At 42.2% G+C, this 101,845-nt stretch overlaps 2 protein-coding genes across 2 annotated transcripts; one reads left to right on the top strand and one right to left on the bottom strand.

The window, feature by feature from the left end:
- Nucleotides 1-8,198: 8,198 nt before the first annotated feature.
- On the top strand, nucleotides 8,199-55,057 carry DCBLD1 (discoidin, CUB and LCCL domain containing 1; the record flags this gene model as incomplete). Its single annotated transcript, XM_082305637.1, is given in 16 exon segments — nucleotides 8,199-8,216; nucleotides 8,218-8,446; nucleotides 24,380-24,592; nucleotides 34,912-35,049; nucleotides 35,622-35,673; nucleotides 36,419-36,491; nucleotides 38,229-38,362; nucleotides 43,085-43,125; nucleotides 44,407-44,622; nucleotides 45,367-45,497; nucleotides 47,319-47,466; nucleotides 47,556-47,672; nucleotides 49,178-49,268; nucleotides 50,288-50,337; nucleotides 51,904-52,023; nucleotides 54,540-55,057. Coding segments are annotated over 16 exon segments (2,289 nt in total).
- A 12,192-nt stretch (nucleotides 55,058-67,249) lies between these two features.
- On the bottom strand, nucleotides 67,250-96,327 carry GOPC (golgi associated PDZ and coiled-coil motif containing; the record flags this gene model as incomplete). Its single annotated transcript, XM_082307602.1, has 8 exons — nucleotides 67,250-70,496; nucleotides 71,022-71,202; nucleotides 71,881-72,045; nucleotides 72,840-72,935; nucleotides 74,169-74,334; nucleotides 74,617-74,792; nucleotides 81,080-81,244; nucleotides 96,034-96,327. The coding sequence occupies 8 exons, from the start codon at nucleotides 96,325-96,327 to the stop codon at nucleotides 70,378-70,380; spliced, it is 1,362 nt and encodes a 453-aa protein (XP_082163728.1). The 3' UTR covers nucleotides 67,250-70,377.
- Between the last annotated feature and the right edge of the window lie 5,518 nt (nucleotides 96,328-101,845).

Genomic DNA, 101,845 nt, shown 5'->3' with positions numbered 1-101,845 from the left:
AGAAAACAGTTCAACAGTGCTAACATGAATCCTGATGATTGATTAATATATCATGCTCAGCTTTTTTTGAAACAGTAGATCAAATACCTAAAAATGCATAAATGGTACAGTATTCAACTGTAGACAGAAGTCTGAGCCTAAAAGGTTCAGAAAAGGTGCTGAGTCCTCGTAATTCCTGGATGAGCGGGATGCTGCGTGAGAAAGTCGGAAGCTGCAGAGACTCAGGTCCTCTCTAGAGGTAAGAGGTATGTGTTTCCACTGCAGGACTATACCAGGAAATTATTACCAGGGTTAGTTTTACCCTGGTTTGAGCCACCACCAGCACAGCCTTAGCTGTGGCTGACCGCACCGGCACTGTGCGCACTGTTTGGGAATATGGGTGTGCATCCTCCATCCTTTCGTACCGCACTAAGCCAAGACGCCCCACGGTGTCTCCTCTGTGAAGCTGCCTGTTTCTCTGGGCACATGAGGAGCGGTGCCCAGGTAGTGGGGATTGTTGCAGGGACTTTGGCCATGCCAACTGAAGGTTTTCTTGTTCCTTGCTGCTCAGTGCTTTCCATCCACCGGAGGAACGTCTTCAGATGAAGCCAGCTGGGTTCACTCAAACCTTTTAAGCTGCTGTGGACAAATGTGTATGAAACAGGTAATAAAACACATCTAGTGCAGAGCCTTTAGAGTGGGAACTCAACACGCCCAGGCAACAGGAGCCAGAAATGAAGATATGTTCACTTGGTGAAAGCCTGGCCTGGGCCCTAATGTCTGCCATTGGCACAGGCGAGCAGCCTGCAGGAGGTGAGTTCCCGGGCTGGATCCACATAGGTAGTCAGCCCGACCCCACCACCCTGCACCAAGAACACCACCATGCTCAAGGGCAAGAGGGCAAATCGCATCTGATTTTGGTGGACAAATGCCATACTGGATATAAAGGAAACAATTAAAATACAGGCTGAATTTAAGTCTAGGCGGCAGACATAACTAGGTCTCAACTACATACATCACATTTCAAAAAAGGCCTTTAAGACCACTTGTGAACCCCGGGGCCAAGAGCAACCACCAGTATGCATGTCTAGCATAACTAAGAATACAGTATCTTTAATGAAAAGATGTAGACAGAAGGATGACAAAAGTTCTTACTTTGGGAGGGAATATTTGAGAAATTATACTGTACACATAAACGTAACTTTAAGTGATAAAAATTCTCAATTATTGATAATTTATTATGTTATGAGGAATGAATGTTTAAAACTGATTTCAGTGTTCACCTACCTGCTACGTTTACTTTCTGTTATCCAGTTATCTTTGTCAAGGAACCTAAGGTAGGCTCTAATTTTTTTTATTTCATACACAGGCACAATAATACATTGAATACTGTAATTAAAATATGAGAAAATATTCAAACTCAAGCCCATATTCTTTTTTGATTATTTTAAAAAGGCACAAAGGTCTTTACAAAGACAGATGACATTTGATCAGTTTTTTACATTTAATAAATAGCCTGGCCTTAAAAGCAATTGACAGTGAACCCTCAAACTATATATACAGTTGTAATCCACAGCTGTGACAGTTATGAATTACAAGAATTTGACCTTGTAATTCATTGGTGTAATGCCCTAATGCTATGTGGAAAAGTTGCACAAGAAGCTTTTTCTCCACACATAATGATTATTGCAGATTTATGACGCATGCTCCCACTATGCATAACTGGCTTACTTCTGTGAAGCTCCCAAGGAGTGCAGGCTTCCATAGGGCCCGAAGTGAGCATGGGGAGGGGGGAGGGAGCACAGTCCCACACATGACTAATTACTAAATTAATAAACATGATTCCCATCCTTCTCTCTTCAAAGAAATCAACTGAAGGGAAAGGAGGCCATCTCTGGACGTACTTTTCAGCCCCTGAGGCTTTCTGCGTGAGTTCATATCACACCCTGCAAGAAAACTTGCAACGTGGCATGATCACTTGAAATTAGGAAGAAGGGCTAGATCTGGTGTAAACTGGACGATTTCCGTTAAATCAGGCACTCACTCAGCTCACACTTGTACTTGCTTTCAGCTCTCTAAGCTCCTACTCGTATAGCCAGGGGCATAGCGATCAGCAAAACAGTATGCAAACTGCCCTCTCTAGCATACCTGAGAGTAAGTGCTACACTCACTATATTAGAAATGGGTAAACTCTGCTTACTCGCATTCACCTTCCATTACTCCACACCTTTTTTGGAAGAATATAACTAGGCCGATTGCTGTCTTTATTAAAAAGGCATGTGATTCAAACACAATTGTTTATTCCTGGAAGTGACCACGGGATTGCTTCATACTTTGCACAAGTAATTTCTTAGCTCCTACTTGGATGCAGCCTCATAAACATGAGTAAATGATTAAGACTACTTGTTTCTCATGGAAAAAAATGCAGACTGTGCAAAGTCAGCTGTGAACTCCCTCTCAAAAAAAAAACATGCTACAGTTAAAAATTACATACTACCTATGTATTAAAGGGGAAAAGTTGTTATCTTTTAAATATATGAGGGCTAATAACCTACCGAAACAGGAAAATTCTTAAAAACACCTATAAAAAGCAATAAGAGCTTTGTCACTGACAAACTGATCAAGGATGCTGCCAGCTAGTCAGTTATAAAATAGTAGGCTCTGTTTTGACAAAGAGTGTCATGAATCTTTAGATCACAATATTTTTCAAGACAACCCTAAAACAATATGTTTAAATGAAAAGGAACATTCTGCCCCATATTTCTTGACAGAATTTAAGACGGCAGCATGGCACGCCTGGTTGATTATCTTCAAAATCCGGATGATTAGCAACTTTATTTCACTTTGCTTGAAAGTAAGACAAATTATGACCTAAGACTACCAAGCAGCTGTGAGAAACTGCAAAATATGTGGCAGTGGGACAAATGATTAGTCTTCAGCTTGATCTCATAATTACATCATAATAGGTGACATGATTGGATAGGTTACAGTAATTAAAGTGATGAAAAGTGCACATTCATCCCCTATGTGGCTCTCATTAGAGTCACACCCAACTGCTGCTGTTGTAGTGAAGGAGGCTTCGCATCCTCCTTAGCACCCAGTTATCCCACAGGCGTCCCTTGCCGGCGCCGGTAAGGGCCCTGCTACCACTCCCGCCCGGACAAGACCTATCGTTCTCTGCTGCTGAAAATAAAAGACAAAGGTCTTGACGCCTGCTGCAGTTTGGTTGCCTCTCCCAGAGATCATTACATGAATTTATTGCCGGCAATTTCTTCTTCCATGTTCTTAAGGTCTAAGAATATTTATGGTCTCTCCCCCCTGGGGATTTTTGCTACTGGTGTAATTGCATAATGACAGTATTACGGTTCCAACTCATCCGTATGGGTGTGGGCAGCGACCTGTGCCAGTGCAAGTTAAACTGTTTCTTCTGTCTGAAGTTTTTTTTCTGTCTGATTTTTGCTTCATGTTTCCTGTAAATAATGAAGCACTCAGTCATTATATCCTCTTAGTTACTCACTCAGAACTACTTGAAAAGTGGAAATGTTATTTTACTAATTCCTTCACCCCTGTGCATTTTCACACCTGGAGAGGGATGCTTACAGTAAGCAAGGATGGAGGTTGCTAGCGTGAGCCTCACCAGAACCAAGGCTGGCTCTGACGAGGAAAGCCCAGTCCCGCCGTCCGCTACAAATGAAGACGACCTTTTTTACGGCAGAAGTTAGGTGAATATCCAGAAGCCCAGAGGAGTCCTGGAGGTCAGTCCACCTCCAGACGGTTTAATGGTATGCAGACCTTAATAGAGGGTGGTGTTATACAGGCCGAAATGTCTTCACTGCTCCGTGGGCATGGCCTTAGCCTTCCAACGATAAAAACACAGCACAGTATACTGTGTCCGTTAAATACTCTACATATACAGAATAATTCAAGTCTGTCTCAAGGAACTTGCTAGACTTTCTAAGCCACGCCACAGCCTTGCAGCAGCACTGACTCTGCTGTAGCCTAATGATTTTTAACAAGGAGGGCTCCTCGCATATCATATACAAATGTGGAATCTAAACACATCTCAGGCTTTTACTTCATATGTTTCATTTTCTGACTTCTGATACAACCACCACATACACTTCTGGCAGAACACAGCACCTGAATACACAAAGATCAGCAACCAGAGCATTTTGTTCTCAGCTTTATCCTGTAAACCCACTATACTGTTTGCTTTGCACCAATGAAAATGCAAAACCTGGCCCATGTATAAAGACCGTTAAAAGACCTCTCAATCTGCAAGCTATCCTTCTGCTAAATGACGAGATTAACATACCTCTCAATGTCTAGAATTGTTCTTGCGCTTTGTGATTTGTGACCTCGGGTCCTCTCCACTTCATTGTGCCTTGCGATTCCTCCCCCTTCTTCCACACAGTCAGCAAAGAAAGTGCTTACAACTTCTGAAGAACAGGAACTGTCCTGTTAGCCACACAAAAGCAAGGCTGCTCCAATAAGATGAAACTTAAACCTCCTTGTATAAATTAGGTTTTTGGCTTCTTCACCCCCCCAGAACAAATGTACTAAACAAGATGCTTTTGAAAGAAAGTATGTATACAGTGTCCAGCTTGCAAGATAAGCTTAGGTAAACTCTTCAGTGTGTTTTTCCTTCCTCCTCTGCCCCTTCCCCCAGACAAACTACCAGCTTAACATCACACAAGGCGTGCAAGGACTCATTACATGCTTTAGGTCTGCTTAGAAGAAGTTCTTTCAGTGTATGTTGTATACAAGTATGTAACAGTACATGACAAGTATAGGTAAGATGGTAAATCTGTGAATCTGTGGACTGTACAAGTCTGTAAAGGAAACCTGGGTATGTCCCCGCCATACTGACCAACCACCTTCTTAAGTGTTTTGAGCTGAAGTCCTGTCTTGCTGTTCATCCTGAGGTCAGGTGTCTGTGGAGAAAAACATGATTTCTGATTTGCAGGTGGCTGTATGGTAAAGGTGTCCATATAACAAATACTAGATGAGATATACATTATCTCGTTGTTGGTGACTCGGTTAATACCATTTGCATTAAACACACAAAATACTCTTAACTGGTATGCTTGGAAAACTAATTGGAAAGCAAGGGCACGTGCTCATGCTAAAAAGTAGCCTGTCTACATCCTTGGGTGAATCTTGTCTCTTCCAAATTAAATCAGTGTTATTGACCAAAATCAGCTGCATTAAGCTGTCAGAAGTGGTCTGCCAGGGAGTTTTCGTGCCGTGAAGCTCTCGTGTGACATCCCCACAAGTTATTAGTCAGGCTCAATGTATGCCTCCTTTCTGAATTAATCTTTTGCCTGGACTCAAAGCCCTTGCCTTTAAAACTGTGTTTATTTAAAAGCTGGTTTTAATTCTCCTCCTTACAAAGGGAAATTTGGAAAAGTACACATGAACCAGTGTAGCATTGTGACAGGGGTTACGCAAGTCCTTGAATAACAGCTTTGAGGGCTATAAACTACTTCATTCATCTTAATGATTATTTAATCTTGGAAGCTACAGTAAGTTCCTTGCCTATAGCATATTGAAAACTGACAGGGAGAGGGCATGATAAAGTAATGCGAATTTAATAGCAAAATAAATAATAGAGAAGCTACTGCACTGATTGCGTTATTCATTATCCTACTGAAGTCAATAGGAAACCCATGCTTCCAACACCTCCTGGAAGAGGTGAAGCTTCCACCTGAACGTTATAGACATTTGCAACAGGAAACACGTGGCCTTGGACAAGCAACCAGCTGCTGCGGAGCCCAGGGCGGTGAGAAGACTGAAAAGGCAACCTTCCTGTAAACTCCTTCACCAGTCGCGAAAGGAAAACAAATACCACTCCCAGATGTTTTACAGCCCTGGTCTCAAGGGCATGCCTTATCATTTTACTACAAAGCATTGGAATAAAAATAACTGTGAAGGGAATTATTCTCTAGCTATCTGTCCCAGAGGGCATTGCCAAGCCTCCAACACCCAGGAGAAGGAGAAAGCTTCCTTTCCCGGTGTCTGCCAACCCGTATTCCTCCTCCGTATGAGCCTCTTCGAGGTGTGTGACAGGAAAAAACCCTTTTGGCCTTCCAAGGCTGCTCTCTTGCCCGTGCCAACTACCAACCGCCCAAGTTCTGCTGAGAGCTCAGCACCGGCAATACGATCTGGAAGCACCATGGCAGAGGTGTTTGCGTATTAAATTGCCCCAGATCACCAGACAGTTTATTGCAGCACTGCCTCCATGAAGTCACTTGGGACTGACTTGCAGGACTTTTCTGCCAATATTTATCATGACCCTTAGCAAATACAGCTAAAACCTCGCCCTATTATTAAAGAACATATTCTAGATCTCAGTTGATGAAATGCAAATCAGTATAATTCCCAATACCAACCCGTGTGTGATTGACTGGTTTTGATTGCCCACTGAAATAGGTACAAAACAATGTATGCTATTATGTCATTATCTTGCTTTTTAATAACTGCAACTCTTTCACAAGTGATACATGTTTTGCAACATCTATATTGTCCTATTTATTTCTCTCCCTCATGTTTTCATTTATGTTGGGTCTAATTTATAGGTTTTGAACCAGTATCTGGTATTAGAGAAGCTATTGACCACAATATTTTTACCAATTCCTTCTTTTTAAATCCAGTCTTGAGGCTGTGGCAGAGTTTGACTTTCTCACCCCTTCCCCTCCATAATCACCCTCATTTGTATGGATTTGTTCCTGACAATCTGTGAGACAAATACAGTAACAGGCCACTTTTATTCACATGGCCATACACCCCTTTAAAAGTCTCTCAGCCTTCAGATTATTGAAGCCAGTGACCCATCACAACCTCCTTCAGCCCAGAGGATGCTGGCATTTGCTGACGAGGTCCAGCGAGGATTAGTCTGACTGCTAAACTGCTGCAGCAACGAACGTGCTGCCTTACGCCATGCCTAGCGTTTTAGTCTCGATTTCTAACTCTCCTCTGCAAAGAAGGGCTAAGTCTCAACTACTAAAAACCTGTGTTAAATACGTATACCAAGAATGCAACGTACCGGGTACATGGTAAAAAATACACCTGATCACACATGGTATCTGAAAAGTTAAAAAACAGAGGTTAACACTTACAAAACAAGAGCTCAGTTAGAATAAAGGTTTACTAAACTTGATTTTTTCTAAAATACTATAAAATCTAACAATTATCAGTTGTTTCTAGGACACGCAAGTTAATTACGTACTTCAGTTTAGCATAGCAGCGCAGCATTTCCCACCTGCCAGCGGCGTGAACCTGCCCGCCTCACGGCAACCCGTCCCCGACAAGGCTGTACAGGGGCAGCCAGGCCACTTTGAATTCTCGGGCATACTTTTAACAGGCCAGCCGCTGGGGCCTGCGTGATGTGCCAGCCTCCTGCGGCTGCTGGCCCTGCAGCCCCGGCCTTGCCAGGCACCTGCGTCCCTCCCTGCGCCACAGGGCTTCTCCACAGCCGGGCAGCCGAGGCCGTCCCAGCCGGGCAGGGAGCTGCCCGCAGCATCCTTAAAAAAAAAAAAACCAACCAAACAAAAACATAATTAATCAGCGCAGAACTTTAATGCACAAAAGCTTGCACAGGTGAAACGTGCATTTTGCACCCCTGCGCGGGGACACCGGCCCGGGAGCAGGGGCGGGAGGGCCCGGCACCACCCCGGCGCTGCTGCGGGGGCCGGACGCTGCCCGGGGCCGCGCCGCGGGGAACCAGCCGGGCAACGGCAAGGCAATGCGCTTTGCTGAGCAGTATGTATGCGCGTCCGCGTGTGTGTGTGTATATACGTACGTGCATGCATATGGCCTGCCAACCTCGGGGGCTCGCAGGCGATGCCGGGGGCTGCGCGGGTTTGGGGTAACCTCCCGGCCCGCAGGGCAGCGGGGAGCCCCCGGCCCCGGTGCGGCCCCCCCCAGCGCAGCGGCGGAGGGGAGACGCGGCACCAGGGGGGCGGAGGGGAGGGGAGCAGGGGAGGGGGCGGCGGGGCCGAGCCGGCCCCTCGGTCCGCGGCGGGAGGAGGAGATACCCCGCGCCGCAGCCCAATGGGAGCAGCGGCGCTTCCCGTTCTCCCGTTTCCTTTCTCCACCCCCGGCTCCGGGCTGGGGAGGGAGGGAGGCGGCAGCGCTGCAGCCCGGCCGCCGGCGGGGCCAGAGGCAGCGCGGCACGGCCGCTTCTCCGCCTCCGCAGAAGCACCTGCGGGGGGGGAAGGATGCCGGGGAGCGGCCGCCCCCCCTCCGCGGGAGAGCGGGCTGGCCCCCGAGCCGCCCCGGCGAGGAGGAGGAGGAGGAGGAGAGGAAGAGAAAGGAGCGGGAGGGAAGCGGGGAAGTTGTGCCTTGCCCGCCCCGCCGAGAGCCGCAGCCATGGGCCCCGCCGGGGGGGCGCGGGCCGCCCCCTCGCTGCTGCTCTCGCTGCTGCTGGGGGCCTCGGCCCCGCTCTGGCTGCGGGCGGAGACGCCGGGTGAGTCCGGGGGAGCCCGGGGGAAGGGCGGGAGGGGTCGGGCGTGCGCGGCCCCGGCGCCCGCCCCGCGCCGGGGCCAGCGGCGGGTGCGGGGGTCGCGGGGGGCCCCGCCGGCCCGGGCGCGCCGCGGGAGCGCGGCCTCGGCCGCTCTCGGGGCGGCGGGTAGTTGACCCGGTTAATGCTCGCCGGTCTGTCCCGGTGTCTGAGTAGCTGCGAGATTAAAGCGGTAACCGGCCTTGCGGTGCATGTGTACTACGGCTTTCTTAATCTTCCGTTATTACGACTTTTTTTTTTTTTTTTTTGTGGTAAGTCAAATAAATGGAGAAAAGTCTCCGGCAAGTTGCAGGCAGGGAGCGGCTCCGGCGGCTCCCGCTGCCACCTGGGCGCCCGGCTCCGGCCGCGCCTCCTCCGCCCCGGCGGGAGCCCCGGGCGCGGCGGCCGGCGCTCGGCCGCCGGCAGCTCCGCCGGCAGCTCCTGCCCTGCCCTGCCCTGCCCTGCTCTGCTCTGCTCCGGGCCGGGCCGGGCCGGGGCCGGGGCCGGGGCCGGCAGCCCCTGTCCCGCAGCTGGGGACGGGCAGGTCTGCTCGCCTGCTGCCTCCCCGAGAAAGAGAAATGCCCCGACCCGTTCCGGGACGAAGTTTCGTAGGAACCTGAAGGGGGCTCTTGCAAGCCCCTTTGCGACACTGCAGTTTGCTAAAATGAGGGCCCAGGGACTATTCTCTTCACCCCCCGTTTTTATGCGGCTCACGGGCAAGCTTCCTGTGTGAATTACAAGTACAGCTGACTTCCACCGAGGAGTTGCAACCTTATGGCTGTGGCACTGCATGCCCTGATGCATCCATCTTAGAAGGGTTTGCTGACAGCTACTGGTAAAATAGTTAATGCTGGAAATTAGGCATCATTATGAGCTTGACAACACATTCAGATAAACTAATAGTCCTTGTATTAATGTTCCAACTTGGCTGCAAATTCCAGAACCCAGTGCTGTGCATTAGCATTGCATCCAGGCAGTGGCACAAAGTACTTTGGCTGATTTACACCTGTTTTTCCCATAGCTTCCTGTTACCAGAGATTCTCAATATGGATCTCCACAGAAGGGAAGATTTGGTATGAGTCGTGTCGCCTTTCCGCTTGTCGGCTTCATGTGGTAGCCTTCTTCCCGTGAAGCTTTGCTATTCTGTCCTTAATATGTTTCCCCATTTTGAGACTCCGATATGCTATGCTCCAAGAAACATGTATGCGGGGGGGGGGGGGAGGGGGAGGAAATCCCCTCAGTCCCCTCTTTTCACCTGTATTTTGTTCTTGCTTGTTTCCTCTTTCACCAATGTTTGTCTCACACATGATGGCATCAAGGAGAAGGTCATTTGGAGAGTCAGTTAGAAATAGTTAAGTTTGCTGGGATTTCTGGGGATTTTAGTGCATAAAGTGACACTAAGCAGCAAGTATGAATCCTGTACCTTTTCTATATTCCCAATTGGTAAAGGCACTTACGTTGTATTTACGTCCAAAATGTCTCTACCATCAAACCGACAGCATGGAAACGGAAAGGAATATTTTTTGCCTGGTTCTCTTTGGACCAAACTCAAATTTGCAAGATAGTCTATCTGGTGGCTAGAAAGCAGAAGAGATTTTGACCCCTGCCTTTCCTTTCTCCTCAGGGGGCAGTTATTCTGTTTGTTTGTTTATTGATATTACCCTGTAAATTAGAGGCTACGTGATCTAAAGTCACACCAGTGGAGAAAGGAGATAAGGGTAAGAGGATACAAACTTCCTGTTATACAAGCTTCTTGATTTAAAAGTTGTAATGGAGCACGAGAAGTGCCAGGGTGAATCAGGCTTGAGTTTCAGCTAATTCTGTATCTTGTCACCACTGGTGTCTCCCACCAGCTGGTTCAAAGAAGGATGCACTGGTTTAAATATATGGATTTAAAAATACTCATTTTAAAAAATAAAGTAGTACATTTTTCTGGCTTCGCATGAGCTGGCTGCGCAACCTGCTTTTTTTCACAACCAGCTCACCTTCCCCTTCAGTTTTTCCTGAGGGATGCTACAGAACAAGGATGAAGCTGCTGTTAGAGCTTCTGTTCTCTCGCTTAAGTTTTAAATTAAGGAAAGGCCTCTTTTTTTCACTGTGGCTTGGTTATTTCATAGGATGGCTCGTATCGGAGTGTGACTGTTCAGAACCCAGGTGTCAGCTCTTTTTCTGCTCTTGAAAATATGTCAAATGTGTGTGTTGTCTGAGGACATCTATGAAACATGGAATTTTGGTGTTCATAGAGTGAGGATAGGAAAGGCTGAGCATTTAGGGAACTGATTTTAATTAAAACATATTTATAAGCTTAGTAGGTCTCACCTGGGGACAAATATCACATCTATGACTGTCCATGAGTAATAAATAGCTTTGGGATTTATAATAAAAGGTTCTTCTTTTCCCTTTTTATTCTGCTGTACACTGATCTTAACTTCTCTTGTGGTTTCGGCTCTTTGCTGACAACTACAAAATATACCTTGTTCCCTGCCTGCCAACCTCACGCAGCCGTGCGTGACCTGGTATCTCTTCTCAAAATCTCCTTCCAGCGGTTCGAACCCAAGGCAGAAGGGAGGCAAACCTGAACACATTATCTTTGCCTTTCGCCGTTCTCTGGTTTTTCTTCTGGTCTCATTGAGCAAGACCTTGAACCACATAATTGTGGGCAGCAGAAATCAGAGTTGAGTCTGAGTCTTTCCTCTCAGAGTTTTGAGTTGCCTTCTATTACATTTCTGGCCAGTAGGACTTAAAACTGACCTGAAGGTTGGATGTTTATAGGAAGGCATAAGAGGAAGGGGGATTTCACTCTATTAAGAACAAGATTTAAGCCACTGCTCTTGCCGCAACTGAAGCGCAGCAATGAAACCAGTACATGTGGGATTCGCAGATCAGCATCCGAACGTGAACTTTGCTTGCGGTATTCCTGGCTCTGTTGACAGTTGTGTGCAATGCCCAGTTGCAAGAATTGATGACCAGTAGACTTTTAAACATTTTTGAGGCAAGGCTGTTCTTTAATGTGACAACAGCATATGCAGTAATTATGAGAGATTATGCCTGTTCTCAGGGGCTTGTACAAAACCCGTACCGGAGAATATTGGTGTGATCACGCTAATCCACTTTGCATGCCCATTTCCAGCAGATTGAAATGCAGATAGAGATGAATCTTTCTTGTACACCCCCCCCCCCTTCCAGTTTCTGAATATAAGTGATTGGTAAATTTTCAGTTTGTTTGCGTTTTGTCCTTATGTCTGCTTCCTTCCTTGGCTCCCTCTCTCTTGCCTTGTGAATGCTGACTAGAATCGCTAAAGAGGGAGGCAACAGTTTTCCGGTTGCAGTTCATAAGCAATGCGTGTACCCACCACATGAAAACTGCAGTGTTTTCAGTCGCACAGACTTTGCTATAAATAGCTCTAAGCCCTCTATATGTACTTCTCTTCAGGTTACCAGGGGACATTATTTCAAACAAAATCAGAGATGGGGAGGCCACTGGAAGTCTCACTGACAAAGGAGGGACGAAAAGATGCCCTGGGAAAGTTTTCACATGCACATAACATACATGGCTGTTGAATCGTATTTCATGCAAATTATTTATTGATTTGCATATGCAAAAATACATTCATTTATATTTATCAAAACTGTGTCACCTTTAGTCCACTTGGGCTATGTGTGTAGCACAGTAAAAATTCGTTTGATAAACACCAACTTTGAGGATGCTTAGGCTACTGTATAGAGATGCCTAAGGTACCTTCTCAAAGCCATTTTAGGTACCAGAAGTAGTATAGTTTTGAAAGCCCATCTGAGCTACCACACCATGCAGAGAAGCGTGGTCCGGAGTGGTGGCGGGCACTGAAGTCCTCAGCGTAGACATCGCTGTAGTCTGGGGCCGGCCATATCGTATCAGATGCTCTCCTGTGGCATGTACTCATCAACACATGGGTTTGCACCATCTGCTAAGAATAAAACAAGCCAGACAACATCAAAATAAAATCTTTCTGACTGGATTCAGTGGAATGGCATTGGATCCCAACTAGCTGTAATAAAAAATGTTAATAGCAGTGCGTAAGAATGAGCACACAACTTCCCCAGAAGGTTTAATTAGCTGTACAACTGGGAGTAGGAACTTCAAACTGGGACAATCTACTAGTGATGTTTGAATAATAAAAGGATAGTGGTTTGACTAGTTTTAAGAGTATACAGATATCTTAATTTTTACTTTCAGAATAAATTATAAACTACCTAATTAAACTGATTTTTGTCTGTGAAAATTGTGTGAGTGCTAAAGACACATTTCTGAGGTTGGCTGGACACTTGCACACAGAGAGGCTGCCAGTAGTTATGGTTAGGATTGTTGATCCTGTATAATTAAGCCTGGGAGCTGAGAGCGTTATGAGGAAACACTTTGGTCTTTCATTCCCTCTTTCCCTGTCTCTTCTTTCGACAGAGCCAGGACCTGCCTCTCGGGAGCGTCCTTCCAAGACGTGAAGGCTTAGTTTGGTGGTGGTGGGACGTTCTTATCCTCCCTGAGCAGGGTTTCCAGTCCCAGTGCAACCTTACTCATTATTTCCATTTCCCTGATGGGACGGGGTTTGGTGTCTGGTGGCAGCAACTGCCGGCGCGGCAGCCCCGTGCTGGTCCTCCATGCAGGCAGAGGGAAGGATGAGCGTGCCCAGGCCGTGCTCTCTTTGCCCATCTCCAAAGAGCTTCAGTAAAGGTGTTTTCAAGTGCCGTGAAGAGGGACAGGAGAATAAATGGGGAAAGCAGAGCAGGGGAAGGCTAGAAACCCAGACCCAAGGCCTCCTACAAGACCAGGACCTTCATTTTGATATTTAGTATCACACATTTAGGCTCAAGCTGCTACTGTAATTACAATAACGTTCATCAGGCATTTAGTAAAGCTTTAAAATGCTGTTTCTTCCCTCAGCTGCTGCAGAAACCTTGTTTCCATCACAGTTTTAATCTGTGATGTTCAAGTTTCTGGCACTTCCACCACAAATTGTTCAATGATATTGGATTTCAGTCTAACGCTTTGACATTGAAGTTGAAGTCATGTTGATGTCATCTTCCAGATGTTCATGTCTACTGAATAAAAATTGTGTTTATTTTTTTTATTCCAAATTACAAAAACACATGGGGAATTCTGGATGCGATCCCTCATGCTGTACAAAGGCCCGTGTGTCCTGTCAGAAATCAAACAAAACTTTTCTTCATGGTGTGGTAGGAGAGACCCCAAAACACTGGAAGCATAGGTGGATTTCTTCACCCATCCGAACAGAATGGCTTTGTGACGTGCCTGAGCCTTGTTGTTGCAGCTGCGGTAACGGCGCAGAAGGGAGACGTGCGGCTTCTGCCTGAAACTACTTATTTGTATTTTGCTCTGGTGCCACACCAGTTCTGTGTTGGTGGGTTGCTTTGGCTTAACAGTCAGCTATGCTTCATTTGTAAAATGAGCTCGTAACAAAAAAAAGTCCATTTTGTCCTCCAGGTATGAAAAAATATATTTTAACCTGTAAAATAAATTCAAAGATCCTGCAGGTCCGCCTCCACTGGGAGGCTTTGGCAGCAAGGTCCATGGCTAACACCGGAGCTGTTGCTCTCCCTGTTGTGTCCGCTTCTTCCCAAGGCCAGGGGTTTGTATCATCCCGTGTTTCTTGTGTCAGCATGGTACAGGGGAATTGAAGTTGAAATGTCTGGGGGCCACAGAGCTGAAGGCTTTAAGACAGAATTTCAATAGGTAAGCTGTAATATGAAGTATTGTGCCACATGCAATGACGCCTTGGGTGGTTGCGTTAACATTTTCAAACTCAAGAAGGAGTCAGCACTTGCTCATCTATTAGTATTTTGTCACAGACAGAAGAGGCGTAGTTAAACTCGTGGTCCTTAAAACAGGTATCTGAGAACATACTGATTTTCAGCAAATGCTAATGCTTGTGTTTTGAAAGTGAATCTACTGTTTTTTTTAGATGAAATTCAGTCCCTGTGTTCTCTAGGTGGAAAGCAAAGTAATATCGTATCAAAATAAATTGAGCAGTTACACTGAGGTATTCGCTCTTGAGATGAGTGAAAAACTGTTCAGACCTTTCTGCTGTACCCTGTTTCAAACCTTGAGAACACGATTGTTTGATACTACTGCTAATCAAAAAAATCCAGTGAAATGAAATGAAATTATGGAGTTTCAGTATAAGTGGTGTACACAGGGCGGCATAAAACATTCTCTTCTGCGCTGTTTTCCACCTCCATTTGCAAATACCTTTTATGCAGCCTTATATTAACGTGTCACAGAAGACACGGAAACGACGCTGCAGATCATATACAGTGCCACGACCGGCACTATGGTACTTAAGTAATGGTGTGACTGCTTTCCTTTCTATTTTTTTAATTTCTAATATCTTTCACAGCAACTATATGTAACCACAGCAAACCAGGGAGATCACAAAATTTCCTGGTTTACGGAGCCTCTGAGCATATCGTTCTGGTTAATACCTTGGTGACGAGCATCAGGCAGGCTGGTAGCCTGAGAATACTGATAAAAGGCATTTCTTGCTTTCAGTGCTCCAGGTCAGAAGCCTGATGTAACTCTTTGGCCGTGTCTTCATCTTAGTTCAGTTAATTTTTGCTTCCATTTCTACTGGAGTTGTAAGGAACCACTTCTTGTTAGATTGCAATAACCATGGAGGAAATAGCTAGTTTCCTAGAAGTTGGGTTGACTGAATCAAAAGGCAAAACAGAAAATTGTTGTCTTGCTAATAAATGGCAATTACTGTTTCCATCACAAATCAATTCATTTTCTCTTGAGATATTTGTTAATTTATACCGTGGGGATAATGGGGGGGTTGCATAATTCGCTTTGAGAAAAATGATGTGCTTTCTGTTGTCCTTTCTTCCTAACAAATCACACGTTCCACCTAGGCATACAGGCAAAAAAGGTGAATGTGTGATTTTTTGAGTAAGCCGGGACAGGTTTGATTTCCAGAAAAAAGAGCACCCTTCATCATTGATAACTGTCAATCTTGCTTGACTTGTATCACACTAACAAGGGAATTACATACTAAAAAAAGGGGTGGTGATGGTTTCATTCTATCATGTTCAGCCATTTCCTCTTACCCAAATTAAAGCTGTTTTGAAATCTTGCCTTCCCACCTGCTACTGTAACTGGAACAGCTCTGCTTCAGCCTCTCCTTACCCTGGTGTCTCTGAATTTCCTGTCCCTGTGGGTTTGTCAGTCCCTAGCACTGCTGTGAATATTCCTATTCCTGTGCAACCCAATATTCGAGTCTGGCCCTGAGCTTGCAGCATATGTTTCCCACACAGTCCAAATTTGGTGCTATATACTGTAAGTTAATCTCCAGTAAAGCATAGCAAAGAGAAAAACCTGGGAAAAAAACAGATGGAGAAAGTAGAGCAAACAATTTGCATATATATGATATGTCTCTCAGTTAAGATTAGCATTTCCTACTTCGCCTGAAAAGCCCTTAATAGAAATCCAACTGCATGTTTGCCCAAACCAGCATAATCAGAGGAGATGCCCTAATGGCACAACGTCCCCCCAACCCAGAGGGACCCCAGGAGAGGGAGCGGGGGGCCCCTCCATCTCCTGCTGTGGCCCCATGTCCCTGCCATGTTGCTGGGATGCTGTGGGCAGAGGGACAGGGAAGAAACCCCTGTCTGTGGGATATTTGTTCCCCATAGTCTTTATAGCACTGAAGCTTCACCAGGGTCCTGAGTTACTCTTCATGGGTGGCTGGTGGAGGAGCATGACCGTCTTCCCATTTATTTACAGTCCTTCAAGGTTCCTTCTGAGCATGCAGTTACAACAAGTGCTTGGGCAATGAACTTCTCAGTGCCTTCTCAGCACTTCCGCACTTGAGGTGTGTAATGTGGATGTGTATCTTAAAGTAGGCAGGTATTTGTTAGAAAACAAAAAAAATCAACTTTTCTTTTGCAAAAAGGGGACCCTGTGCTTAAGATTCCTTTGAAATTTCCATAAATGTGTAGCCCCATTCTCGTTTCTCTTCCCAAAAACACACAGGCTAATAAAATGTTGAGGTGGTCAATCACAGCAATACGCCACATCCATAAAAGAAAACCACTGACAAATATTAAATGCAGCTATGCAAGGAATAAATAAATAAATTAAAAAATACAAATCTCTCTTGTCGCAGCAGTTAAAAAGGCATAGAAGTTTTCTCACACCCACAAGCTTGAGAGTGCTGTATTTAGAGTGCTGAAAAGCAAATTCCAGTGCTGAAACTCGCTTCTCTGGAGGGCTACATTTGGGTGTACTGCCTAAGTCCTGGAAGCAGTGACTAAAACGTACTTATTTTTGACATGTACTCTGGTACTGCCTGTCTTTCACAGATTGTGATGAAACCAGATAGCGATCCTGAAAAGCAAAGGCAAACCTAGTTTGCTACTATTTCTGGGTATTTAATAGAAGTAAAGCAAGAAAACTGTATGATGCTATTTATATTTTTGTGTAAACCTTGTCCTGTACGTGTTGCAGGATCTTGTTCTTTACAGAATGCAGTAACTTCTTAATCCTGAGTCCACATAAATAATTCATTGGAAAGGGACTACCTGGCCGTAGCTGCCGTTCCCTCCTTTGGGCGCTGTGATTTCTACGGTAATCTGAATCATCTTGTCACCGAAGTCTCATGCATAAATGTAGCCAGGTAGTGTTAGGTTTCATCCTGACATGAGTCCCTAAGATGTATATGCAGACGAGAAGGTTGCTCCCCAGAAATTTATTTGATTAAGCAGCAACTTTAGTCAAGTCTTTATGGATACAGTGAAACTCGAAGAGTTTCAGTGTGTGAGTTTCTGGTTCACATATGTGTTAGTTTAAGTAAGACTTACTCTGCTACTTGTTAAGGTTGCAAACCTGAATGGTGAGTGTAAAGTTCCCTCTTTAGGGGAATGTGGCTTCCTGTTGATGGAAGAAGTTGCTCATAAGGAGATTTCTGCTTTCTTTTGACATTTTAGCAGCTCAATAAATAAAACCTTGGGTCTTGCTAGGTTTTTGTCTTTGCAGACTTCTGCAAAGATGAGAGGTTTCTGGGGTAGTAAAGGCTACCCAGGCTGTTCGTGGCAATCCAGCAAAGTCATTGCCATGTAGGTCAGCACAGCTGGGAAGATCTCCCCGACTACTGGCACATGGCTGTGCCTGCAATTGCTAAAACACTCTTCAACTTTGAAAAATGGCAGTACGGTTGTAAGCTGCTTTGCTAGATAAGGCATTTAGGATGGTTGTCAGGGATATTTTTCTATACTTGATGAAGGCGATCCAACTGGTTCTCAAAATAACATTTTATGTATTTGAGGCAGAGCACCTCGGGAGGCTGGCTGCAGGGAGCACCCTGAGGAAAGCCAGCCCCCAGCCACAGCCCAAACGGCTGACGGGGCGATCGCAGCTGGGCGCGTGGTGGGAATTTGTGATTTATGGAACCGCTGCGGAATCAATTGGAGATCATTTGCTGCTTTCTCATTCCTACTTTAAGAGGGACATTACAGTAAATAATGCCTGCGAAGTGGAGGGAAAAACATGCTGTGGTTTGTTTGACCTCCTTCTCCTTTTGCATCCCTTTGAAGTTGGTAAGTAAATAATTTGGGCAACGACATCAGCACTCCACAATGTTCCTTTGTTTCTTTTGCGGCTCTACCTCCCCTTCCTGCTCTCGGCCCTCCTCCCAGCCGCTGCTTGGTTAGCTTCGGCAGCAAAATGGGTGTCCTGAGGAACTGCTGCAGCACAGGGGTTAAAATGTTTCCTGGGAACCTAAGGGAGTCAATCAAATTAAAATGCAGTTGAAAGAAAAAGTTTACACGCTATTTGTTTTTCCTTTTGCAGTAGGGCATACTGTGAAGTGGGGGACTTCTTCCCTTGAAAAGATATTAGTACTAACTTAAAGGCCATGGAAGATTGCAGTCACTGTTTTTTCAGATTATTATAGACTTGCCTTAATTTTCAGTGGTTTCTTTCATTATTTGAAAATAGTTTTTGCTGCATCCACAAAATATTGTGAAGAATGTAAAGCTGGACTTCTGAAAAAGACTACTGTGGATTTATATACTTCTTTAGCCACAGAGCCCAGCCATCTGCTCAGCTGGTGTAAATGGCACCTGCCCTGAAATTGGTGGTTTGTGAAATCCCCAAATGCATGGTCACCCCCCCACCGCCCCCTGTGATGCCTGTGGCTCTGGGCTCCAGCACCGCCGGGGAGGAGGACTGGGGGTACTCGCCTGCCCAGCGATGCCTCAGGCCCGCGATGTTGCCCATCGGTTTTGTTACCTGCTTGAGCCCACTGCCAGGAAAAGCACAGAGGTCTGACATCTTTTGTCGTTCTCTGGAGAAGTGATGGGTTTAGGTCCCGGTTGTGTGGTGGTCTCTCTCTTCCCTTATAATGGCAGAGTAAAGAGTTGATGCTCTTGACCCAGGTTTGGCAGCGGAGAGGTTAGAGATGAAGCGCTTAACTCTGGATTTTACTCCATCACCTCAGAAAGCAGTGAAGGTACAAACCGGTTTGTGTTTGCAGCATGCACGATTCTGTTCGTGGTGGAGGTCAGAGTAGCTGTATGAAAACCTAAAGTGTTGTCAGACCACACCAGTGGATTTGGATGGCACCTGGCCAAAAAACCTTGCTTTTTCCGTGGTCTCTTTTCCTATGCCACATGAGCAGGGAAGGCACAGGTTTGACTGGAAAGAGTTGATTTCTTGTTTAGATACTTATCTGTTCTTATGCATAACTCTTCTTTCAAACACGGGTGCAGAACTCCTCCTTGACTCAGTTATTATTGTATCTTTTAATAAGCTGGAGTTATTACTTCTGGGAAAGCAACGTGGAAGACAAAACGAATCTCATTTCTCCTCGTGGGGATTCTCGTCAGAGCTCACAAAGCCGTACCCTCAACTCAGTAGCGTTTTCTTCACTTTGGCTGTGTCCGTTTGCAGCTATGGCTCTTCAGAAAACACTGATTTTTGGCTGAATCCAAAATTCAGGTGTAAAAACTCAGTTCCCTGCTCTTTCTCTGAAGGGAAGGAGGAGTGGGAAGGGAAAAGGACAGGCTGGCAGCCCCCCGCCAGCTCTGCGCCCCAGCCTCTGGGTGGGGTAGGGCGAACACACCTTGTCCCAAGCACCACCATGAAGGTGGGCATCCAAAGGGATGTCAAACTGGGAGAGAGGAGGCAGAGAGGGAAATAGGGTTGCTCTGGGGGTCTTCGTCCTGGTGGGAAGAGATCAGTGGCCAAAGGGCAGCAGGTAGTGGGAGTCGGTAGCCAGAGAAGCGAAGAGAGAAACGCTGGTGCTCAGCGGGGCTTGTGCAGCGGGGTGGAAGAGGACAGGGAGCTGCTGGCTGTGTGCATGAGCATGCCTAGGTATAACACGTATTTAGCACTGGAGCGAGTCCAAGTCCGTTATTAATTGCTTAGTGAGGGTGAATCAGAATGATGAAAAAGGCAGCTGTTCGCTGCCGGGATATTGTAGCAATGCTTTTGAAAGCACGCTTTGATATCATGCTATGTAACTGTTTTGTAGTTGGCAGTATAAAAATGTTTAGTGAAAGGTGCAAGCACAGGGAAACTTTTTATAGCAGTTATTTGAAAAACCGTAGCCGCTTCCCTAACTCAGAGGGTGATATGCTGAGCGCTTGGAGGAAGGTGCTGTGCACATCCAGTCGTGCATGTGAGCAAGGGGTGGAAAAGCCAAGGGAGCGCAGGAGTAAGAGGCCAGGGCTTGGCTTGTGTACCGGGCTTGGGAAGAGAAGCGAGGAGAGAGTCAGACCAGCCAGGTGATTTTGGGTGGCAGGAGGGTACCTCAAGGAACCAGCATCATTTTCAGAGATCTCTAACTCTGCTGCTTCTGGGACCACCACCATTTTGCTAAAGCCACAGTATCTGTCAGGGTCTGTGTCCAGGGCAGCTCACAGCGTGGGGCCGGAGCTTGTTTGTGGGCATCGATTTCATCCCCTACATCCTTCCTGGGCAGGCTGGATCCTGGAAGGGGCCCTCCTGCCCATGAGCCAGCAGCCGCGGTCAGACCCAGCCCAGATGCAGCTGCCTGGAGATACTCCTTCACCTTGTCCCGTGCACATCCACTGTGCCTGTGTCTGAGGATGGGAAACGGTGCTACCCACCAGCCACCTGGTACCTCTTCTCGCCCTCTCCACAGGGACATGCACTGGTGTCCTCCGGAGGGGTCCCAGATTTGGTTTCACACGCCTGCGCTGCTCTCGGCGAGTACCGTGTGGGAGAGGGCAAGGTGCAAGTGGTGAGCCTGCTGCTGCGGCAGAAGGTGCCAGTCGTGGTTCTCACTTCTTGGGGAGTTATTTCCATCGTCTGCCACAGGAGACTATTTTTATCTGTGGTAAACAGCCTTAATTCCAGCGCTGTCTGATCTTTGGTACAACCTGAGCGTAGGCCAACGGGCGGGCGCCCGCGATCCAGAGACCACGATCTTGATCTTGATTCAAATGCCCGTGGGAACTCTGTTTACAGAGCATGTTTGATGTGCTTTTAGTAACTCCTCCTGGTGCTGAGGAGCGATTTTATTAAATCTAAGCATGTTTAGACTTTCTGGCTGCTGAATACCTTGTGCTCAAATATTTTGCTTTGCTCCCGTCCAGTGAGAAATGATGAAACCTGGATGTCTGAGGCAAGGCTGCCAGCTTCTTGCCAAATGGGGTGATAGAAAGCAGTTTTCAGAAGTAATGCCAAGTGAAAATTTAGGTTAGCAAGAAGTTCTGCATTGAACTGACCGGTTGAATATACATATTTCCAGCCAGAAGAGCTGTGCCTATAGAAAAGAGTGCAACATCAGGTATTTAAACCACAGTTTTTCATAAGGACAAGCAGTTGTGTTTTAAACTCAATGTATTTGAGGTTTGGCCAATAATCAAAAATCTAAATTTCATGTGGAAAATAATGATAAGAACAACACTAATGGTAATATTGTTCACATTTTTCATTTGAAAATGTGAAGAGGGATGCGTTTTGAATTCCTTACAATTTGCCTCCATTTCTGAGCCCTTGGTATGTAGTGGGGTTATATTCATAAGTTTTTTACTATGTTTAGTCATTAAATCTCTCTTTGAATGAATTATCAGATCCTGAGTTTTATTCTACCTTCCCTCTGTACCTTCAGACTCCTTCCCTAGGGTGCATTTTCCAGCAAATTCCGGTGTAAGATTTTTCTTTGCTCTGGTAATCTTGCTGAGAAACTCAAAACAGAGCTGCAGTCAGGCTTCTCAGCAAGAAGAAATAGTTACTAGGACTCGGTCTGACTTTGTGGACATTGCTTCGGTTGTTGTGGCGAATAAGCTTTCGTCATGACCTTTTCCTTTGAGGCAGGCAGGCAGAACAGAGGCAGCAAGGGATGTTACAGGTGCAGGATGCTGCTGTGCTTGCCTCTCATCAGTTCGAGTGTTTGAATGCCCATGCTTCACCAGTGAAAAGTCGGAAAATAGCATTTATGCTTTCTTAGCTCAAAAGATGTTCTGGTGCTAATACGTTTCAACGCTGACTCAAAGGCAGATTTTAAAAAAAGGAGTTTCCCTGGGAACAAGACCTCGTATAACCTCGACAGAGGAGGATGGCAGGCCGAGGGCTCTGGTGCACGGTTTTGCCTGTACACTTTCTGCAGAAATATAATGCTCTGTGACCTGGACAGTTGTCAGGGTCTTACCATGATAGCAATGTCTTTTCAGCTTTTTGAGGAGAGTTTTGTACCACAAAGGACCCCTGGGATTGTACCAAGGTGACGCAGGCCAGAACGTAGCCCAGCGAGATGAAGACTGCGTGAACACTAGACTTTTCATTTTAAGGAGCTCATCCCCGTGACATTTTGTTGTGGTTGTGTAACTTTTCCCTTTGTTTTCCCTTTTCTTTCCCAATAAGGCTAAGTTGCAAACCAAGCTCCAGGTTGTAGTTACTGTATTTCCATCAGCCCAGCTAAAGTAAATGCTTATGGTTAGAAACACGCAGTTTAATTTAAAGGCCATGGGTAGATCTTTTTTACTACACAGCAGTCGGCTACACAGGCAGCAAGGTTGTCCTGTGTCCTGCTGGAAGTGACCTGGTTTTACGCTGCCTGGACCTCTGTGGATCTCTCTCTGGGTTCAGAAAGTTGATAGCTCATGTACTGTATGGCTCCTTGTATTTTTATTCCTGCTGCAGAAAGTTTCCATTAAAAAGATGGTTTGCTCAAGAGGCCAGTTTGCCTTTCATCTTGAGTATATTCCTATGCATTCTGAAATCAATAGAGTTTGGATACCAAACTTGAACAACAGATGTTTTTTAAAGCGTGTGAACAAGGAGATCTGAAAAACCATATTTAATATGTTTTATGGTGATACAATTTTGGATCTATGTCTCCTGTTCACCTCTATTCCATGCATGAACCTGTGACAAAATTAAATAGCAGGCAACAAAGCTAGTAATAATGATAAAGCTTCAAAATAAATGCTGTTGCTTGTGAAAAAGCGGTTGAGTGAGTTGGATGAAATGGCAGTGTAATTATGTAGTAGCGAGTCAAAGTTTGATAGCTTGGAGCTTATCTTTGCACAGCATGCCACTTTCCCCCCAGCCCCCAGTATGGCACATTTCTTTATCAACACTTCATTTCTAGTTGCTCACCTTTAAATAATCTTATCAAATCTTTTTTTGTTCCTCCTAGTGATTGTGGAAGGCAATTCAGAAAGTAATTAAAACGAACAGACCAAAACTGTTTAACCAAAATATCCCCAAAAGTAAAATTTTGTGTAGTTAAAGTGAACAGTGTGAATTCCCAGCTCTGCAGGATTCTTTATTTTATGAACGCTTCTAGGACTAACTTCAATTTTGCAGTGATCAAGGGTAACAGTATACAAGACTCCTATGTAAAGAGTGCTTATGCCCTAACTGACCTAAAACTGAGGACTGCATGTACATATGGCGCTGGGTCCACTATTGCAGTTGTTTCCATTATTTGGAAGATTCAGCGGAATGAAACGGCTTAAGCTTTAATATATAAATTTTAATTTACTGGTATACTTTTAAATGGTTCACTAAAAATTGCTTCCTTTAGTAGTCAAGGTCTCTTATCTGTCCCTGCTTCCTTCCCCTCCGTGGATGCTTCCTGTTTTCCATGTCAGTCCCCGCGCCCCCCATGTATTTCCATGCGCCTTTTCCTGTTGTCATAGGGTCTGCTGCAGCTGCTCCTCCGCCTCTCCACCAAGGAAAAGCTCCAAAGCCGAGCTGGCTCCCACACTGCGCCACAAAAACACACTTTGTGGGTGCTTACCCTCACCCCTTGAGCAAGGAGGCAGCAGCACTTACATCTCTGGGCATGCTACCGGGAAGTAGCCTGCCTATCATTAACGATGCACGTCCCACTTTTGAAGCCTCTCTCGTGTCTTTGCCTCGTCCCCTGTGCCTTTTGTATTGTGGAAGTGGCACAAGAAAACCAACAGGAAAGTAAGATGAGTCAGGTCCGTGATAATACGTAGTTAAATCATGTCTGTGCTTTCATGTATGATTCAGTTACCCTCTCCCTGATGGCTCTTTCCATGGAAATAATATGTGGAACAATAATTGGGAGAAAATTATTTAAGGAAGGAGCCTACCTATTACATGTGGAATTGCATCTTCAGGGTTTCAGTAGGGTTTGGCTGTAAAACAGAAAGCCAAAGAGATTCTGTTAGTACAGAACTGTCAAATACATATTAGTTCATGAGTGTTTCCAACCCTCCTTTCTACTGCTTTACAAGAGAGATATGGTTGTATTTATTTTAGTTACCTGTGTTCCAACGGGAGTATTATAAAATACTTTTTTAAAAGCTGGAAGTGCACGTGAGACATGATTATGTGGCCAATATTTTCTTATACATTCTTTACTGAGGAATACATTTTATTTCTCTTCCTTGTTTCTTCTCCTACTGCAGGGGATGGATGTGGGCACATGGTGATGTATCAAGACAGCGGGACCCTGGCATCCAAGAACTATCCTGGGACATACCCAAATTACACTCTTTGTAAAAAGAAAATCCAAGTGCCTCTGGGAAAACGCCTGATCTTAAAAATTGGAGACCTGGATATCGAATCACAGAAATGCAAATCCAGCCACCTTACCATCTGGAGCTCTTCAACACAGCACGGTATGTAAAAGATAAGGCAATGGCCAATGCGTGAACTGGTAAAAGTGTGAGTAAAAGCCAGCTCAGCAAAATGCAAGAAACGTTAGCCTGTGTCCTTTCCTCCTGCTTTTCATATTCAAGTGTGTCCTTCTCAGTACAGGAGGCCATTGCCCCTCACACCGCGTGTTGTTCTGCCAAGGCTGGAGGTGCTGCCACGCTGCGCTGCCGAGGCGCTGCCAAGGGGCCGCCGGGGCCACGGGGGCTTGCGCCCGTCTCTGGCACATCCACCCCGAGGGCTCTGCCCTCAGGCCTGCGGAGCTGTGCTATCACAGCTTTAGTACAGCAAGTATGTGGATCTATATCAGCCCTGTACCCTTCTCGGGTAGGGGAAAAGCTGGCTCGCTAACCAGACAGAAACGAGATGAGAAATTGGAATCGACAATCCTGCATGTCTCTGTTTCCTAGGCAGTTCAGGCCTGGGAGAGGAGATAGCCTTTATTATTGCTAGCTATTAGTCACTGATAGCCTTTGCTAATGTACAGGCTTTAATACTTGCAGATATTAAATGCGTGCAGCCAGTCTGCGCTCCTGCAAGAGATTTGCACAGGAAGATAAGTGAGTAAATATGCTATAGCTGTGCACTTAAAACAATCATAACGACAACAAGATCCTCCTGAGGGAGAACCTGAGGTCTTCCTCAAATCAGCCTTCCCAACCTGTTGTTGCTGAAACTTTGGTCTGCTCTTTCTAGAAGAGTCAACCTGATTTTCAAGTCAGTGCTCCCTTTTTCAGAAGTCAGATTTAAATCCAGGCAGAGGCATGGGGCTGCAGGGACTTCCACAATGCAGAAATAAACATGTGATGTGCCAATTCGTAAAATTTTGCCTGCTGGGAGTGGGCTGTAGCCCTTCAGTCAGCTGAGGCTGAATGTGCTGTACTGGACTTTACAGGCAGAATGGATTCAATGGGAAAAGACGATGAAGAGATGAGCTACACAGAGCCTCTGCAGGTTTCCCAAGTCACCCAGCTCATTGCTTGGCTCAGTGAAGTGTGTGGTTCTCCTAAGCTCGGGACTCATAAGATATTTTAGTAGTAAGGAAGGATGATTGCCTTTCATTCATGAGCATGATAGGCCTATCACTCATCTGGTAAGATAAGATCAAGTGAGGTATTGCGAGCCTTGCTCGCAAACGAAGGTAAAGGTAATTGTTGTTCTCATGAGGGAGGTATTACATTTTGAAACAGCCTTCACCAAGAGTGGGCAGTGACGCGTTGATATCTAAGCCTTGTATAGAGTTTGATTTGAGGCATAAGGAACATTTCTGTTCATGTGTGCTGGGATTTTTTTGTGTTGTTTACCTCATTTCAGAACTGTAGGTAATGAGTCATGTTCACCTGAAGCAGTCTGTCTGTACTTGGCAGTAAGAGACAGGTGCTTAGTATTGAATTATTGTAACATAATAATTTTTATTGATGCTATCTTGACATTTCTAATCAAAGGCTTTTTTAGGAAACAAGGATAAATCAGTATATTGTTTTCTGAAGTGAAAAATGGAGCTTGGATGTCGATTGAAATTCTGGCTCCTCACACATCGGCTTGAAGGCATGTTCACATAGTTCAGTCCTGCAGTTATTCAGCCTGTAAACACATAATACCTGTGTGTTATGCAATCAAATCCATATAACGAATTTCTTTCAAGTATTCCCACACCCATTTTCAGACCTGATTGGTAATGTCTGATGCATGTGGACTATAATTTGCATTCTCAGTAATGAACTGCACAATTAGCAGATTTTCCTCATATCTGATTAAACAAGTTCTGTAGCTTAGGCATACATACCATCTGTAATGGTTTTTGTGGTCTGCAGCTCACTGTAGACTTTCCTACTAGCATACCTACAGAGTCTGTGCTCTACATTCAGGTAAATTCATGCAGAAGAGCAGTGTGGAAATCATGCTGTATATATAAATTCATGATATTGCATGTGTTTTAAAAGACACAGGAATTCATAGATGAGATTAGAGCTTCTCTAGCTCAGTTGTGTCAATAGTTTCGCTATAGCTCTGGGTTTTAATATGCATTTATGTAAGCAAAAGAAGCTCTGTGAGTAAGCACTGCTAATTCCATTCAGGCTGTTCAGTGTCCTTTTAGGCAGCTGTTTCTGAGCCCAAATCTCCTCTTCGCAACCTTCCCCTCTTCATGAACATCTACAGGCAGGTCAACATCTTCCCTTTGGCCAAGAAGATACTGACCTTTGCCATTGAAATTCTTTCATAGGATGATGGAGAGTTGAAAAGATTTTGCAGGCATTGAAAACATCTGAGCAATTAAAAACTAATCTTTGCATGTTTTCTGTATTTGACCTGGATTTAAAAAGGAAAACCGAAAAAGCTAAGTATGAAAGCTGGCAGTGTGAATATTACTCATGTTTCAAATTAGCCGATCAGCCTTTGCTCTTTGTTTAAGAGGCTTGCAGTTGTAAGACAATAAGGTCCAAAGGGAAATATGTTTTAAATACCATGCTGATCTCTTCAACTGTACAGAAAACAAGAGAGTGAATGTCAGTATGCGTACAAACGTCTATTGAGGAGTGTATCTGAAGCTTAGAAACCAGTCAGAGGCAAAACCTAGATTATGCACGTAAATATAAAATTAGTGTAAACAAGTCTTCAGATGACAAAGTATTGTTTTCCTTTCAGATTTCTCCCACATGTTGTCTTTACATATAACTGTGATTCATTCATCATTATAACCTTCTCCTGGGATTCAAGCAATACAGCGAGGAGTAACGCAATTCATGTTTGGGTATTTATGTTCCATGCAGTAAAGGGAAGCTGTTATATACAAATGAATGGATTAATTTGATTTATGTTAGCAATAACATTGATTTCTTCACATTTGTGAGTCAGTAACTATAGAGTAGACCACTTGCATGCAAGTTTTATTTAAGGTGAGGGCATTCCTGAAATTTTGTGGACTGACACAGGAGTACTATGAATCTAATTCCTTCCTAGAAAAGCATGTAGCGTTGTTGTGTATGCCGATCTACTGAAGCCTCCCTGCTCACCTGAGACACAAATGTGACACTACAGTTATTCTCCCCTTTGATACTTCTCAGCTTTGATGGACCTGTGCAGGCAGCCACTGCATTTAGATTTCTCCAATATTGCCATCAAAGGATGGTCATCAAATAATCTTAACGAAGCTCTAAAGCCAGAGATATAAAGTGGCTGAACGCTGTATCTCTGCGCTATTACTCTGCACACTGTCTTCTTCAGTGTTCACTGGAGGAAAGATGCTGTAGCAAGTCTTTTCTTTCAAACTATTAGCTTTGTATCCAGACTTAGATGTGAAAATATTAGTCATCAGTCAGCAAAGGTAGTCTAAGATCACTTTTGGTGAAACTGAGTCAGCTTTGTATGACAAACCTTTAAATATTAACACAGCTTTGCAGGTGGTGACTCTAGGAGAAATAAATGATAATGTTCTCTTTCAAACGAATAGTTTTGCACTGGATGGAAATATGGGGTTTTTGTCCCATAAAAGGAATCTAGAATAAAAATTAATATGAAGCATGATCTCACAGTGTAGACAAGGTGCAACCTTTACTGAAATGCTTTTCTTCTTGAGTTAATTGCATTATCTGAGCATATTAAAAATACTGAGCTCTCAATAAGAGCTTCTGATTTTTTAATTAGTTAAAGGGATATGTGACAACAAGATTAACCGTGTGGTCCTTGTAGTTCTCAAGAACACAACTTGCACTGGTTATGAAGGTGTAGCATAAATTTTTTAAAAGTTCAACAGGAACTGCTCTTAGCCAGCTTCTTTTCATGTCTTTGCCGGATTTCTGTACCTATTTTGACACTTTTTTCTTGCTTTTTTCCCCCTCTCTTTCCCCAACTAGTGGCTTAGTATTTTTTCCCTTAATTTTGTGAGATGATCATCAGCCTTGACTGGAGAGAGAGAGATTAAAGAAGAGATAAGTGCCTACTTACTTCTCCATTCACTTGCAGTCAGTAGGAGGTTGATGTGTTCCTCTGGGGTGGATGTCAGATCTGCTGAGTGACTAGTAATAATTTGGAGAGTTAGTGCAGTTACCTTGTTCTTGCATAATTTACAGCCAGTAACTAGCGTGAAATAGAGAAATTACTGAAAATGCTTTCTCCTCCCTGCACCCAGTCACTAAGAGTTGTTAGACAAATTGAGCATTTACTGATGTGCGAGTGTCTGACGGCTGCTGAGAGTGAGTGTGCGCGCGTGTGTGCATGCACGTGTGTGTGTGTGTGTGTGCAGCAGAACCAAGCGCCTTCAGATGCCTCCTACCTGTCAGTATGACTTGAGGGGATTCATCGAACCAGTCTTTCCTTATTGTGTATTGTAATAAGTATCTTGCTTGAATAAAGGGTGTGCCCAGGTTTCTTTTTCGCCCCTCAAAGGAAACTTGTTATTACAGCATTGTTTCTGGTATTTCAGGAAATCCAGTGAAATGCCCAGACAAGTTCTCGCTGAAGATCAAGTTGAGCAGTTTCTTAACACTCAGAACTCTTCTAACAGTTGGGTTTCGGCTGAGTTGTTACAGTATCCCGAGGTTTCAGCTTTGGAAGGATGTATGCAACAAAGAAAAGCTTTTATTTTATCACATGAACTCTTTTTTTCCTCTTAGCTGCCTAAGTGTATTGTGTATTTTTCTGTGGTTTTTGTTAAACAGCTACGGCTCTTTACTAGTGATTCCTGACTGTTGCCGTGCTTCTGTCTTTGGGTTTGGCTAAAACCACAGGCATGTTAGAAGTGGGGGATCTCACCTGAGGTCAAGCAGGCAGACCTACAGCTGGTGCAGGTGGCCCAGACCGTCTCTTTTTAAATTGTAATTACTTCTCCAGCTTGACTCTACTTGGATGCCTTTTTCTTTCCTTTATCGCAGTCTTTGGCAACCCTTTGGAAATGCTAACTGAAAGTTATATTTGTTTTTCCTAAAACGAGAAATGCTTACCACTCAGTCTGAGGTCGGACTGTGTTGCACAGAGTTAAATGTTGAATAACTGGGCTGTCTCATCCTGACTAACAAATGTGACTCTGTCAACTCATATCTATTGAGTATTAAACACCACCTTCCCCACGTCCTGCAAAGAAGGGTGCAGAGCAGCACTTTTTGTCTCTTGGCTCATCCTTGCAGGGTGACGCTGGTTATCCCTGAGTGTGGTGGCAGGGTTGGAGTGAAGAAGAGGCCTCTCCTCTCTCCTTGACAGGGGGAGAGGAAGAGTTACTGCTTATGAAAGTGAAGCATTTGTGTGAATGTGGGATGGAGACAAATTTCAAGAATGCAGATGTTTTCATACAACAGATCCTGGCTGGTTTTGTGAGCTATTTGTGGAAAACTTGCACTCTGGCTGAGTTTTTAGCTCTGAAGTGAAGCATGCGTAATCCATGTTCATCACATCCCCTGTCCTTCCCCAGCTACTGAGGTACTTCCAAATTGCTTTATTTGAGAAAAGGCTACTGAATATAAGGATCACAATTTAAAACATTATTTTACCCAAACAAACTCCTTAGGAAATCGTAATCCTGGAGAGGCAGAGCCATGGGATCTTTGCTACACGTTGCTTGCCAGCCATGCCTTACTCTGCAAGACTAATGCTAAAGAAAAGGGTGAAGATTCCCTGTTGAAGAGGGGACGTTAGGAGTTGATATCTAAACTGAGTTTCTTAAAGACCTCTGCAGGTGTCAAACTCCAGATTTCAAATGATGTTGAGGAATTTGAAAGCAGAACAAGCAGAATGAACCAGACATACAATAGCTAAAGAGGGACAGAATTGCTTTTAAAAGGAAGCAAAAGTCTTACAGCAGAGGCAGAAGTATTAAGAACGACAGAAACAAACAGCACGTAGGGATTGCCAGCTGGTGTGAGAGAAGAGTCCTGTAGGCACAGCGCTTCTTAAGGGAAGCAGAAAAAATAAAGGAACATAATTCAATAAAGCAATTTCAGGAAATATGCCAGAGCCTGGCTGACAGTAGAAGTAAACTAGACTTCATAAAACCAGACAATGCTGTAAAGATCATCAGATTTGCAAAACAACACTATTATGAAAAAGACAAAAGGAGCAGACTATTGATAACATTTAAAAAATAAACAACATGTAAAATAATCTCTCCAGTCTCCAGGCAAGCCAGCCAAAGGATATCCACTAGACAATTTACCGTGTATTGTGCAGGATGTTAATACTGCTTGGAGACAGTGATTCCGAAATAAAAGTATTTAATTTAAGCCACTTAAACCATACCAACGGATCAGGAATTCTGGACGAAAGGCATTAAATGTTAGTGTAATTATGGAGAATATTAAATTAGGTACATTCAAAATCCCTATCCTGTAATAGCTCTCCTGTAGAATTCTAAATATATATATATTAAAGAATCTGGAGTGAACAGACGGAACCACAGTTGGGTCAACTCATTAATGAGACACGGAAAGAAGAAGAGGCCCTGGCATCTAGATGTAGTAATACTGAAATATGGAGAACACCTACTCAGTTTCATGGTATGTAACACATCTGTTTATTAAATCAAACTCTTTTCTTTGTTCTTGGTAAACAAACCAAATAATCCTGCCTGCTTACCCTAGCAGAGCTCCAGCCGAGTCACTTTAAGAGGAAACCAGGAGAGAGATCAGCATTCATGACTCGTTTTTCAAGCCGAATATGCAAAACAACCCACCTCACAACTAACATTAGAAGATGAAAAACTGATAATGTGATCTGGCAGTTCTCAAAAGGGATCTTAAAAAACTTTTGGCTTAGTCCCAGGTTTAGGAATTAAATATTTATCCAGAGTCAAGTCCAAATGCTGCAGTAAAATTTAACAGGACCCTATAAACAAGTTTCTCCCTTTCATACCAGACACAAACCAAGGCTTTCTCCATCATCCCTCCTCTCCACTATGGTTGTACAGTATTCATATAGACAGCCTGGGGAAGTCAATAAATCCTAGGTGGAATGGACAGAGAAGACAGGGAGCACATATGAGTTTTAAAAACTAGATGATAAAGTAGTATTTTGGTCACCTCAATTGCAAGTAAAAAATACTGACTAGTAAATATAGTTTTCAGATGAAGTCTAATGTCTACAGATGCTGATTGGGTTTAATCTTCTAATGTCTATAAAATCTCTCAATTCAAGGTAATAGGTAAGTCAATGGAGAGCAAATCTGCTGGGTGTTAGCGTGTATATAAAAAGTGCATCTAATTCAGGCATACCACAAACTGAAATGCAGGGACCCTGGGAGACTATCCTTTTGCTTCTGGCTTTACAAGACTAAAGTAAATGGAGGACTGCTGTATGGAAGTGCGTAGGAAGGAGTACATGTGGTTAAAAACAAAGACTTTATTTTTCTGAAGAAAATCAGAAGACAGATGAAAGCATAAATTTCTCTCATCAGTCAAAACTGAACCCAAAGAATTGTCTTGACCCTGGATCAGTTTTATTTTCTAAGCATTACCTGTTGTCCCCCTGGGGAATTTCTTGGAAGACCGTCAATGTAAAATAAATTAATTAGGAACAAAATGAGAATCCAAGGCCATTCTGCAAAAACCTGGCAAAATGGAGAGATGGTGCTAAACCTAAAACAGTATTATTGGGTAAATCGAATCAGAAAGGTGCTTACACTGGTCATTTTAAACACAATAAGCACTGAAAAGAGTGGAATAACACCTTTTCCTAAAAACAGGCTGTATACCTCTCTAGTTCTTTCAGGTAGAAAAGAACCTCTAAGTCAAACCAGTATCTGTTCGGTTTCTCTAAGAACAGCAATAGAGGGTGAGATAATGCTTGTGCTTTTTTCTAAACCCTACCTCTCAGTACTCATTTCTGTATTTGATAGCACAGAAATAAACTGCGAGATCTCAGGCAAGTCTGAAGACCTGGCAGTGTAGTGCTGATATGTATTACCTGAATTATTGAGAAGAAATGCATTGAAATATTTTGCAAGGCTTCCTCAGTTTGCAACAGAAGAAGTGAATATTTTGTAGTATTAATAAATGCCTCTTTTTTTTTTTTGCTCAAAATCTATGCCGAAAACTGATAAACTTTTGGAAAATATTCCTTCCTTTACTGGATACTGTTATTTGCTTCTATATGCTTTAAGGAATTAGTCCCAGGCCCCCTTAGTTTTGAGCTACCTGTGGGAGTCTCTCGGTATACCAGAACTGCTCTTGGCAGAAGATAACCTTAGCCTGGTAACCCTTCTTGGATTTATAACTTAACAGTAGAAACTTGTCTTTAGGCATTGCATGCTGATTTCTTAAGCTGATTGTTTCTGAAGTTTTGGCTTTCGTTTGGATTATACAGCTCTATGTGTCTAGACTTTTTTATTTTATTTTATTGTTTTTGCTTCTGACATGTGTGATTTGTTTGTATAATTACCTGGAACGTATGTAGACTTGCTACTGGAGGAGACACATAGCCCTGATCCAGCCAGTGTGTGGTTGAGTGAATCAGCCATCTAAATTATACCTACCGAGTAGATAGGTCACTGCCAATCACTGTGAGGGAGAAAGCCAAAGAGCATTTGTGGGAAAATATGCAGAGACAGTCCTTGAGAGGAGAAAAGGACTGAAGCTTCCTCAGGTGTTTTGTTTTGAAGAAATGCAATGCCTCCCTGTCTTCTTACCCTTTCTCTCTCTGGGGGGGTGGGAATCTAAGTTAGCACTTTACTTCTCCCACTGCAATCTGACACAAAAGACCTTCTCAAATAAATCACTCGTGCAGTTGTCTGCTATGACACAGTGTCAGATGCTGTCTTTTTGATAAGTTCATTTTCTAAGCAATTTGTTTAACCCTTTTTATAGACATTGTTTTCTCTGACTAAGTCGTGAGTCATTTTCAACACATGAGTACTCCAGGGAAATGTCACACTCATCACTTTTTTCTCTGCCTGCCTTGCTTCAACGTATGATTTTTATAAGCCAAAAGACAGAGTTCCTCCTTTGGTTTGTCCCATTCTGCTGGCAACTGGCTGTTGTTGGCTACAATTTGGCTACTCTGTAGGCTGATCTTATAGTTGTTATAAGGCCAGTGAAGTATTTGGGAAAGACCCCCCCAGGAGCATCAAGCAAAATGAAGAGACTTTTAGGAGCCCCTTAGGAAGGGTACAACTCATCAAATTTCTGCTGTGATTTTAATTTCTTGTATCTCAGAAGTCAGTTCCAAGTTGCCCTAAAGTAGCTACCACTAATAAAATGAGGTTGTCTAGGAAAAATCGAAGTGATCCTTTTTCCTCCCAAGGACTTGCTTTAGGATCCAAAAGCTGTCATTCACCAGAACAGATGGGCTGAGGGCTTGTAAAGGGTCTTGTTTTTTCTCTTGGGGAAAAAAAAAACTGTTTGCCATTTTACAAAAACCTCTTCTTAGCAGTTTATATTGTAAGTATGCTCATAAATTCAAAAAAGTGTACCCAAACTGCTTTGGATTTTCTGTCATCTGTGCCTGAGGGCAGCCAGGGCCAAGTGTTTGCACCCAGGTCTGGTGACAGAAGGCAACAGCAAAGACTGTGGCAATCTCGAAAGAAAGCTCCCCTCGGGAGCTGACTTCTGAAGAAGCAAATGTAATTATTAAGAGTCCCGGGCACGCCTGCTGTCACAAGAAAGGAGTGTCCCAAAGATACTGCAGTTGGTAGCTATAAAACCCTTATCTAATTCAATGTAAGCACAAGGCTTTTGTCTCCCCTGCCCCACTCACTTCATCTCTGCCTTCCTCTCCCTCTCTTTTTTGTTTAAAACTCTAGAGACTTGAACTATGTACTTCAATGGTCTGATGATGTTTTTAAAAGGAAAATAAATTAAGAAATTTTCTGAGTAAAGTGGTACTGCCTTGTAGTACAATTTGGCTTGTGGCACACAGGTCCCTGAAAACCAGGTACCCTGTTTGTGATCTCAGTCTGTGCTACAGCAGCGCGAGCTGTACGCGTCTGGAGAGTTTATCTAGCGGACCCTGTGTAGATCCCTTGGATTGCCCGTCCTGTTCTTTTCTCTAATGAGTTACTGCTGGTTGTAAGCATGCTGTACTTCAAAGGCTGAAGGGCATTAACCATTCTCTTAAGGCTTATGCGGTGAGAGACGTAGATGCTGGAGTTGCTGCCATGGAGAGACAATTGGATCCTGGCCACTCCTTGTCAGGGTAACCCTGGAGCTCATACCCATAAAGGACTCAAGCCAAAACCCTGTTGTCAACATTTGGATTGGTACTGAAGGAGAATGAGCGTGTTATGAAACTTTGCTAATCATGGGAATATTCCAGTCTAATTATGTCATCTCAACTTTTGAAATCTTCTTTGTTCTGTCTGTAGGGCCATACTGTGGTAATGTGATGCCCATCCCCAAAGAAATCATTCTGGATAGCAATGAAGCGACTATTCACTTTGAGAGTGGATCCCACGTGTCAGGACGAGGCTTTCTGTTGTCCTATGCCAGTAGTGATCATCCAGGTAAACTGAAATCCAAAAGCACTATTTCTAAAGGATTAGTGACATGGCCCCCCCTATTTCATTATCTTCTCTACACACTTGGGCTTTAGCCCAAATGTTTGGTCCTAAATATTTCTGGATTAGCACGTACCATGATATTTTTAATAGCATGTGTGCAAGAAGCAGCTGTAATATTAACCAGGTATAATAGCTGCTGAAATCCTACCTAGGCAATTTGCAATACAGGCCCAGTGAAAGAGAAAACTAGCACCTTCTCCTTGAAGCTCCACTGTATTCTGGGCTCCAGCATCTACCACACAGTGATAAGATGAAGGGATAGGAGAGATTAAGATTTGATTCTTACGTTTAATATTCTGGGGGTCTGTGCAACTTCGTTGAAGGTGTAAAACATAGGAAGAGTAGAAGAGTGAGATAAAAAGAATGAGAGAAGACCATAGCTGTTGTTTTCTATCTAATAAAATTGTTCAAGTATTATACAGAGAGATCTTTAAATGTAATTCCATGTGTGGCCAAATATTTGTCTGTATTTCTACATCCTGCAATGGGGATTGACATTTGTAAACTTTTCACAGATCTAATAACATGTTTGGAACGAGCGAACCACTACACAAAGGATGAATACAGGTAAAGAGGGTTTGCAGCTCTCTGCGCTGTGGCTTGCTTTGCTGTAGCTGTCACCTGGTCCAATTGTTAGAAAATGTCACGTAAGGCAGGTACGGTCTTGGTTTTCTGGAGAAGTGCATTTTTTTGAGCTCCGATGCTGTAATAGTCCAAGGCCCGGTTGTGAGAAGCAGTAATGCAGAATGGAAGTCTGCAGCCCAGAAAGACAAGGGAATAGAGTTACAGAGCAAGTCTCCTTTGGGCATACATATACATGGTATATGTAAAAAGAGTTTCCACTTTGAAATTCAAAGTAGCCTCAAATTCCAGTGCTGCTTCTGAGAGCAGAGCACGCCCTAGCTGATACAAGATTATCTGAGGACAAGCTATAATTTCTTGGTTCCTTGAACCTTGTGATAGGATTTGAAATGGTAATAAATTGTGATCTTCTGGCTTCTGTCTGGATGTGCATGTAGGCTTCTTCTCTGGGCTGCGCTGAAAACTCGCATGGTAGCATTTCTAGAATAAGAGAATTAAACAGAAATGCCCTTGCAAAACTCTTTTCTGGTTCTTTGTGTGCTGCTGTGTGTAGTCCACTCATGAACTCAAGGGCCCATTTATTTACCTCCTAGACTCACTAACAGACCATCAGCCAGAACTTACTGCTGAAATATTTATTGGTTTGAGAGCATTTCTTTCCTACGAGTTTGTTTCTATCTATTGTTGCTACAGTTCATATTTTAAACAAGCCTGTCTTCTCTCACTACAGCAGATACTGTCCTGCTGGCTGCAGAGACATAGCAGGTGACATTTCTGGGAATATCGGAGAAGGATACAGAGATGTAAGTACACAAGATAATGAGGGAAAATTTATAAAGACAGAAGAGAGAAGCGTAGCACAACTTGGTTTCAACTTTTGCTGCTTGACTTTTGTCAGTAATTCTTCCCAGCTGTGTTAGATACAACTTTTATTATCAGTGTATGAGTATGTTATCAGTATATAAGCACGTGGAGACACTTTTCAAACAGACCAATCAGTTGTGTGGGAACAAAGTGTACTGACTTGTGGTTTCTGGCTTTCTGGAAAAACCCTGCAGAGGGTTTGTCCCTCTTGAGGCAGTGCTCATCCATGTACTAAATATTCCTACGACTTCAGCTTTTACTTGTTTGGAGTCCATGTGCATTTCTTTCCTAAAGTTATCTCTTTTCTGCAGGAAAAAAAAATTCAGTAACATGCAAGTTTTCTTTAAGATTATGCCTGCAGTATCCCAGCAATCTGCTCTGAGATGAAATAAATATTATACACTGCCTAATCACATCCCACTGATTACTACCAACCTCTTGGGTTAACTGCTCATTCTTTAAAGCGAAGACATTGCCTGAGTGGTTGCATTTACCCACAGTTCGTATCCCAGTGCTCTGCCCTCGCTGTGCCCCTCACCCTGGACTCTCCTCCCGTCATGCGTGTGAAATCTTTACGTCTCTCACGGTGGAGTAAGTTTAATCATACCACTGAAGTGAAATCCCACCCTATCACAAATACAGCAGTTGCTGAGTTTCCAAAAAGTCAGCGTTCATGTTGAACCTGTTCATCCAGTTATTCTAGCACCCGGCTCCAGCCTGGAAAGCGGCAGAGCTGAAGAAACAAAGAAATGCCAGGTTACGTTCTCATTAGCTGGAGTTATTCCTGCCCTTCGTTTGGGTGATTAGGAAAGAAAAGCAGCACATGGCATGACCTCATGCAGGTCTTATCTGCGCTGAGGAATTTTTGAAAGAGATTTTCCCTCCACCGTTAAGGGGGATTCAGCTTTTCTGATGGGAAGGAATCTGCGGGGCTCCCCTGGAGCCCTGCTGCCTTGGTGTCCCCACCCCTCCCGGCTCTCCCTGGAGGGGACAGCCCGGCACCCCAGCTTCTTGAGTAGGGTAGCCCAAGCTGGGCCCGTGTGAAGAAGAGCAATCTCTGCCAGCAGCCCCTGGGAATGTCTCCTTTGCACCTTTCCGCTGGCCTTTCTCTGCTCTGTCCTGGCCCAGTGGTACGTTATTGCCACATAGTTGGCACGTAAGTTGTCCTGCCTGTGTTTTTCAGCGTTATCCCAACTGAGATACTGGCAAATGGGCTGTACTTAAAACCCAGCAGCAGCTAGTCAACACATAGCCGAATTCCCTAATGTATGCCATGACTCAAATCCTAAGGTGCAGTAATAGATAGGTCTGCCCTCAGGCAAGTCCATCAAGTAATTGTCATTTTCTCTTGGCAAAGAAGTTTCCTTGTCTTTGACTTTGTTTTCCTGAGGAGTGACACAATACTTATTAGGTTAGAACCTCACAGCACCTTCTCAGAAGCAGATTGTTTGCTTTTTCATTCAAAAAAAAAAAAAAGGTGACTTTTGGAACCAGATGTATTTTTTTCAAAGACTACTGTTCTTTCTTCCTCTCCCTGCCTGTCCTTATTCCTCTTGAGCCTTCGCTAGATTTTATGAGCTGTAACACCTGTAGAATAGTGGCTTGGAAGTGAGAGCAGTAGCAGTTTGTCAGACTGATCCTCTGAGCTTTGGCTTCTGACGGCTTCTGCCTTTCAGACCTCGCTGCTGTGCAAGTCGGCGATACATGCGGGCGTTATCGCGGACGAGCTGGGGGGCCAGATCAGCGTCACCCAGCAGAAGGGCATCAGCCGCTACGAAGGCGTCGTTGCCAACGGCGTCCCCTCGCACGAGTGAGTACCGCTGGCAGGCAGGGCTGGCTCCCGGAGCAACCCCCGGGGCACAGCGCGCTGCCCAGATCAGCAGAAGCAGGTGGGGACGCTCTTTTGGGGGAGGAAAAGATGTCCGTTGTGGGTCTAGGGGTTTGGGGGCTTTGTTTCTATGGCTTTATTAAAATGGTGTTGGCATTGGATATAGGAGAATGTTCCAAGATTTCAGTGGCTCTATACCATGTAGGGCAGTATTTTCTCCTTTTTTTTCTTCTTTTCCTTCCAAAATTACTTTTGGAAGGAAATTACTTTGTTAACAGATACATGCAAGTACGATGTTCTGCAACAAACACCTTTAATCGATGTGCTAATGAATCATGATAAACTCATGTTAAAGTTTAAAAAAAGCTAGGAAGAGTGAATAAATAAAAAGTGCCATTGAGCCATAGGGGATTTAATGAACAACTTCTTAAACATTGTGCTTTTGACATGTTGAGAGTTTTTCTCCTTTAGAATATTTATAGCAAGGGTGTTATATTTACCACTTATCTTTTGACTTTTAATTGTACTGTTGTTGAAGTAGAAATAAATCCTCTAATCTCTATCCAGCACAGTAAGCCCTTCCAGCAACTGCCTCTGTCATTCCTGTTGGTTTGTATTTTTTAATTTTCAAACGTTATCTGGATTTTACATGAGGCTTTTTTTTTTTTTTTTGAAGGAAGGGAAATCTCAGTTCCATAGCCTACAAGTGCTAAGGGAATATGTCTTTTTTTTATACTTTTTTCCTGTTTTCCCTATGATTTCTCCACATCAGCCTGACAATTTTACAGTCATGGTTTCATTCATGAAAAAAAAAAAGCATTCATTTCGTCTGTTGCTGTGCTTGAACCTCAGCACAGATTGAAATGCTTTATATATAATGGCACTGGGGTATAAAAAGCTGGGTAGCATGTAGACCACTAATGGAAGGCCTGTAAAGCTTAAATAGTTCCTATTTTTCTTATACATGTTGCTTGAAAGTTAACTGCCTAAGATAATGAATATAAACTTGTCTCAAGCAAAGCACGACTGCGAGCTCAGCTCAGGCACCAAGCCCTTCCATAAAACAAATAATACAAATTCTTTCCATCACACATGCCAGCTTAGGGAAACCCTAAATTAAATATTTTGTGCCTTAACTAAAGATGTTACAGAACCATTTACATACATTCATATGTTTGTGATCCTTGAGAATCCCAGAAGGAGTATCTCAGACAGTAGTGCATAAAAAGTTATAATGAAAGGCAGCTGGGATTCCCATTTGTATTTTTTTCACAGTACAAGAGCTAGTGGGCAACGAGTGAAGCGCAGAAGACAGCAAATGTACACGTGCTGGGGGAAAACACCGTTTGCATAATTAACCCAGCACATTAGCTGCCAAGCATCCTTTTAATGTTGCTATTCACAAAATAGCCTATACGTTTCACGTGAGTAATAGAAGTACTCACAGAGATGCAAACTTGTCTCTATTACATCAAGTGGGAAAACTCCCATTTTCTTGAAGGAGAGCTGAAATGCTGAAGCTGGCCTCCAGGGCTCGGATTTAGCCTATTTAATGTGAGTCCCCTGAGGGAGCACCCTAAGGAGGAGCGCAGCCCCCTTAGCTCTCCTGGGTACAGGGCAGACAGAGGCACTCCTCCAGCATGATGCCCATCTCGAGGGGACTGAATTCCCCGAGGGGACAACCATCACTTTCTACAGATTATACAGGGAGCCACAGGTAAATGGGCTCATACTGTGTCAGATGCCTGCAAACTAGATGGCACAGATTTTGAGAAAAATGGGAGTGTGAGCACAGCACTTCCCAGGATGCTTCTGCTGCTCCTGGCAGCTGGGACAATCCCGGGAGCAGAGGAACTGCTGGTGTGAGCCCCTTATCCCTGGAGAGGGAGACTGGAGGATGCAGGGAAACAATTTTATTTCAAAACATGAAAAAGTGATTCTAGAAACAGTGGGCCTATTTACTAAGAAAATGAACCAATGCATTTCATGCTTTAAAAAGGCTTTTGTAAGAGGTATTTCCAAAACTGCATGACGACCCTCTCCTTGGGGTACCTACACACTGCAAGAAATTCCTGCAGAGCAGCTAGTGCTGGCGAGGAAAAAACAGTGCTTAGACAGCACTGCTTTAAGAGCTTTTTAGACTCCCTTAACTAAAAGCTTACTCAAGTTTTTAAAATCTCATTTATAGTGGATTTCAGTATTGAAGATTTAAATTATTTAGTGACTTGAGCCGAAATTGACCTCATCCAAAGCTGCTGCTGGAGTGCATCGAGCTGTTAAATATCTGCCTTGTAATGTGACGGCGGGGTTACGGCTCGCTCGCTCACCAGCCCTCAAGAGCTGACCTCGGCCTCCCTGACTCCATTTTTCAGTCCGCTTGTTAACGCTCCAGCACCTGTGAGGTTTTTGGTTCTCATGATCCATGTGTGGACCTGCACCCGCAAATGCTGTAATGAAGATCAAGTGGCTGGATTTATTGGGCAGTCCTGATAGCCCAGTACAAATATATGGGGGTTTAACTTTGTAACGTGGCCTGGCCTGTGGCTGTACATCTGCACACATGAAATCGTTTGTCTTTGAAAATGGAAGCGACTGCATGCTCATGAATTGTGAAGGATGAGATTTGGGGTTAACCTGCACTGCTTATAAAAAGCTTGCTCTGAAAAAAATAAAGGGTTTGATCCTAACAGAAATTTATTACGGGAAGCAGCAGCCCTTTTTTTGCCAAGCTACCGGCACAGGTCTCCCGTGCAGTCCTGCCACCGGTACTGTTGGCTGGGCAGGATCCTGAAGGTTGTCAGGGAAATGAGGAGCATGGGGTGATACCATCCCTTAAAGGACAAAGTGAAATTTGTGTGACAAATGCCACCTGTCATATTAGGAAACTGATGAATTACCACTTACTGAATTAGTTTGTCCTCTTCAGTGACTTGCAGAATTATAGCAGAAATATTTCAGCTTGATTTCATACATTAATAGACCTTAGAAATGCTAACCTCCTCCCTTTCTTTGCTAAAATTGCAGACCTCTGTTTGAAAGGGATCTCAGTGACTTTTTCATTACAAAGCATTATCTCATAAATAAGTATTCAAGGAGCGCTGTGATTTCTGGTTTGGGTAGGTTTTACTGATCACCATGGGTTTTTATTTTCTTCTTTCCTCTTGAAATGGATTGCTTTGTATTCACTAAGAAAGCAAAAATTGTTTTGGCTGTAATGTCAAACTGGTTTGCAGCGAGCAGAGCACATCTGATCGCCCCTGAGGATTGCCTGGGGGGAAGATGTGGGAGGGAGAGCTTGGCTTTTTCCTTCCAGCTACTCTACCGCCTACATGCCCAAATAAATCAGCTCCCTCCCAGCGCTCTCCGTCATCTCTGAAAGGCTTCGTTTGCCTGTAGTCATCAGTTTTCCCTCAGTGACAAAAAGAAGCAGTGTTTTTATTGACCTTGACGTGGGACCACTTTCCTATTCCCCGTTTGCCGTGCTCTCAAAACACAGAGCCGTGCGCACCGCTGTTAGCCCACAGACGGCACCTCGGGGGAAATTTTCCTGGCCAACAACAAAGGGCAGCCTGAAAGGGAGCTGTCTTGATGCTTAAGTGCAGAAGTTGTTTTACTGCTCAGTCATGCTGGCCAAAGCTTTTCAAAAGGGGCAAGTGATGCGTGCAGCTAATCAAAGTGACATTGAAGGGGTCAGATTTTCAAGAAATCCAAACTAATTTCACGTTAAACCCCAGGTTTTTATTTTTATTAGGCAGCCAGTCAGAGTCATCACTTCTGGAATGACACCTCAGGGGCATCTGGTTGGGAATCAGAAAGTGGCTCCATGGGAGGCCAAGGAAAGCTCAGCTTTCCCTTACAGTGGTGATTTTATCTTGTCCCGCATTGTTCAGGGTTGTATGGAGCGGCCCAAGAAATGGCTTTTTCCTGAAGCAAAGCAGTCCATGTCAGAAGGAGGAAGAAAAGGGGAGCCATAGGTGTGGTCCTGTCAACGGAGCAAAAAGAACCATTCCTGATGGGAGCCGTTGGTCGTGGTTATAGCAGAGGCGGTTCCCACCCAGATTAAAACCAGGAGTAGTTTTCTTTCAGTCTGGCTGTGATACACCTGTAGCCAAAGTAGGAACAGTCAGAGCTGAGGTGGTTTAGTCACCATCAAGCGTAACTGTTTCACAGTGCTTAAGGCTGGATTTTCTTCAAACTAGATGTGGACTTAGAATAATAGAAAGTCATTGATTTCAGTGAAGTTGCTCTAATTGAAGCTACTGTAGGGGAGAAGAGACCTGGGCCCGCGGCTGGAGCAGTGCACTGCCGGTAGCTCCAGGCCCCGGTAGCTTTCCCATTCCCGGCTCTTTGGATTGCTCTTCGTGTTTCTGGGCTGAGGAGCAGAAGGGGTCAGCTTCCCCACAGCGGTACAGGGCCTGTGCAGAGGAGAAAAGCAGAAGCGTGCGGCAAGACTAACAGGCTGATGGGATGGGGAGTCACTTTAAAGCATAACAAATGCTCAAAACCATTAAAAAAACTGATCTGAATTCAGGCACGGTGAGAGATGCACAAGAGTGCTCTTACCGGGGTCGGTAACCAGCCAGCAAAGTAAGCGGCTATCTGGCCAGAGATATTTCGCTCGATAAACAGTGATTCTGAAACTGTACCTCGGCGTTCCCGCGACCGCTTCCTGAAAGGCTGAATTACCTTTTTCTTCTCTTACAGTGGTTCGCTGTCAGATAAGCGGTTTATATTTACCTCAAATGGTAAGAATAATGGCTTTATTTTTAGCTATTCAAATTTTACCTTTTTATTTAAGTATTTTCTGTAAAAGTTTTGAAAGTAATCAGGAGAATGTCAGGCTGTGTCTAGGAAGGATATTTTAGGACAGCAATTTTTCAAAATTGGCAAGTTGAATAAAGAAGTTGAAGGGATGTGAAGTGAGCTAGAAAAAAACACAGAATAGGAATAGGTCATACGCACATAGACGAGAAACAGAAATGGTATTCTGCTGTTACATTTCTGGTGCCAGCCTATGAAAAATGGCAATCAGATAATCCCATTTTTATGTACTTTAGGCGACAGAAAATGAAAGCAGTTTTTCTTCAGATATTTATAAATTCCATCTTCGTTATACGAGAACGAAAGCAGAGAGAGGAATGAAAATATATTTACGTTGCACTGATACAGAACGAGTTTTTGTTTATGACTTTCCAAGATGCAAAAGCCTCTTTAATCTGTCAAGCTGTTCATTTGCATAAAACATAGCAAAGAGGGGGGAAAAGTTCGCGCTCGTTCATTTGAATTATATTTCAGTCATCTGAGATAAAATCATTTACTATTCCACCGAAAACTCTAGAGCATGTATAGGCCTTTGAAACTGCCAGGGAATTATTTTTAACTTCATTGAAACCTTATTCCACTGGCCTGTTTTCTCTGAAGAACCTTGATGTGCAGAAATTTTGCGGGTTCTTTGGCGGAGTTTGTAATACTTACCTGCAGCTATTATCTTCATGCTATCACCTCTTGGCAGCAGTATCAAGGAGCTTCTCTAATGAGTAACTTTCCTAGCCCTAACTGCAGGTGAGAATCATGAAATATTTACAGTAAAGTGTTCCTGTCAGTACAGTGCCTTCATCTGAGAAATGTTTTGTACAGCAAAATTAGTTAATGCCAATCTCAAAACATAAATATTATGTTTCAAAAGGAAAATTTAAAAATATAAGAAGTCTTCACATGAATGAGACTAAACTGCAGAGATTAAAAAGCAAAATGGCAAGGAAAAAATAGCAGATGTAGTCAGCAGGTGTCATGTATGTAGGAGCTAAATTGGTAAAGGAGAGGGACTGCCACACTCTGGTACTGATCATCCACTACAAATTGACTGGCAAACACCGCAGCTAATGGATAGCATCAGGCTAGCACTAGATTAAGCAACATCTGACTCTGCTGGTGTGGGTGGTCTTCATATGTTGCTAGCCTAATATAAAAATATGCTGTGAAAATGCAAAATAACTCCTTCTGTCTGTCTGTGTGGGGACTCCTAGGCTGCAATAAATCTCTCAGTCTGGAAGAGGGATTCCTCTCCAAGAGCCAGGTTACTGCATCTTCCTACTGGGAGGAGACCAACGAATTTGGGCAACTATTCCAGTGGTCTCCTGACAAGGCTTGGCTTCAAGTCCCAGGATTGGCTTGGGCCTCTAACCACAGCAGCAATCGTGAATGGCTGCAGATAGACTTGGGAGAGAAGAAGAGAATAACAGGTATGTCACTGTCTGGTTATTAGAAGCTGAGGTTTCAGCTGGGAAAGAAACTAAGTGCAGTTGAAAAGCTAATAATGCGCTAATGCAGTGTTTCTTTCATTAAATGTAATGAAATGTTCTGCATTGAGGAATATTATTTTCATATTTAAGAAATCATGGCAATTTATAAGACTGGTCTTCCTGTAGGGACATAGGATTGGACTCAGCTGTCACGCATGCCTGCTCTGTAAACATGCTGTAGGCTCAGAACAAAGTGTTTACAAAGGAACCTGTAGAGTCTGGATGGATGATAAATGATTGCTTAGGACCTGTTAATGATGCAGTTCTGGAATCAATAAGAAGCGTTAAAATCATAGCCTTTGAAGTAATGGCCCAGGTGAAAGAGATTCCTGTTTCCAACTCCTGGTTTAGTTGTAGAAATGTAAATTACAGTTGCTGCTAAAGATGTAAAGACTGCTGATATGGACCATAATCTCAACAAGCAATTACCATTTTGGAGTCATTAATTTGAGCTCTGTTAAAAATTCCATTGCTCTCAATTCACAATTTAAAACTGATTTCCATTCTTCAGCCAACTTTTAAACTTGGTAACCACCCCTGAATTTCAGTATAGTTTGAAAAATAAACTAAGACTTTGAAGGCAAAGTTCTCTGAATTGTTTTGGCTTCTGTGTTTGCATTTGAAAATGTTCCTTTAAAAAAAGACATCTAACAAATGAAAATGTGTTTTTCATTTTGTTAAAAGGGATTAAGACTACTGGTTCTGGATCCACAATGCTGAATTTCAACTTTTACGTAAAGACATTTACAATGAACTACAAAAATAACAACTCAAAATGGAGAACTTACAAAGGGATTCTGAGCAATGAAGAAAAGGTAAGGGAAAGCAGGAAGGGTAGGAAAACACAGAGCGGTAACGTGTACGCTGCCGTGACATTGAAGGGCAGGCTTTCACTGTCAAGAAAGATTAGGAGTTTCAGACTTGTCTAGACTTGGGTTGTCTTCACCAGTGTAATTTACAGCCACGGAGTAGATAGCGAGCTTGTCGAAACAAGGAAGTTATCCAGGGCTTGCTGAAGTTGAGACACACACACAGGGAGGCATGTGTATGTCTGCATCCTTCTTTTAAAAAAAACGGTGTAATTAAAGCTGTACGCAGGCCGTTTGGGCAAGTCTTTAGCTCAGCTCAGTGCTTGCCCGCGCTAGGAACGCTGTACCAGTGCAGAAGCATTGGTCGGTGTGGCACCAGCAAAGCCGAGGTTCAGCTTCAGATGCACGGGGAGGGACAGCCCTCGCCCCCAACAAGCGAAACAACTCGGGTGAAAGCACAGGGCCGCTGGTGAGGCTGCGCCTGCGGATCAAGCTTCTGCTCAGGCTCTGTCACGGTCACCAGGGACTGCCCCGCTCTTCTGACACACGTCTGCGGGCACAGCCTACGTCTGGTAGGAATCGATGCAACCGCACTTAAAATAAACGCTCTTACACCAAAATACCTGTCCGCACAACAGCTTTCACAGACTCTGAGTGACTTTAACAACGAACGGATAAAAGCAGCGCAGCTAGTTCCTGCAGGCAAAGGATGTGCTGCACAGGTTTGTCTGATAACATTTTCCCCTGAAAACCTCGTGTTTCCTTTCAAAGAAAAAAACCCACCCAAAGCCCTCCCTGCCCCCCACCCCGGTGTTCGAAGTCAGACCTTCACTCATCATTGCTGAGGGAGCTCAGCTTGCCTCAGGATAAGGCTCTACCTGGTCCGCAGTCCTGACAGCAGTTTTTAAAAACTTGGTAGAGCTGTAGAGAGATTTCCTACTAGCCCTGATTTTCTTAGCTTACATGGAAAGGAATTTCACTGCACAACATTAACTGGTTTGAGATTTTTTTTAAATGTTAAACCTAAGAGGTGTTGGCCCAGAAGTTAAAAATCAACTTAGTAGTGGCTGAACTGTGAACGCTAGCTAGTTAAAATCTGCTGGTTTGCAGTTTTCTGCAATGACATGTTCTTTAGAAATAATCTTATGAAAATATTACATATGATCTTAGTTTTAGCTAAGGTACATGACAAAACCTGTCCCATCAGAACCCAATGTGGCCTAGCATTTTATTTAAGATATGCTGAGCTCAGTTCCCTATCTCGTCAGGCTTTTAAGTTCTCCTAGATCACGCTGAAGCATCTCCCAAGAACTAATTTTGCAAGGACTACTGTTCTGTACATGGGCTGAACTGATTCTGGGAAGTACTGTGTAAGTGCAGGGAAAAGGAGACACAACCACATAGTTAATAGTCACTTTTCAAGCTTGATACAGAAAACTGACCATTTTACTAAAATGTCTAGAAATATTTCACTTCAGTTTCTTCTTTTTACATTTTTATCCCCTGTTGCTCAAGTAAGGGTGCTGCAGTGCTATTAAATAAAAAATGATAGCATTATACTAGCATACCTTAACTAGAAATTACACAGAATTGAAACAGAGTGATAATCTTTCTTCTCCGAGCTAACAGCAAACTGTGATCATCTGTCAGAACTAAAAAGATTATTTCTTTCCAGAGGTCTCAATTCCAAAAATCTTGTGCCTGCATCCCAGATTATCTATATATTTTAGTTCTACGATAACAAAAATGTGTAAAGTTGGATGTCAGGAGCACTTTGAAAAGAGACTTTGAAAACAGAGCAAGCGACATGCTTGTGTTTCGTTGCAGGTATTCCAAGGCAACTCCAACTCTGGTGACATCGTACGCAATAACTTCATCCCTCCGATAGTGGCCCGTTATGTGCGAATTATCCCTCAAACTTGGAACCAAAGGATAGCATTGAAGCTCGAGCTGATGGGTTGTCGAATAATGCAAGGTATGGGGTAAGCAGCGCTCCCCAGGCACGGTGCCTCCAGAGCCCCCTGTGCTACCGCAGTGCCACTGATGCCCCCTTCTCTTTTGCAGCTAATAGTTCATTTACGCATTCAATGTGGCAGAAACCCAGTCAGAGCACAGAAACCTCCCTTGGAAAAGAAGACAGAACTGTTACGGAGCCCATCCCATCAGAAGAAACTAACTTGGGTAATGCTACCTAGCACTGCATTTTCTCTAGGATGCAGCAAGTCTTCAGCCCAGCCTGAGTGAACTTTCAACTTTCTCACAGACAAAAACTTTTATTTTCCCTTCAGACTTTATTAAAGGTTAATGACAGAGAGAAGAGGGAGGAGCATAGGTTCTTTTTGTCTTAAGGCACAGAAAGAGATTGAAGGCCTTGATTTTCCTTGATGTGTGAAACATCAGGCTTTGCTTTCCCTGTCATATTGGTTTATTTGCCATGCTTGATAGGTGGCTCAAGGGACTATGATGAGCACTCCACAGCATTTTTTGGAGGAGCTCTTCCTCACCCCCTTCCTATATTTTATACTTTCTGTAATACACGAGGCAGCGGTCTCACAAAAATGTCACCCTCCGTCTATGCAACCGTGACTCCTCCCAGAGCAGGTCCCCAGCTCTAAGCAGCATACAGTAGTGCATGGTTGCACAATTAAACACTTTTCCACAATGCCTGTGTTCATGGGGGCTCAGACAACCTTAACTTGCATACTTCTCCCTGAATTTGCAGTCTTCATCCTTTAATGTTGTGGAGCTAATTTCTTAGATCTTAGAAAGCAAACAAACAGAATTTGTTGCTTATACTGACTGGTGGACCCATAGCTAGGCAGGAATTACCAGACCCACTACACCAAACGCTGCTACCCATTAGGCAGCTGATAGTTGTAGGAATGTCTCTGTAAAAAAAGTGGTTGTAAGAAGCAGTCACTCTAAGAAAAAAACCTCTTCTGAAACTGCATTGCTCTTGCCAAGAGCAAGCTCAGTTCATCTGTGCAGCGGTACGGGTAAATTGTATCCATATTCACTGAAAATGAAATCTACTGAGATTTCATCTGCTAAATTGTAAATACCCTGTGGACACGTGTACTACCTTATTTTCACAGCCTCGTAAGTGTCTGTAGGAGTAGCAAATGGCACACTCCTGACACAAGAGCCACTCCACTGCTAATTTTCAAATCCCTGCTCTAAACCATGTTGTGTTAGAATTTAACAGGGGCTAAACAGGTTTTTCGCTAGCTCCAGTGCTGGAAATCGTTGGACTATTTTGACTGAAATGTTTCAACCAGTTCAGCATGAGCGAGAAACTCGGCAAGTGAAATTGTGGCCTCATTTGGCAGTTTTATAAGCAACTGAAAACAGAGTATGCGTAAGTGGTTTTTTGAGAGTTACCTAGTGTGTAATAAGAAAGAACTGCTCTTTGTAAGGATGCATATAGATTTAAGTCAAGTGTCAGCCTTGAGAAAGTATATTTAACTCTTTCGTCTCAACACTGTTCCACATAGGTACATGGCAACCAAGTACAGCTTGGTGAGCAGTGGTCTTGCAGTTTTATAGCTTTACATTTTCACGCTCTCTTGCAAGGAGTGTTCCTGCAAGATTATCTGCCTTTTGCTATATTCTCTGTAGTAAAAATTACCAGCCTCAGAGTAATTTGCCTTTTAAACTTTTATCCCTTTTTTTTTTTTCTCATGCAGGCTTAAAGCTTACAGCTATAATTGTCCCTGTCCTCATCGTGCTGTGTCTGTTCCTGTTCTCTGGAATTTGTATCTGTGCAGCCCTACGCAAGTAAGATACCGGGTTTTGTCATAGGAGGCATTTGGGGCTACCTAGCTAGCACACCCAACTACATCCCCTCTGCCCAGAGCCCCTTTACCAGGGAGCTGGAGATTGATCCTCTTCCGCAGTCTTCCTTTTAAGTAGAACTCATGTTGTGTCTCTGTAAATTGTATTTCTTGTTGTACATCTCCCCCCTAGCCAGACAAAAACGAAGGTAAAGCAGGTCAGAACTGCACACCCCAATTTACAGTCCAGTGTAACCGGCTGTTCTCTTCAGCCTACATAGACCCACAAATACTAAGGTGTAAAGCAATCAAACACGGAATAGTTTCTACACTAAAGCCAAGTAAAAATTCAGTGAAGGGAGGATTTGAGCTATCTATCTGGATAATTTTCTTTTATTTCCCTCCTGTCGTGTTTCTGCTTCCCAGTCCCCTAAGTTAGAGCACTTCTTAACCTAGTGGGCTGAAAGCAGAGCCCAGCTGCAAGGAGTTGCAGGCATACACTGGTAAGCAGCTAAAACTAAGCCACTTCATTTCACAAGTCAGAGGACTGGAAGAAGCACTGCTAACTGTGATTCCTGCCAGATGTCCGTTCATATGAACCTACACTTGCATGTAGAGCCGGGAAATGCTTCTGTCAGCAGATGGGGATTTGGAAGTATAAGCAATGCTCTGGTGATGCTGCTTCACTAGCGGTACCCAGCTCTGCCCTGGATTCCCAGTAAATCCATAAACTAGCCAAAGAATTCAGAAGAGCAAACCCAAAACATAACCTGGAGTGACACATATAGACATGGACGCATCAAATTGATGAGTGCCAGACACAAGAAATTTGAACACCGGCACTCACAACTTGCAATATAGATGGGGAAAACCAAAATGTCAAAACGCTGGTTTACGTTCTAGTACACACCGGCCTCCAGGAACTCAAAGGGAAACATTGTCCTCAGACCACTGAACACAAAGGCTCTCTCTGCTGAAGTGCTCTGAGCGCAGACGTTTATAAATGCTTTCCTTTCCTCACAGGCGAGAAGCCAAAGGACTTTCTTACGGATTATCCAGTGCTCAGAAATCAGGTTAGTGGAGACTCATGCACTTTATCCTGTCTTGTCCATTGGGCCAATGGGAAGGAGTTTATGCAACTCAGTGTGAAATGCTTATGAAATAGCATCCATGTTTCCGTGTTCAAATTCACCTCTTCATACAAGGGAAATGGCAAATGATAGTCCCACTTGTGTCATCCTAGCACAGTGCCCTGAGAAACAATATAATTTGGTTTCTATGACAGAAAGGCAATTAGCAAAAGATCTATTATACAGAGTGCATAAATTAGCATGTAAGAGTGCTCCCAGGTGCCCTCCCTTTCCTTCCCTCCTCCAAAATACCTATTTTGCAGAAAATTGCTGCTTTCCTTTTCCCCACAGCAGAGGGGATTGCCTTTCTCCCGGAGAGCAAGGGTTAATAATTTTTTATGGCTTTAATATTTCCATCTCACTGCCCTCCCTGGTTGGGACTGTATTTATAAAGCCTAACAATACTGAATTGCACTTCATGTGTAAAATCTGAATAGGGGATTGGTTTGAGGACCCTGCTATAGGAGATGCCTGCAAAACCCCAGTGAAGTGTATTCTTTGTCTTGCTCAATAACGCCTTCTAGAGAGGGGTCTCCCATCAGCTTGGGAGTTGGGGTTTAGCTGTTTTTCCTGGCCAGCCAGCTGTATAGAGAAATATCCTTCTGAATCTCAGTGTTCCATAAAAAAAAGAAACCACTAAGCAATTCGCATGTCTCCTGACAAGTGCCTAGCAATAGCTCAGCTCCAAAATTTCATCCCTCAGCAGGCGCTGACGTCAGTGAAAGGAATGCTGTCACCCACTGCAGCTCGCCCTCATTAGAAAATTAATTTGTACTTAACATCATATTTGCTAATATGATTTTTCAAGGTCACATCATAATCCTTTCTTACTTGCTAATGAGGACAAATCCCAAGAAATTGGAGATAGCCTCTTACCCAGTCAGTTCATTTGTTGCATGCGTGCTTCATAAATCAAGCTTCTAAGCCCTTGTGAACCAGGCTTGGGACTTAGAAAGCTGGGAGCCAAAACTGCCTCTCTGTAGACCTCCTGTCGCAAGCTCCAGGCAAGTGCCTGACACTGGGGATTTTTTCTTTTCTGTCTCACAAGGATGTGAGAACAAATTAATTGATGAGCGCAGGTGCTCAGATATCAAGGAGATGGAAGCCATACTAATCTACTGAAAAAAGAAATTTTAAGCATTATATTTTTGCCACATAAGCAATGACAAAACATGTAACTGATTTAAAACTGGTGTTTTACTGATATACTTTGTTACAGCATCAGTGCAGGTGCCTACAGAGTTTGAGCCCTTCTTGCCAAGAAAATCCTCTATGAAGTTTCGTTTTCACTTGGAAATCCCAGTTGATGATTCACTTTTTCCCTTTCACCCTCCAAATTTAGGGGGCTTTTTTTTTTTTTAAACGAACAGCCCATTTTACTCTCGCTTTTTAGCTACTTTAATATATTGACAGCAATGAGTACACCAAAAATTAAGCTTTCTGGTAAGTCTTCTGATTGTAAGCATTTAACTTGCTGATAAGCCTTCTATTTTTATTTCTGTATCATAGGTTGTTGGAAACAAATCAAGCAGCCCTTCACCAGACATCAGTCAACTGAATTTACCATCAGCTATAATAATGAGAAGGAGACACCACAAAAACTGGATCTGGTCACCAGTGACATGGCAGGTAACAACTGCTCCCGCTGCCGTGCCTTCATTTTACTCTGCCTGCAGAGCAGGTAACAGGGAGAGGGACGGGCCAGGAGTGTTACATGCCCCAGCTCTCATGCAAGCTGAGGCCCAGGAACAGATTTATCTGTGTTCATCCCAGATGTATAGTGAAGCAGCTAAATATATCAGTGGGGGAAAAAAAAACAACACTATTTTGGAAATTTTTTCTTGGAGTTGTTGGGAAAGATTTCCTGACTCTGAAATAGTTATGGCTGAAGGTAGCCACAGAAGGCAGTCGGCATGGATGCAGTCCAAGAATGTGCCTCGGATAGGATAGTTTGATTTGCTGACTAATTTTTATGTTTCTATTTAAACACAAATGTCTCTGGAAATGGAACAAAATATAATGCCCCTTGCTGCTGAGCAAATAGGAGAATTACTTAGTTGGTTTGTGGTGGGATTTCATGCCCAGCTGGAAGTCATGCTAAGATCCCTGTGCAGCTTTCCTGGTGCCTGAACTATTTTGGAGATGAGGCCCCCTGAAGCAGAAGCAGGTAGATGAGAGAGAAGAAAAAAACCCCACAGTGCTGCTCTCCTGTGCTACCTTGGCTCCAGGTCACTGTTTGGATAGAGCAAATCCCCGCATCAGTACTATTTGCATCCCAAAGGGATGGGTTTTTAATTCATCCTCTTAGCACTTCTTATCCCTGCCTAGTTTAGTCTGTCTGGAATGGCTAGTGAGACTAGCTATTTCATGGGATCAGTGATCAGCAATCTTCCAGAAAGATTATTTTGCTGTTTCCAGCCTCCAGACCTTAGAAATTCCTCAGAATTTCTCCAATGCATTTGGCAGAGAAATACATTAAAAAAACAAATGGATGGTTACTGTAATTCCATATGGTGCTACCCTGGATATCTTTCAAAGACGGTTTCAATCCTTTACAGAAACTTTCAATATAAGTATGCAGAGACCTATAAAGCAGTTTTATTTCATGAAGGAAAGGGAGTGAATAAAGGTTGCTCACTAATCATGGTTATGTGGCTCCCCTGGCCGTGTCTGGGGAGCCTCTGCTCTCTCCATCCTCCCCTCCTGCTGCGTGTGGAAGGTCTTAACTCTCAGTCTGGCCAGGCAGCTCCCCAGCCTTAGCATTTCACCTACAGTCTCCTTAAAAATAAGAAACACGAAATACAAATGTGACCTCAGCCCAGAAATGTGCCATTTAAGAATTTAATTGCAGAGGGCATGCAACTTGCATACAGGTTAACATGCTGCATGAAATTCCCCCCCCTTTGAATCCCCGGCTGCCAGTTCTCAAAGTGTCTTGAGGCGCTTCATCCTGAGCGAGGGAGATTGCTGGGGATGGCGGCAGCAATGCCGGGGAGAGCTGCACCGCTTACTTAGTGAAATATCATAACACCTTCACCCTACATGCTGAAGTTTGGGAAGCCGCCAGGAACTGCCAAAAAGATTCACAGGACATATGGGATCGAATTCGATGCTCATGTCAGATGAACCACGATGCCAGAACAGAAACTGAGCTAACTTCTTCACGCCTGCATCAAAACATGATACTTTAGCAGTGTCATTTACTAGAGCTGTTCAGGCCACCGTATGTATCCGTAAGAGATTGTCACTAGCACCAAAGCGAGAAAGTTAGAACGCTGAATTTTCTCATAATAGTTTTACTGGATTTTTTTAAAAACCTTTTTAGTCCAGATCTTCTTACGCGGCAGCCTGGCATCCGCCTTGACTGGAGGTGCAAACACGCGCTTCTCGAGGCCACGTCTCCTCCACCTCGCTCCTGGCTCCTGCTCGGGCCCTTTGCCCATCGCCAGCCCTGTCCCTGCCGTCCGCCTCGACCAGGGCGACTGCCCGGTTCCTCCGGCAGCACCGGTCCCACTTCTCCTCCCAGGGCTCGTCCCCCCTCGCGTGCCTGCAGCAGCGCTGAGCTGGCTCAGCGCATTTCACACTTCCCTTGACTCTCTTGGCTGCGGTTCCGTCTAACTTCATCCTTCTTGTCAGTCAGCTACCACGAGATGCCTTTTAAATAAAGCCGGCACTTGGTCGGGCTCATTAAGAATCCCCCGGGCATTTTAATTGTTCCAAAAGCGGAACACTCGTTTGTTTTGGAGAACTTCTCGTTTGTGGATCTTCATGCAATGTCGTTTGTCCAGTTTGTTGCGAACATTTTGTTGACTTCTCTCTTTTTTTTTAGTGCTTTTGAGTATACTCCAGAAATGATGTTAATTTATTTGTGTGGGTAGGAGAGGAAGGGGATAGAGGGAGTAGGAAAAGGGGTGGCAAATTGGAGCTCCTCCGTGGAGGGGTTTCTGCCACGTTCTGCAACGCTTGCTGGCTGAAGGAGGTTACAGGACCGGCACTGGGGCAAGGTTTCCTCACATCCCCGATAACCACGCGTTTGATACAATAACCGAGTCATTTTGCAACATAAAATATTTATCAATGCATAAGTACTGAATAAAAAAAATAATCCAACTGTGCCTTATTGAGCAGTTCATGCTTCCTTTTAGATTATCAGCAGCCCCTCATGATCGGGACTGGGACGGTAACACGGAAAGGATCTACTTTTCGACCCATGGACACTGAAAACGAGGGAAGAAGCGGGAATTCAGAGTTTGAAAATCACTATCGTTGTCCGCACAGAGCTAACCGGCACGAATACGCTCTGCCCCTGACCAGCCAAGAGCCCGAATACGCCACCCCCATCATAGAGCGGCACATAGCAAGAGAAAATAATTTTCCCTCCGAAAACGGCTACAACGTACCTGTCGTCTCATCCCAGAAACACTCCCTTTCTGCCAGCAGCTTCTCAAGTTCGTGTCAGACCGATACCAGGAACGGAGACTATCAGACACCCCAGAGTGTCATAAAATACGACAAACCCAAAGTTAACGGTGTTCTGGCCTCCGTGAGCTACAGCACGGACTACCAGAAACCTCAGCCCAATGCCCTCGGGAGCGAGGGTTACTCAACGCCCAGAGACTGCCTAAAACCAGTAAGCCAGACAGCAATGACAGCTCTCTTGTGATCTGCCGAGCAGGAGAGACGCGGCGCGCAGGAACGTCGCTGCACAGCTTTCTGAAGCGAAAACAGAGTTTGGAGGGACTCTGCTGCAGGAGGCAGAAGGCAAACAAGCCCTGTGTACATAATATTGCAGTCTTGCTGGGTTCTGACATCTGAAGAAAGCATATGCTGTTTATCACTGTTTATAGCAAGAGAGATGTTATCAGTGAAGACTGTACATCTTATTTTCTGTAACTGATCTCAGTGCTCCATTTGCAATGTGTGCAATTTGTACATAGCTTTTATTTAAGGAGAATTTCTTAAGTTTCCTTTTCACCTGGGGGCTTGAAAGGATTGCAGAAATGCCTATTTAAGAAAAACAGGCCTCCTTCTCCGTCTTTATTTTACCCGCTGTTGCACTGGCAGCTGTAAATGGTGTATCTTACGGTTGTGGTGATTCATCTCCTTTCCTATGATAACTGAAGATAGGGCATCACTGTAGTTCTTACTGGGAGGGTAGAAGAAGTAAAACTACTTGAAGCATAACGTGCACAAGAGAAGGCAGCTGAGCATTTACTGTGCTCAAACCCACCTTCCCGGCTGCTTTTTTAGCAGCAGTTCTTACATGCTTGAATTTGATCTAGTGTATGAGCTGAGCCTGTCTAACTTGCTATTCATGTTAAAAACAGGTAGAAAGGCTGAAACCAGTTTTGCATTCAAGCCATGGTGATCAGGCAATAGGAAAAAAAAAAAACAACCAAAAAAAACCACCAAACCCAACACCTGTCGATCTGTTTTTTTTCAGGAAGTGTGTGTGGAACCAAAATGTGAATTTACAGCTGAGAATTAAATCCCATGCAAGCCCTAGCTGGTGCTTTTGCTGCTAAACTATAAGGAAGTTTGTTCCTTGGCACAAAGCGGCAAACTTCCTGAACTCGTCATTGCTCCACTAGGTATTTTTCTGTCTCACAAATTTAGTGTAACATTTCTATTTGAAATATTTCGACTAAGTAAAACACAATGTGCGTACGGCTTACTATTGCAGTTAAATTTGCAGGACAGCAAATCAGCACAGTTGTTTTCAAATAGTTTTTCTTTTGCAGCTAATATTACCCTTAATTCTGTTTTTGGACAAACTTGAAAAAGCGTGGGGATGGGTGCAATGTATCGCACAGTAGCTGGCTCCTCTTTCAGCAGAGGCGGCGTTGAAGCGAAACAGCTTCTGGTAGCGACTGGGAGCGTCCTCCGCCCTTCTACCTGCAGCGCTTGGAGCATCACTTTGAATTCGAAAGCTTGTCCTAAAATGTCAAGAAACAATATACTTCTGGGAAGGAAGAATGGTGCTATATTTAAAGCACAAGGTTGGGAAACGAGACCAGTAAAACCTGAGCTCTGGGAAAGTCGCTACCCGAAGGCCCTCCGTTTCCTCGCGTGTAAACTGGGGATAATTTGCAAAGGATGCAACAAAGATTTGTGGTCTGTTTGCAAAGTGCTTTCAGATCCTTGGGTGGAAAGTGCTGTCAGAGTACAGACTAGTTGCAGTGATAGTACTCATAAATATTGCTGACTCCAGCCATATCCAACCTTAAGGCAAGCTCTTAGTGGGTTCTTTCCATACGCTTGTTTCGTGGCCTCAAGTGGTGCCGTTCCCTCACACCGCCACACCGTGCATGCGATTCCCGTGCGAAGAAGAAAGAGTCAAGGTAACCTCGTAGCCTTCCTGTGTTTGCTGTCAATACAGTTTCTGTGAAATGTCTAAAACACCTCAGGTCCCAAAGTGAAACAGCAGCAGCCTGTCTGTTAGACCGAGCTGGGCGGTGTTGTTTACCTTCTGTTGTTTACATGTCTGTGTAAATAAAGAACACTGGTATTTGTAAATCAGTCACACAGGCCTGCTACTTAACTCGGTGACTTGATCATCGCTGCACGCCCACTCCCGTCACATATCCCGCAGGGTGAGAAAGGAGCGTTCCTTACGCCCTGCAAAAGTGCCAGTTGCGCTGCTGCAATTCACAGTCCCAGCGTGACGGGCTAAAAAAAGATTCTCTCAGTGCCCCATTTAGCCCGGCTTTTCTGTCCGTAAGCTCTAGAGCAGAAGCACCCACGAACAAACGGCTGCGCCCAACCCTGCTGCTGGATGCATATAATTGAGGAAAGGATGAGGCTGCCCTCCCGATGAGCCTGAAACCAATACTCCACCCACACAGCTAATTAGCCTGACTTGTCACTTCACAAACAAGCAGTGTTCAGTAATCAGGGCTACTCCCTACCTAATGATGCACTTAGATAATGCAGCAGCGCAACGGGACCAGGCAGCAGATGACACTGCTTGTAGTATAATGAACTTTTTGCGTGCCTCCGCCACATGCTTTGCGCATCTGCAGCGTGCTACAAGTGTCAAAGGGTTCTTGGTAGCACGTGCCCATTTCTGCTGCCGTTCAAACCCATCTTAACACAGCTGTTTTAGCCTCATGAACAGTTGGGTCTCAATTTGCACCTTGCCTTCATCCCCACCTCCCTCAAAAAGACCCTGCAAAACTGCAAAAAGATGGCTTAAAATAAATCCCCAAACATCTCCACCCTCCCTGTGTCACAGTGGCTTGGCGCCGACGGGGATGGAGGCAGCGAGCGCAGCAGCTCTGTAGTCGCTCACAGCTCCTGGTCCCTGCCGTGGTGCTTCATGGTTCATGCCTGAGTGACTGCTGAGGGCGGTTAACATAAAAAGCCTTGGGCTTCTCCACCTTGGCCAGGGAAATAGGAAGTTTTTAGTGACCATAGCAGCAGATATGCAAGGGAACTTCCTACCTGTGTAGTCTCTCTGTCCTGATGGTGGTACAGATACTAAATCCTGGTGTAGGAAGGAAAGGGGACTGCCTGAATCTTCCCTGTGGTAGTGGTTCATCCTCATGCTCCTCCTCTGGCTGGCTTCTCACATACTGGTACATCAAACTCAGTTTGTCTACATTAGCCTGTTCTCACCATCAAAACCAGTTGCAGGTAGAACACAGGCAGCCTTCTTAAACACCACACATTTAAAAATCTTCCTTCCGCAGTGAAAGCAAGAGCAAGCACCATTTTGAGACATTTACACACTTGGAAGGGCTGCGTTAGCTCTGGGTCTCTCCAGCGTCTCTAGAGATTGTGTGAGAGCAGAGTCTGACCCTCTGGTCGATGGAAACTTTCAATGGCGTTTCCGCACCCAACTTCTTCCCTGAGCATACGCTCCCAGTAGGCTGGAAGGGTACAACCAAGCCAGAGTTCACAAGAAAGTTAAATATTAACTGACCATAGCACTAAGGGCCTGCCTGTCCCAGCTGCAGTTGATGGCGAGCCTCTGACTTTGCCCGGCACAGGGTCAGGCACTGTAACTTGGTCTCTGACCAAGGGAATTGAAGAAGGTGGCTCTTGAGGTAAGAAAGCGTAAAAGATGATGTACACTACCTAGAACTGAAAACCAAAAATGACAGCTTAGCATGCGTTCCCAGCTGGTGCCTTATATTTAAAAAGACAAACAAAAAAAGCCCACAAAAAACAACTACAACAAAAGTTCCTGAAACACCACAGCAAAAATACGTATGTTCTTTGCTCTCACCTCTTTAGACTGGGAAATAGATGGCGAATTCTTATTTCTTCTGTCAAGTACCTTTCCAACGTGCAATACAAAAGCTTGGTTTTTTCCCTATCAAGTGTAATTCTAAATAGCATTTCCCTATTTTTTTCAGTTTCTAGAGTTTTAACATCAGATATTAAACCCTACCTTAGTACCTACCAGAATCTTTACATCCAACAGGCAATGGATTAAAATCAGTCCTTGACTTGCAGACTGGAACTAGGATTTCCCCAGCTCGGCGGATGTCCTACTTACAGCATCACCTGCTCTCTTTTACTCTCTTTCTCTGGATCAAGCACTTGGTCTCACCTCCCCCTCCAGACACCCCGCACAAGATGGGCCCAGGCAGCTCAGTAGCCCACTGGCTACAGCAGTCTCCGCATCGATGGGGGAAGGCAGGAAAAGCACCGAGGCCAAGCTGCATCCCCTGCATCTGATGAGTATTGTAACCACTGAGCTAACATGGCAGCAGTCACAGCAGTGCCTCTAGCACCTGTGTGTTTTAAAAGGAGGGATCCCGGCTTTGTTCTTTAAAAAAAGCCCATGAGGTTGGATTCCAGCCATTAGAAGCAGGTTGTGAATCCCCTGGCTTCTCTGCATTACTGGTGTGGCTAAGCCCGGGGAAGACTGAGTTTTTAATGCAGACTTTCTTCAGACTTTTCCCACCAACTGCCATTTGGCAGTTCTCCACTCCAGGGGCAGATTTTAGTGGAGCCCCATCTGAGGCACAAAATATTCCCTACAAAGGATGGGAATCTCAGGCTGTAGGATCCGTTACAGGAGCAGACACCTAACTGTGCTTAACTGTTTGGTGGATCACTATCATTAAAACACATAGCACAGAATCATAGAATCATTAAGGTTGGAAAAGACCCTTAAGATCATCAAATCCAACCATTAACCTAACACTGCCAAGTCCACCACTAAACCATGTCCCTAAGCACCACATCTACCCATCTTTTAAATACCTCCAGGGATGGGGACTCAACCACTTCCCTGGGCAGCCTGTGCCAGTGCCTGACTACCCTTTCAGTGAAGAAGTTTTTCCTAATATCCAACCTAAACGTCCCCTGGCACAGCTTGAAGCCGTAATATAATTTGTTTTTCTATGGTGCCGGAGACTCCTGTCCCATGCAGACAAATGGCAAGGATTGCTGCACCCTCCCCAGCACTGCTCCATCGTTGCCAGACTCTCTGGACACATTACCAGAAGCTGAGCTGCTAGAGGACTCATCTCCATTGCACTGGAGGAAAATGGTCTTGTGGCCATGCAGAAAATCGCAGAAAGCACCAGAGGCCTTTCAGGGCTCAGGTGATTTAACCTGCATCTGCAACACAGAGCAAACCAGGTGACCAGTATCAGTAACTGGTAGAGCCCGTGCCACTGACCTACCCCTGCTGTGGAATGGGAGAAGCATTAAGGGAAACCCCCAGGTCAGCTCTGTTGTGACATCCCCAGTAAGCCCCAATTTTGTATCCTTATAATACAGATGACAATCATCTGACATGAGGACTCACTCACTTGCTATTTCTGAGGGATCTAAAAACCACAGCAAGGAAGTACTATTGCTACAACAAATTACACTGTTTACGTTAAGTTACACTAACATCCTTTGACCTTAAAACAGTAGTGTTGCATTTCAGCAACACCTTCAAAAATGTGCATATAATTCACCACTGAGGTAGTTAAAAAAAACTAAATGAAGTGCAATTATTTGTCTGTGTCCTGGCTTTTGCCAAAGGGAAGGCGAGCCAGTAATTCTTCTCCAGGGAGTTCTAATTCTGTTCAGGAGGGCAAGTAACAAAAAGCAAGAAAATAAGCAGGAGTTTTGTGACATCTAAGAAAGCAGTCAGTGGTCTCACAGAAGTCCTGTGGAGTCAGGCACCCACTGAAAAGTAACCTTGTAGAAATCCATCAGTATTCTTCTGTTCACCCTCTCTCCAAAACCAGGTTAGGTTTGCTCAGCAAGAGGGTGTCTTAAGGGCTCCCCTAGCCTGTAATCAGCCTAGACCCTAGGAATGACAAGGTTGTGTTGTTGCTTTCCTTTTTTCCTTATTATTTTCCATAATAAAAATTCTATACTGCCCTTTTCTTTCCAATGTCAGCTATGATGTAAGCTTGTACTGATCTCCAACCTTCGCCACGACAGCACAGCATGGGGTAAATCAAAGCAGAATTCATCGTTTCATTTGAATCTCATCAGTGTTGTTGATGCCCATACTGAAAATTACCCTGCCATAGCTGTGTGGGGTTAACAAGACTAACAAAGTTATGAAGCAGTAGCAGCAACGCCTATGAATTATCGAAGACTGAGTAAGTTTCAAGGAACATACTTACTTAAAGGGAAGGTGCTATTTCTGCACAATCACTTTCAAACTTAAAATAGAAACCTCTCCTGAGGGTTTCTTTTTTTGAAGCCCCCCCGGTACAGTCCTACCATCCATAAAGGACACGCGAGAAGGGGTCAGATAAAGTATTTCTAAACTAGATAAAGACAAGAGGGAAGACATCCATAGATGGGGAAAACTCATGTTATCCATGATAAGGAGGACGCCTAGCATCTGACTTTCTGTGCTATCTCATTGTATAGTCTGGACATGCGAATTTGGAGACTTCTTCATTCAAACTTTCCCGTATTTGTTTAGGCTTGGCCTCACATTACGCGTCTGCAAGTCCTGAAAAACATTTGCCATCTACAGTATGCAGAGGTTATTCAGTAACCTCTTGTCCTGGGCTGAGTTAATTCATTATATATTCAGCCACTTGCAACACAGCTACTGAGCTGCCATGCGACATCCGAGACTTTATCATCCCATTTATTTTTATACAGTCACAGGTATTAAAAAGAGAAACCCAGGAAGGAGACAACTTGATTAAGTTAAAGCACAACATCATTTTTCAGCATAGCAGAAAATATAAGCCAACATCTATGACACAGTACTGTTACTAAGGCTTTTGTGTCCTGATTAACCACCACGAACTGACCTCAGGAATCCATAATTTTGACTAGACACAAAGTTTTTAACAGACCTTACTGGAAAAGCTCCCTTAATGATCTGCATTATCTGCTCTCCCAAAGAGGAATAGTATCCCTGAATATCCATCTTTTCCTCCTACGAGTCTGAGCTAGTAAGAGAAGTGAAAAAACTTACAAGATAACAAAATTATTCAAAACCCGTGTCATTCTCTAGCTGTATCAGGTGACAATAGACAATACTAGACTTTAAAAACACACGTATGTTGCCTACTAGAAGGTAGCCAGAAAAGCAATGCCAAAATTCTAGGCTTAAAAGAAACACCAGGAACAATTTAATGCAAGCAATCCAGAAATGTACAGCAATAGCTGAAGCCTGACCCACAACAGGGAGCTTATCAGAAGCCCTCCCCCATGGGAAGTGGCAGATAGCAGAGGAGGTGGTGATGCTTGCCATAAAAGAAGGGGAGAAAAGACCATAGAAAGACAGTAAGTTACGCTAGCCACTATCCAGCCTCTGGTCTGAACGGTTTAATGCCTTGAGCATGTACTGGAATCTTCAGCCTTTACAAACGTATTTTACACATCTTAGTTTCTGTGGCCCAGGCAACCATTTCACAGATGGGCAAACTGAGCCAGACAGATACACTGCCACTTGTCCAGAGCTGTAGCAACCAAGCCCACCCAAAAACGTAAAGGCCTTTGAAAACACCAATAGCAAACCTGCGAAAAGTCCTCTGTCGTGCAGGGAGAGAAGACAGAGGTGATAAAGACTGAGAAGCACTAGCAGACCTCACTTGAAGAGGCAGCTTTTCTTCACATCTATGGCTAAGCTTTTTATCCTTAAGTGACACCATCTGTTCTGACAGACAGTTTTATAAAATTTGAATAAGGTGACCTGGATAAAGCACGCCTGTTATATGGAAATGCCAGAGTCGTACGTGGACATGGAGAGGTTGTGGACAGCTCATGCAACTTCTTTTTCACAGATATCCAAGCGCTTTCAGCATCTTGTCATAAAAGGCAGCACAAGTCTTTATCAACACCCCACAATGCAAAGCAAGCCATACTTTTCGTAACAACGCCGCAATAACTTTTCTACTATCTTACAAATGCCTGGCAGATGGCATTGATAAAGATACCTCTTTAGGGTATGTATTTAATTTATATAGGTAAATTTTTGACACGAAGTCATATGCCATCCTCTCCTCATTTAGAGTACAATCACTTCACTGTGTAAGGACCAGCATCAAGGACATAAATATTTTATGCCACAGAACATATGGCTGACAAGTTCACTGATCACCTGGTTAACGACAGCAAACAAGGTTTAGAGACTGCACTATCATTTGGTGGTCATTGGAAACCAATTGCAGTAGAGAAAAGATGATGGTGGGTCGATGTGAACTGACCTTCCTCTTTCCTCTGACCAAGAAGCTTCTGTCTGAAAGGGGACTAGAGCAAGATGTAAGCATCATCTCCCTTTTTTCACTTCTCCTCACCACAATCTGACGTGACCATGGGCAGCCTCTGTTGCAGAAAAGATCCCAGGAATGTGACAAGGCTGGTTGCATATCATGATTGAAGGGCACTGGCAAAGTGCAGGCAGGAGAGTTTACAAACCTACCCGATATCTCATTTCATGTTTTATCGGTGCATTTCGTCCCTTCTTTTGGAAAGACTTAATCCGCCCACAAACAGATAAAAAATTTCACTGCTTGGGAGTGAACTCGTAAGAGAGCAGAGCACTAATTTTTGAAGTAATTGATGGGGATATTTAAGTATTCTTTAACAAGTCATGAATCCATGAAATTATAATTGTCTCTGTGTGTGTTCATGTGTGCTTGTACAGATGCTACACAGACATAGAGGATAATTTTTACCATAAGACGTGTCCTCTGCAAAGTACTTGCTACAGGATGTGAACTAGACTGGATGTTTGTTATCGTAAGAGTACATGTTACTAGAAATAGTTCTAACGAATAAAGTTTTTTCTGTTTTTTAAATTAAAAAAAACCAAAAACCCAACCACCAAACAACCCACAAAACAATAGGTCCTGTTTCTCCAAGTCTGGTTAATGCTGAAGATTTGAAGGAAGCTGCTGCCCCCTTTTGGCACTAAACACAAATGCAAATACTTAGCACTAAAAACTAGGATTCTGATCACAAATGGCAATTACTAAGTAATAGAGTAGTTTTGATCTTGAAAATAGCATAAAACTGAGACAGCTCAAAATACACTTGCCTATTTAACCAGATCACTCAAGACAACCATGTTAACTTACTATAATAGATAGCAGTCTTGCTAATATAGGAGTTCCCATGTCCTTCACTTTAACATAAAGTCAGTTTTGAAGTTAGTAATACGTGACCTGGATTTAGAATAACCACTTTAGGAGCACAACAGATCTGAAAAATTTCTGCTAGCTCCCTGAACTGTCTTATGACCCCCCACGTCTGTCGTAAATTAGCAAAACACCTGAAATGTCACACTGGACAAAAAGGAAGATCAAGTAAATAGGAAACTGTGCAGTAACACTCATTTCACAGCTATACAAAAATCCCCATTGATCATATATAAAAAGTCCATTCCTCAGTTTCAAGCTCAAAGCTGCCAATGCTCAGCAGCTGAGGTGCGTATCCGTTGAAGGGTTTAAGTCGTAGTGCCCATTGGGAATCCCTTCCCACAGAACCATAAATAACCATGTAAATTATAAATGAAGCCAAGAGGAACTGGTGCCTTTGTGGCTGGAACCCAAAGGCTCTGACCCTATAAGAGGATCAGCATGGGCAACCCACAGCAGCCTTCTTCACCCGCCCTTAGCTGAGGAAGGGTCAACAGCAGCAAACTCACCGCAGGTTGTTCCAACAGGGAGTGAACTGGGACATGCCGTCGTGTTGGAAGGAAAATGTTCATGGCAAGGATATTTCCAGCAGTGTTAGCCCAGTGGACTGGACACATAACTGCTCCGGTTCAGCAGCGTGACTGTTAATGCTTTCATTCCCCTAAACAAATTGATAATAAACAAACACTTGGACAACAGCAAATAAAATATTAGATAAAAATATTTTCAGGCCATTCTGGTTTATTCCATTTTACAGAAATAATAGTTGTGCAAATATTTAGACAGTTAATAGGAAAATTAAGATTTAATCAACAGGACTTATGGAGATTTACAGATACATTTATTAACAATTTGAAGACTTGCAATTCAACAGAAAAGTTACCAGATGTCTCCCAAGCACCCCTGACTTCCAGCACCACGGGCAATTAAAACATGTCTGGGAATGCCTGTACTTTTGCTTTGCTTATTTTTACATTTTCCTAACCTCCTGTTTGAGACCCAGCCACTGAAAACCAGGCAGCAGAGAGCCGACAGCCCCCCAGCTGATGGAGAGGATGCTGGGGAGACGGCTCAGGCCAGAGCTCAGAGGAGCAGTGCTTTTGCATTTCAAAAAGGAAATTCAAAGAAATAGAGAGTGCCAAAAATTTAATGAGGGAAACGTGATAATTATCTCCAGTAGAAAGTTACAAAGACAAAACAGCACAATTTTAACCCGTTTTCCTTGATTCTTTTTTAGGGATCAATGCACTGCTGACATACCTCTCACAGGGGACTGGAAGAGCATCCTCCGGCAGAGCCTTCAAACCACTGGCAGCTCCGGTGCTTCCCCTTGGTACGGCTGGGAGAAACAAGTCTTGGCGCACTAAGCAGAAGGTTGACAAAGAGACACCAAATAATTTTGACAGCTGATTGAATTAAACACTTGTAAAGCATGCGGAAAATTTACCCAAGTGACTTCAATTTTCTCTTAAAAAGGGAAAACCCTTGAAAAATACTGCTTGGCCTTATTCAGCCATTTGGCCTATGAGCCTGTTTGTCTCCCACACAGCACAGATGGGGGCATCGGGAGCAGATACCAAAGCTCCTCTGTGGCAGGGGTACACCAGGCAAACGCAGGTAAGGCAAGGCTACTCTGAAGCCCGAGAAGCAACAACTGCCTTGTGGAGAAAAGAAAAACCAAAGAGGTTGAGTATTTTTCTTTCAAAGCCAGCACGTTTGCCACTTCTCGGCTCCTGGGTTCCCTTCCATCTGTGAAAATTCTACAGTTTCTGAAGAACTGGAAATCACGTCCTATTGGAAAAGACACACTCTCGACCAAAGGCAAGCTTGAAATATTTTAGGTAATTTTCTTTTCAGGTCGTTTAGCTAAGGTTTTAACCAGCAAAAATGGACTCCTTACACATACCTTGAGTCAGGAGGCATTTCTCTTCTTTTGTCACGTGTGGATCTCTGGAAAAAAGTGCAGAGGACTTATTCAGTGACCGTGGTCACTGGGAGCCGCCTCTGAGGTCCTTCAGTCAGGTACTGGGACACAGAGAAATTCTGAATGATCTTCCTTGACCCCAGCTGACAAAGAAAATTTTTCTTCTCCTCTTTCCATCCATCTCCATCTTCATTCATAGCTGCCTCTAATCCTCTGCTTCTTTTATGACAGCTCAGCCAAATATAAGTTTTCTCTCCTTTCCCTCTTCCTTCCATCTGTTGAAGTCACCCATATCTAAACCCTCCTAAAATTTTATAGAGCTAAAAAAGAAATACTTGCAGTTCTAGCCCTCACCAATTATGCATTACACATCTTTTCATCCAGCGTGACTCAGCCTTGTCTATTGAGACAGTTCCTACCCTCACAGTCTTCTACTCTCTACTTACACATTCTCAATAAATCCTTAAGTACTACCATAATTATACTACCACCATAGTTACCATACCGTTACCTTTCATTTGCACTGTCTGTTCATCCAGACAAACTTGATGCTTTAGGGCAAGACAACCACTCAAGCACAGGTGAGAGATGATTTTTTTAAAAAATGTAATTTAAAACACAAAACAGACACTTAATCTGAACAAAAAGACTTTAGTATCAGGACTAAAAATTCTGTCTTAAAGCTAAGTGTTTTATAACTTCAGTGGAAAAATCAGAACACACCTATTATTCCTAATGCATGGAAAACAAACAAAAAAGACAGAAAAAAGAAAAACAACAGTTTCCGCTATTCTACTCAAATGGCGTAATCCTTTGACAGGTTTGGGTCTTTATAGCTCTTCTTAGCCAAAGGCTTCAGAATATTTATGGTATTATTATATAGCCAGACACCGCAAATATTTTCTTTTTTTCTTTTATTGAAAAACATTCAGCAGAAAACGCATCTCAAATAATGAAATTTGAGACATGTCCTATAACTCTTTTTAAAAACGTACTTGGCTAGTCACCATTGCTGGCCAAGACTGGATTAGCGTCAAGCTTCATGTTACGTAGTTTTGGTTTTCCTCATATTAGCTTTTTGGCCAGGTGTGGACTACATGCTTAACAGAAAAAGATCACACAGAGGCTTAGGTGTCTGTATTTTATATATACAAAACAGAAGAAAATTAAATACCAGTCTGAATTAGGTAGAGAAATCACTGTAATGCAGAAGAGTATATTTATTTACAAGCTAATAAAAATATATTATATTCAGCTTAACTAGATGTATACATTTATTCCAAAATGTTGTATCTGCTACAGAAATGAGATTAATCCATGATGTAATAATGTTTGGACAGCTACAATAAATACCTGAATTTCGTTTGCTACAACTGTGGATTAACATATATCGAGATGGATACAAACCCTCTTCACTGCCAAGAATACACTTCTACAAAGGAAATACAACATACAGCCTTTTATCAGAGTTAAATTTATTGCCATAAAGCACTTTCCTTAACTTACATGCGCTTAATTAACATTGGTCCCAGGCGCCAACAAACACTGTCCACCTTTAGCTTAAAATACAATTGTCTCACTGCAGATTTTTTTTAATAGGCAAGGAATTATCTATTAAAAAAAAAATCGCAAAATTCTCTTTAGAATATTATTTTATTTTTTTAAGTAAAAATATATATACACACACAAGTAAACCGTTTTACACTTTAAAAAATAAAAATGAAGTCTGAATAATGACTTTCCTTGGAAATTCTTCCAAGACTAATTCATTCAACCTCTGGGAATCAGCAGGACTGAGTCTTCCAGTTACTGACAAAGGGGAGAATACACATTTGTCTATTGAATCTGGAAATCCCAACTTGCAAAACTTTCCTCAGTTGAAATATTAATATCTAAGCATCTCAGTATGACTACAATAAACCAGTATGTTAAATGAGCGGGTAGAAAGTATGGAGTACATGGAGACAGACTGTAGTGTCTGAGCAAAATCCTCCCAATTCAGGGCTTTCCAAACAAAGATTATAAAAACTGCAGGGAAGGAAATCTGGCGATAATTTACTGCTACCTGATTTGTCTACTCCTAGTCATTTTCCTCAGCAATTGTTCCTTCTGTTGATCTCATATATAGGTTAAAAATAGGCAAGGTAAGAGCAGAGAAAGGGTCCAGCACCTTCCAGAAGATGAAGAAAAGAGCACAGCATCATGAGAAACTGGTGGACAAGGAATGTTAGGAAAATAACTCTAGAAACATTCTCCCACTTCAGGCTAAAACCAATCAAAAGCATTAAGTGGGAAATAAGCTGTGCCAAGAAGTAAGGAAGAACAAATAAATTAAAAATTTCACCTTCCCCTCAAATAAAGGGAAACTGTACAGGCAAATTTAATGCCTTTTTTAAAAGTTACTAGACTAGTTGGACGAGCCTCATTTCTTACAACTGCAGCAAGATTTCATACAGCAGTGCTTTTCAAAGACGAGAAGATCACTACTTGGCTTTGAACTACCCTCTGACAGAGAGGATGCTGGGTGTCCAGGCCACAGACAGTTTCAGAGTGCACTCTGCTTGAGTAACTGTGGGGAAAACACCAGTCTGGATGCAAAGTTACGGCAGTGGATTTATCTGCTAACGTGCAGCCAGTGTGCCCTCAAGTTTCTGAAGCTTCAGAAAAAGAAACATGCCTGAGGACGTGTTTCTTCCTCACACAGCTTTATTTTTAAATACTAGTTTCTGTTTGGTGAAAACTGTACAGCTTTGACTATTTTAAAAACCTTCAACAGTATGCTGTATGACAAGGACTATTATAAAAAAATGAACCAAATAATGTTATTCCACTGAGTAAGTGGAACTCATGTGCACACGCACACACACAAAACGATCATGTAAATAGCAAAGTTAAGGGATTTATAAATAGCAAAATCTTTGAATAAAGTATATACATTTTTAGGCTTTTTCTATAAACATATATATATAGTGCTCCTAGGAAAGACAAGTAACTGTGTTCTACATCACAATTCAGAACATAAGATTAGTTGATGTTACTCTAAAGGCCTTTGAGGTTTTTTCTTATGTATGTACATCCTACACAGCAACACTTGCAAAGATGTCTTTTCACATTAGGTCCTCTCTCAATGTACAAAATCTCATCTTTTCACATTACAGTTCAACAGCCTGCAGAGCAGTGAACAGGAAAGCCGGCATTGCATGCTGAAATAATAAATGCGATTACAACGTAGAGCTTGCATCTGGAGAGTGCTGCACTTCACCAAAAGATCTGCAAATGGAATATGAGAAACCGGCCAAGAAACCATCCTCAGCATTCCCATTTGCAGCCATGCTGGGGGCCTTTAGATGTACACCAATTAAAAGCTATTTTAAGATACACTGCTCTTACAAAAGGAGTAACATTTTGCTTCAACAGTGAGACAATTATAGGTCAATACAACTGTCATAACACAGATAGGGCCAGACACTGTATGATTCTGAGCACCTCCTGTAAAGTACTGTCCACTCAACTTTCACTTCTTGAAAGATTATTTTAATGTGAAATGAATATATTCAGTACCCATCAAAAGCACTCAGCATTTCATAAGGTCAAGTAAATGATGACCAACTCAAACCACTCCACATCAGCAGTAACCACATCCATTCAAAAGTGAATGCTAAATTGATGATGCTCAGAAAAAAATACCAAAGGGCTCACATAATTGTGAGTATTTTTTAAACTAATATTGCTTTTAAAACCCCATAATACTCTGTTTAATACTTTTGGAGCAAGTTTCAAATGGAACAATTGGCAGTGAATTCATGAAAACAACAATGCCAAAAATCCCCCTCATAAAATGATCATGGGCTGAAGGATCACGATTAGCAAGCACTCCGCTGTCCCATTTGGGTTTTGATGGTCTTTGCTCAAATAAAAGCTCTGGTTTTTACTATTTTGAGAAAGAAAAAAAAAAAACAACAAACCCTTTCTTTTAGAAGTTACAGTTCAAAAATCCTAAGTACAAAACTCATGGATGCAATGGTACAATTCCCCCCCCCGCCCCATCCTTCTAGAGTTAAAGCTTGTTTCACACCAAACTGAACATCAGTTGTCCCTTTAAAACATCAAAGGGTCAAAATGAAGCTGGCCACATCTTATTCTCCTTCCTTGGGGAATCAATGAGATTAAAAGTTGAATGTATTGAGGTTATCCTTTTTAGAAATCCCATGCTTTGGTGCTTATTATTAAAAGAAAATTCATTTCACATGCCATGTGTTAGATAACTACTGCGTGTCACGCAAAAGACAGTTTTCCACATTTAGAATTGCTCACAATGAAGCCCTGAGGTAACCGCCTTTTTTCCAGGCAACAGTAATACAGTTCCCTTTGACATTTAATCATCCTTTTACAACCTACAACTAGTATATGCAACTTGGAGCAGTCAATATTGATTATCAATTGTTCCCAAAGATGGGATCTGTCCAGTTGATTTTTTTTTTTCGTTTGTGTTTAGGACAAAGACTCAGCAGAACGGGCTAATTTGTGTGCAGTGTCTTCTAACGGAGCTTCAACTGAATTCCCCAGGTCTCCATTTTCATGTCCATCAATACTTGGTTTCTTATCAAACACTGCAAGTTAAAAAGAAATTTTATTTAAGGAAGAGAAGCAATCTTGGGAAGGACAGATAAGTGAGCCTTATTTCAGAAACTGGAAAGTGTGCTGAAATGACTACTAAAATAACAGCTAATAGGCTTTTAGCAGAACATAGTATGACAGGAAAACAGGAACTGTGTCTATACCTCTCTGATCTAAAAAATGTTTTTCAAGAAGCCAACAACATAAAGTGTTAAGGGTAATTAACTACTCCTAGACCAGAGTCAGGAAAAGATAAGAATAAATATGAATTTCAACCTTTGGGAAAAGGTGATCACAAAAAAATCCCCACAAATCAATTCAGTTAATTCAGTTGTTTCTAAGTAAACCAGGCCAATAAGTGAGGGACCAACCAAAAGAGCTGACAGCCTACTAGTAGGTTAATTGAATTAACAGTAGATTAATTTCACAATGAATATAAAAATAGTGTTTTCCAGAAATTGGTTTGCATATTGAGACTTCAGAATTAAACTACATGTAACACATTTCAGAAGGTTTACCTTGTGAGGGTTTGACGTCCACATTTGCATCTTTCCTATTAGAACTTGAATTTGCACCTTCTTCCAATTCATCAAGATATAAACGATAACGGTGTCCACTCTCATCCTCATATTCTACATTTTCATCATCCGAATCAACTTCTGGAGCAACATACACTACTTCAAATTCAATCTCACCTCTCTAAAATGCAACGAAAATTACAAATTTACTTACTACTGCACAGCTACATAATAGGATTACCAAGATGAGCTGGGTTACTAAAACAAATACATTTTACTGTTGTAAACACGTTTACAGTCGTGTTGAATATTTTAGATGTTTATCTGAATTAAGTTTTTACTGACTAAAGAAGTACAGCTCTATAGCTAAGATTTACCAAATTACCTGAATTTCTTAGTTATGTGCCAATACGTTTCAAACAGTAACTTCTAATGAGTAAGTTTTCTGATAAATTAAGTGCACCTGTTAGCTGTCTGAAGATGGGAAGCAAGGCAGGAAGATTCTACACCACAAAGCATATGAGAAACAGTTTGCCTGGAGCTGTCCAGTCATAAAAGAATAAAACGTATATCACTAAATAACTATTTCTGTGGGGCAATGTAACAAGCTGATTTCCATCAGCCTTACTGAAGAATCATTAGCCAATACACAGGTTTAACTGAACCAGTCCTGACCCACCACTTTTCTCCTTAAATTGCAAGACATAAGAGGATTAAGTGTAAGGTGATACAGCTTTGGGAATCACCGTAGCTTTGCATAACACTGTGCTTAATAGAAAACATTAAAATTCAAGGTAATTCAGTAGGCAGAACACAGGAAGCACCTAAGTGTGCCTACGGACAACAGGTCCCAACTGACCTGTTGGGAAAGAATAGTTACAGCTTCTTTATGTTTTGCATCTCTCAGATTAACTCCATTTACTGCCAGAATAGCATCACCAACATGCAGTCCTCCACATCGATCAGCAGGTTGTCCAGGATGGATTTCAGAGATCAGTATTGGAACACCATGCTCCTTCCCACCCTATAAAAACAACAAAAAAAGTAGATTTTAATTAACTGAGATGTCCACTAGCATAAAATCAACATTCTGGTAGTTGCTCTTAAAGTGCTTATTTCAACTTTCATTATAGAAAATTAGAAAGCATGCGTCAGACAAGAAGAATACTTAAGAAGAACGCATGAGATGCTTCCTTTAATTATTCTTCCCCGCAAAAGAATGGACAAATTTCAAATATATACTCAAAGAGTCAAAGGAGACAATTCTGAATAATAATAGAAGTATAAAAATTGTATACAAGCTGATGAGGCAACATCAAAATCTCATTAAAAAAGCATATCACGCACCATATTGACTTGCAAGAAACAATACTCATATTTAGAATAAAAGTGTAATAGTCAGCATTTTCAAAATTTGTTGTAAAAAGTTCATACAGCTTTTGTTAGGTGTGAGATGCCAATACCGATGCTTCAAAAAAAAGTTACAACCACAACAGCTAGGCTTTGGAAGGTGGTTCTCAAGATTGTTTCTGCTTTTCTACAGACTTACCACACCCGAAATTCACCACTGGCTAATCTGCTGAAGTGTCTACACCCTAAACATAAGTCGAAATTTTAAGTTTTACATAAAGTAGCAGTTATCTATTTCCTAATCTATCAAAATGAGTCTTCAAGTTCTATGTTCATAGCTATGGATTTGTGTATACTTTTTTTCGTATGTTCTAACAATGCATTTGCTGATCCGCATATTTTACAGAAGTACAAGTACAAATTTAAATTGCTTCTTCTGTGTAATGGAAAATAAATGCAAGTATTTACTGTGATTGAAATTCCTAGTCCTTCATGGTCTTCTTTAACTAGCAAAACTTTTCTGATTGGACCAACACCTTGACTCTTCTTTAAGGCATCAGGATCCTAGTTTGATAAAAGACAAACATAGCATAAATATAAATGTGTGAACCAAAAAGTGATGCATTTCTGCATTTTGGTTTGTATACAGGCAGTATATCAGCAACAGAGTTTTAAACTAGCTCCAGGCAGGACAAACTTACAGTGCCCCTTTAGAGACAGGGTATGAAATCAGAAAAGATTTCACTATGCACTCCTGATGAGAATAATTATTTCAATTATTTCAGTGCCAAGTGATACACAACACAGAACTTAACCTGAAAAGAAGGAAATCAGCCACTTATCGAAAACATAAGGGACTACATGAAGGAATGCTGATCACTGCTGAAAAGTTATATGATGTAAACTGCAATTTAAAACTAATCAAATGATAGAAGATGTAATACAGTCCCAAGGAAGAGGTTGCTTGCTCAAGTTTATTTTTACTATAATAAAAACAAAACCATACCAAAAGCCATTCAACTCAAAACTAAGACAGACTAAATAAATCAAGGTATTTATTTTGCTTTTGTTAAGCTGCTGTTGCCATTATGCATAATAATATGCAACCCTTAAAATCACACATACACTTGTTTGTCCACCAGTATTTTTACACGCAATTAGCAGCATAAGCAGTAAGATCCATCTGACCAACAGATCAAAGTAAAGCACTTTCCTGAAAATGTTTGGTTTTATGCACTGAACACTGGGGTGATTAACAGGTCATATAGGCCAAGTTGGGTGAGTTCTACCAAGGCTACTCACAGTGAAATGCCTTTTAAAGGTATTATTTTTCAAAAGTACTGGGGGGGGGGAGGGGATAAATTATTTTACAAAATGTCAATTTATCTGGACTTCAAAAAAATTTTTTAAAATAGATTTCAGTTCAATCTAATCCTAAAAATGTTACTATTCTTGTTTTTTGTAAATAAGTTAGCTCCCACTTTGAAACCTACGTAACAAACTTATGCTGTTAAATTCATATTTATACACACACATAGCAGAAGCTCAGTTTTCAAAAGGACTGAGTGTTCCTAGGTAAAGTCAAAGGAATTGTATCATCTTTCGTGGTCATTTATGGGGACACGCCATTCAGCGCAAAACTGTCCTTCAGCATACCAAAGAATTACATATTTAGAAGTGACATTTTAAAAAACACAATATTGAAGTGAAAACAATCACAAAAATGAAGAAATAACTCATATCTATTTTCCACAAATGCTGGAAATTATGGAGGAAGAGCTCTTCTTTTCAACTTACATGTCCTGGTGGTGCTTGCATTGGTCGTTTTAGATCATTCCGACCTCGACAAGCTCTAATAACGGTTTTGTGACGATGAAGGTGTATTTCTGCTTCAAGCTGATTCCAGAGCTTGTCATGAGCAGGTCCTTTCATATCTCGGCCCAGTAACTGAATCTGCTGGACCCTACATAATGACAAAGGGAGTAAAACAACATGCTATATTACAACTGGAAAATCAATGCATTGTACAACTCATACACTTCATCCGGCTACAGCACACAGTCACACAGCAACTAGTACAAGTGCAATAACTGTGGGGATTTTTTGTTCAATTTTGTTCCATTAACTGCAAATCTGAGACTTTTCCTACTTAGTCTTAACTTTAGACCTGCCTCTGGGGATGAAAAGGAAGAAAACAACAACAAAAAACATCTCATGCTAAGGGACATGGATTGACTTTACATACCTTCCAGCTAGTTCCTTATCTAAATACTTGGCTGCCAATCTTGCTCCATAAACCTCAGCCTGAAGCACAGCTATGTGTCGACGAAGAGCTTCATTTTCCTTCCTCAGCAACTTCACTTCAGCTTCCAGCTGAGCTTCTTTCACTTTTTCTTTCTTGTTAGCTTCAAGTTCTCTCTCCTTAAAAAGAAAAAAAAAAGTTGAAAGATTTTATCAAAGTTAATAATGAAAGAGCACTTGCTGTTTCTGTGCACACAATGTGAAGTAATTCTCCTGTGTACAGGACATGCGTGCAGGAAAAAAATGAAAGCAGGGACTCTGGCACTGCAGCTAGTGGTTTGCATACTCCCCTCTGGGGAGAGGAGGCCTTGCATTCAACTCTGTGCTCCTGACATGATTTTTATCCAGCTTACAACTCCTTAGCACAAAATGCATATACTGGTTCAAAGTCCAAGGACTGGAACTAGCAACAGTGCTTCTCCCTGTCACACACAGGTAGCAAAACATATGTAGCCTGAATATCGCCCGTACTTTTTCCTGTGTTCAAATGGAAGATTCATACAGTGAGAGAGAAGATTATTTTAAAAATGAAAACCACTAAGTATTTCAATTTGATAATATTCTTTAACTATTTTAATACAATATTTAATATGACCAGATGTCAAAGAAATGTTCTTTAAGTCTGTATATCCTTAAAATGACAATTATTTTCATGCAAACGACCAAGGAATGTTCAGCCAAGGACATTTCCAAATCAGACTCTGAAGATCACAAAACTAAAGCCAGAGATTCTACACGTGAAGATGCCTACCCTGACAAAACTTAAGAGAGAAGTTAGTGCAAAATAGCTTTGTTAAAAAAACACCAAACCACACAAAAACCACTCTAAGAAATGTACTTTCCCTTTTTCTCCCCCCACCCAAAAAAGGAATTATGGAAATACAAATTACTTCCATAGTGGTCCATCTCAAATGTACAGAAAATGCATAGTCATTATCTTTGCTAAGATCCAGAGTACCGGAGTCAAAGGAATTCGTATGCTCAACTCACATTGCTATTCTACAAAATCTACTTTAAGAAGAGCACATTTGCTTACTTGTATGTCTTTTCTATATCCCTTTTACAAAGTGGGGGGAAAGAATTACTGCAAACCAGGAAAACAGTAGAGAGACAGGATCTATTACTGTTCCATTTTAAAAATGTCTGTGAACTGAAATAGCAATAAAAACTAAGTTCACCGTAATACACTTTTGAAGACATTTAAGAGTACCTTAGAAGTGTTCTTTGTACTCGTACCAATTACATTATTAAACAAACAAAACCAGGAGCTGCTACTAAAGAAGCGATAGGACAGAAAGAAAATTTTACAGAACTGGCAAGACAAATCTGTTATCAAATTGTGAATATGCTTATTCGTTATTCCAAGCCTGGATATAAAACCATGAATATGGCTGATATTGCTGCATTTGAGATATTAAGCAAGGCTGGTCCTTCCAAAGAGAGGTATTTTCACAATAGGCACTTATAGCTATTTGCCAGAAAGACAACTCCGAATTTGATGGACTCTACTACCACCCTCACCTGTTAAGTACTTGTATCAGGTTAAACAAATGGAGTAGGGACATGGCTTAGGAACATGGTTTAGAGGTGGACCAGGCAGTTAGGTTAACAGGTTGGACTCGATGATCTCAGAGGTCCTTTCCAACCTTAACTATTCTATGTTCTATGAGTACATTACACATATATACATATTGGCCACGAATTGCCTAGCATGCTGCTCAGGGGGAGTGGCACGAAGATTGCTTGAAATCGCTGGCATTTCACTTCCTGCAATTCCCATATTGACCCAGTTTCAGATCAGGTTTGACTCCACATGCACATTAGAAAACCTCTCACACAAAGCCTCTTCTGGTCTCTGGCCTTTGGGTTGGGGGCTGTCTTGTGAGAGGACTCTTAACAAATCTCTTTCTGAACTAATCTACGTTTGAAGAATAGGAGTTTCTAAAATTATGCCAATTGTCTCTATTATTATGATGGTCTTGGGCTATTTTAATTCACATCCACTGCCAGTAGCCAACAGGCAATGACAAGAATTCAAGAGTGCCAACACGCTGCGTTGCCTCTGCCACACACTTTAGCGGTAAGAACGGTCACAGTTCAGACATAACGCTCATTTTACAGTAGCTGGAGAGTCCATATACAGCTACACTGTTCCTGTAACACTTATGTTAGCTATGTATGCATTGCCAATATTGCTCTAAATAGTATAGGCCCCCTGTTTATGTACGTACTCACTTTTAGAACATCTTTTATTTGACAAATACAAAAAGACAAAGACTAGAATTTGACAGACATAAGAAGCTACATTATTCACACCCAAACCTCCATTTTCTTCCTCATTGGATATTTTTGTGATTTATTTACTGAATAAAAAGTCATAAACTAAAAATTCATAATATCTTTGCCAATAATTTGTTAGAGTGTCCCAGTCCTGTTTTCTATTCAGAAAAAAGCTTTTGAGATGTATAAGTTCCTTGGAAGAATTCCAGCCTCCCCTGGAAAAGTGAATTGCTAAAGTGATCCAAGATATTTGCTTACCCTAGCAAATTCCATGTAGCACACTTTACTGTAGTTATATGAAGTAGCCAGCTTAAAAACTCTCAAGACTGAAACTTTCCATTTATTTTCTCTGAATTTGATTCCTCATTTCAATTAAATTTAAACAAAAAGTCAAATGTTATATTTCTAAGTGGAATCACTTCTAGTCACGCATTTTAAATGTTATACCTAAAATATGAAGAACGATGATTCTATGATTCTATGAGTACTTTACACGTATATACATATTGGCCATGAACTGCCTAGCACTCGGGGGAGTGGCACAAAGATTGCCATAGAATTGTCTTTTTTCCTATTTTCTCCATTACTATGACTATTACTCTGTGGCTGAGGTAGAAAACTATACCCAGAAGCCATTCTTAACACTACTCCGGACTGTCTCCAACTGATCACCACAAAGAAAAATCAAAGGTTTGCCATACAGAATATCTGACGATGTACCGAAAGAACATGCCTTTTTTTGACTGACTGTCATAAGATGAGTTATGTCTCCAAAAATCTTTAAAAAATTGAGGAAGTTACAGAATTGTTTCATGCTTTCTAGTGTTCACAGTATTGCATAGGTTCTGCAAAAGAGAATAAACTATATTTTCTGTTGGTAATATAAAAAAAACACCAAACCAAAAATGTAACTGCAATATTGAAGATCAAAGCTTACAGTTACCAGCTATCCTCTGGCTTTTCAAAGAGCAAATACTGAGCAATGATAAGGAGGTATATAACATAACAAAAGCCGTGTAAAAACCTTCCAAGTCTATCACCGTGAAAGACCGAAAGATAAAAGTTAACTTTGCATCACTTCTCATCTATGTATTATTGAGTTTATATGCTTTGGGCTGTTACACAAGCCAGTAAATCATATTAAGTCATTCCCATAAAAAGAACTGAGGAAAACAAGGAAAAGTTGACAGGATTTTTTCAAAAAATACAATATCTAAAATACCTCATACTGATATGATGTGTACAGTGTTTATGCTTTAGAAATTGTATAACACCTTAAAAGTTTCTGAAATACTGCCAGAACAATCTTTCAGAATGTCAAGCTGTCAGATATCACCCCAAATTAGCCATAACAGTAATAAATAAAACACACACAGACTTAGGAAAGAGGGCAGCAAAACTAGAAAAGGAAAACTAAAATGTAAAGAAAATTCTTTACACAGCACCTTGCCAACAGACAGGAAGAAGAAAAAAGCCAGATCTGTTTTGCCAGTTTCTGGGGCCAACATATAGAAGTGGTTGCACAAAACAAAAGCACTGCTTAAACATAAAAAAGGCAATCAGCATACTTACCATTTCATCCACAGAAAGGACAGACTTAAGACAGAAGAAAAGAGTTCCATAATTAGAGAAACAGGCAATAGGAACTTCAAGAAAATGCAACAACACAAATGACTTATTCCAAAAGAAATTTACCAGCAGATTGTATATTTCATTAGAAGGCATAAAGAACAAGCACATTGCTATAATTGTACTTAGCAGCAATTCTGGTATTTTGCAATGAAAGTTATTAAAACTCTTACTAAAATTTTTAACCTTATTGTAGTATTGAAAACAATACTTTCTCTTAAAATACCAAGAATCTCTATAAAGAATAGCAAGATAATGTGAAATCCAAGAAAGCAATTTTGAAAGTATCATAGAAAATATATTCTGTAATATAGCATCTGTTATACAGATAATAGATTTTTCTCCTTTCAGAAAGAATAACAAAATATGTATTACAAGAGGGACATAAAGGACAGGGAGAAGTAGCAAAAAAGATATATTAACTGCAAAACTCAAGAAAAAAAATTCCACTCGGCAACTTCACACTTACAAAGAAAGAGTTATTGTGCCTGGACTAAGCAGATAAACCACTCCTAAAAAGGGATTCAGCCTAAACTACATGATGTTATCAGTTGCTTAGCAGTCTGAAACATTTTAAGATGTCTTAGTTCACCACTGTGTACAATTTCACAGTTTGCAGAGTATACATTTATGCTGAGTCTACATACAAAAGAAGAGCGGTTGTCGTTAACAAAGCGAGCAGGAAGTTAACTCGCACAGAACTTTATCTCCCCATCGCATGCTATGTTGACACAGTCCGCCTGTGCCCTCAGAGGCTTTCTGACTGCCAGAAGGTCAGCACCACAGTTGTTATTTACCTAAAACTCAGACTTCCCATTTTACTGTCATTTAAGCAGCTTCAGTTTTGCTTGTTCAAGCTGCCCAGACCTGTATAGCTTTCTGTACCTAGAACAGTTTAAAAGTGAGTTCCTCTCCATTAGAACTATGAAATCCCTAAAAGCAAAGTATAGCAAACTCAAAAGATTAGCCCTGATGTTTACATAAAAAAGGACGAACTAACTGGAATTAAGGAGAGAATATCAGTCTAGGCTATTAAAAAATTAAATTTCAACACAGATGATAAAATCTGAAACAATGTAAATAAAATGTATTTATTTTCACCTGTCGGAAAAAGACTGCTGTCAATAGCATGGAGATTTAATATATCTTTAGAAATTGTTTATAACTAGGTAAGGAGAAACAAAAAGGTTAGAAGTATTACTCTCTATGTCACTCAGAAGTTAAGCCTCACTAATAAAATTTAGGGACTGAAATGACTCACAGTGATGTGTTGGCTTAAAAAATTGGCTACACATAAACCTGCAGCCTAACACTTACAAAACGCTGGTGATATTTAATTAACGCTTATTTACAGGGCCATAAAACTTATCAACAGCCCTGAAGAAACTTCATCATAATTCAATCCAGAATAAGTTATGTGCAGACAATCTAGAAAATGTTACCCTTATACTGAATATGTGAGTATGTAGACCTAGGAACATCGCACTAATGACAGCTTTTGGATCTGAAACGGGAAGAATTTGGGTTACTCCTGTTATTCAGTGATTAGCCTAGATAGCGTTTAAGCTTTATAGCCTATTACTGTGTTTTATTATACATTAATTAACAGGACAAAATAGCAGAGGAGACTAATCTAATGTTCCACATATGTTGGGACTAGGTATTTGCAACCAACGCGTGAAGCAATTTTAAAAACAGCCAGAGAGCTAGACTTTGATTTACGCCAACAGTTAGAAACCACAATCTATACAACATTACTTTACTTTTCTAATTTACAAAGTCTCAGTATTAGAGCCTGAATCTGTGCTGAGGCTAGTAACAAGGCAGACTACACTCTGGTTATCAATGCCAACTAACTGCACAGATTAATTATTGCTAACTTTTGGTGGGCTTTGTAAAGGTCTAAGTTTCTAAAAAACATATCATACAAAAGTATCAGTGGTTTACTGAGTTCTTCTATGACAGTCTGCTGCAGGTAGCAATGGATAGCTCCGTAGATGCATCTGCAGCATGCTTAAAGAATGACGACAGAGAGAGGACTGTGATGACATCTACCCTCTCTCTGTATGGCAGAGCAATCCCATTCTTACTCTTAGCAGAGTATAACTACAATAAAAACAATAGACTTACCTCACTTTAGGCTTTTTTAAGATACGTGAAGATTTGGTTGTATTTGTATATTGGAAGATTTTGCAACTTCTGTATCCAGAAAAGCTTTATAAACTGCCAAAATAGTTTCTTATTCTACTTTAAGAAACCACTAAAAAACGGTTTATGTAAAAACTTCTTAAATTCTTATTCATTATTTTGATGTTATGCTATTTTTAATCGTTGCTAACAACCAACCATAAATGTTATTTAAAAAAGGAAAAGTTAACACTCTCTAACATTTTTAAAGTGAAAATTTGTAACCAGTTTATTCGCACCTTCCAAGAAAGAACTTCAGCCAGGAGAGGGAAAACTATAATATAATCCTCCGTTCAAGCCACCATACTCACCAGTTTTGCCTTAATAGCCCCAGAATCAACACTCTGACCAGTTTTGGCATGTAGCTGAAGTTGAACAGCATGGAGTTGCAAAAGCTGATCATGCACTTCCTTTTCCAATACCGCTTTCTCTGCCTGCGTTTCTGTCAGTTCAGACTTCAGATCAACTAACTGTGCCTGTGAAGATATAATCCATCATAGTAATTAGAGCAAGGATTAAATCGGGTCATCAGAACTGTGATACACAGATATATCATTTGCTGGTACATATATGCTATATGCAGTGTAATACAGATAAGAGTACATGCTGTCACAAGTTCCTCTGTAGCCCAACTTAAGCACTGGATCATTTGCAGGCTTTTCTACTCCCCAACTGCCACCAAATTCATCCATCCACAGACCCAGCATCAAACAACCATGCTGCCGAAAGCTGGGTTTTTCCTCATGCAGACAATGGCATGCGATGTTGATGTCCACTCCAAAACAGGGCAACGGCATTAAACCTACGTAGGACTTACAACCATAGCAATGTCAACACAATTTAAAACTTAAAAATTATTAAATCTAATTGAAAAAAATTATTGATCAAAGTAAAATGACAATTATTAATGCAATGCTGAAATCAAATAACCCAATTTACAACTGGTCTGTTACCAACAGCTTAACTGGAATAGTAAACGAGGTGGACAAACCAGAAGACGTAAATTAACATGCCCCTAAAATGCATTTGTAGAAAACCAGGAGTAGTTATTAACTCTTAAAAAAGTGGTTATGAAACATTTTAAATACAGTTTACATGTAGTATGTGTATCTGGAATATAAGAACAAGTTTTAACATGTTTACCAGGTTACTGGTTATCCTTAAGTTCAAATAGCATTTTATAAGGTAAACATTTATATATATAAATATATATATAAACATTTATATAAGCTTTAAAGCTACTATTTGCCCAAATAAACATAGATTATGATCTCAGGGGAGGGGAATTTTAATCATTTTAATGTTTTTAGGTAAATTTAATGGAATTTTAATGTTTTTAGGTAAATTCTCAGATTACATTTTTGCTTCCAAAAATTCGGAACTAAAAAGCCAAACAGAAGCGCTACTGATTCTTTATTTTAGACATTTTAGATAATTTCAGATATTTAGGTTATTTTAGATAATTTAATAACATTATACTAATGTTCAAATTTGCACTGAATATCAAATTGCAAGCCAACAATCACATTTAAAAGGTCTGTATCAGTAAAAAAAAAAAAAAAAAAAAAAAAAAGGCAGGAAGGATTTGGCTATCAGTGGGGAGTACTTACTGGGTCTAACTTTAGGTACATAATTTAGACAGACAGCCTCCTTAAGCCTCCAGCATAATTACCAGACATAAGTAGGCTCTTCCAGAGGTGGTTCAGAGCACCGAAATTAGAGTGCAAGTTGACGAGGTGGGTCAAGCCAATCTCCAGCTTGCTGCTGCCAAGAAGAATGATCTCCCTTCCTGCCCCCAGCTATGTCCCCTTGCCCCACACCTCCAGGACCGGAGGGTGGGAGACACCCTGCCCATGAGCTCTGCTGATTTCGGACCAGACTCCCCAGAATGGAGCAGAATCACCTCTCTCTGTCCACTTAGATGGAGCCTCAACAGACCAGGTTAGCATTTGCTTTTTGTCAAAGAACGGGGCTGCATGCATTGCCACCTTCTAACTGCCAGAATGACAAAAAACTTGAAACATTTGTAAACCCTCACAGAACTCGCAGAAATTGCCTTCTACAGCAAGATGATATTTAAAATACCATAAAGCCATATGATTTTAGAGAAATGGCTTACTTACAAAACTGCATTGTTCTCCTCAATGACCAGCCACTGCTAAAGTCTCTCTGCTATGGATTATCTATGCTCAAAAGCAGACACACACCCGAACTAAAGTAGGAAAAAAAAAAAAAAAAAAAAAATCACCAGCCTAAGAGGTGATGATATAGTACAGAGCAGATAACTAAGACCTTAACAATGAAGCCACAGTTTGACCCAGTCACAACTGCACATAATGTATAACAATATTACTTCTACTTTATTATTTTTGTTATTATTATTATTATTAAATGTATAATGGTATTACTTCTACTTTTAAAAAAGACCACTAATGTCTTCCTTCTTTTAGACAGGTACTAACAGCTAACGTACTAACTTTTATTACTTTTTTATACACACACACACACACACACACACACACTCATCCCTTCTAATTTGAAATGCCTGGAGAAGCAGAAAGTGGCAGAACAGATAAAATACACCAGTTTAATATTGTCCAGCCTTGCCTAGTAGAGAATGGCATATAAGGAACAGAACAGACTTCTTGTGGGAAAAAAAAGTTGTGCAAATTACAAAGCAGCAAGAATGATGGCTACCAGTTTTGCAACATGCATGATGCTCCAAAGGGATCACAAACAGACTGTCAAACTCATAATAAAAAAAAAACAGTACTCTGCCTATGACCCAGGATTTAAATTCGTATCCTGCTGTTTTAATAAAGAGAGCAAAATGAGAAATGGTATGAGCACACATCATGGAAGTAATCTATTTTCACGTTATGAAAAGTCATAAATCTATCCCCAGGAACAGAAGCAGATACAAGAGTCACACCGAAAAGCAAACACAATAACCTGGTTTCAAATCTTGTGATCTGCTTCTACGAAGGCTGACAAATCTTTACATTATTTCACAGAAGTTCTGCCTTTCTCAGCTTGGCCAGCTCACTTCATTCTCCTTTGTATTACTCTCACTAGCACTGCTTTTTATCCACATTCCCTCACTTTGTTATAAAGGAATCATATGGAAAGACCACCGGAAATTCAACAGCTTTACATTCAATTTTGGAAGCTACTCAGCAAAAACCAGAGAGGGGGCAGAGACAGCAAATGCTGAGTACAAACAAGAACTATCGGTTAGGCCATGCCTTCCAAGAGCACCATTCACTGCACGAGGCAGGGGTTCTACAGAAAAAGATGGTGCCAGCTCATATAATTATAATGTGTTGATTTGCAGAAGCACAATGAGGATAAATTAATGTTGCACAAGCAACTGTACCAATCCTTTAATTGGTAGCTTTTGGATGTACTTTCCAACAAGACCGTCGAACGAGAGACGTCACTTATTTTGAAGGTTTTGACTGTTCTAGAATTTGTGGAGAAGCCAGATGGGGCAGAAGTAACAAACACCCACCCACAGGAGACCATTGAGCTTCACGGTTAGGAGAGATTAGGAAGAGCCACCAAACAACAAATAGAGAACAGAAACTTTCATTGGGGAACAATAAGGGGCAGAGGTTGAAAAGAAGGCAGTATGTTTACTTTCATAACATCCTTGAGCAGTAACTCTCTGATTCAGCCAAAAGAGGAACTCTTCTGTATTTAGGGCAGTATACAACTGTGCAGATTAGCAATTAGCATGCATTAGCAACTATCACACTGCAAGGTAACACCTTAGTTTCTCTCTGCTAGCTCATTTGTGAGTCTATGCCCCAAGCAACACACAGTTAGTAGAAGGACTGGACTGTGGCTCATGGAAGTACGATTTAATCATGAAAACCTACATCTAGCCCTATAGCACAGATGGAGAGAGAACTGGAGAATCAAGCAGACAGGATATGAAGGAGAAGGAATTTGCACAGCTCTTTTTTCCTTTTATTCTGACACTGCTTGGTAAGGTCAACGCCTTTCGAGATACGCTCATTTGTCTCTGACTTGCTGAAGTCTTGGATACTTTTCTCAGACCAAGATCCATAACTGGAATTCGGTACCAATGGCAATGGGAAGTGCCCGGTCTGGGCTTTACAACGGAAGCCAAAGCTTACTGAAATCAACCAGAAAATAACCAAGTTTCTTCTTTACTAAAGGAAGTCAGACCATTTGTTTCAATGCTCCGCTTTTCCCACCTCTCTTGTCTGGGGACAACGATCACTAACTGTTCCTGAGGCCTTCTGAGAAATGTTTCAGTTCAATACTAGCTGCTAACTGAGAACTCTTGAGAAGCTACATAAATGAGACGCTATGGAAAACACTAAGAAAAAAAGAACAGCAGTGCTGACGGAATCACTTATTTTTCTAAATTTTTCTAAATAATCACTTATTTTTCTAAATTTCTCATTCAAGCATGTTCTCCAATTTATCAATAATTATTAGGCACAGTACTGTTAATTTCTTTATATTTACTGTCCCAATCAAAATCCATACACTGTCAACTATACAACACGTACTCCTTGGTTTATTACCTTCTTTCTCCTTGCTGTTCTGAATAAAAAAATAAACCAACCTTTAATACTGATCTGATCTGTCTGGGGTGTGGGGAGGAAAGGTAGTCCCACAAGTCTGTTTTTTTTCTCTTCTTCCACAAAGTACCAGTAAACACATGCTGTTTCAGAAACAGCTACTGTTTTAGATTATCACTCCATTGGTCCATAATCAAGCTATTTCTAACTCTAAATAAAAGTCTACAATTCAAGTAAATTGCAGATCTAGTCAAATTAATCAAATAGTAAAACTCAATATTTATCTTCCAAACAATCTAACATACGGATGATACCAGAGGAATAGTTTTGAAAGGCTGACTAAATATTTAATCAATTTTGGGGCATATCTTGCCATTTACCAGGTATTTTCTATTTGACAGAGATCTTACACCTATGAAAATTTTAAAAAAATTTCAATTGAAATAACTCAAGAATTTATAAATTATCCTTTTTTTCTATAAGATACAAAAGAAAATAAATCATGGCATTAAGCAACAGACAAATACTTATTCCGCAGAGCATTCAAAAATATTATTGAAAAAAATGTTAAAAAAAAAGCTCTAGAGAACAGTCCAGACATAACGTCCCTCTATTTTTAATCAACAGTTCTTATTTCCTATTCAAGCAGTTATGAGTTATCAAAAAGTTGTGTTTGATATAAATGATCTCATGCTAAATATGTATTTTAAGCTGTCAATATAATCAATTTCAGCTTAAATGCTGGGATTGATTGCACTGACAGTCATGGAGTTCTTGAAGTCTTAACCAGTGTTTTTCATTAGGAGGCAGAGGGCTTTGAGCCTTAGAAACAAAATAAACATCACTGAGGTCTCTTCCAATTATTTTGTGTCATATCTTACCATTTTTTTCATATGTTGCTCTGAACTCTCATAAAAAACTACTTATTCATCCGCCTGTGATTTTTCATAGAAAAGTGATTGTTAGAACAACTACACAAATATAATTTATTTCTAGATCTCAGAGCCATACTCAAAGATCCTATGCTAAGTTTGACCACAATGAGGAATAAAAATGTCAACCTTGCCCTGAACAACTTACAATGTAAATACACAAAGGAAATGATGAATAAATATAACATGAAAGAGAAGCACAAATACAGAGGCATTTGTGTCTAGAACTGCACAACAGGACGTGGACAGATGGCACGCTAAAACCGCAAGTTACCATTTCCCATAACCATCACTGCTTGAATGAGGCATTAGAAGATGGCACTATCGCGACCTCCGAGATCCGAAGCATCAGAGGGAGCACACGCAGACCGAGACAGCTTGAGGAAGTGGGGTGATGGTGGCTAACACAGCCTGCCGGCAGGAAACCAGCTACCTCTCACTACTGAAAGGGAAACCAGTTGCAGAGGTGGGGGGGGCAAACAGGGAGATGGCACCCTCAGATAAAATAATGACAATGTTTCTAGCTTTGGGAAAAGCTTTTTCATTTTCTGAGCTGTCACTCCAATAATTTCTGCAGTACAGACAAGAGTTTTATTTGAGCTAATGGATATGAAGAAATATCTAAGAATTACCCATTGCCCAGACATGAGGACTCAAAATGGAGCGAAGCTTAACTGGAAAGCTAGGTCATCGGCCTGGGACAAGGCAGTGGCATTATTCACCACACCAAATAAAAATGAGAGGAAGACCTGAATTCCCTCAACATCAGAGTGTAATAAATGCTTTTCGAGGCTTGTAATGATTCACTTTTTTGCATATCAATTTCTAGCTCAAAAAAAGACTGAGCATAATGGACATATTAGAAAACACACGAGATTTTTCAGCAAAGGAAAGCTAGATACATACAAAAATATCCATCATATTGCCATCCTCCAGTGACTAAAAGTCATAAGTCAAGTACTCATCAAATGCCTTTAAAGTAGCAAATATTCTTTAAAGATTTTTTTCATTTTCCTTTCATTTCAGAACATTAGGGTACACCTCATTCATTCTCATAACAAGCCTTCTAAACTCATAAAGGTCTGAAAACTGTCTTTTTTAAATGAAGGATGATTTTTTTTCCACCATATCATCTCTAGATGCCAGCAGCTAGGACTTCAAGAAACATCGAACACAAGCAAATTAGCAATAAAAAAAACCACAAAAACTGGTAACATTTCATCATTTCTATCTTAGTTTCCTAAACAAGGCAGTCTAGTGCCATCATTTTATCTGTATATGTACATTTCTCCCTATTTCACCTTCCCTCCCGGCTGATTTGAATTGAATCCATTTTCAAGATTCAAACAAATCCATTAAGGGGGCAAAGGTGTGTATGATTAAAGTTAAATGATTAAAGATTAAATGATTACAACAGACAAGTTTTGCACAAAACAGCTGCTCAGTAGCAAAGAGTGATTGATTAGGGGGCGGCACGCCAATGTTTGAGGGACAGGGTGCTAGCGAGGTCCTTCAGTCTCCCATCTCAGTGGAGGCAGGGGATGGAGATCCATGCCACAGCAAAGATACAAGGGCTATGAATGTGTTAGAAACCACAGAAGCACCTGAGAATGGTCCCATAGGAATCAGGGCCTCTCCCACCACAAAGATGGCAGGACCAGTAGTCCAACTGCAGTGCATCTACACCAATGCACGCAGCACGGGCAACAAACAGTAGGAGCTGGAAGCCCTTGTGCAGCAGGAAAACGATTACATAGTTGCCATCACGGAAACATGGTGGGATGTCTCGCACAACTGGAGTGCTGCAATGGATGGCTAGAAACTCTTCAGAAGGGATAGGCAAGGAAGGAGAGGCGGTGAGGTAGCCCTGTACATTAGGTAGTGTTTTAATTGTCTAGAGCTTAATGATGGTCTACTTAGACTTCAGTAAAGCCTTTGACATCATTTCCCACAGCATTCTCCTAGAGAAACAGGCTGCTCATGGCTTGGACAGGCGTACGCTTCGCTGAGTAAAAAACTGGCTGCATGGCCAGGCCCAAAGAGTGGTGGTGAATGGAGTTAAATCCGGTTGGTGGCCAGTCACAAGTGGTGTTCTCCAGGGCTCAGTATTGGGGCCACTCCTGTTCGATATCTTTATCAATGATCTGGACGAGGCGATCGAGAGCACCCTCAGTAAGTTTGCAGATGACACCAAGTTGGGTGGAAATGTTGAGCTGCTGGAGGGTAGGAAGGCCCTACAGAGGCACCTGGACAGGCTGGATCGTTGGGCCGGGGCCAACTGTGCAAGGTTCAACAAGGCTCAGTGCCAGATCCTGCACTTGGGTCACAACAACCCCATGCAATGTTACAGGCTTGGGGAAGAGTGGCTGGAGAGCTGTCTGGCGGAAAAGCACCTGGGGGTGCTGGTCAATAGCTGGCTGAACATGAGCCAGCAGTGTGCCCAGGTGGTCAAGAAGGCCAATGGCATCCTGGCTTGTATCAGAAATAGTGTGGCCAGCAGGACCAGGGAAGTAATTGTCCCCCTATACTCGGCACTGGTGAGGCTGCACCTCGAGTACTGTGTTCAGTTTTGGGCCCCTCACCACAAGAAGGACATTGAGGTGCTGGAGCGTGTCCAAAGAAGGGCAACGAAGTTGGTGAAGGGTCTGGGGCACAAGTCTTATGAGGAGAGGCTGGGGGAGATGGGGTGGTTTAGTTTGGAGAAAAGGAGGCTGAGGGGAGACCTTATTGCTCTCTGCAACTACCTGAAAGGAGGTTGTAGCGAGGTGGGGATTGGTCTCTTCTCCCAAGTAACAAGCGATAGGACAAGAGGAAATGGCCTCAAGTTGCTCCAGGGAGGTTTAGGTTGGATATTAGGAAAAATTTCTTCACCAAAAGGGTAGTCAGGCACTGGCACAGGCTGCCCAGGGAAGTGGTTGAGTCCCCATCTCTGGACGTATTTAAAAGACAGGTAGAAGTGGCGCTTAGGGACATGTTTAGTGGTGGACTTGGCAGTGCTAGGTTAATGGTTGGACTTGATGATCTTAAAGGTCTTTTCCAACCTAAACGATTTTATGATTCTATGATTGGTGCCCTCATGGAGGGAAAAGTGGGAAGAGTGAGACCTCAGATACTTTGTTTAATCCACCCAGAGACAAGAGCCAACAGCAGGGTGGCTAGGCACCACATGCACAGTTCTGAGCCAGTGACTGTGCTGCTGCCTCTTGTCCAGCCAACTAACCAAAACCACAAGGAGATGAAAAGGCAAAGGATGCTGCGTTGTGGAAACTCACAGATCACAGGAGAGAGCTGGGAGTGCCTGAATTGGAAGGTCTTAGTGACTTGAGAAAGTGCTCGATGCTTGCATTAGGACAAATCATTCCCCACAAATCAGCAGGAAGGGAGATTTCACAAGCTCCATTCATTCTGTTACCAATAAAACACCTCGGATACATGTTATTTTTAATAGCTAATTTTACAAGAGAGGTCCCTATGAATCTTGCCATGGAATCAAACCAAAATTCATAGACAAATAAAGCATATGAGGCATTTTTACTTCTTCGGCAGCATGTCCTCATATAATTTATGCTAGACTCTGCAAAGTTTACCAACATATGTTTTTATGTATTTAAACATTCACTCCTGATCGGGACTATTAACCTTCTGATTCAGAGGCTGAAGGATCTAGGATCATGGAACACAACAGAGCACACTACAATTCTGCAATTACTCTGTGGCTTCTGCCCCAGTATATGCACAAAAAAACAACGTAAGTATCAAGATACGACACTAGCATATTTGCTTAACATTACATTTTGGGGGCACTTTTTCAAAGACAGAAATGTTGCTTAAAGGCAAAAGTAGGTTAAAAACCCCCTAATTATGCTTTACAAACAATGAAATCATTATTCCTAAGTGTTCCCATAACATTACACAACTGCAGGATAGAAAACAATTTTTCAAGACACGACAGCTGTAGCTCCTACAGCCTGAGGCCTAAACATACTCACAGACACCAGGCAGGCAAGTGGTGCTGGTTCAACAACAACAGAGCCTGTCGTGCACAGTTATGAACCACGTAGCCCACATACTAATAAGTTTTCATGGGGACCCCTAACTTTGGCATCAGCCCCTAGATGTGAGGTATCCAAAACTCTTATGTATTATGTTTCTCTAATTGCTGGAAGAAAGGATTGCCTCCATTATCTCACCAGTGCCACTTCACCACTTCAACTACGGCTCTCCAAAAGACAAGAACACTCTACCCTTCCTCAGTCTTGACTATTTGATTCTTCCTGCCTATTAAACGGCATTTGCTGCAATTTCTCACACAACCCTATTAAGTTTAATGGACTGGTTAGAATGAGAAACCACAAAATAGATCAGAGCCCTATTAATCTCACTGTGCTCCTTGCAAAACTAAACAATGTGACAGCACTGTACAAAATGTGAGTTTCTGAATAAATGATACACTTGGGAACCATAATTTTTGTTGATAAAAAAACCCCGATTTCAACACAACCAAAGAATGCTTGCCACTTGACAATGATGAAAATGACTAGCCTGTTTCAAGGAATTATTTTAAAAGACTGTACTTACAAATTTTTAAATGAAATTAAAAGCCTTTATTTCATTATTATTGTGACCTCAAAAAGGACATATGTGACTTAAGTTTTTAGCTAAAGCTTTAAATTTCACAAAATGGTCCTTATCATGTGGCTAATAAGAACATGAATGACAAAATTTATGACTACTGACTCCTTAAATAAACACTACAGTAGCGTAGCTATGCTTTTCCTCCCAACAATTAAAAGATAATGCAATAATACATGTATAGCATCTTAAAAATTTGGGTTCCATTTACATAAATGGATACATCAACCAACATTTATATGCCAGTCACTTTTTCATGAATCTTTTTCATTCTCTATGATTAAAATACCTGTTACTGCAGCAACCTATTATTGTTTCACTTCGCTTTACATACTGTTTCTTGCCACTGATTTAATTCATATTTGACTCTATCATTTGGTTTGCACCTACATTTTTTTTCTCAATCACTGCTTGTACACTTCGCTGCCAGTGCCAAATTTCTGTCTGCCTCAAAGACTTTTTTTTCAGGTTGTCCATGCTTCTAGTTGTTTATTAAGAAGACACAAATCTGTTTTAGGAAATCATATTGGTAGTTTTATTATTGCCATTATTTTGAAAGTCATACTGGCTATGCAATATAATTCAGTAAATAAAACTAAGAAATATAAACTAAAATACTGGTTCCCTATCACTTACTCTTTGGTAACTCCCAACAAATGAGATAGAGAAAAGGAAAACACTACTACATGCTGACTGAAACTAAATCTAGTTAAACTTGCATAGAATTCCAGACCACATTCTATCTAGTACCAACAGATTTCTACTCCAAAAAAGTATTTAGAGTGAAAACTGTAATTAATAAAATAACATCTCCGTAAATACTCGCAATTTTTATGACATTTGAAAAAAAATAAACAATTTATTTATCTTATGAACTTGTTGCAACTATGCTTCCAGTTTTATAGACACATCTGTCGTGGGGCAAAGAAATATCTTCGTCTTCAACAGGTGCATTTCTCACCACAAGGCAAAGGAGAAAGGGGAAAAAATCCAAACAGACCCTCATAAGAAGGTGCATGGTCCTACCTTGGTTTAAAAAGTACTGCTAAACAACAAAGCAGGACTACAATTCTGCAGTGTGCTCCGTAAGATGGACTCGCACACTATATGAAAAGTCACCATGCACATAAAGCCACCTATGTTTAGGTTTTTTGGTTTTCAGGTTTTTTTTTTTTAATAGGGATCTTCAGATTACCTACATAATACTACGGCTTTAGCTGGTACAGTAAAAAGTTACTTACAGAAGAATTCAGCTTATAGGAACATGTTCCTCTAAACCTGCTAACTGATTCCAAGTCCATCAAGGACATAAAACTGCACAGGCAATTAACTTCTTAGACATATACTTAAATGTTTGCCTTAACTTTAGCACGTATGTTGGCTTAGCACAACTGCCAAGACACAGGGTGTGCATTACCAGACATTCCTTTCTAGCTTGTTCATTTAAAATTACAGAATCAGATTGGCAGTCAAAGTGCCAAAGTCAAGCTCAGTTTTCACTGGCACATTGACCTATTTCTTTTACTTCTACAAAATTGCAATATACAGAACTTTTTTTTTTTTTTTTTAAATTGACATTTAGGCAATGTCACAGTCAGCATCATGCAATTTTTTCACCTCAAGTGACAGTCAAACAGGAAAAACAAATCCTATGAACTTCCTCTCAATTAAAAATCTACTGAAATCTCACACACTGACTGCCAGCCTGCATCTGCTGATTATAATGCTTTCCAAGAGACAGAGCATCACAAAAAATCTCCTTTAAAATAGCTGTCATCTCCTTTTAACAGCCCGAGGCCCTTACTGTCCTCCATCAAGATACACTTCTTCATTTGTTCATACTGAAGTGAAGGCTGATCTCAGAAAAGACGGTAGCTTCTATCACCTAACACTTTTTTTCCCCTCTTTAATAAGCTCATTAATTCAACTCTGTCCTACTGTGACCAGCAGGAAAAATATGAAAACAAATCCTCCTCCCCTTTTGTTTAATAAGTTTAATTGAGGACTGTAAATGTTATTAGCACAGTAGTATGTTTATAACCTTTCACCACTCTAAAGCACAAGTACACTTATCCACATACATCCACTGTGCATCTGCATACCTTCAGGTTCCTCTCAAAAATAACTTACCCCTGAATTGGCAACATGTAACTCCCTCTTTGGAAACTACCTTTTTCCTGGAATACTTCTTTCACTATTCAGAAACATCCCTCATACAGTATTTTACCTAGACTCATCTCTCTAGCGGTAGGTATACACCAATGATGCCAAAACATTTTTTGCACCAAAGTCCTACAGCAGGAGCTTCCACCCACCAAACCAACTAAGCTGTGCCTCTTAAAAGCAACTGTATCAATCAGAGAATGCATATTAAGCTGATAAAGTTGATAAATCAAAGTCTGAACTGCATTTCTTTATTCTTGTCTGTAATATTATAAGACGACCCAACAATTCTGGTCAAGGAAATGGAACCCACAAACAATGGAATGATATTCATCATTTTTAATTATTTGTTTGATTTTCCTTTAGGAAATAATATCACTCATTCAGTAAGACAACAGCAGGCAAACGCAGCTGTAGCAGTAAAGTCTTAGCTTTTACCAGTCACTGACACGTTCAGTCAAAGTATTATTTTAATCCAAATAAAGGCATATTTCTGAAGATGGATCTAATTTATTGGCTTGAATAAGTGTTTGTACCTAAGTAAACTATGACTAATGACACTTTTATGAACGTGATGAAAGCTTTGTATTAAAATGTACAAGCATTACAAAGTTGCAATTGTGAGCTATTAAGAAATAATTGCCATTTTTAAAGTTATATGAAACACAGTAACTTGCATTATAAAAACAAAGTAAATCCATTGATCCCATCCTAAACTCCAGTATTAGCGTTAGTGACTTCTTTCAAAATATGTAACTGTATCCTTCGTTTAGGACACTAAGGCTTTTGACTAGACATCTGCGCGCATAAAAAGACAAGACACTCATTCTCAACAGAGCAGCTCCATCTTTTGGAGATTTTAAATGGCAGTTTTCATTTCAAGTTTATGACTCTAATAATCATGAGGTCCTAAAATTAACAACCTTCAAGACAATACTATAACCTTCTAAAGGTCTATTTGAAAGCTAAAAACTCCTTTATAGGCATGAGGCCTAATACTAGTATCAGTAATAAAAATATTTCACAAAATAAAAGACTTTTTATTCACTTCTAAAGCACTCACTCAGGATTCTCAGTACCATTTTTATCAAACCATTACTTCATGCACTTAGACATACACAGTAATTACGCTATTACAGCTACTAACCGTGCTCCTTTGCTCTTCAACTCATTTGAGATCTGAGATCTTCAGTTACTTAGGTGCCCCCAACAATTTTAGATACCAAGGTACCTTTCAGGATCAGAGTTTTATCATTTCCTTTCAAAATATTTAAGCTTGAAACAACATTTCAAAGAAATATTTACGAAGCATCGGCTCATTCTCTTAAAATAACCTGAAAACTCATCTGTTTTACAAGTCTGTATACAACACCCACCATCCCTGTGTAATTTACAATAAATACTGATTGTCTACTATAAACTCATAAATCTTATTTTACTGTGCCTATACAATTAAGCGTACTGTATAGGTTGATAGTATATATACATACCCAATACTACAACGTATATGACAGCACAGCAATACAAACACAAAGAATACTATAAACACCACACAGTAAGTGTTCTGGTGAAATAAAGACTGCAATGAAAAAAGCTCCTAGTTTAATGAAGTCTTTGTTCTACTCTGAAATATCCTGTTCCTCTGTTGAACTCTGGGGATTATTTTGCATAACAGTGTCTTCACACCAGGAAGAAACCTGATTAAAATCAAAGCCAATTTACTTACTTTACTTCCTACTCCAAGGCAGAACTTCAGAAGAGCAGGTTACTGTTTGAAGACTCTTAAATTCCTTTATTATAATAAGTATAGCACAAAGGACTGGAGGAACTGAATTCTGTGGTTTACCTGTCTACTGAAGCTCTTACAAAGCACGTACCTTCACAGTTTTGAAGAATTTTTTCTCCTTATTCCCATATATTTAGAAGTTAGTAGAATAAGCAATACAACACTAAAAAGCATGGCCTACAAGAGATATTGAAGAAACTGGAGGGTTTTAGCCCAGGGAAAAGCCAACTGAGGGAAGACACATCAACGGTTTTCTAATATGTAACAGAAAGACAGGAGGGCAGTTAACACCCACAGGTGTTCAGGACAAGACAAATGACATCACCTACTAAACCAAAGACAACTCAGGTTGGACAGTTATAAAATGACCATAAAGTTCCCCAGAATTTCCTTCCAGAGCGCTCCAGTTCTCGCACAAGTCACGGGACCTGCAGCCCTGCCTCTTGAGCAGCATCGGCACCAGCCAGCTTGGCTCCAGCTGACGCTTCTTTCTTCCCACCCTGACTGAAATTCTGGATTAGGCATGAAGAAAACTTTCCAACAGTAAGGACAGCTATTATTCTCCTCACAGAATGTGCGATCTCCGCTATTAATTTTCAGACACTAAGTTTGGCAGAGAGCTATTTGATCTGCCTCGGAGCATGAAGGGACAAGAGTACCTGTCGGAGTCCACCCTCAATCCATTTTTCTGTTTCATTGACTGGCAAGCAGGAATAATGTCCTCATTTTGACTGCTGACTATAAGTTTTAAGCATCTTGATCATATGTCTTTGTCCTGTTTTTAAAAGGCTTTCCACATTCACCAGGGACTTCATGCAAATAGAAGACCAGTCAGCGGCATCTGTTGCTCAAGCCTGCTGCTTTCAACACCAAAGAGAACTTTTGCTGGCTCCACGCCGTAATCGCCAAAACCAGAGGATCGGCGGGGCCAGGCCCGAACCCCGCGGGGCTGGACACAGCCTCCCCAGGCGCGGGGCCGGGTTAACCCGCCTCAGCTGCTTCCAGCACGGCGCCCAGCGGCCGCGGCGCTCGGCAGAGACCCTCGCTGCCGCGGCGGGCAGGCCGCGGGCCCCGCCGGGCACCCCGCGGGGGAGGCGCCCCCGGCCAGCCCGACCCCGGCCCCGACGGCCGCGGCCCCCCCGCCCCCACCTCCGACCGGAGGCCCCCGGGGGCCGCCTCCGCCTCCCCCGCCTCACCTCCAGCTTGTGGTTGATCTGGGACACGGTCTGCGCCTTGTGGCAGAGCTGGGCGAAGCAGGAGCTGAGGCTGGTCATCTTCTGCCGCCCCTCGTAGGTGATGTCGGCCTGGTCGGGGTCGATCTCGCCCAGCAGCAGGTCCACGTCCACGAAGGCCTTGTCGAACTCCTTCTCCAGCACCTCCAGCCAGCGGAACATGGACACCCCGCCGCCCGACGACGAGGCCGAGCCGGACGCGGCCCCGCCGCAGGCCGCGGCGCCCGGCCCGCAGGAACCGCCGCCCGCCGCCGACATGATGCTGTGCTGCCGCCGCCGCCGCCGCCGCCCCCTCCCCTCGCACGCCCCGGCCCCCCGGGCAGGGCAGGGCCCGCACCCCCCGCCTCAGCCCCCGCCCCGCCTCAGCCGCCCCCCGCGGCCCGCTCCCTCCCGCCCCGCAGGACAAGGCGGCGGCGGCGGCGGTGGCGGCGGGCCCGGCCCGGCTCCAGCGGGGCAGCCACGCAGGGAAGCGAGCGGAACGCGCCCGGCGCGCATGCGCGGCGGCGCTGACAGGCGGCTCCGGAGGCGGCGCGCCGTCGCCCGGCGGCCAGCAGCGCGCGGCTCGTCCTGCCTGCCACAACTCCAAGCGGCGGCAGGCAGCAACGGCCGAGCCCCGAACCCCCGATCGCGGCCGCCGCCCTCCCCAGCCTGCGCCGGCAGGGGGCGCTGTGGGGCGGGCCGGGCCGGGCCGGAGGGGGCGCGGCCTAGACTCAGATTTTCGCTAGGAGAAATGTTATTTTTACGTTGCATTTGGCATTTTTCACCTTTAATCGTCGTGTTGAGGCGCGTCCCTTGCCCCTGAGGAAGCTGGCTACTCGTTCCTGTGGGGTCCCCACCTGGGAACAAGCCTGAGGCCGTGGCGGGAGTCAGTTTCCCTGACGGCACACCCCTCACAGGCCCTTCCCCCGCGTCGCTTGGGTCTTCCAGAAAATTCCACTTTTTTTTTTTGGGGGGGGGGGGGGGGCAAGAGGCTGGAGTATCAATAGCTGGAATACCCACAAAATTATTAAAATGTACATATTTCCCTCCTCCTCTGGGAGTGGGAAGAGAAGCCTTCGCTACTGTATTCACCAGCGCGATGAGCAGGTGCAACCCACACAGCTGGATTTGCAGCATACATTCATTGATGCAAACTTGCAAGTGTTGTATAAAAAGGACTGCCCCAGGCACGTTTGCATCTCTAGAAGCACTGATGAATGCAGCTATGCCCATATAAAAAGTATTTGTATTTTTTTTAGCTCATTCTTGTCCTGAAAATGCATTAAATTTCAGGGAATAAGCTATCCCTACATGGGTGCTTTCTGCACGGCACTCGCCTTGGTTACAGCTTGTCTCCTTTGAAATACTGTGATTGATTCTGATGGTGATTTCAGTGGGGGCTTTATTAGCAGGCCCTGTATAGACCTCATGCACCTTGGCTTTATTGCATCAAAGCAGTAATTCCACCTCAAAAGAGAAAAAGGATCATTTTAACCCAGGTCAGGACCCTAACCCTGCCTACCACATGGCCCCGCAAACGACTCTGCCGGCACAAGGGAGGGGAAGCACAGGGGCTCCCCAGCCAGCAGAGGAGAGGATACCAAGAAAATGGCTCCCTGCCCGCCCCGCCCCTGGGCTGTCAGGCTTCCTGGGGTGAGTTTCCTTCCTTGCTCCACTTTTTGCATAAATAATTGATTGGGACACAGAGAGACAGAAAGGTACCCCTTTACAGCTCAGTAGTTAGACCGCGCACCTGGAATGTGAAGAGGTACCTCAAAGCAGGAAAGAACTGTATTTCCATCAGTCTGTGCTTTCAGAAGAGACGGATAAAAGCAAACTTCACCACTAACAGTAGATATCACATTTCCTCTGGGATCGTAGCCTTGACAAGAAGCTTACAGATTGTTATTACAAACCTGCTCGTTTGCCCTTTACTGCTCAAATTGTCTGCACTGTAATTGAAGGTAGGTAGTAAAAAAAATGGGCATCTAATGGGGGTGCTCTTACTGTTAAGCCCATCCATGATGGAAACAAAAGCTACAAACACCTTTATAAATACCCACAGAAAAAAACCTTGCTCAGTAAATCAGCGTATTAAGAATAGTAGCTGAGCAAAGGGTTTAAGTGTCTGAAGTCGCCCAAGTGCTGCTGAGTGAGCCCAGCTTAACAGAGCATTTGCTTGACCTTGGTTCTAACATTCATTCTCCACAGCTATATCGACTGTCTTTTATACACAACAGCGTCTGACAGGGAATCGAAGTATTTGCTGTATCGAAAGCTAAACTATTATTATTGTTTAAATTAGTTCAGCCACATAATAAAATTAATTGTTTCAGGACCATCAGTTTTTATGTTAGTTTTGGCTTTGATTCTGGTAGATATCACACTGGAGAAGTACCTTACATTATTTGCTTTTTTTTTTTTTAATGGAACAGTAATCTATCACTTAGCCAAGCATTAGAATTTTCTGCCAATATATCTCAATCATGCATTGAACAGTACCTGTTTATCTTGAGAGGGAAGTTTCCCATAGTTACTATGTAACATATCTATAGCAAATACTGCCTTTAAAAACTTACACTTAATGTAATTTATATATGACTGCCTCTTTTTAAAGAATCACATACTCTCATTTTTTTAGCGTCCTTTCCCTTTAGCTTAGGTGTTAGTCCAGCTCTATCTTAAATTGTCCTTATCTACAGTGGTATTAAGAGTTTTGTGGTCATTAATTTTAATTCTTTCATCCCTTATCAGTGCTACCTTTGTTTTGCATGTCCTTACATTTCACAAGCCAAACAAGGTTTTGTCTCTGCTTATTCCACTCGAAGATTACCTTCTCAAATACAATTCTTTTAGAAGCCTACCTGCAGTGTAGTATCTGTCTAATACTTGCTGGACTATGGATAAATGAGAAGGAATGCTATATATTATTAAGAAAATTTGTGGTTGTGACACCAAATCTTAGTAAATGTCGTTATCATTAGGTACTATTTATATTCCTCACCAGAAATACTGTGTAAAAAAGGGGTTGAAATTAAAAGCAGGTATCACTGATACAAGGGTAAACACTTGAATAATTTAATTATCTCAAAACTATACTTGTAGGTCCCCTGGAAAATTCTGATCAATTCCAGTTACCCTTGAAATGCCTGCTAAAAGCCCCCAGACAGCCTGAACTCTGTTCTGTTAGCAAGCTGCGCAGTAATTATGGAATTGAACCTAAGAGAGGTTAGTAGTTTTGGCCTTCAATTAGATTAAATCGATTTAAAGTAAACTGTAGGATACTCTACCCTGATAGCATCAACAAAATAATTGAAGAACATTTAAAGAACAGTGGTAGTTGGAGTCAACTGGTCTAGCAGTAAGAATCCTTTCTACACCAAAGAGACATTTCTAACAATCAAATAGTTGCAGCAAGTTATATGCCAAGAAGAACTTAAATTTGTTGAATAATTTTAATGTCAAAAGGACTTCACTGAAAGTTTCCTGATCTGCTCATTTGACCTTATCTATCATGTGACAGAGCTGGTGAAGTTGATCACAGCTGATTTCTTCGCATATAATTTATGCGCATAATTTCAATTTTTCTAGACAAAGTAGAGTGTAGACAATGTGAGGTGTCTGTGTTGCTCTGCTAGTACGTACATTTGAGCACAAACAGTACTTTATAAATTTAAACCTACATACTTTAACTGATTACTGGAGTACCTGATAAATTATCTGAAAACTTATTTTGCGCTTAAAGAGTAAATGACCTCAAGCATGAGGAGGACACATTTTCATACAAAACAAAGCAAAGTGATACCCAAATCAAAAGGGAAAAAAAAAATACTTTGACCGACATCACTGCTGCTGTATATTTGGTATCTAGTGTCCATGCCAACACTGGGAAAGTGTTGTGTGAGATATTCTACAAACCTTTGGTTAGACCTAGCCTCTGCACAAAGAATTTACAATATAAACACATGTGTTTGCACATGAGGGTCAGTTCACCCGGAAACTTCTGTAATTGCAGCTGCCCAGCTGTGCGTGCCAGCCTGCAGCCTGTGCACGTGTCAAGGCCGTCTTCTGTGTGGTTAGCGCTGAAGCACCTTAGCAGTTTGATTTGCATGGGTGGTTCTGCAGTCACAAGTGGGGACACTGAAGGGGAAATGGAGAGAAAACAAAGAATATCTTGCAGTATCAAAGTAAGGGAGAAAATTGAGATGGTAAACCGAGATTTTCATTTTCTAAAAAGCTCTAAAAAAGGAGTTAGACTAGATGATTGGAATGTGCCTTTCTAAAACATGTTAGAGAGGAGGAAATTATCCATCCGCACTGATACTTAAAGGGACATACATTTTCAGCTGTCATTACAGAAAATTTCTGCTAACAAACCCCAGACTTGAGGTTTTTTACATTTTAGGTGATTCATGCCTTGCAGGCCTAGAGAGTTGATAGTTGGCTGCCTTCTACAGTCCACGCAGCGAGTCCATGGGTGCAACAATTCACTCACTACTATTTTAAGGGAACTGTCACTCCTTATTGGTCTCTTTTTACACAAGACAACTTCCACAAGTCACTTCCTCAGATCAGCTTTTCTTTTTTACAGTGCTTGTTGTGGTCTTATTCCCATGCTTATTTCTATGTATACACTTAGGCTCAACTCTTCTCATTCTGAATTTTTGTTTTATTTTTTAAAATGAATAAAACACATGCCAAAAATGTTCAGCTTTTATAGCGTGGAAGAATGAAACCCTATTTTTGTGTACACAGTGGGTATAATTTCAGAGACTGCTGTTTCAGAGTCCTCATCTTGTTGAAACCATTGCTTGCAGTTTGAACAGCAGACAATCTTTACAGTTTAAGCTCCATTCTGGCTCCATTGGATGCAGAGTCACTAGCAGGCTGCTATTAAAAGCTAATGACACCCCTAGGAAATGGAAAGGGCCAGGACTCGCTCGCTTCATACAGGACTCTGAAAAGCCCTTACAGGTCACAGTTGCTAACTACTGCCCTGAACTACTTTTGTGTGTGCAAAACGCTAGAAGCAGAATTTTCATGGTTCCAGTATCGATTGGATGATCCATCCCTGCCACTTTTCTTTTAGGTGGTACTGCAAGAGTCACAGTCTCACATAGGTTAATTACAGCTCTTACAGAAATGCTCATATACAAAAGACCCATGTGTTTAAATTCCAGGTTGAGAATGGATTCAGCCATCATATCTGCCCTCTTCATTTCCCCCTCTTCATTCCTTTTGGGACTAACTCAGAATACCATTACTAGAAAACTGTCATACCATTCCATAAACTGTGGTTTCATGGGCACTGCTCTCGTTGGCTCAGTTATTAATGAATAACAGTTCTCCATCAAGTGGATACCATTAGCAACAATACTTTGAAGGCCAATTACAGCAGCATTAGGGGCATATGTGTATGAAATTATTTAAACTGCCCTCCTCCACATGGGTCCTGCTTATTCGTTGTTTGTGGGGTACCTGCTCCAGATGCATCTGATCTGGGTTGGCATCCCTCAGCACTGTCATAAAACTGGCAATGACTAAAATTCCTCGATATGTGGATTTTTATTTAACAAAGTTTCATTCCTTTTCAACAGGTTTCACTGTGCTAGTTCCTCTGGAATGCAAACGTGCCACAGACAGGCGAAATGTGAGAAACTCCCAAGGCGTTATCACTTTCATCTCCTCTATGTAGCCAGCACAGAGGAGGAAAAGGAAACCCAGCTTACTTATTGTGCAGAGGAAACATCCGCTTTAGGACATCCAGCAACCGTTTCCAGTGTATGAAGATGACCTT

The sequence above is a fragment of the Platalea leucorodia genome (assembly GCF_965183815.1).
Source record: "Platalea leucorodia genome assembly, chromosome: 3".
NCBI lineage: Eukaryota > Metazoa > Chordata > Aves > Pelecaniformes > Threskiornithidae > Platalea > Platalea leucorodia.
The sequence above is the reverse complement of the archived record's forward strand: the minus strand, read 5'-3'. Positions and strand labels throughout refer to the sequence as shown.